We start from the raw sequence: 119,961 nt of genomic DNA on the forward strand, positions 1-119,961 counted from the left end.
GTAGTTTATCGTGGCCACTTCATCAAATCATACTGAGATAATAGATATTCATGAAACAAGCCGAGAATGTGTGTAGTTGAGGTCCATGACCCATCTCATTCGAGAAAAATGTGATTTGAAATGTGACAAAGCAGCCACAATTATATATGAAGATAATGCAGCATGCATAGCACAACTAAAGGGAGGATTCATAAAAGGAGATAGAACGAAGCACATTTCGCCAAAACTTTTCTACACATATGAGCTCCAGAAAAATGGTGATATCAACGTGCAACAGATTCGTTCAAGTGAAAATGTGGTTGATTTATTCACCAAGTATCTACCAACTGCAACCTTTAAAAAGATGGTGCACAAGCTTGGAATGCGAAGATTCAAATCTTTGAATTGATGTTCTCATCAGGGGGAGTTAATACGCGTTGTACTCTTTTTTCCTTACGAGGTTTTGTCCCACTGGATTTTCCTTGGAAGGTTTTTAATGAGGCAGCATCAATGCGTATTAGAATAATTATATATATTTATTCTTTCACTAGAACTTTTATTTTACATGGGCATCCAAGGGGGAGTGTTGACAATTTTATGAATGCCCATTATATCCTTTTCATGCCTATAAAAAGCATTGTTATTTGGATGGAAAAAACACACAAAAACTAAGGAATACAAAATTTCCTCTCTCTTTTCTTTCTACTATTTCTCCTCTTTCTTGGTTTTCTCTTATACTAATTCGATTTATTATTTAGTTTTTACTTTATAACAATTAAACTATTTTAGGTAAAATATTATTTTGAAGTCAAGTAACAGTGACTAAACTTCCGTCATATGAGATAAAAATTTAACCATATAATACTTCAAACGCGTATGTTTAGAGTTGTTCCAAAGTGATAAACGGACAAACATTTATGCACTTTCCCCTTTAAATTGCACCCTATGGTGTTGGGTTAATTTTCTCAAGTGATGACCCATTTCTTTTGGGCCAAAATAGAAGTTGAAGAGTGTATAGGAAAGTTAGAGCCCGTTTGGATTGACTTATAAGATTTTTATAAGTTGTTTTTGATTTTTTTCAGTGTTTGACTGATTAATTTAAAATTATTTTGTGCTTAAAATAAGCCTAAAAAATGATTGAGTCTGTTTGGCTTAACTATAAGCTGTTTAAAATAAATGAAGTCAAACAAGCACTTAGAGCCCGTTTGGATTGGTTTATAAATTACTTATAAACTATTTTCAGCTTTTTTAAGTGTTTGACTGACCAACTTAAAGTCATTTTATATTTAAAATAAGCCCCAAAAATAATTGGGTCTGTTTGACTTAACTTATCTAAAATAGCTTATAAGTTAAAAATAACTTATAAGCTGCTTAAAATAAATTACGTCAAACAGACACTTAGTCATAAGATACAAGGAAACAGACAACGCAATAGGTTCGGACATTTCATAACTCGACATATTTTTTTATCTCTTAGCTATTTAAACTGAACAAGTAAATATACATACTTATTTTTAATACCGTTGATAAGTAAATATGGATGAAAGAATTAATGACTTATGATTACTCAACTATCTCGAGGATAGTTTACGAAAATAACAAAATTCTTTAAGAAGTTTGTAATAATGATGAAAATCTTCTTTGAAAAATTGTTGATAATTGAAAATCAGACAGGAAAAGGATATTGTCATAATGATGGAATTGGGTTCCCCCTTTCAAAGGATGAATTAATTTACATGGTCCCTCCACTTTGAAATAAGCCCAAACTCACTTTTCCAAAACAAAAAGTAACGGCCTTAAAATAGGCCAGAATCCTATGTCTTCTTATACCTAAGATACATCTCAGAATTAATTATATTGAGATTAAATATCATGAGATATGTTATTCATCATAAACACATAAAAATATTCAAAAAAATCCTTGTATTTAACCTTTTTTATTTTTTTTTACCTTTATTGTCTTTTCTCTTTTATTTTTCTATTAATTTTATTTACTCTTGTTATTTTGTTTGTCATTCCTTTTAATTTAATTTCAAAGTTAATTCCGATGTCTTGTATTTAAAATAAGTTAATTTCAAATGAATATCAAAATAAGTGGAAAAAATCAAATAAAACATAAAAAAAAGAAGTTAAAACGTTAAAATTAAAGGTCTTTTTTATTTTTATTTTTTTAAAATACACATAATTTTTTAAAAATACTTAAAAGCGAAAAGCTAAGAAATTAATGAAAGAAAAAAATAAAAAGTTTAATGTGAAAAAAATATTTTACATAGAAAGAAATGAAAATAATTATATAAGTTTTAATATCAATAATTATATGTACTAACTAATTATAAATTTACCAATTAAAAAATGACATGTATCCAAATTTTTCACTCATTACTTACCTTCAAGAGATTTTGCAAACTTTTTATGTTACATTAGCTTTTAGAATGTATTTATTCCATTATAAAATAATTTAAATAGGACGCCTTTATGCTGAACTAGAAGAGAAAGGTGGGGATAGAAAATTGTTCAGGCTAGCCAGGGCGCGGGAGAGAAGGGCACGCGATGTGGACCAAGTGAAGTGCATTAAGGACGAGCATGGAAAAGTATTGGTAGACGAGACCCTCATTAAACAGAGATGGCAGTCCTATTTCCATAAACTCTTGAATGAGGAAGGGGACAGAGACTTTGTGTTGGGAGATTTAGAACATACAGGGAGGCGTTGCAATTTTGGGTATTGCAGGAGTATTAAGGTCGAGGAGGTTAAGAGTGTCGTTCGTAGGATGCGCTGGGGAAGAGCAACCGGACTTGACGAGATTCCTGGGGAATTTTGGAAGAGCACTAGCTCGGTAGGTTTGGAGTGGTTGACTAGGTTATTTAATGTCATCTTTAAAATGGCAACGATGCCCGAAGAATGGAGGTCGAGCATAATGATCCCTCTATATAAAAACAAAGGGGATATCCAAAGTTGCAACAACTATAGAGGTATTAAGCTACTAAGCCATACTATGAAACTGTGGGAAAGAGTGGTAGAGATGAGGGTGAGGAGAGACGTGTCTATTTCAGAGAACCAGTTTGGATTTATGCCGGAACGCTCAACTACAGAAGCCATCCATCTTATGAGGAGACTGGTGGAGCAGCATAGGGAGAGGAAGAGGGACTTGCATATGGTATTCATCGACCTAGAAAAGGCTTATGATAAAGTCCCAAGAGAAATACTATGGACATGTTTGGAGGCTAAAGGTGTACCTATGGCATACATTAGGGTGATCAAGGACATGTACGAGGGAGCCAAAACCAGGGTAAGGACAGTAGGAGGGGACTCAGAGCACTTCCCAGTGGTGATGGGGTTGCATCAAGGATCAGCTCTTAGTCCTTTTTTATTTGCCTTGGTGATAGATGGATTGACGCGACAAATTCAAGGTGCGGTGCCATGGTGTATGCTTTTCGCGGATGACATAGTCCTGATCGATGAGACTTGCCGCGGAGTTAACGCTAAGCTGGAGGATTGGAGACATACCTTGGAGTCTAAAGGGTTTAAGTTGAGTAGGACAAAGACAGAGTACTTAGAGTGCAAGTTCAGTGAGACACCTCAGGAGGTTGGCGTTGAAGTTAGGCTTGGTGCTCAGGTCATCCAAAAGAGAAGTAGTTGCAAGTATCTTGGGTCTATCATGCAAGGCAGCGGGGAGATTGACGATGATGTCACACATCGTATTGGGGTAGGGTGGATGAAATGGAGGCTCGCTTCCGGAGTGCTATGTGACAAGAATGTGCCACCAAAACTTAAGGGCAAGTTCTACAAAGTGGTGGTTAGACCGGCTATGCTGTATGGGGCGGAGTGTTGGCCAGTTAAGACTTCTCACATTCAAAAGATGAAAGTTGCTGAGATGAGAATGCTGAGATGGATGTGTGGGCACACCAAGAGCGACAGGATTAGAAATGAGGCTATTCGGGACAAGGTAGGAGTGGCCTCGGTGGAAGACAAGATGCGGGAAATGCGACTGAGATGGTATGGACATGTGAAGAGGAGAGACACAGATGCCCCAGTGCGGAGGTGTGAGAGACTGGCCATGGATGGTTACAGAAGAGGTAGGGGTAGGCCGAAGAAGTATTGGGGAGAGGTGATTAGACAGGACATGACACAGTTACAGCTTACGGAGAACATGACCTTAGATAGGAGGGTGTGGAGGACCCACATTAGGGTAGAAGGCTAGTTCATAGTCTCGTTATTCTTCTCTATTCATAGGCGTAGTAGTGCATTACGATCTCTTGCGCTTTGACTTCTGATTTCTGTTATTTCTGTTATTATTTATTACTTTCTATGCTTTGATTACTCAATTTTACCTATGACGCTTTCATTATTTATTTAATCGTTATTTGTTATTTGTATTTATTTATTTGTATTTATTTGTTATCTATTCGTTATTTGTTTGTTGTTTTTCTTATAAAGCTTTTAATTTTCTATTCTTATCTAACATTTTTTTTATGCATTTATGCTTTTACTGAGCCGAGAGTCTCCAGGAAACAGCCGTCCTACCTTGGTAGGAGTAAGGTCTGCGTACATTCTACCCTTCCCAGACCCCATGTTGTGGGATTTCACTGGATTGTTGTTGTTGTTGTTGTAGGACCCTAATTAAATTGATGTGTGTCGCTTGAATTTCGATCAAAATTCAAAACTAGTTATGCCTTATCCCAAAAAAGGAAGAAAAAAAAAGAGCATAGGCTAACCCGATAATAAACATATTTTAATTTAATTATTTCAAGGAGTTGTTAATTTATGTTCACTTCTTTCCAAAATTCTATTTTAATCCACGAAGAAAACAAACCTAACTATCCACTCTCCTTCCTTTTTCCAAAAAAAAAAGTTGCTGATGACTAATAATATTTGGTGCCCTTCACATGCACAATGCACCACCGCCCCAAAATACCTTTCAATTCACTTATTAAAAGTGTTTAAGATTTAATTTATATTTATAAAAAAATAATTTATATATATATACGATATAATTTTTAACGATAGATATTCAATTTGACTGTCCTTTAATTTCGACATAGCTACGCTACTGTGTGTATTTGGTTATAACATTATACCTTTTTGTGTTTCAGTGTACAGTGACGTTGCCATCAATTTACACAATTAAAGTACTAATAAAATATTTTCAAGATAATTTATTTTATAAATATTATCTAATCGGTGATATAACAAAAATGATTACCAATTAAGTAGTCATTAGTAAACGTATTGCACTACCAAGTTGGTTATTGATGTAACTCAAATTCATATTCATGTGAAATGAACAAAAAGAGTATATTTTTCTAATGCTAATTTTGAGTATTTATGTACGAGCACACGTACAACTATAAATACTGAACTAATTTTAGCTAGGTAAGCAATTATTTGTACATCGAACTTACATATATATATATATATATATATATATATATATATATATATATATATATAAAGTACGCAATAATTATGCATAATAAATATTTGCTAATGTGTCATCCCAATTCATCGTTAAAAAAAGGGACTCCATAATAATGTATGTGATGTGATAATAAGTGCGGTGGTACACACATACTCCAAACTCATATTTCTCATTTTAAAATAAGTGATATTTCGCATAATTAAAAAGAAATATTTGTTTCTTTTCAAAATTATCATTCGTTTAATACATAGAGTTTTAGACCATCAAAGAATCACTTCTTTCTTCAAGACATTTAATTAAGGGTAAAGTAGTAAAACACTTCTTATTTTCTAAGAATGAGTAATTTTCTTAAAGAGAGTGTGCAAAGTAAAAAGCATCACTTATTTTGAAACGAAGAGAGTCTAGTTGACTATTACTTTCTTCATCTCAAGTCAGTTGTCATATTTTGATTTTCTGGAGTCAAACTATGTAAATTTTGATTAATATTTTAATTTTTTCATCAAATTAACATGAGAAAAGTTGTAATTTTATAATACTTTTCGTATAATTTTTTAATCTTTTAATTTTAATTAAAAAATATTTCTTTCAGTAAATTCACATCCTAACTTTAAGGATCAAATTTGACTTAGAAAGAGGAAAAATTTGGATTTATCTCATTATTAGGGGACTTGGCATATAAAGTATAATTATTGTAGGGCGAGTTTTTTTTTTTTTTAATGATCCGTGGACAGTGGTGGAGATACCTTACGTCCGAATTCCATTGGGCGAAAAATTATATTATTTATATATAATTAAAATAATTTTTTATGTATATATAATACATGTCGAACTCTTTTCGGCTAGTTCATTAATCTATTTTTTTAGATTTTAAACTTTTTTACTAAAAAGTTTGACTCCGTCACTGTCCGTGAATACTGAATAGGTCAAGCAAGGATTAAGCAAAACCCTACTCTTCATTGATTCTCAATAAAACGGAATCAATTAATTATGCAAGTTAGATCAATCGAACCATATATGAATTAATTTGATATCAAATCAATATGATCAAATAAATCTCTACGGGATAGAAATAAAGATGGAAACAAAAAAAATTTACAATCCTCTATAAGAGCATATATAATCAAATCCTTTTATTCATTTATAAATTTCGAAGATCATTATATCGTTATTATGCATTAACATGTAAAAGATTAAAAGTATCTTTCTTTAAAGATAAATGTCATCATTTATACTAGTGACTGTGTTAGTAGAATTAGCACGAGCTAAAAGAGGATTAATCTTTTACTCATAACTACTATCTCTTTTCGAATTAAAAGAACAAAAGGAACAAATTTTAACGTTCTACCACAAAAAAAAAAAGGCAGAACCATCATCTTCTAATTTTGGCCCACCACATCATGTTTACCAACTTTTTCCTTTGAAGAATGATTTCGTCTATAATTATGGCAACTTTTATAAGTCTATAGTTTTTTTTTTCGGCTTAATAATTTAGTTAACTTTTTATACTATTAGATGCATAAATCTGCTATTTAAAATCGAGAAAATTTTTAGATATTTTTGAAAGGGTTTCATTATAAAAATGTCAGGTAAAATAAATCAAAATTCAAAGAGAAAAAAAAACATGATCAGAATCGTCATAAAATATTTACTAAATATGTGATTTACCGTAGATCAATAATGATTTTACTTGTATGACTGTAATTTTTATTTGATAATAGTCTTTATTTGAAAGATAAGAATATATAGATGTTTTGAAATGAAGAAAAAACTTCTAAATATGAGTTATGACTTATTTGAGATCAATATTAGTTGTGGTAAGATAATTGAGGTCCCTTTATATTTAATTAGGAGTTTTAGATTTGAATTTTTGAGTATGAATAAAATTATGTTGGAGCATCGTTTTCAAAAATGAATCCTGCAATATCTGAATATGAATTCGATAGTTTCAATTCAAATACGATAAAAAAGAAAAACTTATTTGAGACTAGTGAAATGATCATCACACTTAGTTAATAAGAAAATACAGTAAAAAACAAAAAAAATATTGTAATAACTCACAAATCACAGATGAAAAAACAATAACAAACTTCACACCCTGACTATCCCTTTCATAAAAAGGAAAAAAAAGAAGGGAAGAAAAACACAGAGATTCTTAAAATGCCGTTTCATACCAATATGACTTTATTATGTAATCACATGATACCAAAGTCCAAACTATGATCTGATTCACACAACTATGGATAAAAATGCCCGTTAAAGAAAGAAGACAATATGCATTAAATCAGACACCACAAAAGAACAAAAGCAAAACGAGAAAACATTTCAATTTTTGTTTCATCAATATTGCTAGTAATATAAGAACAAAAAAAGCAAAAAGATAAAATAAAAATTCGATTTACTGTATTATTTTTATTTATAAATATGAATAAACAAAACGTTCACATGCACAGCATCCAAGAAAGCTTCACAGATTCTCCTCTGCTTATTATTAAATGCAGCTGTCTTCATTCTTCTTCCAATTCTTGGTGGTGGCAATAACCAGAGGGTTCCCATTAATGTAAAGCACAAATAAAGTTTCTATCAGTGCCCACATACTGCAAAGCATCCTTTGTGAACTTCACTTCTAGTGGTACTTGAAAAAAGCAAGTCTTTAAGCTTGGGAATTGCCGATGGAGCAAATGGGTAGTTTTTTTTTTGGTGAAAAAAGAGTAGCTCTGTTGTGATTTTGCTAAAATGGGAGCTTATAGGACCTGGGTTGAGCACAAAATAGAAAAAGATTTCACCTTTAAGTTGTTGTTTGTAGTGCTATTTTTGGGGGTATTTGCCGCTTGTGGGTTGTGTCTGGAGGATGCAGATTCAGATGCTGTTGTGTATATTGTTACTCTGAAACAAGCTCCTGTTTCTCATTTATATGGTGAGGAGTTTAGAGTGAAGGGTCACCATCACCACCACTCCAAGAATCATGATTCAGGAAATGTTAGTAGACTGGATAAACCAAGGTATTGTTTGTTAACTATTTAATTCCATGCTTCTTGAAAAGAGCTATACCTTTCTTGCTAGTTTGTTTTGTTCAATGAATGATGGAAGGTTTTAGCTGTGATTTGGGAAACTATAAATGCAAGTCTTTTACTGGCTTGAAATTAGTTTTTATAATGCCCAAAGTGTCTGAAGTTCTCGATTGTGCATGCTAAAAGAGGGAATTCTTGTAACTGATGAGTTACACTGTGCAATGAATTATTAGGTTAAGAGTTTCAGATAGCTAAATTGTTTGAGCTGTCCAGTTGTAACATAGAAGTTTTTATCGTTAAAATTGTTTGAGCTGTTCAGTTGTAATTGAGAAGTTTTAATCTTACTCAATTATCACATTATGGTCTTGTCCTTAACTGACATTTTTGTATTTCTTGCATTAATGGACTAGTGTGTTTGCTCGTCGTCTGTGTTCTTATTTTATATCTCTGTGAAAGTGAGAAGCTTTACATTTTCATATCATTGATCAGCTTTATTTGAATCAGCCATATTTCACACAAACACGCCCACAATGCTTCCTCCACATCAAGGATGCATGATTCTTTATTGAGGAACGTATTGAGAGGAGAAAAGTATTTGAAACTTTACAGCTACCACTACTTGATCAATGGATTTGCTGTGCTTGTTACTCCCCAGCAGGTATATTATCAGTGAGTGGTATTGAAATCTTGTTTCACTAACAGCTGTCATTGCCTTTTTTGTTGCTAAGTTTTCATGACACTCTAGATAGTTAAGCAATTATGTGGTTTCGTGTTTTTTGATCCTTATATCAACTCATGCATATGTTTATATTTCAAGGCTTTCAAGCTTGCAAATAGGAGAGAAGTGTCAAATGTGGCGTTGGATTTCTCGGTCAGAACTGCAACTACACATACACCACAGTTCCTAGGTCTTCCTCTCGGGGCATGGGCTCAAGAGGGTGGATATGAAACTGCTGGGGAAGGCATTGTGATTGGTTTCATTGACACTGGAATTGATCCAATGCACCCTAGCTTCTCTGATAATACACCTGAGAGGCATTATCCTGTTCCCCAGCATTTTTCAGGTATTTGTGAGGTCACTCGAGATTTCCCATCTGGATCCTGCAACAGGAAGCTTGTTGGCGCCCGCCATTTTGCAGCCTCTGCTATAACCAGGGGGATATTTAACACAACTCAGGACTATGCTTCTCCTTTTGATGGTGACGGCCATGGGACGTAAGTCTGATCTTCCTTATGGACCATTTCTCTGTAGCTTTTTGTCCTTGAGCATTCTTTACAGAGCACACCAATTTCTAGAGAACTAAGTCCTTTCAATTAGTGCCAACAAAGTGGCTGGGGTCTAGCCAGTATTTCATTCCAATCTCGATTTTTGTTGAAATTGGTCTCGAAGAAGCAATTACCCTTGGTTGACATGCTTATTTTATATTCTATGTGCCTGGTTCAAATTTATTTGCTTGCTTAGACAAATATTCCTCTGATCTCTTTTAAAAGTTGAAGTTCTTTCAATAGAAGTAAAGTCTTTCTCCACTGGGTTGACTTGAGCCCAAGTAACCATTTGGAATTCGGGATAACCAAATATATTCATTCTTCAATAAATGACAGGTACACGAAACCTTCTAAGCCTACCACAAATATCATATTTTTTCTAAAAATTCATTCATGATTCCTGTTCTGAGATATCAAATGATCCATTTTTGTTTCTCATTATAGAACTCTTTCACGTAACCTACAAAACATGCAATATCATAAATTCAAAATCTGGTACAGAGTAGGATAACCTACCAAACATGCAGTATAGACTGATTTGGGAAAGAAGCAAAAGTAAGTATCAGTTTTGACTATCCACTTGCTGGAGTTGATTGATTTGAATTTGCTAATAGACCATCTTTCCCTCCTATAGCTGAAAATACTCTTTTATTTTATGGGAGTTGCTTTATTTTGACTTTGGTGATATTAAAGTACTTCCGTTGGACTACAATTAGTATGCTTACAGCCATGGACGTACCCTTGATGATCCCAAAGAGTTAAACCCACACAACATATAGACAAACACACACACGGAAGAAAAGCAACGGATGATGGTTCAGACCTTCTTTATATAATTGGCATGCTTTCTCCAAATAGATAGTTGCTTATATTCGTTGAATTTTTGAGTTTACCGAAAGTAATATCTACTACCAAGTGGCTTGAATATTTTTAACCACGTGCAGGCATACAGCTTCAGTTGCAGCAGGGAACCATGGGATCCCTGTTGTTGTAGCTGGACATCACTTTGGAGATGCTAGTGGAATGGCTCCTCGTGCACAGTAAGAGCCCTCAAAAGTTGAACCTTTTTCCTTTTTGATTTACGAGAATAACTATGGTGATTGTGATGCTGAACACGTAATTGTAGTCTGTTATTTGGAAACAATCTCTCTACTTCTCAAGGTAGGGGTAAGGTATGCGTACACTGGACCCTCCCAAGACGTCACTTGTGGGATCACACTGGTCACCAAGTATGTTGTTGTTTTTGTTTATTTGGAAGAGATCCTGAAAAAGATACCGATGAGGTTGCCTGTGCTTTGTAGTGATGTCTATGCCTACACTAGATTACAATCAATTTACATGCTTATTCTCTCTTCCGCTCATCTTCAATAACCTCTCTCTCTTTGTGATGTTTGTTAATGGTCTGTCTGGGCATGTATTCTTTTGAAATATGTGATGCAGTGACTGCTAAAGCAACACTTCTTTACAGCTATAGCTCCTGATTATAAGTTTAGCCTAAGTACCTTTTTTGTACAAATATAACTGAAATTAAAGTGTCTTTAACAGTTTAGAACACTTCAAATGGCTTTTGAGCCTGTTATTACTAGACTGCAGAAATTCGACTTTACTGATCTTTCTTCCTGTTGTTTATGAATTACTGAAGAAATTATTCTAAAAATATGGATGCTTATTTCCAATGGGAGTTAGATCCTGGAGAAGTTAGCAACTGCTTGAGTTGTGAGCCCTTTGCGAAACTGACAAACCAGACTGAGATACTGATCACGGGTTGATGTTTGCAGCATTGCAGTTTACAAGGCATTATACAAGAGCTTTGGTGGTTTTGCTGCAGATGTTGTTGCTGCCATAGACCAGGTATCTTTTCATTTTTAATTATAGAGTAGAGAAGAAAGGGTACAAAAAAAAGAGGAGTGTATCTGTGTTGTTTGGACTATATAGAAACGAGAGAAGAAAGTAAAAGAAGTGCTGATGGTGTTGTTGCCCTGCATTGCTTGTACTATGATCTTTCTGATTGTATTCTCTTCTTCATCATCGTAGTAAGCATGAAGTGCATCTTCGTAAAGCAAAAACGAGAAAGATCTTGATTCCTCAACATTTTGATACGTAACTGTTTTAATTTATAGGCAGCTCAGGATGGTGTGGACATTATCAATTTATCAATCACCCCAAACAGGCGTCCTCCTGGTGTTGCGACTTTCTTTAATCCTATAGACATGGCCTTGCTATCAGCAGTTAAGGCTGGCATCTTTGTAGTACAAGCAGCAGGCAATACTGGACCTTCACCTAAAAGTGTTTCATCCTTCAGTCCATGGATCTTCACTGTTGGTGCTTCAACGCATGACAGGGTTTATAGTAACTCTATAGTGCTGGGAAACAATATCACAATATCTGGAGTTGGACTTGCACGTAAGTCTATCTTGTAGATTGATTTAGTAATTATTCTTTAGAATGTATAGTAAAAAAAAAGCTCCAGAAGTTTGTCTTCATTAAAAATCACTGGAGAATGAAAGATTACTTTGTGGGATTGTTGTTGTGTTTGACCAAGCTGTAAGAACATGGAGATGTTAAAGAATGTGTACAGATAGCCTATATATTTTGCCATTAAGGGACATTTTTCTTGTCAATTTTGAACGAAATTTGTTGTACTATCTCAAGTAGTCAAAAATGTACTCCAGGTTATGTTATATTCTGGAGAAGATTAATGAAACTACAAAGATAATTTGATATAAAAAAAATCATGTTTTTTCTTGGTCTATACAAGTTACCAAGCATGAGTCTTTCTTGTTCTCTCTTCTCTGACACATCCATCATCAACATATAATAATCACGAACTCGGAAAACTTACCATTTGCATGTTTCCAAGACATTTTTGCTTGTAGAGGCTGTTTTTCTTTCTTAGGCACAAATTTGTTAGTTTGTTCTGGATACAACAATGAAATGAGGTACCATCCTTCTTTGGACGCAAAAGAAGTTGTTTGATTTTTGCTTGCACACCACTTCAGCAATTACTACAATTCACTGGGGCTAGCACGTTGCCCATTAAAGTTCTTTAAAACTTTTAAAGAAGTTCCTGTCACATGGTTGGCTTCAAAAGTTTTTGTATTTTGCTGCAGCTGGAACAGATAGCATGTACACTCTAGTTATGGCAAGTCATGCTTTGAATGACACAGCTGCTAATGATATGTATGTGGGAGAATGCCAAGATGCTAGTAGTTTCAATCAGACTCTTGTTCAAGGGAATCTATTAGTTTGCAGCTACTCTGTCCGCTTCGTGCTTGGACTTTCCACTATCAAACAGGCCCTGGAAACTGCGAAGAACCTTAGTGCAGCTGGTGTTGTGTTCTGCATGGATCCCTTTGTCATCGGTTTTCAAATCAATCCGACTCCAATGAGATTGCCTGGCATCATAATTCCATCTGCAAATGATTCTAAGGTATGCCGAGAAATATGCTACTCCCTCCATGTGATTCATATAACGGTGTTTGATTGAACACGAAGTTTAAGAAAGAAATAAAGACTTTTGCCTCAGAGAGAAAGCATTCTTGGAAATTCTAGGCAGGTCAGATGGGTCTGGTTCCATTTTGCCACCCCTAGTTAAAACTTCAAACTTCATTGAAGTTGATAAAATTCTTAAAGAAATATGTACATTTTCATCAGCCTGCCTCAAGTTCTTTCAAAGGTTTGTTTCCATGCACTCAAATGTTTATTTGCAATATGCATTCACTGATTCAAGTAATTTGGCAGATCTTACTTCAGTACTACAATTCTTCACTGGACCAAGATGAAGTCACTAAGAAAATTACAAGGTTTGGGGCAGTTGCATGCATTTCAGGGGGTCTTAAAGCAAATTTCAGCTTATCTGCTCCGAATGTGATGTTTTATTCTGCTCGGGGACCAGATCCAGAAGATAGTTTTCTTGATGATGCAGACATACTGAAACCGAACCTAGTTGCCCCAGGAAATCTCATATGGGCCGCTTGGAGTTCTGGTGGCATGGACTCGGTTGAGTTTGAAGGTAGTTTAACTAAAGAAACCTTTTAGGTTTTGTAAAGCTACTTATCAAAAGAGGAAAAAGGGTTTACTTGTACATCAATGAAAATAACATTATATATTTGCTTACCTATGTTACTCCAATATTTAGGTGAAAATTTTGCAATGATGTCTGGAACCAGCATGGCTGCCCCTCATGTTGCTGGTCTGGCAGCACTGATTAAGCAGAAATTTCCTAATCTTAGTACTGCTGCTATTGGATCTGCACTTTCTACCACTGCTTCTCTATCTGACAAGTATGGTGGTCCCATATTGGCCCAGCGTTCATATGCTAATCCAGATTCAAACCAGTCTCCTGCAACACCTTTTGACATGGGAAGTGGATTTGTGAATGCTACTGCTGCACTGGATCCAGGCCTTATTTTTGATACAGGTAAGCTACTCTTCTTTGCTGCTATGTATCTTTCTGTCGAAGTTGAGGCGACTGTTGGTTATAATATTAACTAGTTATCAGATGCTATTAAAATGTGAATGACAGATGCTGTGATATATCACCACTTATGATTGTACTTGGGGTAGTGTTAGATAAATTAGTACATCTTAAACTGGTTTAAGCACGATGTTGTGGAAGTCTACAACTTGGTTTCTTGAAAGGTCTATGTTTTGTGGACCATTCTAGATAAAGCTCACTGCAAACCGCTCAAACTTCGTGGAGAAAATAAATGCTACTCAGTCTGTAGTCAATTATTTTAAGCTTCTTACATGTAATTTATGTAAGATAATAATAAGTTGATACATATATGGCAGTTACTCCCACACAAGTTTGAGCAATCACTGGTACTTTTTGGGCAAGGGGAGGGTTTGAATTGGTAGTTCTTGTTGTATCACTTCATTTTCTGCCAGTCTCTGATATGGCATTTGAAAATTTTCATTGTAGGCTATAGTGACTACATGTCATTCCTCTGTGGCATAAATGGTTCGGCACCTATGGTTCTGAATTACACTGGTGAGAGCTGTGGAGCATCTACAATGAATGGAACTGATCTGAACTTGCCTTCAATCACGATATCTAAACTGAATCAATCCAGAACAGTTCAAAGAACATTGATAAATATTGCTGCCAATGAAACATATGTTGTTGGTTGGAGTGCGCCTTATGGTGTTTCTATAAAGGTCACACCAGCACGATTTTTTATTGCGTGTGGGCAGCAGCAGGTCTTGAATGTTGTCTTTAACGCTACTATGAACAATTCTTCACCAAGCTTTGGAAGAATTGGACTATTTGGAAACCAGGGTCATGTTATAAACATTCCTTTGTCAGTCATAGTAAAAGTTTCATACAGCACAACTAATAGCTGATTCAGCTGATAACATCTATTTATTTTTTGGTAATATTGTTGAGTGTCCAATTTTTTGATTTGCTAGGCTCTGTAAATGTGTTTGAAATGTAGATAACTTATTCGTTGATGATAAATAAGCATGATATGATTTTGTTCAGGAGCTTTTTTTTTTGTCGGGTGCCCGGAGGTCGTATTGAAGCCTCGACTAGCGGCAGGAACTTATTATTGTAGTTCTTAAATTTGAGGAAAAATAAATTATGTTTCAATACTCTGTGGCTGGATAATTTTTTTACACTTGTTCATTTAAGTATTTGTGTGTATCATCCGTGTACAAGGGTCATGCTAATCGTCCCAGTATCAGTCCAATTTTTTCGGATTTATGGTTGAACATTAGATTAATGAATCAATACTTGGTGGTTTATCAGCTGCTACAGCCTACACACACACGAAAAATTTCTGATTGTTCTGCGTATACCAAGGCCATCAAATAAAGTATCTTTATTTGCTAAGTTTTGGTATGATAGGTCAAGCAATTATGTACTATTTTTGTTCCTTTACAAGTATCAACTTAGAGACTTGTTATAGACAAAACAAGCATGCACTTTCCAGTAGTAGATGGACAAACACACATTACGCCATCTTTATGCTCAATGCTGGAGGAACGATAGGAGCAGAGGAATCTCCAGAAATAGGTTCTTTTAATTCACATAAACACGGTACAGAACCACACTGCAAAGATTGCCCAATAATCCAAACAATACCAAATAGCTTCTATAAAAAATGAAACTACATCCATGAACAAAAGCTTCCAATCTGCAAAGCAATCCACCAAGGGAGGGTTTGTAACATTCTTCTGTACAGGGTTTTCCTCAAGACATTTTCTCATGATATAGTTAACAAATCTAGCAGGATAGTAAAAGCAAGATTAGATGTTCCAGAACATAAACTCTGCACACATGAAGCTTAGACTCATTCCATCAACTAGTGATAGTTTAGGTCAGATCATCCTCATCCAAAGGTTCTTCATTGTCTTTCATGGTTTCATTCTTGAGCGCACTAACATCCCCTGTAGGCAGTTTCCTTGCAATCTTGATGATCTGGATTTATTGCAATTATGTTAATATAGCAAGGGGAAACAAGAAGGCAGATAGACATCACACAAATGATGCTTCTTGCTTACACGTCTTAATTTCCTTACACTATCGTCCAAATGAAAATTAAATATTCATGCTCAGTGTGAAGTATTAAGCATTGAAAATGAAACCGCTATGCAGACCAAACAAGAAAAAAAAATTGGAACAAAATTAAGTTGAGATGAATGACTCTTTGATTTATGGGAGGCAGTTCTAAAGCTCGCAGGGAAAATATTATATCGAGTAAACAAGCTTAGGAGCACAAATTTAAAAGGAATATACAAGTTCTTATGTGTAGGGACAATTGATTTAGCTGAATAGATGCTCTGAAAATCTTATAGGTAGAAAACAACGATAAGGAATCTCTAGTCTAGTTTAAATAGAAGCCTGGTGATCATCTTTACCTAAAAGCTGAGAACTAACCTATAACTGCCCACCTATTGTAATTAGAGAAAAAGCTACAAGCATAAGTGCAAAGCCAGCCAAATATTGCAATTTTATACATTTGCAACTCAATATTGTCAAAAAGAGCTGCTCTCAGTGATGCAAAATTAGTAAGTGTACAACAGTTATTAGCACTCATCATCTTGACTCAAACTCTGATACTGCAAGACTAACCGTGTGATCAAGATTTGATACAGTGCTTGATTGTGACACACGTTTAATGTCCTCAACATCGCCTTCAGCATATGCAGAAAGAAGTTTACCAGCACAGCGACCTTGATCGCTATTCAGGAAAACTTCAACCCTACAAAGAAGAGCCACCACCCGTGTTTTTAGTAGAATCACTTAACCTGATAAACTCATGAGTAAACTAAAAATATGAGAGATTATCAATTCCAGAAGCAAATATGATCTTGAAATATAGAATTGTCCATATAGATTCATCAGTCTGAGAAAGATAATACGAAAAGCTGAATGGGTAGGGGGTGCACAGATACCTAACGGATAAAATAAAATTAAGAGGATATTTTAGACCAAAATAGAAGGATATTAGACAAAGGCAAGTTTCTGGAGTTCCAATTCTTTTTCTCAGCAATCATTGTCTTAGTAGATATTCAAACAACTAATTCTTCCCACTTATGTGTGACTCACATACTAATTGTGTGAATTTCTGAAGCCTTACAGCAAGAATAAGAGGAGAGAATTTGTACAATTAGCTTAAAGGGCATAAATCTACTGCTCTATAATAAAGGGTTTGAAGTTTGAACCAGGGAACAAAAATTTGCAGCAAGCACATTTATTCAGATACTGAAAGAAACTCTACATTAACTAGGAGTAAACTAACCTCTTGGTACTAACCCATAAGTCCTTTTCAATAAAACTTGTGCTATGACACAGCAAAATATCACTTACCTTAACCATGCATGTGGAAGATGGGGGGATGATTTTAAAGAATGAATGAATGTGAAGTCCAATAAGAGAAATACAAGCTAAAGAGTATCTAAGAAGACGGACTCTGAGATTCTAGGGAAATGATGAGCCACTGTAATTTCTTTCTTCTTTTTTGCACTTTGCTTCATCTGTTTGGTAAGGCTATATATAGCCATAGTGTAAGGAACAATTTTGTTTCTTGGCCATCAAGAACTAAGTTGATTGGCCAATTTAAAGGTAGGCCATAGGGGGTAGGGTCCACACATGGATATACATTCCATTTTACAATACTCCCCATTGAATGTCCATGTAAAAGAAAGGTCTAAGTGAAAGAACAAGTATTTAATACGCACTACTTGATGCCTCATTAAAAATTTTACCAAGAAAAACCCAGTAGGAAAAAGTCTTGGTTAAGGGAAAAAGAGTAATACTCTCACTCCCCCTGATGAAGACCATGATCCAAGCAGTGGAGCCTTCGCATTCCAATCTTGTGTACCATCTTCTCAAGATTTGAAGTTGGTAAAGATTTGGTGAATAAGTCTGTTGGATTATCACTTGAACGGATTTGCTGTACATCAATATCACCATTCTTTTGGAGATCATGTGTACAGAATAATTTTGATTAAATGTGCTTCGTTCTATCTCCTTTTATGAAGCCTCCTTTTAATTGACCAATCAACTTAGTTCTTGATGGCTATGAAACAAAATTGTTCCTTACACTTTGGCTATATATAGCCTTACCAACCGGATGAATCAGGCAAAAAAAGAAGAAATAAATAACATACAGTGCTCTCCCTTCTCTCTTTCTGGTTGTTAATTAAAGTTTTCTATTTTTATTCATTTTATAACACGTTATCAGCACGAGACTCCGTCATCTCGAACTATTTTAAACAGGTAAAACGGGTAAGAATTTTATTTTCCTAAAAAGTCTAATATTTCTAAACTTGAATTTGTTGCCCTGGATATATCGGGCAAAGGCTACTCATCATGAGCACTAGATGCTGCAATCCACTTGGATTAGATGGGTCTGATAGACACCATCAAAGTAATATTATATTCCAGAGATGCCTAGTTATTGGCTAATCTCTTTCCAAAAAAATTCACCAAGTCTGGAAAACCTAGGTGATTGCAGTATAGGTTCTGGCACTCTTATACTTCATGATAAGGAAATGGATTCAAGTAACCAGGCTAAACAAGGTTAAAGAAGTTTCTCGTCAAAGAGCAGTGGAGGAAATGCATTGAGATGGTAAAAACATGAATCACATCATTGTACACTTCATCCTTGGATCACTTTGTTAGAAAAGTCAAAGAACGCTTTGGAACTGCCTATTCTTTGGGTTTTCTCCATACAATACATTTTTCTTTCGATAGGGTAAAATGATTTTACCATATAAGACATATTCCTTAAACCCCAAGCACCATAAAGAAAGATGTGCAAATAAAAAGGGGGATGCTAAACAGTGAACTTTACAAGATAAAGATTGTATTTGCACTAGAAACTGTAATAGATTTAGCGGGACTGACAACACATCCGAGAACTGGTTTAAAATGCATATGTATTGAGAAAAGGTAGACATTTAGGTGTAGTAAAACTGAAAATAAACTAAACCAAATTTCATGCATAAAGTTTCTGAAATGGACTCCATTTGCTCTCGACTTCCAATTTTGGTGATGAAAAAGTAAAACACAACATTACACAAAGAATTAAACAGAAATTCTTGTAGCTTAGTTGCTTAAAGCCATGAATACATAAGAAACTTACTGACAACAATCATTGTAGCACTTCTCCGCTTGCTTAAAGTCGTGGGCGTATAGGTACACAATGATTGCACTTAGATAAGCCTGCAAGGAATTGATTACTTTAGCAATTACTGAAGGTTGAAACCTTCATTTAGCGGCAAGGACTTTCAAGCATTTTAACACTATATTTATCTTTACTGATAAAATTATTTTAACACTATATTAAAAATTTACGCCACATTAATCTCGAAGAGACGAGTCATGAATGATGACCCAGATATGAGATCAACAGATTGTTACACAAAACTGGGAAGATCCCTTCTGACACAGCATTCATTGCATGTGTTTTACCAAGGACTAGCTATTCTCTAGGAAAAACAAAACCTAGAAAAAACAAAGAAAGAATACAAACAGGACGGATACAATAGGGCCCATATGAACTGAAAACATAATCAAATCCTCCTGAGTTATCTTTCTCCTTAGTAGCATGAAGAATTGAATGAAATGATAAGATCAACGTGCCAATGCCAAGAAGACAAAGTGAGAAGTATTCAGCAAAAGGAGGAGACAAAGAAAAAGAAAGAGGCTAAAAGGATAGGACAAAAAGCATACACAGAAATCTTGGCAATATATATGTTGACATAAGTTCAATTTTTTTTTTATTATATCCATTATTAAACCAAACCAAAAGACCAAAATTTCCTAAATTCTAAACTAAAACCAATCCAGAAACTGAACAGAGAGGAATGCTATCAGCATTTTTGTTAAAACAAAATAATGTACACCACTACAGATCACTCATTAATAATGTCTAAGAAAAGAAAATTCAAATATAAGCAGTAGATGTGAAGTTTAGGCATAAAAGAGACACAAGAGTAGAAGAACTACAAGAGAGGCCACGTCACTCTGGCTTTCATTGGCTCCACATGTAATGCATGGACAAAAAGATGGTTAGAGAGAGATCCTGTAATGGTTTGGGAGGAAGCAAAGAACTCCTATTTATTATAGTTCGACCACAATGCAAATAGTTGTAGCTAATGAAGAATTGCAATAGTAAATTTTTGAGAAGAAAATTAATCATTCGTTTAAAGTGTGGAAACCCCAGACTATAATTTCTTAGTGTTATAGGCTCTGGCATAAACAAACATGGATTTTTCTATAAATTATTTTCTTCCAGTAAATAAACAAGATAATGTCAAAGTAAAGTTCAGTAGATGGAAAAATATGATTAAAGGGCTTTCAAACCTTGCACTGGCTATGTGTTGCGCTGCACTTGTCAGCAGCTAATGCCAAACTTATTAGGATAGTTGCAGCATCTTCATACCTGCATGTGGTGAAATTAAAATCATCATCAAAGCGAGAAATGTACTGGGTGAACTGCTTCACTTAATAACTTAAGACTACTAGAAATGAGACTTCTATTTATTTACTTAAGGTTTGCAATACATCTCTCATGTGTGTGTCTAATACTCATTAATCTACCAAATACATGAAAATATTTTTGATATCATGTTGTATCTAAGGCTCAAAACCAGGACCTCTAGTAGATATATTATAGAATGGTGCAGACCACTCCATATAAAAGTTCAAACATTTGAAGATGTGACACTTCTATTTAATCGTTTTAGGTCTACAACCGGGAGACTGAAAACTTAACAAAATTCCTACATATAAAGAGTTAGAACCACTCAACTTGGTTGTGACCTTTTAAGCTCGGTAAGTTGTGACTTTTTTCATCAGAAGGAAACAAAGAAACAGAAAAAGAAAGATATTGAAATATACTAAATTAATACATTTCGATACACCTTCTAACTTTTAAAAGTAACATCTGCATCGAGCGTAATTCTTACTTTTCAAGCTTCAGATAAACCCTTGCAGCATCACGATATAGATCAAAGGCCATTTGTTCCTTCCCGTCCTCTTCAAGAATGGAACAGGCTTCAGTATACAACTGAACAGCTACATCAGGTGCTCCATCTTCTAAAGCGCTATAACATTAACAACTTGTTAATCAGATACGATACTCTGTTTCAATCTCAAGCGAGAAAGTATCAGACATATAAAAGGAATCTATAGTTAGAAAATTATATTATAGAAAACTGTTAGATCCACCAAAACTATCCCCCTCCCAAACCGAGTTTCCCATTGAACAGGTTTAGTAAGGAAAACATACAGGTGTAGGGCAAGTTAGGCATGGAATTTAGACTTATGTCAAACACAAAGCTGGTAGCCTGGCACTGTAGGATTGTGCCAGTGATTACCCACTTTTTCCATTTTTCTTCCCATTGTATTGACTTTTATTTAATATATGGTTAATTTGATTTTTAATGATAGTTTAGCTTCTATTTAGATTCAATTTTTTATGAGCTCGTTTGACATTACATTTAACTTGCGTTTGGACATGCGATATGGAGTCATGATTTTAAATAGTGTTTGGACGTGCGATTTGGGATCATGATTCCAAATCCAAAATTCTCCAAAAAACATGATTGGGTTTCCAAATCATGATTTCAAAAAAATTTAAATGTCAAAAATTGACCCATAAGTTTATATTTTGTAAAAAAAAGATCCATCATTTTAAATTTTACAAAAAAAGACTCATGCTTCGTATGAAGAGATTGTCCGTACCATGCGAAAAGATTATATTAAAGATAACTAGTTACTACTATTGTTTGTTGACTACTAGATCTTTATAAAATTATTTGTATTTGGAAGTTTGTAATTGCAAACATTTATTTATAAAAAGAACATGGAGATATACAATTTATCAATGTGGTGCCTTAGGATATTCCGATATCTTGTTGAACTATGATTTGCTCATTTGGTAAGATTGTATACGAATTGGTGAAATTTTGATAGTCATCACAACTTTTGGGGTTTTCATGTTTATGAGAAAAAATACAACTTAAGAAATCCAAATTGCATGTTCAAACAACTCTGCATAAACTGTATCGTAAGTAATGACATGGTTTAATGACTAATATGGTATAATAAGATTCAACAAATCTACACCTCGATCCCATACTAGTTAGTGCTTCTATATTAATCCTGTTTATTTTCTGCTCTATTTAGGCCCGTTTTCCAGAACTAAACAAGGGGTTCACTAGAAGTAGGGATTCTCTAAATCTGTAATCAGATAAGACTTAGAAAATCAACTATTTCAATTTATATAGCATATAACACTACCACTGCAATTTTGACAAATGCAGCCAAATAAGTCAGCGACATACCGTGCGCCTTTTCCAAGTGCATCAGACGCAGGTTGGGCCCTCCCACATTCATTGTACAACTCAGAGGCCCTTCTATAAAAGTCAGCAACTTCTTTCCAGTTGCCTAAATCCTTTGCCATGGTAGCAGCAGACTCCATGTGTTTAGCAGCATCCCAAGGTCTGATTTACTAGTCAAGGATCCCAAAAGCCAAAACTGACTCAATCGAAGAACAACAAGAAAGATCCAAAGAAACCAATTGGGGAAAAGGATACGAGGAAAGCATCTCTTGTCCTTTTGAAGCTTTTTCAAATGCTTCTTTTGCTTTCTCATAACTTTTAGCAAGCCTAAATCCATTAGCTGTAACGAAAGAACATAGTTTGTGTCATGTAATTAACATGCTAATAGCGTTCCAATTTATATAACATTTGTTTTATTCACGAATAATGTACATACCTGCCTGCTCATACAAACCAGTAGCACTTTTCCAATCAGTACTCCACCTGGTAAAACTTAGTTTTGTCCTATATAGATAGGGAAACACATAATAATTACATATAACTCAAAAAGCAGAATGGAAAGATGATTAAATAAACAAAGGCTTCTTTTTGTCTTCACATTAAGGAAACAGAAAATTCTTCAAGCATACAAGATATTGGAGATGGCATTTTGCAAAACTGTAACTACAGCTAATCTCTCAGAAGTCAAATCAAGCATATTAATGAAAATTTTAACTTTCAAGTCCCTAATCTAGATATTGATCCAGAAAAGGGAAATGTTAACATTAATAGAGACCACAGATAGTAATCAAGATCCTCCAATGTTTGATCAGAACACTATTTTTACTGGTTGGATATTATCTTAGTTCAATCAAGTGCTTAATTATCAAGCAAGGGGGAACAAAGCAAGCACATTCCATTACCACTTCCATTCAACAATTTCAAAAAATATAGCAAAACATGGCCTTTATAGACCTCTTAAGAAAATTACATGTACATAGATTGTGTATATGTATGTGTAATATACCATCTTCACACCAGCAACTCAAATAAATAGGAACCCTCTTACACAGATTTTATCAAACAACCTTAACATTCTTTATATAACAAAAATTGTATCTTTATATAATAACAATTGTATCTGACAAAAATTGAATCTTGGAAACTATACAGAGAAAATATTTGATAGATAAAGGGTAGTTCATTGAGGTGGGTATGTGGGGGGTTTTGGCGCCGGGGGGGGGGCTCTTACAGTTTATCGGCTTTGCTGATCAACTTTTCAGGATCGGAACCCATGGCTGATGTGCTGTGAGTTCCTTTCTTGCTTCTCCGGTCAATCTGAGAATCCGGTTTTGTTCCGCATTTGCAGGGACCCCTATGAGGAAAATGCAACTTTTGATTAATTGCGTAGTTGTCCCCTCAGTGTTTGGTGTCTTAACCTTTGACCCAAATCAATATGATATTTACGACATACTCCTTTAAGTGTTCAAATTTATACTCTTCATCAACTTATTATGTTGTAATGAGTAATTTATAATTTGCACCCCTCAGTAGTTGTAACAATAAAACGGGGAAAATTTGCAGCTTCTACTTCATCTCACAGCCTCTCTAAAAGAGACAATGATAACTTGATAGAGTAAGTTGTGTGGTAGAGCGTATAAAAATGATGCTAAATAGAGTGTATTACTATGCTTATATTAGTTAGTTATTCAAAGATTATTTCTTATGCATTGTTTGATTTGGTATATTAAAAATAACATGCATTGCATAAAAAATTTATTGATAAAGATATTCTCTACAATTATGGTAGAAGAGATATAAAAAAAGTTTCTAAGGGATAATTGAGTCTTTAACTATGTTAATGCATGCATTCTCTTGCATTATTAATACCTACAAATCTATGGTATTAATAATACACACTTTTAATACACAATAGAGTGTATAACTAATGCAAGCATTAATTAAACATAGCATAAAATAGTGTACCAAACAAGATATTACTAATACACAGAGCTAATGCATGCATTATTTTTACTAATACACTCTACTAAACAATCCCTAAATGGAATCTATAGAAAGAAACAAGATGTATTAATTTCCGCATAACTTATACAATGTTTGGTAGATAAATAAGAGATAAATTATTTACTGATAAAATTAATATAATGATTGGTTGACAATTTGGAAATCTCCATAATTAATACATGTACAAGTTATGAAGGAATCTATGCATTATTTTATGTAGGATAGAAGGTGAAATAAGTAATACATGTATAACTAATCCCTGCATATCATACTTGCATAAAATAATACATAAATTCACTCATAACTAATCCCTACATTACTAATACATGCATAACTCTAATTAGCTACCAAACAATCTCTTAGTAGTTGATTAGAGTTATGCAGTATTAGCAATATATGAATTAGTTAGGAGTTAACATATATTTTATTTTATGCATGTATTAATTGTGTAAGCATGAGTCATTACAATATGTTTTTTTTTTGTATTTAATAAATAACTAGTTCTACTGAAGAGCTCTAGATAAGGATTTTATTGACGAAGAGCTCTATACAATCTGTAAAACAATATATATAAGATTAATTACAGATTCCTTTATGTTTTTATAATTGTAGAAATTCTATAAGATTTTACAGGGCATAGATGAGATTATGGAAACAAAGTTTTCACTCTTCATTTTGGATAAATGTCCAAAGAGACCCCTTAAGAAAGGCCTTGCTACATACAGTTTGCTTTCACTAGTATACAATATACGCTACCCTCTGGTCTCTACTACGGAAAATTGTTTTACCCTTTTCGGAATACGATAATATGTGCCTTTTTCCTCTAAAAACAGAAAAGGAGGGAAAAAGAATTTCTATTTTGCTGGGCTAAAAAATACAATCATAATGAAGTTCAAGCATCTGACTGATCACAAATTGTGCATGACAATTACAAATTGTTGTTATGGACTGCTCCCCTCAAAACTTGATTCCGCTGTGGTAGTAACACCAACATCCTGTAAGAATGTACATCTGCAAAATTGTAAGAGTCAGAGAGTAGTAACCAACAAGATAAAATTCCAAAAGATATTTGCATTAAGAAATTAAAGATAGATTTTTATATATTCCCTGGGTGAACGCAAGATTATATTACTAACTTATTACGGAGTACATATGAAGGTAAAACAAGAAAACTTGGACTACGTCTAAACTGTGAAGATAAAAACAAGAATAATCAAGTATATTTTTAAGAAAAGTCTACAATCAATGAACTTCTGTAATTTCTAGCTTGCTCCTTGATTTCTACAGATTCGGAACACATTTTCCACAACAAAGTTTCCTAGACTTGACTACCGTCATGATCAAAATTAGTCTAGTAATTATTAATAGAGACGAAAATACCTCCATTGTATCACACAATGGTCACAAGTTCCAAACTTGCATTATGTCATATCGCTTGTTCATGCAGCTTCAGAGTGATGCAAACAAATAAATTGATAAATCCAGACTAACCTCAAGTCAATTATACAATGTTGCTGCATAATCTTCACGCATTATCAGATTGCCTCCGCCAAACCTATTTGGTCTTAATGAAATAGGGGTACTTTACAAGGCTATTGACAAACTTCCTCACCAAAATTATTTGCCACAAATTCATCAAGTTTCCCCCAATTAGGAGGATTAGATTTGCTAACTGAAGGTAATAATCTGATACATGCAAGAATATGCTGAACATCGCAATACATTCTGTTGCAAGAGAAAATAAGTTAATAGTCATGACAAACAACAAATGAAAAAGTGAATGACAAACGCAAGCAATAAGAAAAAAGAACAAAAAGAAAAAAGAAACTTATCAGCCTTCAAATCTAGGATATATTTTTGCTATTAGATGCAATCAATTTGTTGCTTTAAGTGACAGATTAATGCAAATCGAGAGATTATCATATCCTGTGTTAAGCAATACTGTTCCATTAAATGTGCACTTTAAATAATGAGGAGCAAAGTAATCTAACCAGAAGCAATTGATTATTCTTTGTGTGTTTGTTAACCGGAAGCAATTTACGCTTTGAAGGAGATATAGAAAACAACAAAAGAAGGGGGGGGGGGGGGGGGCATAAAACAGGGCATTTTGCTATGTGATTACTAGGAGTCTGTCCTCAACACGTACGTTTCCAAATTTTCATTGTCTTCTTTTTTCCTGCTTCTTGAGTTTGTGGTGCCTCTTCTTCTACTACTTGAGTTTAAATTCTTTCTTCAAATAAAGACTCCCAAAAGATATATCTATATTGCCTTATTAATTTATTAGTCTATTCTCCAGTATAAACTTTTAAATCAGATATAAATGCCGAGGAACATAGTTGTTTAATAAATTTTGTGCATCTACTATTTGCCTACAGTTAGATACTTTAAAACACCACTCTGTAAGCGCACGTACACGCGCACACATACACACTCTCCTTAGCCATTATCAGGATTCGAGCATGTTTTTAAGTTGATGCTCTGGTGCTCTTTCTTGCCCTCTTCTATCCTAGATTCAAAAGCCTTAGTACATTATGTAGGCATTATAGGAACTTCAAATAGGCATGGTATAACATGGAACTAATTTATTATACTAGCATGGAACTATTGTTTTGACAAAAAAAAAGTAAGCACTCTAGGAAGTTGAAAATTATGAATAAATTAGCCCTTGGGGAAAAAAAAAAAATTCATTGAATAACACAGCATTACATTAATGTATCTGAACAAAAAATCATTTATACACTAAAATGAAGCCATACCTTTTTTTAGCTTGTGGACTGCTAATATCCAAGTGCGAAAAAGCTTCTGAAATTTGAGAATGGAAGATAATAACCACTTGCCTGCAACTATGACATTCTTTTTAAGAAAGAATTGATATAACACATGTCAATTAAAGCAAGGGATATCGATGCAAATTTACTTCATGCCAGCACGCAATATACAAGTACAACATTCCCAACAATATAAAAACGAGGAAAACCTTATGAAAAAAATGAAACATATAGTAATGAATAACAACCACAACAACAACAATGATAAGTGCTTCTAATGAAAAAATAGAATGGATTTAGAGATGGTCTTTGAAAGGGAGCCTTGGTATAACAAGTAAAGTTGATGTCATGCGACCTAGAGGTCACGGGTTTGAACTGTAGAAATAACCTCTTGCAGAAATGTAGAGTAAGGTTGTGTACAATAGACCCTTGTGATCCTTTTTAGAAAGAAAGGGAGAGAGGGAGGGGGAGAGAGAGAGAGAGTCCTTCTCCCTAGAAGCAAGAAATTCAATGTTAAATCTTACAAGGATGTTTTGAACTTCGCCAATACTGATCCTAGATGATGAATGCAAGAGGATGGGTAGTAGATTGAAACCCATGTTGAGATTAAGCCACAAACATGCACATGGAAGAAATGAGTTCTCAGTGAAGAGCTTGGTCGAGAGGCTCAAGAAGAAGGTATAATCCTCAGAGCTAATTGTATGATCGTCCATAAGTGTTAAAAATGTATCTTAAGAGTATTAAGAGGATATATCAAGATACCCTAGTGCGGAGATGTGAGAGGCTGGCTATGAGAGGTTTCAACAAAGGTAGAGGTAAACCGAAGAAGTATTGGAGAAAGGTTATTAGACAGAACATGACACAGTTTCAGCTTACCCAGAAAATGACCTTAGATAGAAGGTTGCAGAGGACACGAATTAGGGTAGAAGGCTAGTAGGTACCGGTGCATGTCTTGTTATCCATCCTTACTAGTAGTTGTAGTATTGCTCATGTAGTTTCTGGTCCTTCAAAATCTGTTATTATCTGGTGTCTTGTCTTTGACTATCATATTATGTTGTTGTAGTTATTGCCCTGTTACTATCTATGTTTTCTTGTACTTACGTTACTTCGTTTTATGGACTGTTTTAGACTTCTTCTCTTGAGCCGAGGGTCTATGGAAACAGCCTCTCTACTTGGGGTAGAGGTAAAGTCTGCGTACACTTTACCCTCCCTAGACCCCACTTTGTGGGATTATGGGTATGTTGTTATTAAGGGGATGAATGACCAAACATGAGGGCGATCATCACGGTTGGAATTAACTAATTTGGGGGGGGGAGGGGGGCAGGTGGAATTAGTGGGCCTTCACAAAACGAAGATGGAGGTAATGACATAAAATAATTAGGAGTGTATGGAAGAGATGGGTTACTTATGATGTGATTCCTGCGACAGAGACAAGAACTGCAGTAATGCTGTGGCAGGAAGTCTTTTGAAAGGCTTTAAAGCATCAATCGGGGGATAGAGCAACGTTAGGGTTGAGCATCTTCTATTTTTGACATTCTGGGTTTTTGTGATGCAACAATGACAGTTGAATTCTCATATGGTTTAAAATTATGGTAGGTCTCAAGATCATACTCAGAAAAATTAATAGTTGCACAAGTGTAAGTCGTAACTCGTAAGGTGGGAGTTATCTGTATCACTTCCCTTGGATTGCCGTTGGGTGTTTCTAACAAGGATTTAGCAGTGTGGAATTTGATGATCAAAAAGGTTCTGAAAACAAAAAGAATACGTGTCAAAAGGGGTAAAGAAATCTTAATCAGAAGCATATTGTTGCAGCCTTGCAGGCACCGGTCATAGTCACCAAAAAATTGGAGAGACTATAGAGGAGTTTCTATGAGATGCTGCAGATGGAACAAAAAAAATACCACTAAGAGAGTTGAGAGGTCATTACGACTTCGACGCAAAGGGAGAACTTAGAGTAAAACAACTCATAGATTATAATAATGCATTGCTTGGGAAGTGAATATGGAGATGTGTGATAGATGTGCGGGTTATTTAGAGGTTATAGGGGATACTCTGAGTATTACATTGGGTGTGGACTATGTCGTATGAAGGGACGAGAAAAATTCAGTGGCTGCATTACATTTAGGGATTATGTGATCGGATTAGGGTTAGTTTCTGGGGACCGATGGTGTCGAGAGAATGTGTTGAGGACTGGCTTTCCTAATATATATAACTGTCGAGCCAGAGAGATATGACAGTGCACCAGATCTGATGAATGTGGGATGGAGAAGTTCACTGGGATCTTAGGTTCAGAAAGAGGATTGGGGGATAGGTGCATTTCAGAACATAGTTACTTTATAAATTGAATGAACCGAATACAATGTTGGACACATGGAGATGGGGAACAACTAGAGATGACAGGCTCTCAGTTAAATCATATTTATGAAAACCGTTGGTAAGGAACAAGGTGGATTTCCCACATCTTTCCATTTAGATCCCAATGGCACCTAGAAAGGTGTGTTTCTTTTTTTTTGATGAAGTAAGACGTTGTATTTGAAAGGCATCAAGGAGATGCAAATAACATACACAAAAACATGGTTAACTCCTGAGAACAAAAGCACCTATTTAAGTGCCATTGGGATCAGAATCATACATGTACATTAGTGCTATATGTGGAGGGGTCTGGGGGAGAAAATGTGGATCACCTCGTGTTGCATTGTCAGATAGCCAACATGTGCATGGTGGATGATCTTAAATTAGTTTGGAATACAACGAGTGATGCCTTAGCACTATAAAGGAGACAATGTTTAGTTGGCTTTCAAAAGTAGGAAAATAAGACAAGTTATTTGAGCGTTTGAGAATGATTTGTACATTTGAGGAACAACCTCGTCTCTAGTTTCTTTTTAGTGCACCCATGAGTTCCTAGTTTGTATAGATGATCGGCTGCCTTTTTTAGTGAACCATGTTTTGTTGTAGACTCTCTATCTTTGGGTATACTGCTAGCGTACAGAGACTTCCACAACATCAATAAAATTATTTACCTTATAAATGAAAACAATGATAACAATATTAATAACAACTTAGGGGGCTAGGGATCAAGAATTTTAAACTTCAAAGCAAGGCTCTTATAATGAAGTGGCTGTGGAAGTACTCCAATGATTATTAGACTCTGTGGAGTAAAGTAATCAAAGCTAAATATGAGGAGAATGACAACTGGATGACCAAAGAGGTCACTACACCTTATGGAGTAAGCTTGTGGAGATCCATCAGTCTTGCGGAATAAAGTCAAGCCCACCAAGATTAAAGTAGTAGAACGGTGAAAAAACTGATTTCTGGAAGGATGATTGGCATGAGGCAGGCATCATGGAACTTTTATTCCCAGACATACACAATCTGGTACTCCACCAACAAAAAACTATAGCAGAGTTATGAACTCCTCAAGGCTGGAACTTCACTTTCAGGAGGCATTTAAATGACTAGGAAATTCAAAAAGTGACAGAATTTTTCAGCACAATTGAAACTGTTTGGTGGGTTGGAGACTTGACAAGACACCTTAAGATGGCCGGGAGCTAAGGAGGGGGCCTACAAGGTGAGTATAGCCTACAGGAAGATGAATCATCCTAATCATCAGCCAAGCAACTGACCCTGGAAGCACATATGGAAAGCTAAAATACCCATAACGTTGCTTGTTTTGTTTGGTTGCTGGCCAAAGAAGCAGTACTAACACAAGACAACCTGATGAGTAGAGAAATATTATTATGCCCCAGATGTTTCTTTTGGGGTGAAACTGCAGAGACAGTTGACCGTCTTTTCCTTCACTGTAAGGTCACGGGTCAGTTATGAAGACTGTTCATAGTCTCAAAAACATCTCATGGTCCATGCCTGGAAAAATCACAGAAGCTTTGCAGAGCTGGGAGGAAGTAGGAGTACAGGCCAAGATCATGAATATGGAGGATTGTCCCTGCAAGTATTTGGTGGACAATCTGGAAGGAGAGGAATCTTAGATGCTACGAGGATATAGAGAATAACATGCATAAGTCAAATTGAACTGTATTTTGACTCTGTGTTTTTGGTGTAACCAGTTGTACTCTAATGATATTGTCTCTATTATTGATGTTTTAGACTCCCTATAGTATCAGGGCAGTAGATTATAGGGTACTCTTGTAAATATGGTTTCAGTACAACCAATGTACTGTGTTGTTCATTACAGAAAAATTCAGTTCCCAGTTTCAAAAAAAAAATGCACAGTACAACAACAACAATATAATAAAAACACTAGCAATAATAATAACAATAATAACAAGACATCAAAAAGAGTTGTATCATATGCAGAGATAAAAGCTTAAGGTATCAATGTCAAGCAAATATACATGTTACACCTGAAAATTGAAGAATGCATAGGACGATGCTGTGACAATAAACATTATCTTGAGTCCCCCCAAAAGACTAAGGCTCTTTTGCTCTGCCTAGGACAAATTCAGGAAAAAGTTTAAAAGTTCACCTGAAAATAGCTTGAACATCTAACTCATGCAGGGTTCTAGATAAGACACGTTGAAGAAGGCCAACTTCCTTCAAACAGATTAAGAAAAAAAATCAGTTAGATACAAGTTCCTGTAGTAGTAAGGTTTCATAAAATTTTAGATAGAAGTGCCATAAGAAGCAACATCAGAAAGTGACTTGCATGCAACAACTATACAGAGAACAAAAGTAAAACTCCAACCTCCAGACTAAGATGAGAAACATCAAGGGTAGCAATTGAAAACGAGAGCAAACTTGCATAGGTTTTACATTGCATCAAATATCAGAGAAATGTCATATTTAAAACTAGTTCACTAACTCAGCAATAGGCAGTTGCCTGTAAATTTCAAACAGGGTTTGATCTTTTGGCCGTTAATATTTTAGGTCAATTATAACTGCCACTTGACAAGCCCAAATCTTTTACAATTAAGAAGGGTTGGAGTGTCTTTGCCTTTTTCCTTTTTTTTTTAATAAGGTAACTAATATATTGAGAATAGGAAGAGCTCTTGTATACAAGCGTATTTCATATGGTTTATATATATGGAAGGAAAGAAATATGATAGCACTTAAAGAGAGAACATGATACATAAGTTAGAAGAATTTGATAAGCCATTTTGGTCCTAGAGAGAAATTATTGGTGCACATTATTTTGCTAGATACATTGGAAGATCTAAATTCTAATCCTCATTTTGCTTGCATCTTTCTTAATCTGGCGCCTGTATGACAATGGTAGTTTAATTATTGTTCCAGTTAAATATTGTTTGATAGCATTTTCATCATTTTAGGTTTCTGGAAAATGATGTCACAAATTGACACTGGATTTTCATCGATGCCAATTAAAAGTGGCTGCAAATTCATCCTCATCCCATGTCTTTTCTCACTTCAGGACACAAACATAAGGAAGAGGTGGAACAAAAATGGGGAGCAAGAATCGGGCTTACTACTGTATAACTTGTACCTTAGTGATAGAACGAACAAACTGACTTGGCTGTATATCAGTATTTTCCGGTCTATTCCAACTCTCAGCAATCTGTGGCAACCCACGTAGGTGGACCAGCAACCTTTCCCTCATTATCTGCACCAACTTTGAGTGTATCTCATCTCGGTGCACCTTATAATCCTGCATTTCATGCAAAGATCTAGAGTTAAAACAATATTTCCCTACCAAGACCTTGGATTATGATAGTCTGATAATCTCAGCAGTCAGCACAGAAAGCTTTTGGATTGGGGCTCACGGCATAGTAGTGATTGATTTATATACAGAACAAGCAAACATATTCCTCTATGTTTATAGAGTAGGAGCGGAAACGGACAAAATGCAATTTCCATGTGAGAGATAAAGGAAATAAATTTCAAGAAATACGAGAAACTGTTAACATGAAAAATGGCATGTATTGTTACTGGAAAATGCATGGTTGGGGATAAGCAGAAGCACGTGGTTATTAGAGGAAGACGATTACAACATGAATTAATAACCTATTACAGAAGCAGGCTACACCAACAAGGTACAGGCTGAATAGTTTTATGCACTCTCTTTTTCTACTTTTTAGTTTTGGCCATATAACGCAATATGAGGAAACAACACTTGGCAAAAGATACTCCAAGCCTGAAGTTTAACAGTAGAAGGGTCACATGATCCTTCATTTTATTCCAAAGTTTTTTTTTTTGATTCAGAAAGTTCTTTTTCATTGATAACAATTTTATTCCAAAGTTTTTTCATTTATACATAATTATAAGTCAAGACAGCTTATAAGATGCTCTCATGTGATATATACAAAAGGAAGAAACTAATCACAGCCATCTCTCCCCACTTGGTGTCCAAGTGCCTACTCAAGATAGTGCAAGAGATCCTGAACTTCTGATTCTGTTCTTGGCTTCCAGTGAATCTTATAACAGCTGTAACTCCATATGGTCAATTTATTTATTTTTGAGAATGGTAACATTTCTATTCATCAGTACAAAGATTGTACTGGCATCTGAAATACAGAGAAAGAAAAGAAGCTTCTGCACACTTCACAAGGCTGCCAAAAAATCCAGGATGGAGTCAGCATCCTCTATACAAAACTCTTTACACCAAATATGTAAGTTCAGAATGCAGTTCATCTTCACTTTCTGGATTGGATTACTCTGGGAAGTATATGCACAGTCCACAAGAAAGTGATTGGTGTCTTCTGTTGTTGCTTTGCAAAGAAAACATCTGGCTATCAACTGCCTACCCCTTTTCTGAAGGTTATCAATGGTTAAACAAGCCTTCCGAGCCACCAACCATGAGAAATAGTTCACGGGGCTTTTACCTTCCAAATCTGCTTCCAAGGCCATTTGGAATCCTGCTGACCCTCATTACTAAAGTAAGCATAAGCACCCCTAACTGTGAACATCTTCTTCCCTTTGTCCTTCAATACCAGAACATCTTCATCTTCATTGAGTGCTCTCACCCCTTCTAAAGTCCGAAAAAATGTAGACAATCTTTCCATCTCCCAATCATTTAGCCCTCTTCTGAGTCCAACCATTTTGGTTCAAGACTTCACCAATAGTAGCATCAGTATTCCTGTCCAGGCTATGTATTTCTGGAAAGCTGTCCAATCCATATATCATTCCAAAAAGCATTTTTTCTACCATTCCTGGGGAAAAGTTAAATGTTTCTTTCAAAAACATCCCAAAGAGACCTGATGGATTTCCATAAGCTTACTTCATTAGGGGTTGTTGACTATGCTGGTGCTCCATTGGCTATTGGCTCCATACTTTATATTGATGACCTCCCTCCATACGTTGTTTTCTTCTCTAGCATATCCATAGCCATTTTGCCAGTAAACTCGTGGTGTGCAACCTCAAGTTTCTGGTACCCATATCTCCCACCCTTTTGTTCTTGATGATTGTTTTCCATCTCACTAGGTTGCACCGTTTCTTCTCTGCATTCCGTTGCCATAAGAGCTGTCTCTTTAGGTGTCCATCCTTTTATCCACTTGGTAGGGATATGGAATAAGGACATGACATAGGTGGGCAATGCATCTAAGACTCTGTTGATCAAGATGGTCCTACCCCCAAGGGATAGATATTGAGCTTTCCAGGTTGTTAATTTTTTCTCAAATTTTCCCAAGGCTTCATTCCAAATCTCCAGGGCTTTGTTCTTTGCCCCAGAGCCAGAGCCAGACCGGGATATTTGGTTAGAAGTGATCCTACCTCAAAACCCAGAATTTCAGCAAGTGTTTGGCTATCTGGAACCTCATTTACAAAAAATAACAGCCTCTTCTCCCAGTTCACATGCAGGCCTGAGACAGCCTCAAAGATAATCAAAATGGCTGAGGTACAAAACTTTCTCTGCATTTGCCTCATAGAAGACCAGCGTGTCATCAGCATACAACAAGTGGGTGATTACCAGGTTTTCGGTTTGTTTGTTCTTCACTACAAATCCCCTAATCCATCCATTAATAGCAGCCCCTTCCATCATATAATTGAGACCCTCCATGGAAATTACGACAAGAAAGGGGATAATGGATCACCTTGCCTCAAGCCCCTGTGAGAGGGAAAAACCCCTTCAGGACAGCGACTTACAAGGATTGGGAACCTGACATTACTGATGCAAAATTTTATCCAGCAAATCCATTTGATGCCAAAACCCACGTCCCTAAGGATGTTAGTGAGGAAATCCCAGTTAACGTGGTCAAATGCATTTTAAATGTCAAGCTTGCATAAGAGACCAGGCTCCATGCTCTTCAATTTGGAATCCACACACTTATTAATTAAAGCTGCATCCATTATTTGCCTGCCTTGAATAAAAGTCATTTGTTGCTTGCTTACTAGTAACCACATTTCTTAGTCTCTCTGTCAGCAGTTTCGAGATGATCTTACACACTTCCTATCAAACTGATCGGTCTGAAGTCCTTAAATTCTTTGACGCCATTCTTCTTGGGGGTCAGAATAATATAAGTGACATTGAAGCTCTTCTCAGAAAACTCGAGAGTGAAAATTAGGAATGGTGTTCATTGGGTCATTTTTGACCACTTCCAACCAAGCATGAAAAAACCTCAAGAAAACCCCCAAGGAGAATTTATCAGGCCCAGGTGTTTTGTCTGCATCACACATCTTTATACATTCACAAAGACCTCCTGTCTTTGACACTCTCTGTAGCCTTTCTTGTTCTTCCCCAGCTATGGACAGTAAGTTTTGAGAGAGAACTGAGGTCTCCGTGATTCTGTCTCTGAATAGAGATTTTGATAGAAGGAAATGATCATTCCCTCAATCACCTCAGGATCATTGCAGACTGCTCCATCTATCAAAAGCTCATCAATGTGATTATATCTTCTACATGCATTGGCCATTCTACGGAAAAACTTTGTGTTCTCATCCCCCTGCTTCAGCCAAAGGATTCTGGACCTCTGTCTCCAAGCCACCTCTTCATACGTTGCCATATCCTCTACTTCTATACCCACGTTTGCTTTTGAAGTAATCATCTGTAAGATTTCTTTCTTCTTGTAGGATATCAAATTAGCAATCTTGTTGAGAATATCAGACTTCTTCCTTTCTGTGCACAAAAGAATTCAGCCCGATGGTCCCTAAGTTTCCACCTCTTAGCAGTGTATCCCCTAGATCTGGAAGCCACGTGTAATAACTGACATAGCCAACTCATTACTTACCAACTCAAAGTAATCTTCCGAAGCATGTTCTTCCTCATTTCCGCCCAATCAAACCAAGTTTCTGAAGAAGTAATGTTTTCCGTAATATCGTACGATTTGTCTCCAGAAGTGAAGTAGATCTTGTCCTCCATGTTTTTGAACAATCGCAGTGGATGATTAGAGAAAAACAAAGAACCTGTTGTTGCTGTAGTGCTGGAATCTCGGAGGAAGAGTCTCAGAGCCTTACCTGATAATCGTGTCTGGGAGCATTTGCATATTTCTGGTGATATGGTCAATTAGGAGACATCAATCAAGTGATTCTCAAAAGATACCCCAATCGAATATATTCTCTTTTCTTCACAACACATCTTGTGAGTACTGGCATACAGAAATACTCATAACATAAAAATAGATGCACAGACAGGGAAGGAATCCCCTATTTCAAAAAGGAGAATGCTTCACGGAAAAAGTTTTGTATAAAATAGACCGAGGACAGAAATATATCGATTAGGTTAGAAGTGGATTTAAGCAAAATGCACAAAAAATAACATATAAAGGTTTCAATACCTGTGCTACACGATCAACCTCCAGATTCAGAAGGCCCTTGCGCATCTCAGGCACTTTAAGGAGCAGAATCCTCTTGAGTTCTTTGACAAATACAAAACTTGTCAGGAAAAAATTGAGTTCTAAAATTACAAGGTACTTAAATTAAGGTATTTCTGGCTCATTTTCATTGATGAGTATGCTGAGACTTTTATGTAAAGCTGCTTATAGATCCATATTATGCCATGTATCGACCAACACTGCCTAAGGTAACTACTCAAGTGAAGGTTCCCTATGCCGACACTATATCAACAAATTTAGTTTAGTGTTCTCATTCCCCTGAGGATTCTGGACCTCTGTCTCCAAGCCACCTCTTCATAAGTTGCCATATCCTCTACTTCGATATAAATCACAGACAGAACTAAAGACTCCTAGAAAACATAAGACCTATAGTAAACATAGTAATGTCACCAAAATATAATCCCAACTAATAGGCATTGCCCATTATAGATCATTTTCTTTTCATTGTGCCTTAATTTTGCTGTGTCTGGGTGTACTCCAAGAGATTGTATGTCTTTCAAGACAAGATAACTTCTTTCCATGTGATCTTATGTCTACCTTGGCATTTTTTAAATCTTCCACTCACCATAATTTCGTTTTCGCACCTACAGACCGGTGCATCTAGAGGTAACGCAGGACATACCAAACCATCTCAACCTACCTTCTCTCATTTTATCCTCAATGTGTGCTACTTGTACCTCCTATTGAATGTGATCATTTCTAATCTTTTATGCATGCACTGCATCTCAGTGACACTCATCTTGTGGAAGTGTTGCACTTTAGCAGTCTAAAATTGACTCCCATATAACATTGCATGTCTTATAAATGCTCCATAGAACTTGCCTTTTCACTTCAGTAGATATTCTTTTATCAACACCTTGGTAGCAATTCTCCATTTCCAACGTTGTAACATCTTTATATCATACTATTCTTTTTTATAATTGAAAAGAAGAAGTGAATGTGTAATATCATACTGTTCTCCTGAAACATCGAACCTAGATATCTAAATTATTTGCATCTAGGCATAGCATTCCCATCGAACCCCACCTTAACTTCATGCAGTGCATCTATGCAGTCTTACTTCTACTTACCTTTTTTCTCTTATGAAGTAAGAAATCTTACTTCTACTTATCTTCAAGCCCTTACTCTCTAGAATGCTTCTCATAACTCAAATTCTTTCTCAACGCCCTTGCTTGTTTCATCAATTAGCACAATACCATCGCATGACTTTCCCGTTGAATCCTAACACCTGAGCAGTAAATCGAAAACTACACAAAACAGTAACCTTAGCATTGTTTTACTTAAGAAAGAATGTCCAAGCATATTTTTTGTCTCTTCAGCCACCTACAGGATAAATGCACCCGTAGACTAGGAATTGGACAAAAGGTGGAACCAAATAATCAAGACACTTCATAACTGACAACCTTATCATCGTTACATACCGGGAATTATGGTGTATGTGAAACTGATGACTTGACTTGCCAAGGCCAAGTGTTTAGAAGTAATAGACTTCAAACCTGAAACCTGTAAAACTTCTCCCAGTTAAGGCACAATGATATTGCATCCATTTCAACCAAGGAAAAAATGTTGGGGGGAAATAGTCACTAGTCAGTAAGAAATGCACACATAAAGTCAATTAAAAATCAGTAAAGAACTACAATTACAGTTGGCTTCCAATCTTTGACAATGCTCCAGGAATGAATCTTTTGATGCCCAAACATCTACCACCATAAATCTTCTGAAAAATTTATCACCCTAAAAATCCAACTATTCCAAAGATATAGAAATTAGAAACCCAATCCTCTCCAATCATTTTTTTCACCTCCTTTCTCACCCCATTCTCCAGAGTACTTGGATGATGGCTAGTAAAAGGGGGGTCAGAACATATCAAGTGCAGTATTAAGGACAGGAGTGACACTACTTTAGCTACGGGTTAGGCATAACTCAGTAGCTTTGGCTCAAACCACGTATTTGAGTTAAAAAATTCATTTGATATGTGCAAATAATCTTTCCAGAACCCATAAGTTAAAAATTCTGGCACCGCTTCTAATGAAGGGATAAAGACGATTAAAAAGGTATAAAGAGGGTTAAACTTCTATATTGTGTCTGGTTCATGAGATAAAGGTGGGATTAAAATCAAGAACATATTTGGTGGATACCTTTGACCGACTAGCTTTTTTCAAAAACAAATAAATACTGTACACAAAAAAAATCAACAATTAGCTAGAGAAAATATAATCAAGAAACCAAAACAGACCTGCATTGCTCCAGCACCAAGGACAAGCTGACAAGTCCTTGTATTGAACAATTTCAGGATTTCGACAACACGGTGAACGACTTCTGGAGATAGGCCCGGTAAATTATTATTCATCTCAATACACTCTGACAACATCTTTACCAAAATCAAGCCGCTGAAACACAACAGGACAACATCTTTTATCAGATAAGTTCTCTTTTCTGTTTCATACAGAAAAGAAAATGCAACATGTAGAGAGAGAGCCAAGAAAAAGTCACATAAGAAATAGCACTAAACGAGTAGTCTTAACTCTCACGAACTTAAGTGACCAAGCCACCAAGGGCAGAGAAGAGAAGGCATTGAGAGGGGAAAAAATTTAGAAAAAATGAATAACAAAAATCTGAGAGTGTCATCTCCACCGAAAAAGAACAGATGACTTTCATCAGATTGAAAGGAATTACTAACCAGTTAACCATATGATACCCAACACCTCTGAAGAAAAGCAGTCTAGTAGAAGATCTTCCACGCTCTTTTGAGTTAGTTTCATTGCTCTGAGAAAATTAGTTTCAAAATCAGCATTAGTGCTTTCAGTTTGCCAGCTGAATCATTTAGTACTAACCTGTGGTGTACTCCCTGAAAGTGGAATAGAATCAGTGTGCTCTGCATTTTGTGATATCTTTTGAGGTCTAGCTTCTGTCGTAAGGGAACCATCACTGTTCAAGACCCTCTTAGGGCTGTTTGGTGCAATATCAGCTGAAACCTCATCAGCAAGTTCACGGGTCTCAGATTCTGAGCAGAACAGTGATGTGACAATTGCCTGAAACTCTCCAGGGACATCAATCTCAGCCCAATTTTCCTGGTCGAGAATGGCCCTCATCTTTGCCATCTGAATCAACCAGTAACACATTCAGTCTATAAACGCAAGAAGCAATGAGTCAATGACACAGATAAAGCTCAACTGGAGAACAAACTAACCCTGGATTCGTGTTGGAAATCAATAAAGGCCTTGGCCTGTGATTGCAATGTTCCGCGAATACTATAACCCAATCTTCCACCAATCTGTATATATTGGCAAAACAGGCATCAATACAACTGAAATACAAATACGGAACCAGTAAAGTATGTATTTAGAAAAAAAAATAGAGCATTTCACCTTCTCAGTAGCCGTTATAAATTCTTGAGTGATGTTATATATATTTAGAAACTCCTGCAACCTCAATCTAGGGTGGATAGGAGAACGGACTCCAAGGATCTTTGCCCATCTGCCATGAGCAGCATCACAAGCTGCAAAAACGGCTTCTGCATTCTCTCTCAATACATCAGCTCTGTCAAAGAAAAAGTAGTGGGATAAACATTTGGAAATTCTTTAAATACAACTATGCAGATGCTAAAAATAGAAGCCAACAACTGAAACACAAGACAGTCCATTTTGCCCTTTACTGATCAGAATGTGAAACCTTTTGCCACTTTCAGTAAAGTTCTAATATGCAATTACAGAAACCAGCATTCAAGAATCAAATATTCTTGCTAAGCAGCTTCTTTTTTTTTAGATGAAGTAAGAATATTATTAACAAAAGAGCATTAACTAGCCCATATACAAAAGTATACCAAACAGTAGAAAATCTTACAAAAATACATGATTTTCTACGAAAGCCACCCAATCATCTTTACAAAAAGTAACTTCATGGGTGCACAAAAAAGAAAGGAAAAGAGGCTATTTCTCAAGTGTACGAAATTTTTCTCGATTCCATCAAAAGCTCTGTTTTACTCTTTCTCCATATGGTTCACATCAGTGCTAAAGGTGCAACTTCACATGCCCTGCATCTCCTCCTCCATCATCTACAAGCCCAGCTAAACATTGTTTCTTTCACAGTTTTCGGTATTACCCACTCAAAACCAAATCATCTCATCAGCTCCCCCCATAACGAAGATGCGACCCGGCAATGTAAGAGTACATGATCTACGTCTTCCCCTGATTCTTGCACATGAAGCACCAACTAACACAACTAATCTTTCTCTTCCTCAAATTCTCCGCTGTCAAGATCACCCCCCTGGTGGTTAACCATGTGAAGCACACTTTTCTAGGTACTCTAGGGATTAATATCAAGGTATGTGGGGAAAAAAATCTCCTCTCTCACCAAAAGCTTCACATAATAGGACTTACAGAAAAGACTCTCATCACCCCACCCCACCCCACCCCCCCACCCCCCGCATTCCCATTTCCAAACATTCTGACAATCCATAGGAATTTTTTGTAGGTGGAGCAAGCCAACAAAGTGTTCAAATTTTCCAACTTCCCAGTCTTGTAAGTTTTTGCTAAACCTCAAATCCCAAAAGACTTCTCCCCCTTGTATATTCTGTAATTGTATAATCGACATTATATTTTGGCAAGAAATCCTCTACATGTTAGGGAAAGTGAGACTCAAAATATTGTTTCCACACCACCTATGACCCCAAAACTCACCCTACTCCCCTCACCCACTAGAAAAGAAGTATTTTCATTTTACTCTTCCCAGCCCTTTGATATATTCCTCCATAGCCCACAACCCCCTCCAAAAATCCGTACTTCTCCGAAATCACCCCCCTCCAAAAGCATTTACCTCTACCCCAAATCTCCATAACCACTTCCCTAAAAGTGCCTTATTAAAGACCCTTAAATCTTTAATTCCAAATGAAAATCTGTTTCCCCTCACGGGTCACTCCATAGAAAATCACTCTGTACTTTTTCCAACTTCTTTGTAACACTAGCAGGAGCTTGTAGCTTCTTTAAACAACCACTTTAAAGACCTCAACCAGAAATAGATCTTTTCTAGTCGAGTTAGAGATAGTAAAACTTAAAACTCAACACTGCTTCTGCTCTCCCCTAACCCACTTAAAAAAGCATCCAGTACAGACAGTCTCTCATCAATCACCTAATTTGCATTTCAGAATAATCCTGATGTTTTACCAACAGAGGCTTGTAAAATGTAACAGTCCGTGAATTCGGGTTAAGTTTGAACTCATTTTATGTTTGTGGTTAGACCCGGACTATCAAATTTGTGAGATTAAGGGTAAATTACATGTCCTATTTAAAGGTAGTCGTATCTAGGTTCCAACATTTTGAACCGTTCATCTATCTGAGCGCCATACAAAAAGTTGTGTACGTTTTCCTAGACTCGTATAGAAATTTTCCTAAGTGTTCATGTGGGAATGGGGGTGCAACACACTGACCATCGACCCAACCTCGACGCAATGCCCATCGCACCCAAGTTGGCGCCACGACCAAAGTAGTTGAGGAGAAAAAATTGTTCTAAGTGTTGGACGCAAGATTTCTGGTAAATAAAGAGAAATCCAACAGACAAAAACTAAAAGAAGGGATCAAAAATGTGAATAACCTGAAATTTCTCGATAAAGTCGATGACGTTATACCATCATTTCCAATCCCATGAGCAGAAGAGACCTTGGCAGTGTTCCTTTGCACAGAAAGTTGCAGCGAGGAATTTACCTGATCGTCGGTTTCATGAGCTGTTTCTGAAGCCGCTGCTCCAAGTGCAATTGCAGCAGCAACTGAATCAGCAGCATAATGGCCATCAAGATGGCACAAAATCCACTCAATGGCTCTTTTAACTTCAGATGCCTGTGCTAAGTGTGCCTGCATTCACTAAAAGAAAAATATCAAGTTATATCATACCAAATTAGATGGAACAAAAACAGAAATTGGTAAGACAATTGCACAAAGTACTTTTCCAGACAGCTGCAGATGGGAAACTAATTATTCAAGACAAACCAGGAATCCAGATCAAAACTATCTCCATTTGGTTGTGTATGCAACATTTCTCAAGGAAAATATTTTCTATGTGAAATTCTATGATCATTTCTCGTGCTTAGAAAAAACTATAATTTTGTGGCTCTGATGCTAGTGGAAAGTTTTGGATTGTCATGATAGTGTTGGATGAGAACAGCAAGTCCTGGCACCCCAGAGAAAGTAGGCATTCATTGAAGGGGTCAGACATAAACAAAAATGACGGGTGTCCTTAATGACACATACATTTGGCTTCTCATCTTTAGTTTAACACGTTTTATTTTATCTCAACTATCCAAGACCAACTAAACACCTATATATAGTGAACTATTAGTGCCCCACAAAATGAATCACATTTTAGGTAATAAATTTGGAAGAGATACCCAGCACCTAGAGTGCACTGGATATGTACATCACAAAGAGGGGCAAAACCTAAGTTCTTTTACGATGCTTATAATGAACTGAGGAAATCTAATAGTATCTACTTCATGTGCATCCGCCAAATGAATATTTAACAGAGAATCAAGATAATATAGAATTTGTTAAGAATGTAAAACCCAAGCAGGACAACTGTAGTTGGTACAAATTAAGAGACTTTAAAATTATATGGCACTAAATCTGAAATGAGAAGCCATATACACTCAATGGCCTACAATGACTAGTAATATTTCGTCACTGAGACTATGAACCTTGTTCAATAAGTATGATAATCTCGTGGAATAATTACATGCAGAACAAACAGTAACAACTATTTAATCCATCCAGTAGACAACTCTACCTTTTCATACTCTTATAAGCCAGAAGCAGTATTGCAGAACTTTAGCTTTTAATCGAAAGGAAAAAGATCTTGGAAAGGACGTTACCAGCAGTTAGAGTAGCGGCACCCACAGAATGAAACCTATCTGCCATGCAAATCAATTTATTGAAATTCAATAAATAAGGATTTACTCAGTTAGCAGTGCCTACAGAAGAGGTCTCCAATTGATGGCTGGAGATCCATGGAACTATTTCTGGAAGGGGGACATTCCTTCAAAAGTGAAATGTCTCACTTGGCTGGTGATAAAGAGGGCTTGTTTAACACAGGAAGGACTACAGAAGAAGGGTAGACAACTGGTCCCTAGATGCTTTTTGTGAAATTTGACAGGAGAAACAAACAACCACCTTTTCTTGCATTAAAATTTCACCAAGCAAATCTGGAATTTGTTCCTCAGCATTACGAATCTGAATTGGACAATGCCAGAACATACATCAGAGCTGTTAAAGAGCTGGGTAAGGAGAGAAGGCAGCAAGTGTCAGAGGAGATGGTGGGGTTTGTTTGTTTTTTTTGAGTAGGTAACAATATGTATTATAAACCAGTACTTAGGTAGTACTGAAAACCCCTTTACAAAAAAGTATGAAATTGTAAGAACAAAAACAGCAAGCCTAGCATGATTCTAAATGTATATGGTGGTCAGTTTCGAAGGGGAGGAATGGATCTTTTGAAAGATAGATCCAATTCCATACACAAGGTCAAATGGAATTGTGTAGTACCTTTACTTTTTTGGTGTAAACAGCTGTGTATAATAGATACAGATCAGATTGTAGGTTTGATAGGAAGCTTGTAATCGACACTTTTTCGTAGTGGCCAGCATGCCCTTAATGTTGAAATCTTACCAGTTAAAAAAAAAGGATTCAGGAAGCAACTGAGACCAAGAGCAATTTATACTCGATCAGAGCTTAAGGCTCAAATCGAATGAGTCCCATCAAATAGCGCAGATTCATGATAAGGCTAAATCAGCTGACATTAATTAAGGCTCAACTAATTTGACATTAAAAGAGAAGGCTAAATCAATTGACATTAATTAAGGCTCAACTAATTTGACATTAAAAGAGATATTTGTTTTCTACCAAAAAAAAAAAGAAGACGAGAATATTCAATGAAGCAAGAGTTGAGGCCTGTCTGGAATGTAAGATGGAAAAGAAATAGATGAAGAATGGTCTGCAAAGATCATTTAATTAGAAAGAGGCTTTATACATCACAAAAATAGTGCATGTAACGAAGAAATCTGAATGATTGGGAAATTCCCAGAATACTTGAATTTTATAAGGTTCTGGAGAATTTTCAAGGTACACAAACAAGTGAGGATTATCTATCGTGGAATGGGCACAACAAAGGTAGTTACAAGGTGAAGGAAGGATACAAACAGATAAGTCTTAGTGGCAACCAAGACTTCAAATGGCCTTGGAAGCAAATCTGGGAGGATTTAAGTGACACACAAAGTGGCATGTTTTACTTGGTCACTAGCCAATGAAGCAGTTTTGACATTGGGCAATGTTGCTAAGAGAGGTATCTCTCTGTGCAACAGATGTTCCTTATGTGGTAAGGACACAGAGACAGTGAGACATCTCTTCCTACATAGCAGCATTACTGTACAACTGTGGCAGATTTTCCTTAATCTCAGAGGCATCTCCTGGAGTATGCCTAGCAAGATTGATGAGACTCTATTCAGTTGGGAGGTGGCTGGAGTTGGGGATACAAACAGAGAAAGATGGAGGATGATCCCTGCTTGTATATGGTGGACTATGGAGAGAGAGAAATGATAGATGTTTTGAGAATAGGAACAACAACCTGCAGGAAGTCAAGCCTAAGTGTATTTTGTTGTTCTGTTTTTGGTGTACAAATGTCTACTCCAAGAAGACTGAGCCAATCATAGAAGTTTTAGGGTCCATATAGATTTTGGTTCAGGTTTTGGGTAGATTTTACTTCCATTCTACTTATTTGTAAATATGGTTTTTCCAGTACTACCGAAGAACCGACTTAAATACAAATGTTGCCAGTTCCAAAAAAAAATAGTGCATGTAACACTGACCAAATGGTTTTACCATGGCTTTTGACTAAAAATGTTCACCTAACTTGAAGCAAGACCGCTTTGGGTCCAGAGCCTAAAGGGCAACTTTTTTCATCAAAATTTCCAACGGGATAACAAAAATTTCGAAGAAACCAAATGCGTAAAGGCGTGGGGGGCACCACGCCTTACAATAAAAGGTTAACTTACCCCTTGCATATTGTGTGGCATCAATCAACCAATCAAGTAGGCCGTAATCCCCAACTAGTTGAATCAACCATATGAATCCTCTATATCCTTTCCGTTCTATTCATGTCCATTTTTTCCAATTTAATTAGGCATACTAGAGGTCATCAAAACATAAATCCCCTAGATCTTCCACTAATCCCTACATCGACATACAAATCCTTTTTTTTAATTATTCAAAGGAATAAAAGGAAAGTAACATATCATAATTGCAGCATAATCCCGATTAAAGAAAAGATACAGTGAGGTACACATTACCTGCACTATCAGGAAAACAGCCTTCAAAAGATGAACAAAACATTCAGGCGACAGGCTTCTCAATCTACTGGCAAGGGATGAGCTTCCACCTGAGTCAGCATATAAATGACATCAGGAACTATAGCATCAAATCGATCAGCCCACTCCTTTGCATGAATGATGAAATTGCATCACCAATCCTTAGCCATCTTTTACAGCACTCTATTTTCTTACAAGAAAAGGGGGGAAAAAAGAACCAATCTTTTGCACACCAAATTCATTTGCATCTGAAGCTTTCTTATAAAAATGAGATGTGAACCTAATAATATAAACCCACCATCAGCATCAACTGCTCGTTCTCCTGCAACAAAATCTGAATCCATAGGTTGGGCACCAAGCACCCGTAGCAGTTCTTCCACTGCCATCTTAATGGCAGTTTTCATATCAGCCGTAAGAGTGTCACGGTATATTCTCAATACAGCAGGGAGTTTTGCCTGGATATTACAACAGTCAAACATGACCAAATATTTTACTACAAAAATCATATAAATTCCAAACACTCTAAAAATGTTGAAGGAAAACATATATATAGACTTTACAACTACAAAACAACCCAGAATAAAATTTGTTTCATTTGGCATAAATTGCAGCCGATTGGCACGGATGTTCAGTCAATTTGATGACCAATAATTAGTCAATCAAAAGAACACAGAAAATGGAACATAAGAGGGGCGAAAGGGATTGTAGTCCTCTCTATTCACTAATCACTATTTCATAGATCTTCAGCTATGCTCCTCCTCCATTATTCTCTTCTAAACTGAAGTACATAAATAATAAATTAAGACAATATTCACCAACACTTGTTACTTCCACAAAATATAGATACTCCACTTAGCATTGTATCACTGCTGCAAGTGATTAAACCATGGCCAGCCCATTACATCAGATCTCATACACGCAAAAGTAGAGAATTTGGAATAAAATCAATGTCAAGCCAATATTATTTATTTATTGAGAATGATAAAATCAATGTCAAGCCAAATTTTCTCGACAAGATACTGCTCTATTTGGATAATGACACCTCTAACCTCGATACTTCAGCTCTTAAAATTAAAATTATTCATTTCTTTATTTACACTTAAGGAGTATAATCCCATCCAAACCTACACATATTTTAGCTCGAATAGTACCATTCACCTAACTCTGAGAAAGAGTGATTCTGCATCTCTTTGAGGGTGTTTTGTTTTCTATACTTGACAGGGAGCATGATTATGATCATGACATGGCATTCAACAATCACCATTTACCACCCAAAGAAAATCATTACGCCACCAACACTTTACAAAACAAGTGAATACCAACGTTACTCATTGAAAAAATAGAGATACTCACAGTTCTAAGTAACCCAATAACAAAAGGAAGTAGCCGGTCTCGCAAATTACATGAGTCTTCTTCGTCCAATTTAACCTGCATACATAACGTCAATGTTCAGATGATTGGTCGTTGAGTAGCATGATGACTAGGTTCATAGATACAGTTGACTTAAAGGGTGATTAAAAAGGAACAAGAAAGAAATTCCCTCAACAATTAGAACACTGAGCAACAGAAAAAACATAAATTACATTTAGAATCATGCATGGAACTTATTACCATATCAGCAGAAACATTTATACCCCAATGCCAAACTGAAGAAGATACAACTTAGAAGATTTAGACACTTAAAATATCGTCCATTATCTTTCTAGCCCTTCAAAAACTAGTTTCATGAACCAAATAGGACAGATACAGCTAAGGCGCTAACAGGAGAACTTCCACACCAGACAAGTACCACAACTCAGATCTATGCAAAGAAGATATAAGAGATTAATTTGTTACTTTTAACACTTTTCATTAGACAATATGGTGGTGAACCAGAGCATTACTTAAGTGCATTAAACCACAAGCCTTTGATGGTAAGCAGGTAATCATGCATCAAAGCTGCTTTGTTCTTTTTAGCTTTAGAGACATCATCCTTAGTTGCTGATGACCTGTCCACCTTCCTCCACGTAAATGGAAATGGCCTACTTCAAGTAGTACAAGCCTCTTATCCCCTTCCTTCCTACTTCATAGCTCTTTTTTTTTCTTTTGTTTCAGGAGGGGAACAAAGGTTGAAAATAAGCATTAGTTTGAAGGATCCCAAAGATGAAGGAAATTAAACTCATCCAAAAGAAAGGAAATTTGCAGTAAAAGGGAATGACTGAAGTTGGGTGAAACATGGCAATAGCTAATGATACAGACGTCGTGGTTGACTATTTGAGTTTATTACACAACTTGTAATGAGGCTTTCATCTGTAAATAATTGCTAGCAGTTTTGCTGCTCTTTAATACAATACCCTTTACCCATCCGAAAAAAGAGATATGACTGAAGTTGGGGTTGGCAAAGACAAATAGGGAACTATTACATTTGCGAATCATGATTTTGTAGGTGTTGTAAGGTTATAGGAGTAATAGATTTTCGCTTCTTACAGTGGACAAGGGCTTATAGAAGGCATCTTGAAAATATATTTAGGCAAGAACAGTAGTGTGGAGGATAATTTAGACAAAACCACCAGCTATCTAAATGAAACATCGCCTACATCCCTTGACATTTCTTTGTTTCATTTTCTGTTTCTGACAATCACATGCATCCCTTCACATTTCAAGAGCTTGCAAAGGTGCTTGCTACTTAGCAAATTACAGGAAACGTTTTCCTGAAAAACATCCTACTGCTAATAGAAAGAGAGTACCAGTACCCAGAAAAAAAGTTCTTAAAGTTTAAACTCAATGTTATCTTCAAATCATCTTTTCAACAGGTTATATACACAGAGTAAAGCTATTTTTCATCTAAACTGTCTAGTACCGCTATTTTCTCCAAAAGTGTAGCAATTATCTCAATTTGATCCGTACACTGAAAATATCTAAACCAAGTACATCAGTAGACAAGTACATAAAAACATGCTTACTTCATGGCCTTCTCCATTCATGGTAATTGTCGCCTGCACTTTGAATTTTGATGTACTTGAAGCATCCCCATTGCCAGTTCCGTGTATAGATATACGCATAAATTCTGCTGAAAGAATGCTACAAGACTGGATCCGGTAAGTTACAATACATTGTACTAAAGTTTACTTTGAGAATAGAGTGGTATTATAGATCCTAAGTTCAAAAGATGTATTAAAGGAAATATAAAATAGTGGAGCACTGTTTCAGTAGAATGGTAACATTTTGCTGCCAAAATGTGGAAATACAACTCGTAATCAATAGATTGGATGGAATTAGCAACAAACTAGTGCACTGGATGGTTATGCCCTAAGCATAGGTATTTTAGCTAATTAAATAAATTTAACATGTTAGTTGTTAGAATTTTATCGAACTAACTCAAGAATGGAAACAGAAACATAAAATGAATTACTTCTTTATTCTGTATCAGAAAACAGTTTGTACCCCTCTATAAACTTACAAAATAAGTATCATACAACATATCATCCAAGAAATCCAAACAATCATCTATGCAAACTGGACACTTTGGTTAGTCCTATGAGCAAAGAAAACGAAAAACAACTACTTTGGTCACTACATAATACACGTGAGATAATAGTTTTTTTCTGGATGTTATCATTGATCCAACAGAATCAGAAACGGGTATTACTAGCACAACTGCCTCAATAAAGATATTAGCAGATATTAGCCATCACATTTTGCTACAGCAAATGGAAACAGTGGTTAAGCTTTAATTCATTTAGCATTATCAAGACTCAAACACCGTAAAGGTATTCTTCCAATAATGTGAAACCTACTCATAAATCCAATCCGAATAGTCTAACCTGTTAATGGAATCAATTGAAGCGGCTAACTGGTCACGAACATGACGGAAACAATGTAGACCAGCTAATTCATCTCCATCCTGTTAAGCATAAATGGACATTGACACTGCAGTAAGTACAAAGGTCATAACAGCTTCATCTGCTATAATAGATTTTTGCAACAGACAATCTATATAGCTGTGCCAAATATTTTTCATTGAAGCATATTAACCAAATAGCTCTATTTATAAACAAGAAAAGATATTAACCAATTGGACCACAAAACAGTTTGCTATATTCCAACTTCAAACTACAGAAAGGGATAGCGACCAGTTTAGCCTCAGTGAACTCAGAGGTTGATCAAGGTAAAAACTAGTTAGGTAGTGTTCAACGCCTAGAAGAAACTAAGAACCTAAAATGAGCAGATAAATAAAAAGACTTCTGTACATACCAATAAATGTTGTAAATCATCTATAACATCTAAAGCTCCAGCACAATCTGCAGATGCAACAAGCTGCATAAAATATGTGAATGTGTCAGATAATAACCATTCAATAGCCCAGTAACTTTTGAACAAGAGTTATTATTAATATAATTAAAAAAAAACAGAAGGTCTGAAAAATCAGTAACTTGTCAATATGGAAGATAAAACTGAAACATTAAATTTTTTAAAACAAAAAATGATGAGGTGGGAACTTACAACCCACAGGGGGCAGAGGGCATCATCCTCAATAATATCTACAAACTTTACCTTTTCCCTGTGAAGTCACTAAAACTTCTACTTCCCCACCTTATCTTGTTTACACTAATAATAATGTGAGAAATATTGGAGAAGAATATTATTGAATTGTGTATCTACATTGACACGCTATTTATAGACACTACATTAAACTCCTTTTCCAACTAGGACACTACATTACAATCCTTTTCCAAGTAGGATGCTATATACTATTCATATTCCTATTCCTATTCTAAGTGATTTTTTGTATATATTATTCTTGTTCCTATTCATATTCTACCACTCCTCCTCAAGCTGGTGCATACAAGTTATATGTACCTATCTTGTTACAAATGTGATTAATAAGAGGACAGATGAGGGGCTTGATGAGATATCTACAAGTTATCACTTGACTTCACAAAATCGACAGTCAATCTCAATATGCTTGGTCTTCTCATGAAATACTAGATTTGATACATAATGTCAATAAAACACAAGTGATAAATTCCTGAATTACATTGTTGAACTTCTCAAACCAAGCTTGAGAATATTGTTTCCGATCATAAAGTGACTTACACAATCGACATAAAAGGCTACCAGACTCCCCCTGAGCAATTAAACCAGATAGTTGCTCCATATAGACTTCTTCATCGAATCACCATGGAGAAAAACATTCTTAATGTACAACTGATTAAAAGGCCAATGGAGAACGACAACCATAGATAGAAAAAGGCGGACATATGTTACTTTAGCCACAATTAAGAAATAATCAATGTAATCTAGTCCAAATATCTGAGTATACCTACTCTTTCTGGCAAAAGTAAATCTAAAACAAAAAGAAAACACTGCTGGAAAACTCATATCTGTCGGAAACAATGCAATGGTCACTGGAAAGTGCTCGAAATCAAGTACAAAATATGTGGATCGTCACGAAATCAAGATATGAGTAGATCTCAAACAAGAAATTCATAGTAAAACTAGTTGGAACATGCTCGTACGCCGAATTACTAGATTTGATGGCTGGAAGTGGCCACAATCTGAGAAGTAAAATTATATGGATAGGGTTGGAATGATGGCACGACCCTACTGAAAAAGAGAATTATATAAGTAGGGTCAGAATGATGACACGACCTACACAAATCAGATTTGAGGAGCCACCGAAAAGACGCATGGAACTACGCAAATCAAATCTAAGGAGTCACTGAAAAGACACAGCGCTATGCAGCTCAGATATGAGAAAGTAGTTCCGGAATGATGCACGATGCTACACAAATCAAATATGAGAAAGTAGTCATCGGAATGATGCACAGTGCTACACAAACATTGACCGATACGAGGTTGACACAAAACAATCTAGAAAGTCCCTGAAAATTGACATACGGTGACCTCTCGAATTAAGTTTTCTTCCCCTGAATATGGGGTTCATGCATATATTGTGGCCCTACTTTTGTTAACATAGCCAATGGCCGGACGGGCGGCATATATGGGTTATAGCCGCCCGCCGGCAGCGGAAGCTTTTTTTGATTTTCAACCAAGGCTCTGATACTATGTGAATTGTGTATCTACATTGACACGCTATTTATAGACACTATATTAGACTCCTTTTCCAACTAGGACACTAAATTACAATCATTTTCCAAGTAGGATTCTATATACTATTCATATTCTTATTCTTATTCTAAGTAGGATTGTTTGTATATATTATTCTTATTCCTATTCCTATTCTAACAAATACAAAAGGCTGAGGCAATTCATCTTGCATTTCTTTCCTTCCTTATTGTCCACCAAAATGCATGCTGGGATATTCTTCCACCAGTCTTCCTTTGCCCATCTCCTTCCAACTCATTTCCAGTTTAGAATTTCAAAGGTAGTCTTGGGCGTTACCCAACTCACAACTAGTATACACAAGAACATAGTCCACAAATTTACAATTGTTTTGCAGTACAACAACAAATGGCCATTGATCTTTGCTTCTTGACCACATAGAGGACACCTTGAGCAAAAGGTGTAAACCTCTTCTTTGTGACACTTCATGAGTTGAACGAGCTCTTCTAATCACCAACCATGCAAAACAAGAGATTTTTTGAGGAATTTTGACCTTTCAAATTAACTTCCAAGGCCAAATCACTATCAACGATTGGTTATTATTCATTCTCTAGTAGCAAGACTTTACTATGAAGACTCCCTTGCTATGCAGATTCCAAATTGGTTTGTCTGGACCAATGAAAGTGCCTGAGAAAATGTTCAGTACCGAAGCATACTTGCTACTCTATCAACTTCCCAATTATTTAGAGCCCTTTTGAAGATTAGGTCCCATCCTTGAGGGCTTCACATCTGAGAGACGGTGGCATTTTTTAGTAGGCTTAGGTCTGAGAAAAAAGCTTTAAGACTGTCTTCTCCTATCCAGTGCTCATCCAAAAATTTGTTTTCATACCATCTCCCACTTTGATGGACATGTTGGTATTGAAGTTGGAGTTTTCCACACACTACAACCAAAAGTTCCCAAAACTTCCTCAGTGGTCCAGTGATTCAATAGCCCATATTTATGTGTAATGAATCTTCTCCATAAAGCCATATAAACCGTATCTTCATTGCAAAATCTCCATATCACTTCTGAAGTAGACTAGCACTGAGTAGACTAAGGTTCTTTATGCCCAAACCTCCTTAATTGTTGCTAAGCGTTAAGACATCCCACTTCACCAGATTGTATCCTCTCTTCTCCTTGCTTCCTTCCAGATGAAAGCCCTCCTCAGTTGATTGATCTTCCTTTCAATGCTCTGGGTATAAGGAACAAGCTGATTATATATGTAGGGAGGGCGTTCGTCACTAATTTATAAGTGTCAGTTTACCTCCCAGATAGGTATTGACGCTTCCATCTTGCTAGCTTCTTATCACATCTCTCCAACACTTCACTCCAAATTTCTAGCTCCTTGTTTTTTGCTCCCAATGGTATTCCAAGGTAGTTTGTAGGTACGTAAGCTACTTGGCAGCCTAGGTTCTCAGCTAAGATTTGCATATCATCAACTTGATTGACTGGGTAGAGGAAACTCTGTGTCAGTTAAAATGTAATCCAGAGATGCCTTCAAATATGGTTAGGATTGTCCTTTAATATCTGATTTGTACCACCTCTGCATCATAAAAAACTAGAGAATCATAGAAGGGGTGTGTAAATTCCATATCATTGCCCCTAATTGTCTGGGCACAAAAACATTTCATCCACCCATATGCATTTGCTTTCCGGATCACGTCATTAAGGCCCTCCATGGCTAATATAAATAGAAAGGGTGACATAGGCTCACCGTATCTCGGTACTTACATTAATGATCACATTGGATATGCAAAAAAAACATGTCTCTTAGTATTTCAAGTAAGAAGGCCCTGTGGACATGGCCATGGCCTTCACAATGTCAAGTTTACAAAGAATTCTTGGTGTTTTCTGCTTCACCCTAGAGTCCACCAATTCATTAGCCAATAAAGTTGCATCCATGATTTGCCTGCATTGCAAGAAAGTCATCTGGTGCTCATCCACCAGTTTTCCCATAACAGTCTTAAGCCTTTCAGCAAAAAGTTTGGAGATGATTTTGTACACTCCTCCTATCAAACTTATCGGTCTAAAGTCTTTTCACTCCTCTGCTCCATACTTCTTTGAGATTAATGCTATAAAGGTATCATTTAGGGACTTCTCAAAAAATTCATTATGATGAGCACCTTTAACTTTAGCTTCTCACAAACCAAAGAATACATTTTTAAGATCCTTTTACTTTATGTATGTTTTTCCATCTATGAATTGCCTTTGCTCTAGCCTTCCAATTGTTATTGAATGATCAAACATTTCTTTATAATCATAGAAGGGATGAGCACCCATTTGATGCTTATCAGTGTATCATTCTACCTCACTACTCAAATGAATTGTATTGAATGAGTTACGAAATAGGGTACAAAGTAGGCAATATTCCTTTTGGTCTTAAAATAAGAAAGCAAAGGTTCTGTATAGTCTTATACGCAATTTCCTTTTGAGAATTATAGTCTTATATGCATTTGTGGACAGGATATCAAAACGAACTAAATGTGTCTGCTAAATACTCTAATAGGTCATGGGTCATGGGTCATGGGTCAAAGGTATGAGATTGTATGTAAAAGACCAAGTTCACCATCATAAGAATTCAAATTGCCAGAAGAATAGTTAACTTTTCTACCAGGCGGTTGCTGAAAAAATAAGACCTCATAACTTGCTTGCTGTAATTCCACAATGTCATCTCAGCTATATTTGTAAAAAAAAATGTGAATCCTATAATACCTTTACTTTCCTACAGGGATCCAATAGTATTTTCGACAACAAAGCAAAAACAACAATGCTCTTCAATACCTATTTCTATCAGCCTTGTACAAACAGCTACTTTTATGACAAAGCATGAGTTGCAACAGCTTCACTCTATATCAGTAGATAAAACCTTCTGCTGTAATTGGGTCTATTCACATTCCTTACTTAATTCATAGAAATCCCAACAAATGTTCCCAAGTTCTTATATCATTTTGTTCACAGAATTTAGACAAGCAACCAACATAAGATATACATAATGGCAAAATATTAAAGAAATCAGTACATACCAACTTGAGAGTTGATAGAGCTTGATTAACATAAAGTATAAGGTTCAACTTGTCCTGGTGGGCAATCAATTCACTCCTCTGAACATTCAACTCCTGTACCTTTCTAGCAGACCCCACCAAATCATCATCCAAGAGCCTTATAGTCTCCTTCAATTCCCTTATCCTATCACACCCCTCAACAATCTTCGAATTTAAATCCTCTAACTGACCTTGTGCCTCGAAAAAGGAATTTGATCGCAAGGAAATCTCTCTAACCAAGTGCAATTCCACTACATCCAAATACTGTGATAGCTTCTCCTGCGTAACCAAATTTTCCGCAGTGGTCCTAAAAGGGCAAGCAGCTTTAAAAGTAGCACCATCCTCTAACTCAAAATCCTCTTTAAAGTATAGCGCGGGGACTTCCTTCAAGCAAGCAACGAGGGCATTTTGGTCATCTTGATCTTCCAGTGACTCAAACCTCGCGTGCTGTTGAATGTCGTGGAAACGAGCATATGGGTCGGATATGGAAGAGAGATAGGATTGGAAATCGAGGACCCGGGTATCGGATCCGGGTTTGGGTAGAGTTGATAAAGGTAGGAAGTCGGGTGTCGGGATAGATGATGAAGTGGACCACCACCAGAACCCATCGGATTTTCCGGCATGTGGGTTGTTGAGAATGGAGGCTAAGCTCTGGCTATGGGGGCTGCTGCTGCTGCTAGCATCGGAAATTGATTTGGTCAAGAATGGAGTATTGTTGATAGTAGAAGGACTACTTTCGAACCTTCCCGAAGAACGGGACGACTGAGAATCCATTTTTTGTTGCTCTCAAGAAGATCTTAGGACCATATATGTATGTAACTATAGTGTAAAAGTGTGTGTGATCTCAAATGGAACTCAATGAGATAGAGAGAATTAGGGTATTTGTGTTGAAACTTTGAGACCAAGGTGGATCTGCGCTGTCTGCAATGGAGAAAAGGAAAGTGCCACCAAAAGGAAACAGCAAGGAGGAAACACCTTGGGGGGAGAAGTGAGAATTACGAAAACTTATGGGGGCAAAAGGAGACGAGAAAAATGATAAAGGTCGTCCCCTTAGGGGATTGTCTGCTTAGCGAATAAAATTATTGTGAAATTATAATCATGCATCTAATTTATTCTAAGATTAAGATTGTGATTAAATTTATCTTATAATTAATTAAAAACATAACGTAGTCCTAGAATATTTCATTTTGTTTTATGTACCAAACGACTGACTTAATCGTTTTTTTTAACATAAATATAATGAGATTATATTTGTTTTTCATAATGAAATATCATTTTCCTTTTAAAAAGTGGCAAAATATATCATGGGCGTATATAAAATCTAATTCTAATTGAAATCGTGTGAATACATAAGTGTTTGATTGTAAGTATATGATGGTTCCAAACTTATCTGACTAATAAGAAGAAACGGGTGCTCAACTCAATTCCCTTCTTACTATTTTGAAAAGTTAAGACTGGCGGTTCGGTGATCAAGCGAAGGCTTCGCTCATTTAGTCTGTGCGCCTTTGACTCTAGCCTCTCACTTAACTCACTACTTCGTCAGTGTTATTCTGTCCTCCGGGGGACTAGACTCTACCAAGAGATTCTTTCTCTCACGTAATTTCGCCCGCCCATTTCATTTCTTCTTTCAAGCTCAAAAGACTGATAGAAAGAAAGGAGGGGGGGCAACCATTGTATATGTATATATGTGTTTTCAAACTAGAAGTTGGATGTATGTGTATGTATATATTTTCAATGTAGAAGCTGGATTTATATGTATAAATATGAAAACATCATTTGTATGTGTAGCTAACTAAATTCAATATATGTGTTTTCAAACTATATGTGCATAATGTTGACCAGTTGTATGGGAGGTCAACAATATGCAAAGAATATGTAAAAAGTGTATGTGAAGTATATATTGTATGTATGACGATATCTAGTGAAGCAGCGTAGATTTTTCAATGTATGTTGTGTGTATGACGATCAACAACATAGATTTTTGGGCGGCCAACTAAAGCGACAACGAACTCTAATGACAAGGAATGGATGATTTAGAATATGAAGGTCAAATTAATTAATGAGCCCGTTTGGATGGACTTAAAAAAAGTAACTTTTATGTATGAAGTGTTTTTAGAATTTTGAAGTGCTGAAAATTATTTTTATAAATAAACAGTTGAGTGTTTGGATAAAAGTGCTCAAATGAGGAAAATGATGTGAATTTTAGTGTTAAAAGAATAAAAAGGATAGTTTGGAAATTTAGTTAAAATATAAGGGATATAAAAGTAATTTCCATGGTCAAAGAAAATGACTTTAAGCACTTAGAAAAAAAAGTTAGGAATTCTAACTTTTCATTTTTGACTGACTTTAAGAACTTTATGGCTTAAAGTTAGCATTAGGCAAACACGTCCAAAAGCTAAAAATGAATTTTAAATTGGTTTTGACCAACTTAAAGCTCATCCAAACGGGCTCAATGTTTAATGTGAACTTGGATATAAAATCTTCATTTTTTTGAAATAAAATATACATATTTAAAAACTACATTAAAGAAATACTACTATTTATAACAATTAACAATTCAAAATCCTTATAGTGTATTTGGAAAAAAAATATGGTCAAAAAAATATTATTCAATTGTCTAAATAGTAACTAAAACAATCTCTTTTGCACAAACAAAGTAACTCATCAAAGCTTACATTATTTGATTTGCGATCAACTCATTATATTGTCATTTAGTTGATTTAGTTGTTCGGAAAAAAAAAATTGATTTAGTTGAAAAAGAATAATTTTGCGTTAACAAAAGTACAATTAATTTATTCATTAACGTTACTTGATATATCAAACTTTCACGTGCATACACCCCAAATATTTGCTAATAAAGAAAACTTAAGACATGTCGTATATTTTCAATTCCAGACACCCAAATATTACTTTGGTGTCTTAATTCTACAAAGAAAATAAATGTAAATCAAAGAAAATATATTTTGTGATAAAAGAAAGGGTTAATTATTGTTATATCCAAAAAGAAAACTATTTATCATTGGATATTCATTATTTTCATACCCCTTATTTTTAACCATCTCTAATATTTGATATCATGAAAGTATATAATATACTATGATGGTATCAAACAATTTCGCTGAAGCACTGTCTCTTCCTTTTTAATACAATCAGAGTATATTATACTCTGATGATATCAAGAAGAAACTACTTGATAAATTGTTTGATACCATCAAAGTATAATATATTCTGATGGTATCAAAGAGGAACAAGGAAATGAGTATTGGCGTAAATACATGTTTGATACCACGAGAATATATATATATACACTTTGATGGTATCAAGAAGGAAGAGACAGTGCTTCAGCGAAACTACTTGATACTATCAAAGTATATTATACTTTGATGGTATCAAAGAGAAGTAGTGATGCTGACATCATGCATAAAATTAAAAGGAAGAAAGTGGAGTAAGAGAATAAATAGTTTGAGTCATGAGTCTATTAAGGTAAATAATTTGGATTGAATCCAATTCAAATAAATAATTTCACAATTGATTTATTTTCTATAGTTTCCCTAAAAAGAAAATGGAAAGAGTAGGGTGGTCACAAAAAATGGAGAATAACACTCATTTTTCCTACTTTTATCAAGTTGTTTTTCTCATTTTTAAAATACTTATTTTCTAAACTTTTGACTAATCAACCATGAGAAAATTAGCCTCACATATTGAACGCATCCTTAGTTAAATTAAGCTTCCTGGCGTTATAGTTTAGTGTCATAGGCGCAAATGGAACGTACACCTTGTACACAACAAGTACACCTTGTAGATGCAGAAGCAGAGCTATCGAGGGGGAACAATCAAAATTCCACTTATATTTGATTGGTCGAATATTTTAATTTTTTTTTATAGAAAAGCAATTTTCTTAAAAATGAAAAATAGGATTTCTCTAATGAAAATAGAAAAAACAAATTTCACCGAGTAACACTTCACACAACCCTCGTCCCCACCACCCCAGCTCCACCTTCTTCGATAGTATTTGATTAAATTATCTAAAAGTGCCTTCAAAATAATATTTTTTGCTTGTTTGTTGAACACAAAAAATAAATAAAAAACCTACATATTTTTTTAGAAAAAACATTTTCCTTCCTACCGGGCACACCCAGTAGCTTGAATCTTGATATGATAAAGGCATATAAAGCTACAAAAGCTCAACAAAAAAAAAGAAGAAGATTAAAGTACTCAAAAAAAAGAAGAAGATTAAAGTAAGTAACGTTAATAATTAACGAGGCAATGTTTCTTAATGGCTTTTTATGTTTAGTATCTATGTACTGGATAAGGTGAATCAAACACCCTCTTCCTTTAGCAAATGAAAAACCTATAGTTCTCTTTTAATTTTTATCACAGAATTAGGTTTTATACATTGATGGCAGCGGCGGAACCACATGGTGGCTAAGGATTCATATGAACCTCCTTCGGTGAAAAATTATATTATTTATACATGATTAAAATAACTTTTTATGTATAAATAATAGATGTCGAACCTCTTTCGGCCAGTTCGTATGTCTACCTTTTGAGATTTTAAACCCCCCTATCGAAAATTCTAGCTCCTCCACTAATTGATGGTACAAAAGTATTTATACAATTAAGTGATGTCTATTTCGACTCTTCATCAGAGAAAAACGATCAAACAATTTCCAATCATGGCCCTTGCGGATCATATCATCCATATAATATTCAAAAAGAAACAAAGACGTGCAAATATTAATATGGGAGAAGGCATAAATCCCCTTCTGAAGTTGTATCGAAAAATCAGTTACACACTTAAACTATCATGGCGACCCATTACACATCTAAACTACATAAAAGTGAATTTATTACCCCCTACAACTGAGTGGCGAAAAAAAAAGAACAGTGCGTCACAAACCCAATAAGTAAAAAAAAAATCAAAAAATAAAATCACCCCACCCCACATCCCTTCTTCTTCACACCAACTCTCCTCTTTTTCTTCACACCCACCTACCCTCTTCTTCTTTACACCCACCTCCATTTACTTTCATTTTGAATCTTGATTTTTTTTCTTCTTCTTCTTCACACCCACCTCCATTTACGGGACATTTTGAATCTTGATTTTTTTTCTTTCAAAACTCATTAAGAAGAAGAAGAAGAATTCTTCTCTCCATTTTGGTGGAGAAGACGATTGGGGTTTGGAAGGGGAAGGTCGGATGGGTGGTTAATAATTAATTAGGAGTTAATTAGCATAAAATATAGTTAATAAAAGAAAATTTAATCAATAAAGAAAAGAAAAGAAAAAAATATTAAAAATCGGTTGAGTGGTTAATAATTAATTTGGAGTTAATTAGTATAAAATATAGTTAATAAAAAAAAGTTAATTAATAAAAAAAAGAAAAGAAAAAAACATAAAAAATTATAATTTCTGACGTAGCGCTGACATGGCGTCACGTAGCAGTGAGTGTAATACACCACACACTATGAGAGTGGTTATACATTTCAGGGAGGTAATAAATTCACCTTTAGGTAGTTTAGGTGTGTAATAGGTCGTCATGATAGTTTAAGTGTGTAACTGACTTTTCGTTACAACTTCATAGGAGAATTTATGCCTTTTCCCTATTAATATTAATAATAAACATTAATTGGTAAGTTGGTAAAAATAGTAATAAGTTAACTGCATTGATAATATAAGAATTTTTTATACCATCAGCTTATACAACTTAAATCATTTGTTAAGTACTAACGTATAGCTCTAATTTGAACTCCTTCCCTATCAGTATTGACATCCCTGAGATTTCCATAGTAACAAACTCTCCACTCTGTTCAATAGTTTCCTTCATTGTTGTGTTCCCTTGCTGGTGTGATCCAACAAGCTCATAGCCCTTCAATCCTCTCACATTTTTCAATCCCAATAATGTCACCTTTTCAAGGACCAATCCTTGATCCAGAGCGTATCGTCCATTCACAACCTCTGAATTAACCACAATTTTATTGCCAATGATTTTGCTCTTAAACCTGACTAACGTCCACCTCCCTCCTGCTCTTCCCATTTGCACCTCATCGTCGTCGTCCACAAATAGTTCTCCTGTGCTGTTTTCGCTGCTGCTCAGCACGACAAGGAGCTTGAATGCAGTCCTCTGAGCAGCTTGTGTTGTCATTGCTTCCCCTTGCATGGCCAATATGTTCCCTTCATGAACGTGTACATTTATATGATCTGGTGGTGCGTCAAGTGTCATATATGTTCCTTGATTCAAACTCACGAAGTGAGAGTTATTGAAGAGGTCAAACCAGTTTCCAGCAGGGAAATATGCATCAACTAAGGTTGCTCCTTGCACAAGTACAGGTGAGATCATGACACCTTTACCGAGAAGGAACTGTGTGCTGATATCAAATGTGTTGGCGTCTCGAGGGAAAGAGAAGAAGAGGGGCCTTGCAATGGGAGTCCCTTTTGTATGGGCCTCATACATAAGCATGTAAAAGTATGGAAGTAATTGATATCGGAGCCCAAGGACTTTCTTGGCTGCTGCAGCAACTGAATCCCAACTATAGAGCTCTTGGGGGGTAGTGTCCTTCTCAGAGTGGTCTCTTGCAAATGGATAGAATGCTCCAAGCTGCGTAAAGCCAATCTCTCTCAATTACTACGAAGTCGAGGCGAAAAGAGCTCCTAATAGTATGATAATATTCTGCGTCTACGGCATCAAATTAGCCATTTAGTCAAACTGAGAGATAAGACACATGCTTTAACTTTTCTTAAACACAATTTTAAAGCATACTATTTAAGACAAACAACTTTGGTTCATTAAACTTTATCATGTAACAGTGTTTTTTGGAAGACCACATATATCATGCCTATTAACATTGGAGTAAAGTAATAGCTTTAGGGGGAGAGAGAGAAGTGGAGGCGGCATTATTGACAAACCTCCAAGCATGAATTTACCTGAATCCAGCGTCGGCAAAGCTCTTCTGTAGTGTTACTTGAAAAACCACATATATCAGCTCCAACCATTGGAATTCCAAACAATCCAAAGTTCAAGATAGTAGGAATGGAGTATGCCAAATCCTTCCAGGTAGCAGCATTGTCTCCAGTCCAATGTGATGTGTATCTGCCAGAGCCAAGAAAAGTTGATCTTGCAAGAATGAATGGCCTTTTACCCGTGACATTAACCAAAGCATTGTAAGTGGCTCTGGATTCAAGTAATCCATAAAGGTTATGGACATTATACTCCATTGTATTACCAAAATGTGTAGAAGTGGCTGGAACTGTTCTATAATTGATGGGCGAGTGATCGCCAGAGTTGTTTATCTTGTAGGGAGGGTCATCAAAGGTAGCTGATGGTGTAGGAGGGGAAGTATTGAAGTTTGACAATTCATTCATGTCAAGCCAGAGGCCATCAAAAGGTACGAGATCCTGGAACTTCTCAATTTCTTTTCTCCAAAATATTTCAGTAGCTGGATTTAGAAAATCAGGATAATAAACATTCCCTGGCCAAACAACCCCTTGATAGGTCATATTATCGCGTTTGATGAAGACATCTGCTTCCAGACCTCTCCTATAGGTGTCATATGTGTTGTTGATACTAATTCCTGCAGTAAAACGAAAGAAAAACAAAATAACACTTCTAACATGATGATGAGTTGTACTCTTATCTAATTTATTAGGTAAATGGAAAATTGTTAAGACTTGCTGACAGAGAGAAGTTACCTGGATCTACAATTAGTACATATTTTTGATCATTCTGGTGAAGCTTCCTGAGAAAAGATTTCACCCCTTCCAATGGGAAGTTAACTGGATCGAGTGTGAAGTCCTTAAAACCATCCATGTAATCAATATCAGTCCACATAACCTCCAGAGGTACCCTAAACTTTGCATAACTATCCACTACCAGTTCAACATCATCAATGTTCTTGTAGCCCCACCGGCATTGGTGAAAACCTATATCATATCAATACCATTACTCTGAAATGTGAGAGTGTTTTCATGCTGTTTCCTAAAGAACGTAGTTAGAAGCTGAGAATCGAACAGAACATTTTCAACTTTGATCTATACAGTGATCAGTATAGGAATGACAGGGGTGGAGGAATTTAGAATTCCTAAATTTCTTCTTCACACCCTTTTCACATGCGAAGTTCAGCACAATGATCAAAGCAACGCCGTCTTTGAGAATGAGGCAACTTATAGTAAACAATATGCCTTTAACTAAATGTATAATTTTACTTCATATTTCCCTTTCACAAGCAAATGATCCTACAAAAATACTAGATGATTTCTTTCGATATGCCCAAGTTTGGGTGGAAAAAGTTATCCGGTACCTACATTGGTGTGAGGTAGCAGATAATCTGTGAAATTAATCGAGGTGTATACAAACTGATCCGGATACCACAGTTATCAAAAAAAAGAAAATGATCCTCCATTGTCCTCACTAAGAACTAGTGGCAGGTTATCTAGGCTGAGCAATGCAACCGACATAAGATATGCTCGTAGATCATAGTTTAAGCTCTATTCAATGCCTTCCTACACATGTATGTCTTAGGTTCCTCTTAATTAATTGTGGAATTAATCGAGGTATGCAAAACGAAAAACAGGAACAGAAAAAGAAAAAAAAAAAGAAGTCGTTACCAAAAGACCAATATGGCATAGCAGCAGGACGACCAATAATCTGAGTATACTGATCCACCACCATTTCCGGCGAAGGTCCGGCAAAGAAATACAAATCAATTAACCCTCCAATCACCTTGTAACTAATCCTATCACCCGTATACACAATATCCATGCCATTGCTACTCAGAAGCAAAACCCCATGACTAACTCCGGCGGCCGTTTCCTTCGCCGGAGCCGACGACCGGACATCCATGTAAAAAGGATGGGATCCATAGAGATTAAGATCCGCGTTGGAACTCCCAATGTCGGCATTCCATAGAGTCAAAGTCTGGTTGTGTGCTAGCTTAAAAGAGCTTTTCGTGTGCTCTCCGAGGCCATAAAGGTTGGCTCTGGTGGGTGGTAGTGAAGAGGATATCTGTATGTATTGATCTTTGAATATGAGGAATGTGTCGGGGTTTTGGTGCTCCGGTGATGTGTCGAAAAGGGTATCGACGGTGGAGCGCCGGCGGACGGTGAAGCTGAATGGGGTGGTGTTGTGAAGGGTGAACTCTAGGTCTGAGTTTGTGTTAGAGAGGGTGGTTGAGGAGTGGTTTTCTGATGAGGAGTGGGAAGTTGACGGCGGCGACGGCGGTGGTGGACGGTGGAGAATTTCTTCCGGCACTTCCCATCGTTGGTGGTTAGCGTCAGTTATTCGTATACGGAGACGGTCGTTTGTTTCCAAACTGTAACGAGGGAGAAAGAAAACAAATTAAGCAAATTTTTTCATAAGGTTAATTTATTTAAACTAAGCAAAATTATTGTTTAGATATGGATATCAATAAACTTCGGAGAAACTTAAGGATACATATAATAACTATTAGAACTGGACTTATAGTAGAAATAAAATATTATTAGTTGCATTTCCCAACTTAAAAGATTAAATAAATTGCGTTATGTATTCATTGTATTATTTATCTATTTAATTTTTTTTGTTGTTTGAATTTCAACTTTCAACTATCATTTTTTTTATTAAAGCACATCTCAAAACTAAATGGGTCTGTCTATATGTGCCTGATATTAATTGGGACAAATATTTGATAAAAAATAGTAATGATTTAAATAACTAAAGAAAATAATGGATAATTATGATATGAAATTCGAGAAAAATTAATAATTTAAAATATTTTTAAACTATTTAAAATGTTGATGAAATGTCAAAGCAATCTGTCTAGTGACGGAATTCACAATAACAGAGACTTTGCCTTCTAATTTTTTACTACTACTACTACAGTGTAACATCCTGATTACGTGATAATTTCAATTTGAAATAAAAATAAAAAGTACAGAAAAAATAACCTGGCAATGAGGATAAGGTTGTGAATATCAGTCCCAAAAACAGAAGAGTTGTTGATGAGCTGAAGATTAGCAAAAAGTGAATTTCCAGTGGAATAATCTATAGCCACAGATTTGACTGAGTAACCATAGCCAATTACTTGCTGCTGCTGAGCTTCTTTCTCTTTAATGGTTATGGCAGAATAGGATGGAAAAATTGATAAGTGGATCAACAGGAAGACTAAAAAGGTGTTTCTGTGTAAGGATGGAAATTGTGTTCCTTTCATTTTTCTCGATCTATGAAAAACGATGGCCATTAGGAATTGAAGTGGTCATTAGGAATTGAAGTGGTCATTTTATGTTTGGTTTTTGTGACAAATGTCACTTTTTCCTTTTGTTTGCCTTTTTTTCCGAGTAGGGCCCATTTAGAGAAGTGCTCCCTACGAAATTTTTTTTATATTCAGGATTTGAACATAAGACGTACATTTCTTGATATTTTTTTGTTTGTCTTCACTCCCACATGATTTTTATGCCTTCCGCTTTTATTAGTACTAGTTTAGAATATGTGCGTTGCACATGTGTATTACGTTAATAAATAATAAAAAGAATAAATTATTGTGTGTATGTTATATCATTAAATATAATTTTTTTTAAAAAATAATGTATAACTTATAATTGAACCCTTTGTTAATAGTTATATTTTTAAAAAAACGTGTAAAGTAGTAGCCGATCCATGGGATCCAATATCTTGAGTATTTCCTCTCATTTACTACTTTAGAGGCCTCTATATAAGATAGTCTAAAGTGAACTTTAAATCTGATAAGTACATATTTCAATTTAATATTGAATGACATACAAACAGGGCCGGACCCATTTGTAGTTGAGGGGTTCATCCGAACCCTCTTCATTAAAAAATTACACTATATATATAAGATAAAAATTTTAATTTATTTGTATATATTTAACATTGAACCTCCTAAGCATAAGCCAAAGGACTAACTTAGTGGCAAATGAGGTTCAATATTTCGTCTTAGTTTGTCTCAGCTCGCAGGTTCGAATCCGAATAAGTACTTTTTTTTTCTAATTAGCGTGTTTAATTTTTTTTGAACCCCTTCATAAAATTCCTGGGTCCGCCACTGCATACAAGTCCGGTGATCATATTTGTCCCTCCATGAATTGCAAGAATATGTTATATCAAACCATTCGTTTTCTCTTTAGTTCATTTAAATCAAACAGAGAACATAAAATCAACAGACTGCTAACAGAATAAAATTGTATATTAGATTCAATTGTTCATAATTTATTGGAAAAGCATAATAAATAAATATTTCTAATATGCTTATTAATTTATTAATATTCTATCTATCAACATACTTGTAATATTTTAATTTGTTAAACATTTCGAATTTTGAAGTTTAAAAATTTTAATTTTAAAAATGAATTTAAAGGTATAATTATTAAAATTTTAAATATATTGTAAGTCACAATAACTAACAATTTAAAATATTTATAAGAAAATCGAGGTGAAGAAAACAAATCAACAATTCACAAACATAAGCTAAGTTATATGTTTCTTATGTCAAAAACATAGAATCGGTAGAGATTAAAAAAATGATTGACGAACTTTCTATAAAGTAATTTGTATTGAAAAATAAGAATCAAAACCAACGCGAGATATTAAAAAACAACCATTCTAGTTGCTTGGACAAAGAATATTTAAGAAAACACAACTAAAAATTATATAAATAATAAAAAGAGAACCTGAATCTTTATTCTGGATCATCTGACTGTCAAAATAAAACAACACCCAAAAGAGAGTTTGATTTTGTTTTTATAAAATATATGAAGAATGTTCGAAAGATGGAGAAAAAAAACACCCTTTTGTACTAGGACTCTATAACCCAAAAAAAAAAGAGTCGTATGGAGTTGAGGATAATTTTAACTTTCTCAAAATAAGGCATTTTTTTTTAGTTTGGGACTTTATGACACTGTTTAATTTGACAAAAATAACATTAATTTTTATTTTCCAAAAGCAATACAATTTCATAAGATACCTGGAACGACTTTTGCTCTACCATAATTATTAATTTTCTTAATAATTCTTACCATATATTTTATTTAATTGTTATCATATATTTTAGGACTCTTTAATTTATAAAATTTATCATATATTTTAGGATTCACTGCTTTAAAATATATAAATATAATTAAATAATAATTGGAAAAAAGTGTGAAAAGACGATTTTGTCTAAAGAAAATAATTTTAACGAAAGGCAAAAAGTTCAACCAGCATTATTAAGGATCTTCATATTTTTAATAATAAATTGTGGTTTCTAGTGCTTTTGTATATGTGAATTTTACTATTTAAAATTATAGTGAGGACATTCGTATTTCCACTATTAATTTTCTTTCGAACAAAAGCAATTGATGAACAAGGCTAAAGATCTTTGAAATTCAGAAGTGTCTTGCATTGTTTTGGTGCATTTATGCAACAAACAGACTTGTGCGATCTCGAAAGTATCGCAAGGAAAATAAAAAACATTCTTTCTTGCTAGTGATGATGAAATTCTTCATATTTTTTTCTTAAATTTATGTATTTATTTCAAAAATAGTTACTGAACTTTATTCACTATAATAGTAAAATCAATTTGACTTGAACTAACATGAAGCAAATGGTGTCACAAAAATTAAAGAAAATAAATCATGTCATAAGGTTGTCCCTATAGCTTGTAACTATAAAGATAAAAGCATCACAATTTTCCATCAATAACTGTCCAAATTAAAAAGGAAGTCACACTAATAACATTTGAGGCCACCACAAACTAACAAAGTACCATCTCTATCAAGTCCCAAGGGTTTTGGTTCACTGGTAAGAGCTCCTAGTATATAAGTGGAGAAAGGTAGAGAGGTAGATTAGTCATCCGTCGAGTTTGAAACTTGCGTCAGCTGGCTTTTGGAAATTTCTTAATTTTTTTTAAAAGGAAAATACTATCAGAATCAAGGCCTTGATAATTTTGAAGGCAGATTATTCTCATGTTCTGCCACTTCATTTGTGTTCCTTAAAAGTTGGAGAAATAATTAGATATATACTTAATATATTAAAGGGGAAAGGTTCTGATATATCCTCAACTTTGCCATTTAAAGCTGATATACCCCCGTTATGAAAGTGACTCATATATATCTCTAATGTTACACAAAGTGACTCATATATATATCCCTAAAGTTACACAAACTTTGCACTTTGTTTTTGGTTAAAAAGATATTACTAGTTATATAATTACAAAGACAACAACAAGCATATATGAGTATGGGGATATATTTTCCATTTGTATAGTCACTCAAGCAGATTCAGTTTATCAAGAAAAAATTGAACTTTACCTACTATAAAAATACAATTACAAAACTATCTACTATAACAAAATTATATTTTCATCATATAAAAGTAACAAAAAAAGCAATTTTTTTTCCTATATGTGTAGTTGAAACTGATTACTGGTTTTCAGTAACTGTTGCATTCTTTTTGCGTTAAGAGTATACAATGAGAAAAGAAAAAAAGTTGGATTCTTGACTTGGAAGTCAAGGTCTATACACCAACCAACACGGTTATTCTATAACCAGTCAATTTCATTTTGGAATTTTGATTTGAAATGTCTTTTCTCAAAGTCTGTACACCAAATATTACTTTTATTCTGGTTAATCAAACTTTTTGAATTTTCAACTTGAAAGGTTTTTGCCCCATTCTATACACCAACTAAGAAAAATCTAAATTCATGATGAAATAACATTTCTTACTTGACTACCATTAGATTACATAGCCTTCACATATGGTGTTACATACTAAGATGGTTATTTTTGATCCACTAATCTCTGAAAACGTGTGTTACACGTTTATCCCCTAATCATATTTTTCTACAATTAAAAATTATTGATTTTACCATTTAAATTTTGTTAATTAAAATAACTATGGCAATGAAATGGTGTATTTTCAATCTAGTAAAAAGTATGTAAAGCTAAGCAAAGATAATATAATCTCTAATGATATGAATATATTGATGAATTTCTACTCTAAAATTAATAAATGCATGTAAGTACTCTTAACAAAATTACCAGACTTGAAGAAATATATATTTCAATATGACCTCAAATATAGCACAATTAGTACTACACATTTATCTTCACCCCAAGCGTACATCCCGCAACATAATATTTGGCATTGATCTCGAAAACAGTGCTGCCATTCTTGAGATACCTCATGCTCAGTGGTTTTTTTTATTTATTATTATTTATAGAAAAATATGTTAAAGCATTTTCACCAAAATAAAAAAGAGAAAAACAAAAATATTACTCCACATTGCCTAAATCCAACTTTTACCGCCCATAAAATTAGACACACAGTGAATATGGGGTTGAAATATATATATATATATATATGAGGAATTAGAGATGTGAAAAGACTTGTAACTGATTTAGAATATAAAATTATTTAATAAAAAAATCATATCTTTTGGGATATTCAATATAGCACATAAATGCGGTCATAATGAATATTAATTCTATGATAATGTGGTACTTGGTATTCCAAAAAAGAATTATGATGAAAAACCCATCTAGATACTCCAAAATGATTAATACTGCAATGAAGGAAGACAGGGGCTGCTTTAATATTTCTTAAATAGAGTATTTTTGGCCTTTTAAATTAATTGTCTTAGATATGAAAAACAAAAGAGGTAATATTAGAAAAAAGGGAAAAAGAAAATATGTAACTATTTAATAATTAATTAATTAGATATATAATATTTTGATTTAGTGTACGGTAAAATGGTAATCCAACTTTGAAGGTCGGAGCTTCCCACTTTTAATAATACTAGTTTAGAATGAACAATATTTGTATATAAAAAGAATAAATTATGGGGTATATGTTATATCATTAAATATAATTTTTTTTAAAATAATGTAAAACTTATAATTAAACCCTTTGTTAGAAGTTATATTTTTAAGAAAACATGTAAAGCAGTAGCCGATCCCTGGGATCCAATGTCTTGAGTATTTCCTTTCATTTACTACTTTAGAGACCTCTATATAAGATAGTCTAACGTGAACTTAAAATCTGATAAGTACATATTTCAATTTAATATTGGATGACATACAAGTCTGTTGATCATATTGCCTTTGTATTTGCCTTTGAAATATAGTGCATTCATTAAAATGATATTTGTCCCTCAATGAATTGCAAAAATATGTTGTATCAAACCATTCGTTTTCTCTTCAGCTCATTTAAATCAAACAGAAAACATAAAATCAACAAATTACTAAACAGAATAAAGTTGTATATTAGATTCAATTGTTCATAATTTATTGGAAAAGCATAATAAATAAATATTTCTAATATGCTTACTAATTTGTTAATATTCTATCTATCAACATACTTGTAATATTTTAATTTGTTAAACATTTCGAATTTTGAAGTTCAAAAAATTTAATTTTAAAAGTGAATTTAAAGGTATAATTATTAAAATTTTAAACATGTTGTAAATCAGAGTAACTAACAATATGAAATATTTATAAGAAAATCGAGGTCAAGAAAACAAATCAATAATTCACAAACATAAGCTAAGTTATATGTTTCTTGTGTCAAAAAAATAGAATCGGTAGAGATTAAAAAATGATTGATGAACTTTCTATAAAGTAATTTGTATTGAAAAATAAGAATCAAAACCAACGTGAGATATTAAAAAACAACCCTTCTAGTTGCTTGGACAAAGAATATTTAAGAAAACACAACTAAAAATTATATAAATAATAAAAAGAGAACCTGAATCTTTATTCTGGATCATCTGACTGTCAAAACAAAACAACACATAAACAAGAGCTTAATTTTGTTTTTATAAAATATATGAAGAATGTTCGAAAGATGGAGAAAAAAATACCCTTTTGTACTAGGACTCTATACCCCCCCCCTCCCAAAAAAGAGTCGTATGGAATTGAGGATAATTTTAACTTTCTCAAAATAAGGCAATTTTTTTTAGTTTGGGACTTTATGACACTGTTTAATTTGACACAAATAACATCAATTTTTGTTTTCCAAAAGCAATACAATTTCATAAGATACCTGGAACAACTTTTGCACTACCATAGTTTTTTATTTTCTTAATAATTCTTACCATATATTTTATTTAATTGTTACCATATATTTTAGGACCCTTTAATTTTTAAAATTTATCATATATTTTAGGATTCATTGCTTTAAAATATATAAATATAATTAAATAATAATTGGAAAAAAGTGTGAAAAGATGATTTTGTTTAAAGAAAATAATTTTAACAAAGTGCAAAAAGTTCAACAGCATTATTAAGGATCTTTATGCTTTTAATATAGTATAGATAACTTTTTCCAAATATTTTAAATGGTTAAATGTTGTGGCTAAGAATATATTTTTTATATAGTTTTTTAAAAAATTAAAGATTCTATGTTCGAATTCATGTCGAAAATTAGTTAGTTTGATTCTAATGCTTTTCATTAATTGCCGTTATATGAATACATCAAATAGAATGCTTACACACTTAGATCAACCACACAACTAAATACAACATTATAAAGTGAATAACGAAAGCATGAGGACTATTAGTGACACATGCAAACACAACAAAAACACTTAACTAATGTTTGTCCACAAATTTCCAAGTATTTTTTTGGAAAGTTATTTTTGGGTGAAGTGTCACCATGCGTTTGGTCATAAATTTTGAGAGAAATATATAATTTTTTTCAAAAAAATATAATTAGCATAGGAGTAGATCTCTACCAATCAAAGAAAAAGAAAAAACACACTATTTTTTTATCTATAAACACTTATATAAATCGAGAAAAATGAATTAAAACAAAAAAATTATTATGTTTTGTATTATATTTGGCTAATTTTTATTCCATTTTTGTCTTTTAAAAGTGTTATATCAACGGTATGGTACAATATGCTTGTTTCAGTTTCTATTTGTATAGTTTGATAAGTCTGATTTTCATTTGAGAAATGAGATCTCTTACCCTTTTATAATTTGAAAAAAAGAAATGTCAATTTCAGATCTCTTATATAGGGGTGGGTGTTCGATTTTTCGATCCAATTTTATCAAACTTCGATTTAATTCTTTGATTTGAAAAATGTGCATCGAATATCAAACTAATTCAGTTTGGTTTGATTTGATTTGGTGTTTTTAAAATGATATTTTTGATGTGAATGAAAAATAAAATGAGGACAAAATCAAAGGAGTGGGCATCCCCCTGAGTCCCGCTTATATTAATGCTGTGATTGAAGTACGTGAGGCCTCCAATGCTGAGTTTGAGGCCAAGCTAAAGGAGATGAACTTGGAGTGGTTACGGGACACTCTAGTGGCCCCAGAGCATAGGCGTAGGGTCTATTGGCCCTGTACAGAGTGCATCTCTTGCGTTGACTCGTCTGATGATGCCAAGAGATGGCTACACTTGGTGGCCAGGAGGATTCGCCTTTCCAGCAACCCTACCGATGTGACCTTCCCGAGGGCCCTAGTGGTGACTTGTGTTATTCGGGGGATAAGCCTGAATGTGGGGCCCAGATTGTGTTAGAGTAGAAGATGTTCTACCGCGGCACCAAGAAAGCATTCTTCCTGCCGGGCCTGATCATTTTCATGTGCAATACAGCCGGGGTACCACTGCTGGACTTCGATGAGGTGCTCCCCATGGATCCCCCTTTCCACCAGTTGCTTATCAGGAGAGCCTCCTCTAGGGTACCGAAGAAGTGGAGGACTGACGGGTCCGAGAGCAGTTGGGCAGCAGTAACAAAGGATGAGGATGAAGACGAGGATGCTCCCCTCCCACACAGTCACAGCCACCAGTTGACCCTCGCATAGAGGATGACCTAGATGCAGTTCAGAGGTGATTTGGAGGCTACTTCACCCAGACATCTGCCCTAGTTCCACCTGCTGCAACCATGGAGGTAAAGATGCTTCGTCATCAGCTGTGGTGGGAGAGGAGACAGAGCATAGAGAGAGATCGCCTTATGATGAGGATATAGAAGACCATTAAGGTCATTTTCTCTTGCGTCACTCCCGAGAGAGATTCCCACCCAGGAGCCTGGAGATTTTGGCGAGTTTAGTTTCCTGAACGAGGCCTGGGCAGGGGAGTGCCCTCTGAAGAGGTTGGATTCATATGAAGACACTCCCCCTTCCCGTTAGACTATGTTATTTGGTTGTGTTGCCCCGTTTGGGCAAGAAACAAACAATTTACCATTTTTCTTTACTATTTTTCTTATTTTTGTAGGCACTGGATGCTTTTAATTACTTTACCTCGCCGTATATATTAATACCATCCTTTTTAAGACTATTTACTCTTTGTTGGTCACTGTATTGACATTAATGATAGACAAGAGTGCTTATGAGTCCATGGCAAATACAGGGGAAAAATAGGGGACCCCTTTTCTGAGGTTTCTGTCTCGCGAGATCCCGCCCTAGCGGGATAATTCTCGCTCTAGTGGACCTGCTCTGGCGGGATTCGCCGAGACAGTAGCCTTAGAAATTTCCCCCGGGCATTTTTCCTGTCCCATATTCCCCCTTAGACTCCCAAAGCTAAATTTGACCCATTCGACTCCTTTTCCACAAGAATTTTAACATGGAATGTCCTAGAGTCGATCCCAGCACCACACATAGGAGATTATTGATCCCCATTAGACCAAAGACATCAAGATAAATAAGGCATAATTTAAAATAATTTGCATCATCAAGTTCTTATTAACTCAAACTACTGGCTCAACCCATTATACTGGATAGACACAATTCAACAACACTTTGTTTTAGCTTAGTTATAAAATATGCTAAGGATCATTCATATTCACCATTAGGCTACTACACAACAGTAGATCTTTTTCTCACCCGATTCCCAACCAAATTCCGACCGCCCCAAAATTAGAGTTTCTCCACAGTCCTTATTTGTTAACTTTCCTTACCAATTAACACAGATGGTAAGTCTATGCACCATTTACAAACCGCATTCCCTCACATGAGTTTATCATTTAACACATCAGAACTCCTCCTTTAATAGTCTTGGGTCTTACCCAAGTTCAATGCACATAATTCAATTATGATTCTTTTCTGACATCAAGTTCACAAAATCACTATCAACCATATACCACATAATTTTAGCACGCAAGCAAAGGTGTTTCACACTTTAAATTAGGAGTCACTATGCACATAATCAAATATCCATCTACATAACTCAAGCAAGTTTAAAATCTATCAATTAAGTCCACTTCATGGATAACCACTAGTTGATCATATGCATTCTCACTGCCTCTAAGGTAAGATACCAATTGGAACCTTCTTGGTTTTAATTTCTTCACTTGCATTCCTTCAGTCGTGACAACGACATTCAATTTACTTCATTGAGATACCAATTAGACTCAACCCATACCAAAAGTGATAAACTGCATGAATAAGAGAGAGGGATTGGAACTACTTTCTAAAATTCTTCATAGCTTCCTGACGATTAAATGTGGACGTTAACACACCATTCGCAGGAGTCTATTCCAAACTTTCTCTTGTACTGGGAGACAGGTAACCTAGGATATGATATCTAATTGTCATGACCCAACCCACCAGGCCATGCGGACACCTAATCTAATACCTAGATAGGAGAATCCTTAACTATTCTAAGAAGCACTGCAGAAGTTAAATCAACATTTGGAATAATTAAACCAAGGTTCTAAAGAAACTATATCAAACTTAGAATATCTCAATTATACAAAAAAAACCAAGGATACTAGTCTAAATAGGTACAAGGGATTCTAAGAGTAGTAATAAAATAAAAGACTAATGACTCAACTCCCACCATAAGGAAGAAGAATTAGAAGCTGTTGGAGAATTGCCTCGCCTTCACCTACGAGACATAACTAACTCTGCAATCAGACTATGCCAAGTGGCACAACAAGAGTAGTACTAGTACAAACAACACGCACTGATAGGTATCATCGTTCAATCTTATACCCATTGCATAATATATGAACAAAAAAATAAAAGATATCATAATAATTAAACTTTATTAATTTATCCATCCCAACCAAATAAGTACACTCCTTACTCCCACCTTAAGGTGTTCACCACTCTAAACTTCAGAGTTCCACTACTATTCTAGTTACAGCTTAAGACCTATGGGTTATGAGCCCACCGTACTACTATTCATTCACTATAGCAGTCTCCACCTAACAACCTTAACCCCTCAATGATTTTACCCAACTATCACTAGTCCTAGTTCAACTGTCTAACAACATAAGGCGTATCCATCTTACAACCACCCTTTCTAACTAACCCAGTTTAGTCAGCCACTACTACTCCCACAATTACTCGTGGGAACTACAATGATAAAGCCATCTCTGAACAAGCAACTTCCAACTCTAAGCCTATGAACATAGAATACTTCATACAACACATATATCACAACAAGCCTAATATATGCCCATTCTCTTACCACCATAAGTTTATATATACTCACATCTTTTTGTAACTACCACCTCAACTCAAGGTTTTCTTCATAGGTCCTTAGTCCATGACTCATTTACCACTAACCTTATTATTACATAAAAATACAGATATCATCAAGTCCTCTCATGAGACCATCCACACACACATACTTGGCCTTCTCAGGGGATCTAATCCAGTCATATTTGTGTTGGAACGTGACATTCGATTCAAAAATATGTCAGAACGTGACACCCAATCTAAATATGTGTCGGAATGTGACACTCGATCCATATATATGTCAAAATATGATACTCGATCCATATATATGTAGGAACATGACATCCAATTCAATTATACAAACCAGCCATAAAATACCATCAATAGATCACATTATATCAATAGAATAGGTTCATCACAAACAAGCCAACAAGTAATCATTTATATAAAAACTAACTTGTTTACCTTATCGATACACATTTAGGCATATCATAAGTAACACAATTACACCCTTAAGACAATTTCGGGATCCCAACCAACGCCCACACTACCAAACCCTTAGGGTTTATCATCAATCTCTATTTAGTTTTATATTTTTGTATACAATATTATGCCCATTATAAAATAACAGTCTATATACAATAATATCACCACCAAAAACACTTTCCTAAATCATTATAGCACTATTTTATCAGGTCACATTCGAATCAGACACCAACACAATTAAATTTCTACCCATGACCCATGAACCACAGTTTAATTGTATGATTTCTCATTAAATTTCTTTCTATATTATACAGTAGGTATAGATTTACACTCAAAAAAGCGAAGCCTAGCCTACTTGGGTGCCAAGCAATCGTGGAGAGATAGTGCTGCTGAAACCATTTATTTCCAACGTTCTACGGGTAAGACCAGATTGAATTACACTGGTTGAAGCCTTCCGAATACAGAGATTCCCTCCCCTCTTCTCCATAGGTCAAAAGTAGTATTTTTGGAGGATTTTGCAAAAACCCTTGCCTCTAACTTTCACTTGGGAGAACTGGGGAAAATAAAAAATTTGTGACTTAAGTTCTGTCCCACGACTTTCCGCTCTGACGGCGTCGCTCAGGCGGGACCATCCCGCTCTGGCGGGATGGTGGGACCCATTTGAATAAATTTCTTGCGATTTCTTTAATCATAACTAATGACGGTTTGGTCATCACAAAGACTAAATAAAGTAAAGGATATTTTTATAAACAAACAACTTATTCTTAAAATTTATGCAATGCATATTATTTTGAATACAACAAACCAAACAATCGATAAAAAATAATTTCACCTTAACTTATCCCATTATAACTAATCTTATCATAACTTGTATCTAAACCAAATAACCCCTAAGTCTATCGTATAGCCTAATAATTTCCCCATTCACGCCCAACCCTCAACAAATCAAATTTGCACGTTCTAATTTCTCTCAAGGAAGAGCGAAGGCTCTTCACCTTCAAGTCTCAGTTCAAGATTTCAAGTCAATGAATTTCTTCCCGATATATAAGATTTCAATGAGAGTATTCCTTCACTCATGCCTAGATTATTTTGCTTTCTAAGAATTCTATAAGATTATTAGAAATAAGCTAGAATTTTTATGAAGTTATGATCCTTTATCACTAATTTATGTTTTTATTATTTCATTCTGATTTTTAAAACCCTATTTTACTGAGTTGGCATGATTTCCATGGTCCCCTAAATATTTGTGGCTTTCAAGCCTAAAAATTTGCATGATATGAATTACAACCTCAATTCTGGTTAGTTTAAGATATGATTTTTGAGCTCAGTCTTGCATATGATTCATATAAATGGTCAGTCTTTATATATATGTGCATTACCATGTATTTATGCACTTTGGGAGGTATATTTAGCACCGAGAGAACACTTATTTAGAAAACTCAAGTCTCATAACTACGAGCCACCGTAGAACTTAAGTATACCGCTTTGTTAGACAACTCCATATGGCCCTGAGAAACACAGGATAGTGAATCCACATAAATAAGATATTGTTCTATATTCTGGCAAGGTATAGAACAACCATCCCAACTAGTTAACTGTTGGACATCATGAGCTCAGTGTATGTAAGTTATAAGAACTCCCATGTTTTATGTACTTTATGATATGCTCTTCACTTATTATGGTTGTTTTTAGCATGCTATATTGTGTATATGTTCATGCATGATTTCTGAAATAAATGCATCTCTATATACGCTTTTGAAAGAAGGTTCTAAATGATAATTAGACGTAAACTCTAACTGATTTCTTTTCAAGTTCTCTTAATTAATATGTTGTGATTTTTTAAAACCTTGTTCCACTGTTTTCTTTATGAATTTAGAAACCTTATTTCACTGGTTCTCCTTATGACCATACATCGATGCATACTTTTCTTTGCGCTGCATTTTTTTATGATTTAGGTTTTGGAATCCGTTCTCAGACTCATGGCTAGTGAGGTTATAATAGTTTCAGACAACTTTTGGTGAGCCCTTCTCATTTGGGGATTCCATAGGACTTCGAGCTTGTTTGGATGGACTTATTTTAAATAACTTATAAGTTGAAAACTTCTAATAAGTTAAAAAAAAAGAGTAGGTGCATGCCAACTTATTTTTTTGACTTATAATTAAGCTGTTTTCAACTTATAAGTCGCTTAAAATAAGTCCATCCAAACAAATTCAATTATTTATTGGGGCTTATTTTAAGCTCAAAATGACTTTAAGTTGGCCAGTCAAACATTTAAAAAAAACTGGAAACAACTTATAAGTCAATCAAAACGGCTCTTAATTAGTAGAATTTCTTTTATGTTGTTATTGCACTTTTGTGGTAGCTGGGAGCCATGTCCCGGTAGACTTATTCTTTCATTCTAAGACAATAAAGGCTTATTTCAGACATTAGTGTTCAAGTCATGAATTTCCTTTTGTTATGCATTTAGCTTCCATTTTAGTTTTCTTACGATATGCTTTGATATGTCATTTCTTACGATATGCTTTGATAGTGTAATTGTCTTTTATTTTGCAAACAAATGAAGAAAAAATTGAAAAAATAAGACAATACAATGTGATACGAGAGTATTATATGTATGTGAAACTTACCTAAATATATTGTATATGAAACTTACCTAAATATATCATATTTAAAAAATATTTACTATTTATAGCTATATAATTTTAATACATCGATATTGTTGGATGTATAATACACCTTTAATATGCATAATAAGATTTTTTTTACTAAAACAAGCCTAATACATTTAAAGATATTTATAATACATCTATGCATGCAAAATTTACTTTTATACATAGTGTAATACATCTATATTACATGCATAATTCGTTTTTAATACATAGTGCAATTTTTTTTAATCAAAACAAGTATAATACATCTTAATACATTTATAACACATATATATTACATATATAATTTACTTTTAATACATAGTATAGTCACTATAAATGATAAATATTTTCTAAATATGGTATGTATAGATAATGAATAAAAAGGTCATTATCCCTATACGTATTTTCCTCGTACCTTAGGCAACAAAACAAGGCATCAAACTCAGCAAGGGTAATATTGTCTTTTCATCTTTGAGAGGTCCAATCCGAGAGTGGTAGCTTGGTCATTTCAATTGTTCACAACGGCTACTTATTTGCTGTCCGTTTGATATAATCATAGTGGGAAATAAGAGAGTCCAGTCCACTGCACGCTCCCCTAGAACTAGAAGTCGGCCGCTAAAATATTGCCACACACTGCTAAACTTTCTCACAAAAATTCCAAAAAAGAAAGGGAAAAGAACCCATTTTTAGTCACCCATTTTCATGATTAAGGTTTTCTTCAACAGCCATTAGGGTTTTTTATCCTCTTCCATTTCAAGAAAATTCTAGGGTTCATCCTCAATTTGTTTTTATTTCAAGAATCATTAACAAAAGAAGATGGAGAAGTTGAACAGCATTTTCAAGAAGAAGACTTCACCAAAAGGTAAGGTTTTTTGCCCCTTTTTGTTGTTGTCTTTATTGTTTTTTTTTCTTTTTGTTTTGAGTGATGATTAATGGTGAAAATTTTGTAATTGATTAACAGAAGCATTGAGGAGCAGCAAAAGGGAAATGGCTGTTGCTACCAGAGGTACCATTTACTGTCTTGGGGTTCTTCTAAGATGACCCACTAGCTGAGAATTTCATTGAGTTTTGTTTGATAAAAGAGAGTAGCTTTTGATTATTTGAATTATTAAAGGGATCTTAAATGCATAGGCTTGTCCTTGGGCAATTTTTGTGTAACGCCCATTTTCCTTGTTATACAGAAACATCTTTCTTATGGGATGCTATAATAGTGGTTGTATTCTTTTAATTTGATTTTAAATGTACATCAAACGCGATGCTCTTTTCCTTGTTAAGCAATCGATGCTTAATTGTTTGATCGTCTAGAAATATATGCACCAGCAAAGAGGAAAAATGAATGTCACTTGGTCGAAATTTCGGTCTTTGATATTTGGAATGGGAAGTACTTTAGCATATCAAAGATAGAGGCTAAACTCAAGCAATATCTCATTGGACTATTAGGTATTTCAACTAAAGCAAACTCCTTTGAAATATTAGATTAAGGTTGTTGTGCCTTTGTTATTTGTAGTTTTGACTTTGCAATAAGAATAACAAGGATGAGTGATTGTTGGAAAGGTTCCATTTTTATGTGTAAGAGGTTATTGAGATATACTGGTTGAAGGTTCATTAGTAATTAGACAACCAAAGTCATGTAATATCTGTAAAGGATTAGATAAAACAGGTGGATGGCTCTATTACCTTCTATTTCAATTCGCTGTGGCACTGGTGCTTCATAACAGGATATTATATTAGGAAAAGTGGTCTAATTAGTTTGTGGGACTAAAAGGTAGTTCAGGTGCATTGCAAATTATAGGCAAGTTTAATGCAATTTACAACAAAAAACAATATAACCTGCTTTGCCTGGACAATTGACAGAGTTGGAAGAAGTGCTATAGTGGCTAAAAACTAGATGTACTTGTTTCCTTTGCTAGTGACTTGTCTGAACTCAACTACTTATAGGTTTCATTTACTCTTTTATTTACTTCCATGTCATTGTTAGGTGTTCTTAATTTTGAATAAAGCTCAGGGTCAGCTATTTTTCTCTGTGATGAAACAAATTACATATTCCTGATTTTGGACTGTTGATAAACACTTGGGAATATGATCATTGTCACGCTGTTCTAGTATATTGCACATCATTGTCATTTGCATAAGCAAGGAATTGGAGAATGCCAAGAGCATTAAGCAATTTTTAGAAAAAAAAAATCTTTGTCCAGAATGTATCATAGTTGGATGCCATTCTTACTTTTTATTTAGATCATGATCATTTTGGTAAACAAGAAGACAAATTTTTATTTCATGTTATCTTTTGTGTTGTTATATAAAGGGTTGGAATATGATGACTTGCATTGTCTTCCTCATTTCTTACTTGGTGCTTGTTAGAATAGGAATATGTATATACAATTCTATGTAGAATAAGAATAGTAGTAGGAATAGAAATAGTAAATAGTATCCTACTCAGTAAGGATTGTATTCTTTGTAAGGAGTGTCTATAAATAGGGTCTTTGTGTAATAATGTAGATACTCAATTAATAATATTCTTCTCCAATATTTCTCACATGGTATTAGAGCCTCTACGATTTTGGTAGAAAATCAAAGAGCTTATGTTAACAAAAGTAGGGCCACTGATATATGTATGAATCTCATATTCAAGGGAAAAAAACTCAGTCAGACAGGTCACTGTGTGTCAATTTTTGGTGACATTCTAGGGTTGTTTTGTGTCAATCCCATATCAGTCAATGTTTGTGTAGCACTGTGCCATCTTTTCGGTGATTACTTTCTTTATCTAATTTGTGTAGCACCGTGCCATTCTTTCGGTAACTACTTTCTCATATCCGATTTGTGTAGTATCGTGCCATATTTCGGGTGACTACTTTTCAAATTTGATTTGTGTAGCATCGTTCTTTTTGGTGACTACTATCTTATTTGTGTAGGGGTCGTGCCATCATTTCGATCCTACCCATATAATTCTCTTTTTCAGTAGAGTTGTGACGTCAATCCGACCCTATCCATATAATTTTCTTTCTCAGTAGGGTCGTGTCATCATTTCAACCCTATCCATATAATTTTATTTCTCATATTGTGACCACTTTCAGCCATCAAATCTAATAATCCGGCGTATGAGCATGTTCTAACCAGTTTTACGGTGACTTTCTTGTTTAAGATATACTCATCTCTTGATTTCGAGATGATCCACATATTTTATACCAGATTTCGAGCACTTTACAACGACCATTGCATTGTTTTCGACAAATTTGGATTTTTCTGCAGTGTTTTCTTTCTATTTTAGATTACTTTTGCCAAAAATAAGGATATACTCAGATATTTGGGCTGGATTAGAGTGATTCTTTCTCTTCCGTGGCTAAAATAACATATGCCCGTTTTCTATTTATGGTTGTTGTTCTTCATTGGCCTTTTAATCAGTTAGACATTAAGAATATTTTTCTCCACGATGATCTTGAGGAAAAAGTCTATATGGAACAACCACTTGATTTTGTTGCTTAGGGGGAGTCTGGTAGCCTTGTATGTCTTAAGTCACTCTATGGTCTGAAACAGTCTTCTCAAGCTTGGTTTGGGAAGTTCAACACTGCAATCCAGGAATTTATCACTCCGTGTTTTATCAACATTATGCATGAAATCAAGTATTTCATTGGAAGACCAAGTACATTGAGATTGATTGGCATTATACATCAAATCCAGTATTTCATGAGAAGACTAAGCACATTGAGATTGACTGTCAATTTCGTGAAGTCGAGTGATCAAATTACAAATATCTCACCAAGCCCCTCATCAATCCTCGTATTAATTACATTTGTAACAAGCTTGGTACATATGACTTGTATGCACTAGCTTGAGGAAGAGTGTTAAAATAAGAATATATATATATACAATCCTACTTAGAATAAGAATAGTAGTAAGAATAGAAATAGTAAATAGTATCCTACTTGGTAAAGGATTGTATTGTAGTATCTATAAATAGGGTCTTTTTGTAATAATGTAGATACACAATTCAATAATATTCTTCTCGAATATTTCTCACAGTGCTTTTTTACCTTTCATTAATTCTTCTCTTTGTTTTTTCATGTGTAACTATAGGTATTGAACGGGAGATTTCATCCTTACAAATGGAGGTAAGTTATTAGGAAAAAATGTTCATAGACATGAGGCAAGTGTGTTTGTTCAGTTAGTTCTGAGTATTCTCGCAAAATTTAAGTCACGAAAGCGCTCAGAGTATTCTTACAATACTCATCTTTTAGTCTGTGTAAATCTACTCATTTGTGAACTTATATAATTCTTATTTCACTATCTTCTAGGAGAAGAAGTTAGTTGCGGAGATCAAGCAAACAGCCAAAACAGGAAACGAGGCAAGTGTTTGTTCATTATATTTTTTCCTGACTACTTCACTTGGAATTGTGATCATTCTAACAGATTAGCTTATAGTGGGTGCTTATTTGCACTAGAAACTGCATGCTTTTTGCATCCCGTTGTTTCTTTTGGTATGAATATGTGGTGTTATTCTGATCGGAAGGACATCAACCTGATGTGAATTTACAAGAGTTAGATATTAGAGAGATTATAAAAGGCCAATGGATAAAACTTTTATTCTATTATGGGAGTGGCAAAGTGGCCTAGCCTCTATGGTTCATTGAGCAAGAATTCTCATCTCTTTCCTTTTTCGGGAATTCTATGGTGAATTCATATTACAGAAGCCTTGCTAAATGTGACAGCAGTTGATGGGAAAGGAAGAAGCTTTTCTTGTATTTTTAGGGTAACTGTTCAATAAGCCTGTCATGATTACTAAAGTATGCAAGTACTTTGGATGTCTGATAGATCATGGATGTCATGATTACTAAAGTATGCAAGTACTTTGGATGTCTGATAGATCATGGATGCATAACCCAACATGTTCAGTTACCCAACTTTTGTTCTTTTTTCTTGGACACATTGATAGACATACTCAACCAACCATGTAGTTAGTGAAAAGTCACTTTAGAAACAGAAAGAAAAGAAATGCATGATTAATCAACCATGTAGTTAGTGAAAAGTCACTTTAGAAACAGAAAGAAAAGAAATGCATGATGAATCATGCCTAGCTCACCCAGCTTAAACATTGAGTAAGATCAAATAAACTTAAACAAAGCACTAATTCTGAAAGAAAATTATATATTACACTACTGAAAAGCATTTGAATTTATGTTAAGACCCGAGAAAGGATTCCATGAACCACTAGTAAATAACCTGTGGAATTAGTCTAGGTGCGCGCAAGGATATTGTGGTTATAAAAATAATGAACCCTAGTAAATAAGTTCTACTATTTATCACATTATTTTTGAACAATTTAAGATAACTAAAACAATAATTAGACTAGAGTTAATTTGTATTCCAAGAAAGATTTCCATGATGCAGTAATCTACTGCATGCTAGTGACTACTGAGTCCTGATAGAAATTTATTGATTAGTATCAGAATTTGAAATTCATGTCTTCAGAGTTGAGCCATTCTCGATTGCATGAATCATCGTCCTTCTAAAGAATTCATGCATAGTCACAACCTTAGAGAAAGATTATTTGATAGGGAATTATCAGAATTTGAAAGACATAAATGCCTTTGTGAATTTTATTTTTTTAATAGAAAAATGAACTATGCTCTCCAATTTAATTGAACCGAGCCAAGTACGGCTTGATTCAAATATACACTGCCAAATGTGCGAAAGAATTAGAGTCCAACAATAGTTTAACTAATTTCAAATTCTTAATGTTCATTCTCCCACCAGCAAACAATTCACAAAATTTGTATGTGTACACGTGAAATACTTGTATGAGGGAGGGTGAGCCATGTTAGCCGAAAGTGTTTCAAAATAGAAAGAGAAAGGCTGGAAGGAAGCACTCGACTGAGATTGTTGAAAAGAGAGGCAGTGCCCGAGGCAAGTCCTAACGAGCAGGCAGGACTGACTTGAAAAAGAGGCTCTACTTGAAATGAAATACTTGTATGAGGGAAGGTGAGCCATGTTAGCTGGAAGTGTTTCAAAATAGAAAGAGAAAGGCTGGAAGGAAGCACTCGACTGAGATTGTTGAAAAGAGAGGCAGTGCCCGAGGCAAGTCCTAACGAGCAGGCAGGACTGACTTGAAAAAGAGGCTCTACTTGAAATGAAATACTTGTATGAGGGAAGGTGAGCCATGTTAGCTGGAAGTGTTTCAAAATAGAAAGAGAAAGGCTGGAACAGAGCACTCGACTGAGATTGTTGAAAAGAGAGGCAGTGCTTGAAAGGAACGTAGTAGCTCGGCCTGAGGCAGCCTGCCCCACCAAACTATTTAAATTCGTATCTAACTATTTGCAGTAATAAGAAGTAGACTAGTGTTTAAAAGATAATTTTGGGACTCGCCCCGGGACAGGGCACTGGCAAAACGCCTTGAGACTCACGGTTGGGGGCTTAGTTCTATGAGGCTTACGCCTTAAGCGCCCGATTGTACGCCTTAAACATGCCTAACGTCCAATGTTCGCGGCTCGCCTAATAGATCATACACAAATTATTTGTCAAATTCCTTCATTAACATTATTGACCTACATATTTCGTTAATAAATGCATGATGCTTAATAGTTTTTTTTCATCAGAAATAAGAAGATTGAGCAAGTCATAGGATTGCATAGTTACTATTTAAAAGCACCATGAGGATGAATCTCATAGTATGCATAGCTGCTATTTAAAAGCATCATGAGGGTGAATGTTACTTAATATTTCTTTTAAAAATACATTGCTGAAGTTTACGTCTTCACTTATCATTAGTCTTCATGGTTTTATCATATATCTCAAAATTATCATATTTCTTTATTTCGCTATTTGAAAGTAATTGTGTTTTTAAACATGATGGAATGATGTTTTCATTAAAATATTTTTTTTTGGGTAACAAATGTAAAATATTACCATAACCACCAAGAAACAATTACAAATAAAGAGCACCTATTTCTGGGATCAGAAGTTAGGCCTCCTACCAAACAAGAAACTAATTACATAGTAAATGCAGAATGAACTGTTTCTGGGATCAGAAGTTAGGTCTCCTACCAAACAAGAAACTAATTACATAGTAAATGCAGAATGAACTGTCTACATTTTTGTGCCTTATTTGAATTGCTAAGTAAGTGTAATCTCTCTATTGTCTTTTTTTTCATCTGTGCTACTACCTCTTCTGTATTTACATACTTGCCTTTAAACTTTTTCCAATTTCTGGCTCACCAAGTGTGATATAAAACTGCTCCACAAATAGCATTGATTATTTTCTTATAGTATTAAAAACACCCCCGAACTTGGTGTGGATTATTGGTTTAGTCCCTGAACTATTGATAGGCTTGAAAACATCCCTCAACTTGATGAACTAAGCTTAAATAAACCCCTCCCATTTCATACACAAAAATGTGTCATTCACGCGCTGCACATGGATTTTTTAACTGATGTGGTATATATATAATTAAAAAAATAAAAATAAAGGGTTTTTGTTATTTCTTTAATAAAAAATATAAATTAACATAAAGAAATAAAAGAAAGGATTTTGTTATTCTAAAGTTCAGCAGCGAGTCTTTCAGTTTCCACCTGTCTTCCCCAACAAAGCTTTTCTCCAATTTCACCACATAGCCCTTTGATTTCCATGGAAATCAAAGGGTTTAACCTAGAAAACATTGGTTAAAGTACTGATAAGTATATGCTTTGTTGTTTCTTTATTTTGTTTGCCTTTTTTTTACTGATGAAATTTCGATTTGAATTTTTTTAGGGCTTTGTTTGCTTCCATATTTTGCTCATCTTGTTAAGCATCGTCTTCAAGGTTAATATCTTTTCTGATTTGGGTTTGCAACAAGCTCAAGCATTCAACTATAAGAAATTGAATGACGGAACATTAGTGACCAAGTTTAATACATAAAATAAATCCGAAAAAAAACCTGATCCATACCTTATAGTTTTTACAACCCCAAAATCTTCTTCCGGGATTGTCATCCGACCATGAAACTCTTAATGTTGTCGGAAGTCCACATCGACAAAAAGCAGTCATGACCACTATAGGAGGACAAAGAATATTAGCTACGAAATTAAGCAATTAAAAAAGAGAATGAAAAAAAAAGTTGAATCTTGTTTGGAGGTTTGTGTTAATAGAGGAGAAGTTAAATAGGAAGAAGAAGGGGGTAGTAGCCGTTGGTAATTAAAAATTGAAGGGAAAAATTCTAAAAAAACATTTTTGATGTGCCATTTTTTTTTACCCTTTCACGCGCTTAAATAAATTGTAGGCACTTGTTATGCCATATGGCATGGGAGGGGTGTTTTTAAGCCTGTCAATAGTTCAGGGACGAAACCAATAATTCGCGCCAAGTTCGGGGGTGTTTTTGATACTTCTCTCTTTCTTTTATGGAGGTAAATTGCATAGTATGATAGTAATATATTTTAGGAAATTGTGATTCTTTTATTGTTTGAAAGTAAAATATTAGAGTTGATTTACACTTCCTAATAGTTTTGCATTATTTATACTTGTAAAATCATGTTAGAAGTTAAATTTTCTCTGAGTTTCTTTAATCATGTTTTTAATTGTTTTAAACTATTAACGTATTTTTTAAAAAATAATTTTTGTGTTATTATGCTATTTTACAATATTATAAATTTAAAACATAAAGATCCTAAGATGCATGCCTCGGGACTTACGCCTCGTCCCATGCTAAGTAAAACGCCCCGCCTCATGCCCCCGTCTTTTAAAACACTTATTTTAACTCGATTTAAGCTCAATAAGACTCAAGTTTGAATCAAGGCTAATTAAAGGCTTAGATATTTGTTGAGGACTCTATTCAGTTGAAGCTTTGGTGGTAAACATGGATAACTATACTTGTAATCCAGGTGAGAAATGAATGGCATTTTTTAAAAAAGGGTGAGGGAAGATTTCATTCATCCGCTGTAAGCAATTTCTCTTTTCCCAAAGTAAATCTTGCTCACACACTTTGACTTGTCAGGCTGCCACCAAAATTCTAGCTCGTCAACTTGTGCGACTGCGGCAACAAATTGTCAATTTGCAAGGTAGTCGTGCTCAGATTAGGGGTGTGGCAACTCATACACAGGTCAATCTTTTCTCCAGATTATTATTGTGTATGAAAAGTAAATGAAATTTTTAGCGGATCTTATATGTGGCTTCCTTTCTCTTTTGTAGGCACTTTATGCTAGCACCTCTATGTCTACTGGAATGAAAGGTGCAACTAAAGCGATGACTGCCATGAACAAGGTATACTGATTATTTGTTGGTTGGTTATGAGTTTCTTTTCTCTTTTTCTTTTTAATCATCAGAACTTTTGAAAGTGAAATATTTGTTTTCTACAGCCTAGCCTTTTTAGCTCATCCATTTTGTTTGTCTTTGTGCTACCATTTAATTATTAAGGTGTAAATCCCTTTAATTGGTTTATTATTTGTGTTTTTACTACTCAGCAAATGGCACCTGCAAAACAAGTTAAAGTGATCAGAGAATTCCAGAAGCAGTCATCACAGCTGGACATGACAGTAAGCACTTTTATCCTTCTAAGTGATGCTTCACATTATTGACTTGCTTCATGATGCTATAAGTTCTCTGTAATTATGGACAAATGCATGTCTTGAAGGCAACTAAATATTTCAGCTTGGTGTGAAGTTTAGCCTAATCTGATTTTTCCAGATTGAGATGATGTCTGAATCCATTGATGAGACTTTGGATAAAGATGAAGCTGAAGAAGAAACTGAGGAGCTTACAAACCAGGTTCAATTATTGAATATTCATCACACAGTTAGTCTGTTTCCTAGTTGTATTTTTCTGGTCAACTATTCTAATTTGTGTTTTCATGTTTAGGTGCTGGACGAGATTGGTGTGGACATTGCATCGCAGGTAGGTTTTGGATCAAGGATGGTTGAGCGTATGATCAGTTGTTTTTTTCATCATTAGTTTGCAAGCTGGTTTATTCATTATTGATTTTTATTTTGGCAGTTATCTTCAGCTCCAAAAGGTCGGATTGCATCGAAGAAAGTCGAAAATGTTACCCCTCCTAGGTATGTGGAACTGTTTTATATCATGCGTCATCCATGGATTTTCTTATGTACTTAAGTTGGATTTTTGTGTGTTTACATGTGTCGAGCAACGTTTCTTCTGCATTTCCATATCAAACTGTCAGAGCCAATTCTCTACTAGACTTCCTCTCTGTTCTCTGGTTGTACTCCCTTACGTTCCTGATCATGACGGTTGTTTTACACTGGTTTGACCTAAAACTGACTATGAAATTTCATTGATTCATGTACTGAGCCTATCTAGCATTCCTCCACATTTGTTTTTGGCGTGGTCAGAACAATCAGAAAACAGTATATATCTAGTTAAATATGAAATGACTCCTAAGAAAAGATCCTTCCTAGTTCTTTCTAGGAACATGAAGTTTACTACTATGTTAGTTTACCTAACAATTCTTCCTATGTGATTGCAGTTCTGATACTGCTGCGGATGTTGAGGAACTTGAGAAGAGGTTGGCCTCTCTTCGAAGAATTTGATGAAGAACGTGCATATTTGAGGACAACTTCTATATGTGATCCTTGTATAAATTTGCTTTAGATTTAAAAATATAGTATGTACCATGATACAAATTTGTATTTCTCAACTATTTCTTCTATAGCACCAAACATCAACTTTTATATGCTGTAAGAATGAAGTTGGATCCTTTTTGGGTTGTATGATCTTTCTTCATGTAATTTTTTGTATGTAGTTCCTCGAATTCATTGAAAACAACTTTTCTACCCCACAAAGGTAGAGAGGTAGGTCGTGTGCGTACACCCACCCTCATCACATCCCACTTCAGGAACCATACTGGGTTTGCTGTTGTTTGTGTTGTTCCTCAAATTCATTTCACATTTAAATTAACAAATACATATATAATGACAATCATGGTCAACTTAGACCTATTAAAATATAAAATTCACATGTTCAAACTTTCTCATATCAATACAAACTTCTGCTAAAATACATTACAGGTCATGAAAAGCTAAACTTCACTTATTTTTACTTTTTCCTGAAATATTACAATATACCATCAAACCAAAAGCAGTTCTTCAGTGAATCAAACTTTTCCCATCTTGACCAACTTTGAAGGGGAGGATTGGAAGGCTCTGTTCATGCCAGAAGAAGTTATCAGGATCAATCTTAGTCTTGACAAGCACAAGCCTGTCATAATTGTTCTTGAAATACTTTTTCCCCCAGACACTAGCTTCCAAGAAATTTGAGTTGGCATTTTTGTTCATACCCAAATCAAGATCTCTATAATTCACATAAGCTTCTCTAGGGAACTTGGATACAAAAGTGCCCATGTACTCATAAAGTCCTCTGATCCAGTTGATATGTTTATCTGCAGATATCTTGTCTCCATCTGTCCAGGCTGTTAAGTACTGTATCTTGCAGATGATCCCTTTTCTGTGTGGGAATGGAATTGAAGATTCTGATATCTTCCCCATCATTCCTCCATAGGGATTCCATATCATCATAGGTGAATCCTCTTGTAAAAACTTCTTCCACATCCCTTGAAGTCCAGTTACTGGAACTGGCACACGGAGAAAATCCGATTTAGCCTTGAAGTTGACTGTAGGGAATAATGACTTCCCTTTAAGTAGGAACTCAGGTTTAATGTTACTTGGATAACCAGCAATATAAATGACTGATTGAATCCAGCTCATTTCGACACAATCCTTTCGTGTCAATCCCAATTCAGGGAAGCTATGATTCATCACATCAAGAAGCCTATCAGTTTCTCCAAGAAACAAGGCTTGGTAAGCTGTTTGTACTGTTTTCTTTCCCTTTGTTGAATTGACTGGAGTTATGAGAATTCTGATGAAGAGATCTTCATCAATCTTGTGTGCAACATGTTGCCATTTGTTTAGGACTTTTGTTGCACCAGTTTCCAATGTCTTTGGAACAGTGAAAACTGTGACAGTTGATGGAACAGGAACAAGTCTAACTTTCCAAGCCAAGATTATGCCAAAACTGCCTCCTCCACCCCCTCTGATTGCCCAAAACAAGTCTTCTCCCATTAAGGCCCTATCAAGAACTCTGCCACTGGCATCAACAATCCGAGCATCGGCAACATTGTCTGCTCCAAGGCCATATTTCCTCATCATAGGACCATAAGCTCCTCCAGTGATATGACCACCAATTCCTAAGCTGGTGCACAGACCAGCAGGGTAACCATGTGTCTTGCTTTTTTCTGCAATCCTATAGTATACCTCACCAATCGTCGCACCAGCTTGAACCCAAGCACTGTTGTCCTCAATGTCCACTTTGATCGCGCGAAGTGTAGCTAAGTCAAGCAAGATAAAGGGCACTGATCTTTTCATTTCTGATGTATAAGATATGCCTTCATAATCATGGCCTCCACTCCTAACTCTCAGCTGAACTTTTAGCTCTTTCGCGCAAATGACTGCTGCTTGGACATGGGATTCAATCAAAGCAGTGAAAATAAGCAAAGGTTTTTGTTGAGAAGGTGTCAAACACCTTAGATTTTGGGCAGTGGATTTAAGGACAGCGTTGAATGAAGTAGCATTTGAAGTAGGACTGAAGAAGGCTGTGGAAAAAGGGATCGAACGGTCCGAATGGAGTGTAATACATTGATAGAATTGATCTTGAATTGTATATGAAACAACACATGAAGCTGAAAATAGTATTATCAATGAAAAAAGAATATTCATAGAGATTGAAGAAGCCATGAGCCTCTCTTGTTTTCTTGTTTGTTCTGTTTTCAGCTAGTGTAAATGAGAGGCCTTATATTCAAATTTTTCAAGACCTTTATCCCATGTTTGGAAGGTAGGAAAGAGAATAGAAAATGAGGAGAGAAAGTGGGGCAAAGGAAAAAAATATTCCTTTTTTTGGGATTGGAAGAGAATGAGGAAAATATGACTTGGATTATTTAACCTTCAATTAATTAAAATGTGTGAGTTTGGTTCTTTTATTGAGGAAATACGATATATTTGAACTTTTTTTAAAACTATATTATCGTCAAATATGAAGTAACAATACAAATTTAACATAACATATGAGTAATTAGGTGGTGGAACGTTTAGCAATTATGGAAAAGTTGTAAATATTCACAAGTAAAATGATCAAATGTGCATATTTCAAGTAATTAAAGGTTAAATATACTTAGTCGGATATCATAAGAACCCTATTAACCTTTTTTTTTTTTTCATTTTACAATATATCAAATAAAAGAAGGGAAAACTTCAAAATAATCTATTTTCCCTTCCCTACTTTTCTATCCTTCCCAAAAAGGGCAAGCTTTAGGTAGGTGACTTAATGATTAATCTCTTTTTAACAAAGGAAAAATTGAAGATTTGTGGAAATAGGTAATGGCCAGTAGGGTTCATTGGAGTCTAAAACTTAAAGACTTCAAAAAAAAAAACAGAGTCAACATCATATAATGTGCTTTGTTTTTTGCCCAAATTTTAGGATGCATGAGAGAACTTCTATTGTAAGGGACTTGAAAGTTTGTGAAAGAAGAATTGAAAAAAATGGAAGTTTACTTGCCTTCTAATTGGGTTGAAAGACAAATTTGTCAGTAGTCTTGCCTTAAAGAATTGCTAAGTAAGCATTTCCTCTAATAAAGATCCACTTGATATAGTTTTTTCCTTTTAAAAAAATCTAAGTATTACTCTCTCCGTTCATTTTTACTTATCCATTATATTACAATGAGATACATATTCACTTTTATTTATCTGATTTAAAAAATCAAGAGATAATTTACTATTTTATTCTTATTATTAAGTACTATTCATTTTTCAAAACATTAAATTTATTATATTCACAAAGTGATATAGTTAAATTGTCATATTATTTATTGCTTCTTAAGGCTTAAGGCGTGTGCCAAGTTAATATTAAACAAATAAAAAATAATAGAAGAAATATATAATAAATGGTTTTTAAAAATTAAATTTTCGAAAGAAAAAATTAGGATACATGAAACATCCAAAGTGATAAACCCAAACAAAAGAAAAGAACAAAACAATAGACCAACATTTTATATTTTTATAAGAAACAACAATAATTTTAATGAACTACTAAAGAAAGCAACACTACCACATTTATTAAAGAAAGTGGATTAGTTGTAAATGATATCAATCATAATTGAAATCTCTATTTTGTCTTTTGGTTTCTGTTTGTTTTTGTTTCACATGGCTTTTTTTTTTTGGTGGGGGTGGGGTGAGTGGGGCGTGGGGGAGAGGGTGTTCTTCTATGAGATGGATCCATTCTTTTCTCCTAAAATGAGATGGAACTATTTTTAATTGTTTATTTACTTAAAAAAGTACACTTGAGAAGTCTCCAAAATAAAAATTTGAGAAACATGAAAAGCCAAGTCATTGATGAAATAATCAAGTCAATGATAGGTCTAACAACCGTATAAACTTTTGACTTTTCCTTCTTATTTTTGAATTTTTTTTTCATTCTTTAGCGGTATTTTAACTCACAACTCTCATTTTATTTTAATTATTTGTATGCGGCATATCTTCTGGAGATGGTCACATCCGCAGCGGCAAGTGGATCATCATAATTTATTGGCCCGATTAATGAAATTCATCTATGAAAAGTGCATTAAGTGTATAAAGAGATTCTTGATATTTGGAGGTTGAATTTGAGATCTTTAATTAAAAATAAAAAATAAAAAGAATAATTCTCACCACATTTTTCAGAATTCTTCGTATATAAAGTGTTTCAATATAAATCAAGTTTGAAAGATTTTAGTTTTTAAAAAAGATTTTAAAAGGAACAAGTTGCATTTTTATTTGTTGTTTTAATGATTTACATGTTCCAATCGACTTGCTAAATAATAACTTGACCCTGCAAAATCATATGTTCCTGTGCTTTATTATTCTGTTGAAAAATTATTTTATGATTAAAAAATGCAAACATAGTTAGCATGTCTTAGTCACATGAGGCTAGCAGCTCGTACAACATAAAATATTTGGAGGCAAAACGAGTCCCTTTTTCGTGTGCACGTGCTTTCCGTCTCATGTACGATAATCCAGTTTATTTTAATCGCAAAATTGCCCTTTATATATATTTTTAAAAAATAAAAATAGGAGCATATGGTGTGGGGGTGATTTGGGGATTGGGAAAGAGGAGGTTATGACTAGGGAAAGGCTTTCATGAAAGTCAAATGGTTGACATTAATCGTGTTAAAAAAAAATTGAATTTTTGCCCAAAGAATGTGCAATTCTGGCCAAAAGATTCCATTGTTAAGTTAATTTTGTGGGAATTTTATAAATGTGCAAGTTGCATTATTATTAATTTTTGGAATATTAGGGTGTGTCCATTGCAAAATGCAATCATCAGCTGTTTATTCTTTAATGTGTAAAGCTTTACATGGAATTTTGGTTCTTCATTGTTCATACAACTCTCATTATACCATATTTTGTTCACAAACATGATGAAAGGATCGATCAGTTCAGATAATTCCGAAGAAAGACGGTTAACAAAAGGGAGAGAGATTAGAAAAGAGGTACAAGCACAATACATGCTGCAGTACCACTCTGCCTGATAGTTTTGATTCATCAGAAAAGGTAGTACCTGGGAACCAAGTTCAGTATTTAAGCGGAGAAGAGTAAAGGAGCCAATCCGTTATCCACAAATTTTGAAGCTGGAAACAGTATATACAATCAAAAAGTATATATGCCTAATACTCATGCTTGTGAGTAAAACTTTCTATTCCCTGTGTAGATACAAGGCTAGTTCAAATCACTGGCATATACTGCTCCAACAACATCTGCAAAAAAAACTAAAGCCACCAAGCATAACGACGGGCAACAACAATTTGAATAGTATACCAACTCAACATAGAACCAATAACTAAAGTGTCAAATTCTGAAGACAAGGACAATCGAAATTCTCTTTGAATAGCTTGTCACTATTAGAACAGACCATCTCACACAGACACATTATTTCGCAGAAGATTGAGAAAGTACAGAAGATTTTACCTGCTGGTATCGAGTTGGAAAAAGCAGATTCACCAAAAGAGAGATAGATAGCTGTTTCCTTTATCAAATTGCAAGCATTTGCAGTCTAAAGGCAATAATATTAATCACAATGTACTCTGATTTTCTTGGATGCAAAGTTCTGGTCCAAGTTTCAGTCTTTCAGAAATGAATCTAGTTTTTTTCTCTTTTCCAGATCATATTTTATCCAAGTAAGCATACTACCAACCAAAGTTGAAAATCTCAGAAACATGCAGGGACTTTTCCTTTTATAACTGCATCTGTTGTCCATAAATGGAGACCATAACAGTCTTCACGCATCGTATCTAAAAGGGCACTCTCTTTTCTTCATCTTTCTTGGTGGTTTATCGAATAAACTAAATTAACATAACATGCGAAGGCTACATAAAACAGATAAGAGATGCTACATAGATAATGCACACATTCTCCAAGACGTACTGGTGTTATCAAAGGCAAAAAGCATAAAAAGGAGCCAAAATCTGCTGGAAATGGAGTGCAAAGCACAAGTAAATAGTGAGCTTTAATGAAGAAATGTGCATATGAAAAATATAAAAAAAAACATAATTGTAATGTAAGAGAAAGCAACTATAGACATGAACAACGGTTATATGAAGTAAGTTGCGGAATTTTTTTACTACTGCTACTTGTGAAAGCACATAGAGGGTAGGCAAGCCAACTAGAGCAGCATGGCAGATCATATCTATGCCTTTTCTGGACACATGGAATGTAAGGAATATAATATCATTTCTAGAAGTGCGAAGTATATAGGAATGTATCCAAATGTCTCATTTTCATGTAGTGGTTGAACAGGGCAGTTTGAAAATCATACCCTTGGGCCTTTTTCTAGACTACATAGACTGAAAGGAATGGATATCATTTCATAATGGTTAGAATAGTATTTGATGCATTAAAATGTCCTTGCTTTCATGTATCTTTTTGGTGTAATGAAGCAATTGGGTGTATATAGGCGATTGGGACAATTTATAGTAATGGTGTTTGAGCTTCCCACATAGTTTACCTATATTTGACATTAACTTGGTGTAATATCAAGCAAATGACCTCAACTTATCAAGAGAGATCAGTATAATGCTGTGGCTAGACCAGTTGGCAGAACAATTCTGGTCAATAAAGACAACGTCATAAATGAGACAAAATAGAGAGGTTGAACCAGAAAGTTGCCATCTACTTCAACATATTGTAACACTCCACTTGGAATAATCAATTAATAACTCAGAACATAGATGTATTGCATGATTCAAAGTGGTATAACTCTCCTTCACTGTGACATTAGGTTATAATTTTTGTATAATCAGGAAGAACTGACCATGCTATACAGCAGACAAGTTGGAGCATGAAACCACTGGAGAGTAGAGACAGCCATGAAATTCCTCAAGAAACTACTAATGACATTTCACTGAAAGCACTCAAGACACAGCATATTGTACTTTGCAAGCAACAATAGCACTAATGGGAAACCAAAGAACTCGGAACCAAACTTTACACTTCCTTCAACTAATACATCCTGCAGTCCCTTAGTGGACACCTCGTCTACCATATGAGCCTGAAGCCATGCTCCCTTGATATGATAAGAAGAAGAGGGCCTCGTATAGCAATAGGATGCCACTGACACCCATCTACTGCACCAGCTTCATTGCCACTGGTAAAACCAATATGCACCGCAGGACACCAAAAAACAGGATGGCACCACATAACTTTGGTTAGAAACCAAACCATTTTGGTTTGTTAACAAAACATGTTTTCCTAAAACCAAACTACAAGCCTTAATCCACGGTTGTTTTGTAGTTCTGAAAGGTGGATTCACTTGACCCTGACAATGTGACAATTTAGTCACTATTTGCCAGGACTCAGTTTCACCTTAGCAGCTTTTTTCTATATAAAAGGACAACTCAGTGCACTAAAGCTCCCGCTATGCGCGAGATCCGGGGAAGGGCCTGACCATAAGTGTCTATTGTACGCAACCTTACCTTGCATTTCTACCAGAGGCTGTTTTCAGGGCTTGAACCCGTACCTCCTGGTTACATGGCAGCAACTTTACCAGTTACTCCAAGGCTCCCCTTCGGTTTTTTTTTGTTTTTTTTTTGTATATCTTTAACTGAATTAAATTTTCTCACAAAACCCATTTCTTTGAAAATAAGTTTAGCATCAAATAAAGATATTTAGTCAATGTAAATCCTTACTCATATAAAATGTTCTAAAATGTTTGAGTTTTAGTGATATTATTTTCCAATAAAAGAAATAAACAACAATTCTCCCAAAAGCAAACCCAAAGCTTATTAAACACTAAATCCAAACAGTCACATTTGTTCTACAGAAAACAAAACCAGTACGAATTCCACCAAAACAAAATCATTTTCTAGTCCAACAGCACTATAATGTCTCCACAAGAAATGGTGATCAGCTTGTTCATTATATAACTTGCCTTGACATCTTTTCAGTGAAACAGGCATCTAGCTGCTCATTGACCGAAATTATACCATCAACTAATTAGTTTCAGATTTCATTGAACCAGGAGAAATTTTTGATTCTATGAAAAGAAATTCATGGTTCATATGCTTAGTCAGAAGGAATAATCCAATGGAGTTCATGGATTTACCTAGGTCAGTTTATGGGCTAATCAATAAAGGATTTTTATCTTCGAAACCCATTGGAAAGGGCAGTGCAAGAGAAATCATACAAAAATGATCGGATCTTGGTACGCCCCGAAAAAGATATGAGGTGCTCGGAAATGGTCGAAGTAGTTGAATAGGAGGATCACTATGACTATAGCCATTGGTAAGTTTACCAAAGACGAAAATGATTTATTTGATATTATGGATGACTGGTTACGGAGGGACCGTTTCGTTTTTGTAGGCTGGTCCGGTCTATTGCTCTTTCCTTGTGCCTATTTCGCTGTAGGGGGTTGGTTCACAGGTACAACCTTTGTAACTTCATGGTATACCCATGGATTGGCCAGTTCTTATTTGGAAGGCTGCAATTTCTTAACTGCCGCGGTTTCTACTCCTGCTAATAGTTTAGCACATTCGTTGTTGTTACTATGGGGTCCTGAAGCACAAGGAGATTTTACTCGTTGGTGTCAATTGGGGGGTCTGTGGACTTTTGTTGCTCTCCATGGAGCTTTTGGCCTAATAGGTTTCATGTTACGTCAATTCGAGCTTGCTCGATCTGTTCAATTGAGACCTTATAATGCAATCGCATTCTCTGGTCCAATTGCTGTTTTTGTTTCTGTATTTCTGATTTATCCACTAGGTCAGTCTGGTTGGTTCTTTGCACCTAGTTTTGGTGTAGCAGCTATATTTCGATTCATCCTATTTTTTCAAGGGTTTCATAATTGGACCTTGAACCCCTTTCATATGATGGGAGTTGCCGGTGTATTGGGCGCTGCTTTGCTATGCGCCATTCATGGTGATTATAGAAATACAAACAGTATGAAGATCATGCAACACAGAGAGAAGAAGGCTCAAGAAAGGAGTCGAAGAGCACCTACTTTATGAGTATTTGTACAGCAGAATACATCATTGATGGGCATAACAAGCTCCTTATAATGGAACTTTGTCCCAAGCTGAAGATACAAATCAAGCTCACTAGTCAAGTGGGACAATCTGAATATCAAGTCCAGATGATTTCAATGCTAACCTTTCTGAACATGCAACAATTAGTCACTAAGCCCAAACAATGAAACAATTCCCATCGCACTACTCAGTCTAACAGACAGAAATACCAAATAGATGATGATAAGGCCTACACCAAGCATCTTGTTAGGGTGCATGTCATTCTTGGGAAGAACAACGAGGGCCCAAAGAAGACCAAACATGAGGAAACATATGGTGTAAAACAAACTTCTGTCCCGTGGAAGTATGAAAGAAGAAGGTTTCTCTGACCAGGCACCAAGGAATAACGAGATTCCTAACCCAATAAGTGTATTGAACATGGGACCTGCATAGCATCCAGATAAAGCAATCTGCACACCATCTCCACCATTCATCGCCAAAGCAACATTTGAGACCAGATCACCCATTGAATTGCCCCAAGCCAAAACAGTGAGGCCAAGAATCGAGGGATTAACCCCCAGTACAACACCCAATCCAACCAGCAGCGCCACCAATTCATTCGCAATCATATAAAACCAAACAATACTCATAATAAAACCCCCCAAAACCCATGGAAGCAAAAACCTCTGTGGTGGACGGTCAGCTCTTGTATGCTTGTATGCAAGTGTACCCAATGTGCAACCAACAGAAATGCCAAGAACTATAGCAACTGTTCTGCCTAGGTAACTGACATTGTCCTGAGTATTCCATAGAGCTGCAAGAAGAATGGGAGCTAAAGTAGCACTGCCTACAGCGTATGGTTTTGACCAAGCTTCTTCCTCAACTAATGGAATGGTTAATCGTCTTGGCACAGTCAATGGCAACTCTAGAAGTGAACAGAGCTGAGAGCAGGAAAATGATGGGCTCTTGACTTCTACACCCTCGTCAATCCAACCCCACAAAGGCCTTTCCCCATCATGCACCCTCAATGACTGATTAGAATATATTGCCACATTGGATGCCCACATCCACTGAGGCAAGGAACCATGTGACTGCATGCTATTGTCCTCTGTCTCAACGTCAAGCAAAGAGCTATAAACAGAATCCTCCTCCTGAATCCCTTCAGAAAATATACTTCCTCTTACAGGAAGCAAAGGGGTAACAACATCCAATCTCAATCTTCGCGCATGCTTCCTCAAAATCTCATTGGCAGCAACAACAAAGGCATAAACAACATAGATCAATACAAATGCAATAGTTGCTACGACACTAACTTCACCAACAATCAAGATCAATAATAGTGACATCAGTGTTACAATGAAAAAGACAATATCCCTTATGAAGCATTTTTTGTCAACTTGAACATCCTGATCAGCTACACAAAGAGAAACAGCACCCACAACAATGCAAGTAACAAACACAGCCCCACCTAAAACACTGTTAAGCCCAACATCACCAGCACCGCTTCCTACAAATGCAGCAATACTCGCGAATACATCCGGAGCACCATTACCAAGCGGGAGCAAAACAACTCCAGCAACTGTAGGAGATAGCTTCAACAAGCTAGCCAGTTTCTCCAAGGAACCACAAAAGTAATCAGCTGCAGTGTTACCCAAAAGATAGAACAATGCAGCAAGCCAGACACCAAATACTATATATGCCCACGCACTTCCATTACAACTACAGTAATAGAACTTTAGGTAATCAAAGAACCCTCCAGACAAGCAATCCGGGTGAGCTTTCAAGAAGTCACAACTACTTTTAAACCCCACGTGATCAAACAATCCTGCACATAACTGAGGCTTTTTTACCGCCAAATCATTAGCATACGAGCCGTTTACTTCTAACATCCCTCGACGAACCACTCGTTTATGTGAAGAATAACCATCAAATCTACTCCTTGGATGCCACTGACTAGAAACTAAAGATGACTTCTTTAAAATGGGATTGCTCACAATATCTTCACGGTTGTAGAACATAAACATAAGGACTAGGGCACAAACAATATTGAACACCCCACGAAGTCGTGCACTTCTTCTAATGAAAACCCCATCAGATTTCTCCATTTTCCGAGAAAAAATTCGAATTACCCAAGAACCATAATCCTCAGTTTCTAATTAAAATCTACTGAAACTCAGCAAAACGCATCGAAAACTCAAGAACCATAATCCTCAGTTTTCGATTAAAAACTACTGAAACTCCGCAAAACGCATCGAACCCAAGAACCATAATTAAAAACTACTGAAACTCAGCAAAACACATCGGAAAGTCTTCGAATTTCGTATAAGACGACAACAAAAATAACTCAAAAGAAGAAATGGGTACTTACCAGATTGATGGGGTTTGAAATTCGCAGCTGTTTGAGGGGCAAACGAAGAAAATTGAGGTTTGAGGAGTTGTGGGGTTCATGAAAATCTTTGATCCTTTCTGCGAAGCTTCCCGCAAAGGATCCTTTCACAAAATCTCAATGTTCCCTTTGGATGGTAATGGTAAACGTACAATTTGTGTAGTTGTTATTGGTTTTATTCCTGGGAATAATTTATTATGACGATAGAATTTTTTTTTTTTAATACGTTACGGTAAAAATAATATATATTTTATAATGGGGTCAAAATAGTTCTCCCCAAGTTTGCTTTAAAAATCAAACTTTCTCCAACTTTCAACAATAATTATTTTTTCTCCTTTATCCTAATTAATTTTTCAAAATGCCTATTTTACCCTTTGTATTATCAGGCTTTGTCTTTTTTTTTTCTTACTTTTTTAAAATCATGAATTTTTAATTTTTATTCTAGGTAACAAATTTTCTATTAAAAAACAAAAATCATTTTTTCTATTCGAAAAAACTAAAATAATAAAATCCTAATTGAATATATAAATTATTGACATTCTATAATGAAATAAATGAGTAGAGTAAAAAGTAAATATTTTAATAATAATCAAAACTCTAATCAGGGTCGTCTCGACCATAAGGCCACTAAAGCAATCGCTTGGAGCCCCAATTTTTCCAAGGCCCCTACTTTCTTCCAAAGATGTATGTATATGTATATATATTGTTAAAAAAATATCATGTATTGATAAATTTGAAAAGAACTTTTTGGGTAGAAAATATAATAATCTTTTACCTCATTCAATATAAAGATTGTTGTAATAATTCAGAATGGAATAGTGTTAGTTAATTGTAGCATTGTTTCTTATGTGGCTATCTATTTTGTTGCCTCATTTATATTACGATGATTATCATGAACCAACATTATTATTCGTATAATTGACTTTTTTATTCCTCTTTCACAATTTTTATTCTCTCATTATTAAATATTCTAGAGTCTCTCAAAAGGTCAAACCTTCTACATTATGCAAAATCTATCAGTATGCGTTTATAAAGAGATCAAATTTATTTTTTGGTGTCTTCTTCAAATTTCAAGCACTAGAACGAATCAACACTATTTTGATATTATTATATCAACTTATCAAATTCAGCGCGACATTATTTCGATATCATTATATAAATTTTTCAAATTTTCGAGTCAGGTTTTATTTATTCTAACTTTATATTATATATTTTTCATTGAAAATTTATATTGTTACTTCATAATGTCCACGTATATCCTACATCTTCAGACTTCATTTATAGGATTACACTGAGCATGCTATAATTATTCAATTTATATATGTCAACTAAAAAAACTAAGGTCTCTTTATGAAGTTTGACTTTACGCCCCCACACCTGTTCAGACTGCCCTGACTCTAATGTATACTATTTATCTTTCTTAATCTAAGTATTTATAGATTTTTATTTAAGCACATTAAAATTATAAATAGAACAATTTTTTTATCAGCTTGTCATTAGAGTTTATGTTATTATTTTTCTTATTATTATTTTAATATTACATGCATTTAATATGTATATGTATATAAATGCATGTTTCAATTCTTTTTTATTCTTAAATGTCTGAATAGATACACGATTTTTATTTGTCAATAATGAAGTATTTTTAAATTAAAAAATAAATAATTACTTACAATACAAATAGATAATCATTTAATTTTTTTATAGGATATACCTTTATTTTTATTAATATTTTTTTATTATTTTTGAAATATATTTAAAAATTATTATATTACATATTATTTTGATTTGTAGAAATAGGTGACGAAAGATAGAAAATCAAGGGCAAAATAGATATTTCATGGCATAAAGAGGGAAAATAATTATTATTGAAAGTTGGAGTAAGTTTGATTTTTAAAGTAAACGTCCGAGGGGGAAATGATTTTGACCCTTTTATAATGTCATTGTTTGGATTACTTTTTCGGGGTTGAAATTTGAGATTGTATTTGAAATATAACTGATTTTAATTTGGAAACTCTTCTTTTTAGTGCCCATTGTGACTTTGGAGAAATAACTTTTGGGAAAAAAAGAAAAACACTTGAGCAAGAAGCAAACGGATTAGGATATAGTACTATTTTTTAAAAAGTTGATTGGTTATCTTTGAATCAAAAATTTTAATACCATGGTTTTGTGAAATTTGATATGGTATATGGTATATATAATTATTTTTTGGTATTCGATAAATCGATATTTATAAATAATATATTAAATACTTAATATCATATCGAAGTATATAGTTACATAAATAATTTACATTTATTATTATAAAACTAATAAATATACAACCTAGTTTTAATATAAAATCAAATGTTTAGACGTTGATGTTGGATTTTGTGTAAGATGTGAATTGGAAAATGTGGGTGTAATGCGAATTGAAAAATATGGGGGAACTTCTCCCTCATTGGTAGAATAAAAGAAAAATATTGTCCTTATATTAAGAAAAATTTCCTTTAGCTCTTAAAAGGTTAAGAAGATAGTGCCATTCGCGCCACCATCGTTATCACTTGGTTTCGGCTTCGCGGAATATTTTTGAAATGGATCTATTTCTTCCAAATAAACATCTCATTTCTCAAAAGACACCATGCCTGTTTTGAATAAGTGAGTTCGCACCTATTCAATCCATATTGTTGGCTATAAATAGAGATGATTGTCTCACTTTTCAATCATCGAATTTTCTTCTTCTTTTGCATATATTTTCTTACAAAATAAAATAGAGTCTTCGTGTGATTTTGTTGCTGATTTTTGAGTTCGCTAAAATTATTGAAGTTTGAGGTACCGTTATTTCTCTAATAGGTATATTCGTTTTATTCTGTGAGAAAATAATTCACAACCTTTGATATAGTGAGGAGATTAAATTCCTTAAGCGCGCACACTAAATCCAGTGGTCTCAGGTATTTGTTTAATAAGCTTAGTATTTTCTGCTTTTCAATTTTCTTTGTTCTTCTAATATTCGTGTTGAACACATGCAATACCCATAAAACTTAAGAAATTTAGTTACTTTTTTCTTTTGTGTTCATCTATTTTGGGGGGTTTGGAAACTAAAAATTATTTGATTTTCTACTCCGGTTATTAATCATACACAAAGATTAAAAAAATGATTCATTCAAAAGAAAAAAAAATAAATCATTCAAAAAGAAATATAGTTAAAACGACTGATATTACAAAACTTTCGATCACTGAATTTACTGTTAAAAAAAACTTCAAAATTCACCACTTTGGCCTAGACAAGGAAGATTAGCGACATTTCTAATCACACCATAGGCACTCATATACACGAAATCAATAAAATAAATGCTCTTATCTTGAGCATTTTTGCTTTCATAAATAAATTTTGATGAAAACATATATAAGATATTTAAAATTATTCAAAAAAATAATAATATTATGTATGTATAATTATAAAATATAGGTATATAATGTATTATGTATATACACATTTCATTCTTTCTTCTCCAACCATCCTTTTTCAAATTGATCATTGTTTATTATAAAAAGCATTTTGTTGTTAATTATATGTGCTTAAATCTTTTGTTTGATTAGCTTGAAAATTTTCTGACCTTTTAATTGGTTCTTAAAAAGTATCAACGGAAACAAATGAGTCTTCTAATTTAGTGATTATTTGACTAAATCTATAATTGGTGATTGTAAGTTGTGTTGGTGTGGGGAGGCTTTGTTATAAAAAATTTAGATCATTTGAAATAGATTTTGAGATGGTTTGATCAAACATTATTAAATAAGAAATGATCCATAAATCTTGGAGGGAAAGTTTGATATACGGAGGAAAATAGGGTAATGGCCAATGCCATGGGAAGAATTTTGCAAGTATTGTAACTAATATTTATGAAGATGACTCCACTTTATTAAAAAAATATAGTACTTATTAGTAAGTGTCTGAAGATCCATAAATTCTAACTTTATTATCTTTTTATTATAGTCTATACTTGCTCATCTAAATGAACCTAACAACCCATTAAATTTTTATCAATTTGGTTGAACTTCAAAGTAATTATTATGTTCCAATGTTTGGTACTTCAACTCCTAGCATGTCCCATTAAGGGCAGTTCGGTCCGCGCGAAAAATCAGCTCCTAGCAAGTCATATTAAGAGCCAGCCCGATCTCGCTCGAAATCGAGCTGAGTATGAGTGTATGATTGACCTTTAATGTTTGAATGAACTGTATTTGACACGATCTCAAATTAGTCGAATTTTAATACGAATTCTGAATATAGAGTGAATTTTATTTTTTTAAAAAAAGTATGACTGACCCTTAATGGTCCAAATTTGGCTTGGATCGGTTGAGAGGTATTAGGGGTCATTTGGTAGCTGGTTTAAGAAGCACCTAATACGTGAATAACTTTGTTATTCAGGTTTTAATTTTATACTATGTTTGATTTGTAAATAAGATAAAAGTTATTCATGTATTAATTTTATACAATGGTTGGTTGGTAGGTTTTCAAATGTTGTATAAACTTTATTCATGTGTTAATTTTATACGGTGTTTGGTTGCATTTTTTTGTAATCATGTATTAGTAATACTTACATAACTTATGAGAAATCTATGTATAATTTATATGGAATAAAAGGTGGAAAAAGTTATGTGGATATTAGTTATAAATGTATTAAAATAGTAAATTATATATTTACCCTTATCAATTTACTTTTAAATGTGTATTAGTTTACAATAAATCAAATAATTAATACATGTAAAAAACACTATCAGGTTTTTTTGTTTTTTTTTGTCTTGTTAATTGCTTAATTACTTTTAATTTTTTTGCTTAATTTCTTGTTAATTATTTTGTCAATACATGTATTAATTTCTTTTAGTTTTTTATTATTTACTTTAATTTAAATTACTTAGTTGCTTAATCTTATTCAATACAAATTACTTTTAATTGCTAATTATTTGTCATTTACTTTATTTTTTTAGCTATTAATATTTATTTAATTTTAATGTGTTAGAAATTACTTTTAATTGCTAGTTCTTGTTAATTATTTTGTCAATACATGTGTTCTATCCATTCGAGATTAAACTAATTTATCGCCATCATTTTTTTCTGTATTGACAAAATCTCCTCAGTTGGTTCCATCTCTTCGATTATTTTTTTTCCGTATAAATCTTCTTTGTCAACAAAAGAAAAATCATTAGAAAAGAAAAGTTAAACGCGTTTGGATTAAATTAATAGACAAATAAGTTTCATAATTTTCAGGAATACTCTGTCTATTCCTTTTCAAAAGCCTTTTTCTTATTTTTATTTTAATAACTATATTTATAATAATTAAATTTTTTCTGTTTTTATATTTTAATTTATTTGTTCAATTTGATTGAACACATCATTTAAGAAAATAGATAATTATTTTAACTCTTGTGGTATTAAACTAAAAATATATAGAATATATAAAAAAAAAAATTAATTTTATATAGTGACGGCGTCAAGAATTTGATGAATGCTGTGTAATTTTTTTTTTAATTGTTAAAAATGTGTAAAATTAAATATACACTATATAATTTTTTGATGAAGAGTGTGCACCAAATTACTCTTCGCCTAAAATGGCTCCATCCATGATCTTGTGATCTTAAAAATATCATATGAAAAATTATATAGATATTTTTTTAAAAAATAGAACAAATAAATTAAAATGGGGTATTAATTTATCTCAAGAAAGGTCAAAAAAAAGAAGCAGCATATATTCCCAAAATTTAACGGAGAAGAAGAGTATAAGAATAAAGAAAACAAAAAAAACAACAAGAAAATAGAGAAAACTAAGGAAAAATATCCAAAAACCAATCTTTCGAAATCTTGAATTACCCAATTTCTGTCGGAATTTTTGCTTAGATTTCCATTTCAATTCCAACCCATTTTCATACAATTTCCAAGTACCCTTTACTGTATTTTTCTTTTCCGGGGTACCCAATCTTTCAGATTTGTTCGTTGACTGGTACGAAAATTGCTATTTTCTTCATCCGATTTCTTGAGGGTTTTCCTTTTTATTTGGTAGGGTAAACATGATATATTGTTGATTTTGTGTATATTGTTTACGAACGTTTGTGTTGGGTTATAATTGATTGTAGATAAATTTTGGTTTGTGGGTAGGAAGAATTTGGGTAAGGGTAAGAATTTGGTACAAGAAATCATCTAGCTTTATGGTGTTTGATTAAGCAATTTTCTGCATGATTTGTGTTTGAGTCGTCTTAGCACAAAAAAATCGAGATGGGATTTTTTCTTGTCCATATCATCTGTGAATCCTGAGAAAAAAGATTGTAGATTCAACCATTGGATGAATAATTGCTGAAAGGACCTTGCTTGATATTCTTAGGCTTAGTTTGAAGAGAGGTGTTTATTGTTCCTTTTCATTTTGTCAAGCAGGAAGAATATATTTACCTTGCGGATCGGCAAAAATTAGCTCTTCTAACACAGAAGATCAGGGAGAACTCGATATTCAAAAAGATTGAAAGGTGAAATCTTTTTGTCTCAACACAGCCACCTTAATTGTTAGGAGAAAGTTCATTGACTCGGGATGGATCCTTCAGATTTATTACAATCTTGAGATTTGTAACTCAAACATCAGTTCTCAATTTAGTCTGTGAGCTTTACATGTCTATTTGGTTAATTTTTTTCGTTCTGTAGATATGCAGAATCAGTTGATGTGTAGTGGGTGCAGGACAATGCTTCTTTATCCTAGAGGAGCTTCTAATGTCTGCTGTGCAGTGTGCAATGCACTCACCCCTGTCCCACCTCCTGGTATCTGTGCTTTTCTCTATTCTGATGTTGTTACAAGAACATTCTTTTCAAATTTGTGTGGCGATTGTTTGGATTAAGGCCTCCTCCCATGTTGCTAGAAGATTGTTGTTAGGAAAGAAAATTACTGTATTTAAACATTTCAAGTATGTCTGTTAGTAATGCTTAATGGTGAGATGGTAAGATGAATCCATAGAGGGGGCTAGGTTTTGGGGAGGCTTGGTGTCTAGATTCTGTTGGGATTGAGACGTAGTTATTGTTGTTGTTGTTTTGCCTTGAGATGGATTGAAGCTTAGTTGACGTTGTGTTCTGTTACTCGAAGGTGTTGCTTAAATTCTGACCTTTCTCAGGAATGGAAATGGCTCAACTGATATGTGGAGGCTGTCGTACATTACTTATGCATCCACGTGGAGCGAACAGTGTGAGATGCTCCTGCTGTCATACGGTGAACCTTGTCCCAGGTACAGTTTATGGTTTCCCTTTCCTTGATTTCTGAGACTAATATTGGTCTGTTTATGAAAATATAGTGTCTCTTTACTGGAATGCAATGTTTCCTTTGAGCGTAATATGAATCTAGCTTTTGATACTATCCACTTAAGCTTGAGCTTTGGTTGTTTTCATTTATCATATGAGATCTTTTTCCTACATATTCATCAAAAGGTTATCATATGAGATCTCAATTTTAGATATCGGCATTTTAATGATTGGATAACATGAATTTTTTTTGTTGGAAGAGTTACATTACTATGATGATGTAACTATGTTATACATAGGTGAACATTTCGGTATAGTTGTGTTTTTAGGCGAAATAAGTTATGACTTATGAGTTTAGAGTGTGGTCCCAGCTTAAATTTGCAACTTTGGAGCCCTTCAAGCGTTTGCCTGGGGGAAGGGAGCTGTACAAATTTATGTCTTTGTCAGACTTAGGGGCATATGATTATGGGATCACCAAAAAACTTCATTATTGTATGTTTGTGTAATGTTTTTTTCCTATCGAGTCTCAATTTAATCAGAAGCCTTGCCTGATGGATAGGTGTAACTCCAATTGACTTCTCTTAGATTTGGTAGTTCCTCGAACATAATGATCTGATCTGGTGCTCTTTGGAAACTAGTAGCCAGTTCACAAAAGATATATCTGATCTATATCTTCTCATCAGCTTTGCTTTTTGGTCATATCTGCTTCGTTTTGCAGCATAGCGAGGAGAACTTAGTTTATGACTGGTAGTTGGTGGAGATAACTTGGTGTATGCATTTTTCTCCAAGCACACATTCTTCTATGTCACTGACTAAGTCTGTTTATATGTGTCTGACATAAGTCTGTTTATATGTGTCTTTTGTTGTTTTAAGAACATATTACTGGAATCGGTACTTTAGCAATCATAGTGGGTGTATAGTGAATTGTGCTCTTTCCTGTCCAAATTCAAAGTTTTCTTTTCCCCTAGGTATTCTATCTTGTTTATAGTACTGGGAATGTTTTTTTTCTTCATTTTTCCCTTGGTCAGAAGCTACGTGATTTGAAGTTGGATGGTGGTCCTGAAGGCAACAACATTTGTTGTTGACCATGCTAAGAAGTAAGAAATGTAGTGTGACAATGCTAATTGGGCACTAATGTTTTGTGCAAAATCAGATGCCTTTTTACTAGAGCTAAGCTGTAAAGAAAGGTGTTTAAGATGAGATAGTTATCTCTAACTCCTTGTATTTTAATGCGACTGAGATGGTATGGACATGTGAAGAGGAGAGACACAGATGCCCCAGTGCGGAGGTGTGAGAGGCTGGCCATGGATGGTTACAGAAGAGGTAGGGGTAGGCCGAAGAAGTATTGGGGAGAGGTGATTAGACAGGACATGGCGCAGTTACAGCTTACGGAGGACATGACCTTAGATAGGAGGGTGTGGAGGACCCACATTAGGGTAGAAGGCTAGTTCATAGTCTCGTTATTCTTCTCTATTCATAGGTGTAGTAGTGCATTACGATCTCTTGCGCTTTGACTTCTGATTTCTGTTATTTCTGTTATTATTTATTACTTTCTATGCTTTGATTACTCAATTTTACCTGTGACGCTTTCATTATTTATTTAATCGTTATTTGTTATTAGTATTTATTTATTTGTATTTATTTGTTATCTATTCGTTATTTGTTTGTTGTTTTTCTCATAAAGCTTTTAATTTTCTATTCTTATCTAACATTTTTTTATGCATTTATGCTTTTACTGAGCCGAGGGTCTCCAGGAAACAGCCGTCCTACCTTGGTAGGAGTAAGGTCTGCGTACATTCTACCCTCCCCAGACCCCATGTTGTGGGATTTCACTGGGTTGTTGTTGTTGTTGTTGTTGTTGTTCTAGCTTTCACTAGAATTTTATAAGGTAAAGAACTAGATGAGTTTTTTGTGTTTGAGGAATTGTACCTTAGATAATAGAGGGGAAAATGAGCTAAAAGAGACTTTTGAGAGTGGAATGAAGAATAGGGGATTTCTATTTTTTTTTTCTTTTCTTTTGTTATAAACATTTAAATAGGGGTTAATTATGAAGAAGTGGGTTGATTTAAAATATTTGTAAACTTAGGGTAAAAAATTAAAAGATCAAAAACACAACCCCAAAAAGTCTCCTCTTTCATATTTCATATTTCAAAATTCAAAATTTCTTATTCCCTCCATTTCTTTTTTTTTACTAATCTCTCTTTTTCTTCTTCTTCTTCTTCTTCTTCCTTAACTTCTTTACCTTTTTTCTTCTCCGTTTTTCCCTTTCTTTTCAAACTTTTTGTGTTTTCATCTTCTTCTTCTTCGGATGTTGTCATCCTCATTTTTTTCTTCACTCCGATTTGATAGTGAAAATTATAAAAAAAATTGATATGTTGTTTATATAAACAGGAGTCGTTCAAGCAACCAAAAATTGTTTAAACAACCCTAAGTTGTTTAGTTCAAACAACAGAAGTTGTTTAAACAACCAAAAATTGTTTAAACAACCAGAAGTTGTTTAGTTCAAACAACCAGAAGATATTTAAACAACCCTAAGTTGTTTAGGTGTTTTTTATGATTCTTTAGTTAAAACAATGAGAATATTTTAAATATCAGCTAGTTGTTTGGAGAGGGGGTCTTTTGTAAATTAAAAAAACTTGTGGGTTCTTAAAATATGTGTCATTATCACTAATTAAAGAAGAGTCCCTTTTACTTCATTTTTAAGACTTGTGTCCTTTTTTTTTTATTTACACTCTCAAAAGTCTCTTTTAATTTAATCCCCCATAGATAGAGCTTAGATTTCTTGCTACCCTGTTTTTCTTCTGCCATTTTTGTTTCGAAGACGTTCCTGGATGACATATAATTGTTCTGTTGATCTTCAGGTCCTAACCAGTTTGCTCATGTTTACTGCGGGAACTGCCGTATGATGCTAATGTATCCATGTGGAGCTCCATCGGTTAGATGTGCAGTATGCCATTATATTACCAATGTTAATGTGAGTATGATGATTCATTTTTCTTTTTGATCTTTGGTGAAAATTTTAGCTGACATGTAGTTTACTGTATCTTTCTATGCAGATGCACCTGAACAGTTACTAAAAATTAAAGAAGTAAAATAACAAAGAGGACTAAATTTTAAGATTGTGCTTTTGGTGATGAGAATTCTATTTAGTGAGTAGTATAATATTTACCTATCTTGTTAGGATCAGAGAATAACCAACTACCATATTGACGTAGTTTAATCACAATTTAAAGTGAGAATATCTATCACTTAACTGTAAATAAGTGATAAAAAGTGTGTATGAAAGAGGTGTCTTGCATACATTGGTTGGTGTAAACACTAGGCGTGAATAAGTCTTTGTACTTTGTTGCTTTAGGGTGCTGCAAATCAATTAAAATCACAATGTTAATCCTTCTATGTAAATAGTACGATTTGTTGAGAATAGGATGATCGGAATTGAAGGAGATAAAAAGGGAATAATTAACACAGTAGACATGTAGTTGTTGATGCTTCAAAATAGCCAATTCTTGAGTCATTGAAACTCAGGGAAATCAGTTAGGTTTGTATCTGTTTAAGCTGCTCTTCTCTGGTTCTTCCTTCTCCACTTATAGTCTGAACCTATATGAATCAGTAAATAATAGCGATTAACCTTGCTTCATATCTTGGATTGTAAAGCAAATAGATTAAATTGAAAATCATAGACACATTTTGAGGACTTCACATAAAGGAAACTGTCAGAGTGGTTTAATCCTTGTGGAAGTTTAATGGAGAAGCTTATGTTGAAAGGGAAGTTTGAATGTATTCACCTATAGCAGTTTATGATCTTGAGCTTGTGATATCAGCATCACCAGCCACTTAAATGCGAATGTATTTTGAACTTTTAGTTGCAATTTTTAGATGTTATTGGTATCACAAATTGTGGCAAAAATAAGGGGGTAGGTCGGCGAATAAGGACACAAAATCAGGTCTTTTGGGTTACTAGTTGATTTCTTAGGCTATTTGCATACATACCTGATTACAAGAAGAACATGCCCAGTGTAATCCCACAAGTGGGGTCTGAGGAGGATGGTGTATATGCAGTCTTACCCCTACATTGTGAAGGTAGAGAGGTTGTTTTCAATAGGCTCTCGATTCAAGTAAAGCTTATCAAAATCAGTAAGTCAAGGAAATATAGTGGTGAGGAAGCCATGTAGAAAATAATGGAGAAAAGAACAGTAGCAACAACAAATAATATGAAACTGAAACAAAGGAAACAACAGGTACTAATAGAATTGAAGAATAAGATAGTAGGAGAGTAATAATAATAATATTGATAAGGGAAGCTAGATAACATGCGTGCATGAATGTGATAAGGAATTTCAGTTTTCCTGCGTTTATATGCATATTTTTTGTAGGCAGGAGACGGAAGAGCCCATGCACCTTTGAACCCTCCTAATGGCACTGCTACCCCTGCTGCAGGATCCTCTTCAACTGTGAGTTCATAAGTCTGCCGCATGTTCTGTTCTTCCTTGCAAGTTTCTAATTTGGCTAAAATTGATTTCTGATATGTATTCGTATCTGCTTTAGGCCAAGGCTCGTTCACAAAATCAAACTGTTGTCGTCCAAAACCCAATGTCTGTTGATGAGAGTGGCAAATTGGTAAGTTTTCCGTCATGTTTAACCTCTTTTGTATTTATATTTCCTGGCTTCTTTACTCTCAAGTTATCCACCTTATCATTAACGACACGATTTACATTTCTAGGTGAGCAATGTAGTTGTCGGTGTAACGACAACGTCATAGCTTGTCGGTTAAGTTTGTTGTTGGACGACAATTGAGAGTTTTGCTCGCATCAATTGGAAAGATGAGTATAAAGACAGCCACTGCATATAAATATGGTAGTGTTTAGTGTTGTTACTACAACCATACCCCTATTTTTTTATGTAACATTTTGAATTATGATTGTGGGGTGATTGAGGCTACATTAAGTGTGGTGACTATTTGGAGTCTCTAATTGATAACTACGCATTAGATTTGTGGCGTGAATATGCCCAAAGTCATAAGTAAAGAATGTTATGTACCTTATATGCCATATGTTAATGTATATGATATGACTATATGCCATGAACCTTACTGCCTTAATGCCTTGCTTTAAAAGGCGAATTCAGGATCTAGAGACTAAGAGTTAGTGGGCTTCAAATGAGTGCGATTTTCTTAGATATATGCATGTGTGTAATGGCTTCAGTTGAACCTGCAGCCTTGTCTCATATTAATATTAATATGATATGGTTTCCTTCGGGAGAAATGATTTTCTAGCTTTTTACAAACTTTTGTTAGTTTTATGCCTTTTTATGCGTAAGCAATCTGAAAAATAATCTTCTTCAATTAATATCGTAAGAGGGGAAGAAATCTCATTTCCTCTGCCCCCTCAAAAGTTATCTCAAGCAAAAGAGAAGGATTAAATTGGCTAAAATACAAAAATAAAACGGACTGGTTCTTAACCACAGCAGAATGAGATTTTTTCCTTTTCTATTTTCCTTTAGATAAGGATTAAATTGGCTAAAATACAAAAATGAAACGGAGAGGGGGACTGGGGGAGGGGGGATCTTTCTTTTTTAATTCCCTCCCCCTAAATTTGTCTTCCTTTTAGTCCAACTACTTGCCCTTTAGTTTCTTCTTGAGGTTGGAAACTTGTGTATGTTGCTCAAAAAAAATATTTAACAGTATAGTTTTGTTGAACAACAAAAGTAATATGGTAAAATATTTCTCACAAGGGCCAAGTGTAACGTGATTTTGATCTCAATACATATACTCAGTGGCGGAGTTAAAAAATTTACTAAATGAGTTCAAAATATGAATACGTAAACACAAAAAGAAGTTGAAGGGGGTTCAATATTTATTAAATCTACATTAAAAAATAACTTAAACATATATAAACATTGTAATTTTCTGTTGAAGAGAGTTCGGATGAAACCCTTGGCCCTACCTGGCTCTGCCCTGTATATACCTACCAGAGATCATGTCTAAACTTGTTGCATACTTCATACAAAAGCCTTCCATTTTCCCACCAACTGATTAAACCTAATTTGATGACAAAAAAAGAGGGGCTAATTGCTCTCTCTATATAAATAAACGGATCAACTGTCAGTAGGATGAAAACAAAACATACAAAATGTCTCAAGAAGGAAATGGACAAAAATCATATTTGGCTAAGCCTAAGGATTGCTGTAATTGGGTGATGCCATTGTTGAGGTTATTGGCATTTGGTGCAACAATTTCAGCAACATTAGTTATGGCACTTAACAATGAAAAGAAAACTTTTGTTGTTGCTACTATTGGTACCACTCCAATTCAAGCTACACTCCATGCTAAGTTCCAGCATACTCCAGCTTTTGTGTAAGCCCTTTCTGCTAATTATCCTCTTTTTTTTATAATTGTGATGTTTGAGTAAGTTTGTGAGCACCTCGAATAATCTATTATCTTTCATTTGCACAACTATTAAATAATTCTGTCCACCAAAGTTTAGATAGATGATAAAAAATTATCTAGTGTATACCAGGTCACCACACCACTAGAAACAAAGGTTTTTTCCATCACGAATCAGCGAAAAATTTATGCTATAGAACATGATTTTTCCATTGATTTTTCATTGAGCCAACTCACTGAAAAAATGCATGGTGGGAAACAAATTCTCGCTGAAATAGTGGAAACTTCCTGATTTTCCCATAGGAAAACATTATCCATTTTTTCTTTCTCACCGATTCAATCAATTATCTATAAAATAGCCACTGAACATTTTTCGGTGAAAAAATAATGATTTTTTATAAGAAATCACCTAGTATATACCAGGTCACCAAGATGGACAAATGATGAGAAATCACCGAGTAACTCTGTCCACTAGGCTATACCCATGGGTGCAACGGAAGAGGCTACATATTTAATTCTCTAATTATATAAAGTACGAAAAAGATTTAAAGTTATCTTTTTTCTCAAATATATAAACAATTAATTTGTGGATGCAGGTTCTTTGTGATAGCAAACGGACTATGCAGTCTCCATAACCTCCTAATGTTAGCATCTTGTTTTATTGGAAGCAAATATGATTACATGGGACTACGATTTTATGTGATTGGAATCCTAGACATGGTAATTAATTAAGTACTCATTTTTATATATTTTTAATTGTTCAATTAATGAATTAATTAATCTGTTGTATGGTAGATAAATGTGGCACTAATTTCTGGTGGAGCAAGCTCAGCGGCTTTTATGGGACAGCTTGGTAGAGATGGGAATTCTCATGCAAGATGGAATAAAATTTGTGATAAATTTTATACATTTTGTAACCATGGTGAAGGAGCTATTATTGCTTCTTTCATTGGTTTGCTTCTTATGATAATTACAACTGGCATTAATATAATAAAACTTAAAAACGTTCATAATTCTGGCAATACTTGTGCCATTATTCCTTAATCAAGAAACTCCTAATTGTCATTTCATAAAAAGCTTCTATGGTTTTCGAGTGATGTATTGTACCTACTTGTGTTTCGCTTTTGCCTCTTAATGTAATGTTCATTTTAATGAAATTTTCGTATTATATACCGTGTTATAATATAATATAATATAAATCAAGTTTGTATCATAGAGGACTGAGAGTTTTTCTTAAAGGAATAAAGGATCAATTCTCATAATACCATGTTAATAGATGGTATATCATAAGAGTATCATAGAGAAATGAACAATATTTTTTAAAGAAAAATAAACCTAACATACATATGTATCATAGTATACTATAATAAGATACTTTAACTACTATCAATTTGGTATACCATGTAGTAAAACATTATAGATCAATTAAATAGATGTGTGGTGTTATTTTTCCTATTAGTGAATTTTTTTTAAATATCATATTTAATATAAGAAATTTTGAATTGTGACAGTAGATTAAAACTTTCAAGTTATAACATATTTTAAAATATTATGCATTAATTAAAGAATTAATAAACTAAATAAAGAAAATTGTAATAAATTTACAAAAATGGTAATAAATATATTAATGGTAATACAGAATTAGCATTAAATTAGGACTCTAATAACTAATTTTGAAATTAAATTCCTTTATTTTCTCAATCAATTGAAAATCTGATGAGATATATTTCAAAACTGAAATTTTTATTTGAATTTTTGTCTCTAATGTATTCTCTCTCTCCTCCATTCAACGACTTTTCATCATTTTGAATTATTATTTTTTGAAATTATCATGAAAAGTGAAAGGTTTTTATCAATACTTGTTCAACATAGTGAAAGATGGGATTCTACAGGTACGTTATTCAGTGTTTTGGTTTCCGTTTTCATTTAAAAAGTTTATTTGCGATGAAAAGTTTCATTCATTTTTGTTGAATGTATAGTTTTGACTGTTCATTATTTGTCATTCATACAGTTAGCGATAGACAATTTTTTTTTGTTATTCACACAGTTGAAAATCAGGGTTCAGTTTATGTCTTACGATAGTTGAAATAATTTGTGTGAATGTAGTGTGTATTAATATTGTATATAATTTGATTAAATAATGAATTGCAAGTATGAGTTGTGTAAATTTGGTATGCTGTGATGTTAATAATTTGTATGTGTATTTCTTCTAGAGAATCTCCTAATTATTCCAAAGCAACTAGAAAGAGATTCTTTAACCAGAAAGAATTCGGTTTAGATTTAGGATACCTATCCAGAAGTTTTCGCAACTCAATCATCGATGATGGAATTTAATATATGTTTCTTGTTTCTGTATATTCATGGTATAATAGTATTTTTTGTGTTTTTAGTTTGGAACTGTGCATGATCGTTACTTTTTTGGTGATAGTAATTTTTATATGAATTTGTAATTAAATTTGAGTTTTTTTTATTTTACTAAGTATGTGGTGCTGGTTGGTATATGTGTTGTATAAATTTTGTATACGTTGAATTAGTGGTATGGATTTGGCATGCTGTCACCGATGGACCTAAGGGTATATTGTGTGTATACGTACCAGAAACTGTAGTTGTGGTCGCTTTCAACTTGATGAGATGTCTTGCGGTCATGCCATTGCTGTTCTTAGATACAGATGTTTGCATAAAGAAGATTATTGTTCTTCGTATTACAACAATAAGAATTTTCAAGACGCATAAGCAATTCCAGTTGAGCCTCTTTCGTGTATTGTTGGTATCACATTGGCATACGAGTTGAAAAATACTTAGTGGTAATATAACAAGAAAATTAGTTGAAACAATGTATGAATATGGTATTTTATAAAAGAATTGAACTATAATATCATATGAAATTTGTATGAAAACTGAATTTTCATATAAATTTGAAAATTGTATTCTATAAATGAGCTGAACTATAATGTCAATATGAAGCCTGTATGAAAAATAAATTCTAATTATGTCATGTGAATTTTATTTTTGTGTATGAAACTCGTTTAATCTTATTTGTATCGTACTATTTATTGAATGTTGGACGCAGTAAGTTTGGTATGAACTTAGCTTAAATTTGAAACTTAATTAAGTTTGTATTTCGTTTATAGGCTTAATAATATATTCGTGTATTATGGTGCATGAAATCTAAATCATAAAATGAAATTTAAGTACAATAATATGTAAAAATATAAAATTAAAAAAATTGGTATCACATTGACATATTAGCTGAAAAATTCTTAGCGGTAAAATAACAAGAAACTTAATTGAAACAATGTATGAATATGGTATCCTTTATCAGAACTGAACTGTAGTAGCATATAAAATTTGTATGAAAATTGAATTATAATAAAACTTTGAATATAGTATTCTATAAAAGAGTTGAACTATAATGTCAATATGAAACCTGTATGCAAACTAAATTCTAATAATGTAATGTAAACTATAATTCCAATATGAAACCTGTAAGAAAACTAAAAGTTATAATTTCAAGAAAATATTGTCATATAACTGAAAAACATAAGAAACAGTTGGTTCTTTAAACATCAAAAATCATACTACGGATGAAGGAAAATATACTAACCTAAGAAAAGAAAAGTGACAGTTGATTATTTATATAAAAAAATATGCTATCATTGAAGAAAAAGAACTAGTAAAACAACAAAACAAAAGTAACAGTTCAGAATATCCTTCATCTGGAAACTGATCGTCTTGGCCTTGGCATAGGGAAATTGGTGGTGTCCGGAGCCTGCTCTCTTGATACGCGTGGTCCACCAAATCTGCTGGAAACAGTCCCAGTTACCTCACTTCTCATTTTTTTGACTGGTGTTTGGATTAATATATTAAAATTTGGTGGTTCAATCTCTACCGTAGCTTCGTCCTCTGTAAATTGGGGACTCTTCCAGGGGTGTATGATCAACTTTTTGAATTTTCTTCATCATACAAAACTCCTCTGTACACTAATTGGAAATGGCGGCGATTTTAAAAATGGTGGGGGCTGAAGAAATCTTGAGGAAGACGAGGGTATTTTTTTTTTTTGAACAAATTGAAGAAAGAGAAATTGCAGAGAAGTTGATGGAGGTAGTTGATTGTAGTGAATATTATTACACATAATCAATACACCATTTTTTACTTTTTCTTTCTTATTAATTGTGAAAAAAATTAATATGTTTAAATAATTAATTTAAATAGTTGAATTATAACAATTTGTTAACGCCGGTAATTAATAATTGAAAGTTAAATTACTTTTTGCCCTCCCATTACACTTAAAAATCCTAATAACTAAAATTAACTTGCTACCCATTTGCATCATTCTAAAAAGCCGCTACGTAGATCATTCCCAGCTCCTACAAATAGTTTCCAATGCGTCAATTCTCGAACATTCACCATTGCCCCGACAGTTAATTAGAGATAAGTCAGAATCCGTTGAATAACAGAAAGTAGCTCAAAAAGGCTTCAAATATTACGTAGACACAAAAAAAATTAAAAGGCTTCAAATATTTCATAACCACTACAATTGAAGATTGTTGTGTGGTGATATTAAGGTACATATTTGAGTCATACTTCATGTATAATTATATTTTTATTGATATAGAAAGAAAAAACAAAAATAAATGAGTCAAAAGTAATGTAGATTTAGATTATGAAAAAAATAGAATTAAAACTAGAAAATGAGAAAAAGAAAAAAAATGAAAGAAGAAAAGAAGGAGAAATGTTGGCGTCACGACACTGATGTCATGTTGATGCCGCGTTGAAGAAGTTGGCGTAAACGATCGGCGAGGATAATTTCTTCGTATTTAATGAACAAGTATGAAAAGATCCTTTTTGGGTCAAATGTTTGAGCGAATTGTTCATATTTTGCAGGCATTTTAATTAATTTGACGAGATACTTTGCTATTTTTCACTAAACTTTTTTCATCGAATTTGGACATATGATAAGAAATCACCGCAGGGATAACTCAAGCACGTTAGTAGCCTAAAATAAAAAATGAATCAGAGGCCTTACATTTTGATTTTTTTATATATATTTTATTTCAAGTTTATTCTTCTAGTATTTTAAGAGGCAAAGTTTTTAATAGATTTCTTCAAAAAAAAATGAGATGTAAATTTGTTTCTTTCTTTTTATATGAAGAAGTTTACTTATTTTATGAGTAGTACTTCCTCCGTTACAATTTGTTTGTTTGATTTTAATTTGATACAAAAATTAAGAAAGTAAAGAAGAGTTGAATCTTGTGATCTTAAATCAAGGAACAAAATGTCATTTAATCTCGTAAACATGTCAGGTGGGAAATCAAAATTAAAGAGTTGACCAAAAAAGAAAAAAAATATTTTTTTTGAAACAAACCAAAAAAAAGGTAAGACAAATAAATTAAAACGAAACATGATCAAAATATCTTTTTAAAATAATAATTTTGTTATTGCTAAAATAAATGGGATCCCTCAAATTTGGGGGGATATGTGCCTTATTTTCTAACTTCTA

At 34.5% G+C, this 119,961-nt stretch overlaps 10 protein-coding genes and 1 non-coding gene across 18 annotated transcripts; 5 read left to right on the forward strand and 6 right to left on the reverse strand.

Annotated features, from left to right (window-relative positions):
• Positions 1 to 7,824: 7,824 nt before the first annotated feature.
• On the forward strand, positions 7,825 to 15,154 carry LOC129873623 (subtilisin-like protease SBT2.2). Of its 2 annotated transcripts, none has more exons than XM_055948751.1 (10): positions 7,825 to 8,395; positions 8,909 to 9,062; positions 9,222 to 9,619; positions 10,615 to 10,710; positions 11,449 to 11,521; positions 11,791 to 12,073; positions 12,781 to 13,100; positions 13,412 to 13,682; positions 13,809 to 14,090; positions 14,595 to 15,154. In XM_055948751.1, exons 1-10 carry the CDS (start codon positions 8,130 to 8,132, stop codon positions 15,014 to 15,016), a joined length of 2,565 nt encoding a protein of 854 aa, XP_055804726.1. In that variant the 5' UTR covers positions 7,825 to 8,129; the 3' UTR covers positions 15,017 to 15,154. The 2 variants fall into 2 exon arrangements, with proteins under 2 accessions (XP_055804726.1, XP_055804727.1); XM_055948752.1 differs by having other exon boundaries at positions 8,308 to 8,395; positions 8,894 to 9,062.
• Positions 15,155 to 15,286: 132 nt separating this feature from the next.
• Positions 15,287 to 15,390, reverse strand: LOC129875357 (U6 spliceosomal RNA). Its single transcript, XR_008763155.1, has one exon. It is a non-coding gene; the product is annotated as a U6 spliceosomal RNA (small nuclear RNA).
• Positions 15,391 to 15,743: 353 nt separating this feature from the next.
• LOC129874115 (gamma-soluble NSF attachment protein) lies at positions 15,744 to 23,855 on the reverse strand. The gene is made up of 9 exons (XM_055949344.1): positions 23,703 to 23,855; positions 22,908 to 22,975; positions 22,727 to 22,811; positions 22,475 to 22,633; positions 21,095 to 21,232; positions 20,490 to 20,568; positions 19,267 to 19,346; positions 16,749 to 16,878; positions 15,744 to 16,094 (listed from the first exon to the last, which is right to left on the reverse strand). The coding sequence occupies exons 1-9, from the start codon at positions 23,744 to 23,746 to the stop codon at positions 15,990 to 15,992; spliced, it is 888 nt and encodes a 295-aa protein (XP_055805319.1). The 5' UTR covers positions 23,747 to 23,855; the 3' UTR covers positions 15,744 to 15,989.
• A 1,266-nt stretch (positions 23,856 to 25,121) lies between these two features.
• On the reverse strand, positions 25,122 to 56,483 carry LOC129874630 (vacuolar protein sorting-associated protein 54, chloroplastic-like). 5 transcript variants are annotated; one of them, XM_055949947.1, is made up of 20 exons: positions 55,429 to 56,482; positions 50,554 to 50,616; positions 50,124 to 50,203; positions 49,263 to 49,380; positions 47,674 to 47,748; positions 46,619 to 46,775; positions 46,303 to 46,391; positions 42,567 to 42,823; positions 40,346 to 40,517; positions 40,168 to 40,251; positions 39,812 to 40,078; positions 39,658 to 39,743; positions 39,214 to 39,367; positions 38,399 to 38,480; positions 36,921 to 37,000; positions 32,699 to 32,860; positions 31,724 to 31,791; positions 27,232 to 27,312; positions 25,967 to 26,200; positions 25,122 to 25,486 (listed from the first exon to the last, which is right to left on the reverse strand). In XM_055949947.1, the coding sequence occupies exons 1-19, from the start codon at positions 56,218 to 56,220 to the stop codon at positions 26,068 to 26,070; spliced, it is 3,000 nt and encodes a 999-aa protein (XP_055805922.1). In that variant the 5' UTR covers positions 56,221 to 56,482; the 3' UTR covers positions 25,122 to 25,486; positions 25,967 to 26,067. The 5 variants fall into 5 exon arrangements, with proteins under 5 accessions (XP_055805922.1, XP_055805921.1, XP_055805924.1 ...); XM_055949946.1 differs by having other exon boundaries at positions 27,232 to 27,318; XM_055949949.1 differs by lacking the exon at positions 25,122 to 25,486 and having other exon boundaries at positions 26,148 to 26,200; positions 31,724 to 31,787; positions 55,429 to 56,483.
• A 4,610-nt stretch (positions 56,484 to 61,093) lies between these two features.
• On the reverse strand, positions 61,094 to 65,672 carry LOC129873951 (alpha-glucosidase-like). Its single transcript, XM_055949152.1, has 5 exons — positions 65,366 to 65,672; positions 64,049 to 64,752; positions 63,134 to 63,364; positions 62,369 to 63,015; positions 61,094 to 62,042 (listed from the first exon to the last, which is right to left on the reverse strand). The coding sequence occupies exons 1-5, from the start codon at positions 65,656 to 65,658 to the stop codon at positions 61,164 to 61,166; spliced, it is 2,754 nt and encodes a 917-aa protein (XP_055805127.1). The 5' UTR covers positions 65,659 to 65,672; the 3' UTR covers positions 61,094 to 61,163.
• Positions 65,673 to 79,500: 13,828 nt separating this feature from the next.
• LOC129872043 (vacuolar protein sorting-associated protein 2 homolog 2) lies at positions 79,501 to 89,721 on the forward strand. Its single transcript, XM_055946887.1, has 11 exons — positions 79,501 to 79,813; positions 79,913 to 79,957; positions 83,026 to 83,060; positions 83,244 to 83,294; positions 87,912 to 88,016; positions 88,106 to 88,177; positions 88,378 to 88,449; positions 88,601 to 88,681; positions 88,772 to 88,807; positions 88,907 to 88,968; positions 89,394 to 89,721. Exons 1-11 carry the CDS (start codon positions 79,768 to 79,770, stop codon positions 89,455 to 89,457), a joined length of 669 nt encoding a protein of 222 aa, XP_055802862.1. The 5' UTR covers positions 79,501 to 79,767; the 3' UTR covers positions 89,458 to 89,721.
• A 165-nt stretch (positions 89,722 to 89,886) lies between these two features.
• LOC129872040 (berberine bridge enzyme-like 15) lies at positions 89,887 to 91,771 on the reverse strand. The gene has a single exon (XM_055946886.1). The coding sequence runs from the start codon at positions 91,654 to 91,656 to the stop codon at positions 90,013 to 90,015; it is 1,644 nt and encodes a 547-aa protein (XP_055802861.1). The 5' UTR covers positions 91,657 to 91,771; the 3' UTR covers positions 89,887 to 90,012.
• Positions 91,772 to 97,497: 5,726 nt separating this feature from the next.
• On the forward strand, positions 97,498 to 98,447 carry LOC129872604 (photosystem II D2 protein-like). Its single transcript, XM_055947548.1, has one exon. The coding sequence runs from the start codon at positions 97,713 to 97,715 to the stop codon at positions 98,445 to 98,447; it is 735 nt and encodes a 244-aa protein (XP_055803523.1). The 5' UTR covers positions 97,498 to 97,712.
• LOC129872039 (cation/calcium exchanger 4-like) lies at positions 98,365 to 100,997 on the reverse strand. The gene has a single exon (XM_055946885.1). It carries the CDS (start codon positions 100,547 to 100,549, stop codon positions 98,609 to 98,611), a length of 1,941 nt encoding a protein of 646 aa, XP_055802860.1. The 5' UTR covers positions 100,550 to 100,997; the 3' UTR covers positions 98,365 to 98,608.
• A 5,549-nt stretch (positions 100,998 to 106,546) lies between these two features.
• On the forward strand, positions 106,547 to 113,163 carry LOC129872044 (protein LSD1). 3 transcript variants are annotated; one of them, XM_055946889.1, is made up of 8 exons: positions 106,549 to 106,861; positions 107,234 to 107,322; positions 107,495 to 107,608; positions 107,956 to 108,066; positions 110,941 to 111,053; positions 112,453 to 112,530; positions 112,625 to 112,696; positions 112,800 to 113,163. In XM_055946889.1, the coding sequence occupies exons 3-8, from the start codon at positions 107,497 to 107,499 to the stop codon at positions 112,836 to 112,838; spliced, it is 525 nt and encodes a 174-aa protein (XP_055802864.1). In that variant the 5' UTR covers positions 106,549 to 106,861; positions 107,234 to 107,322; positions 107,495 to 107,496; the 3' UTR covers positions 112,839 to 113,163. The 3 variants fall into 3 exon arrangements, with proteins under 3 accessions (XP_055802865.1, XP_055802864.1, XP_055802863.1); XM_055946888.1 differs by having other exon boundaries at positions 106,549 to 106,805; XM_055946890.1 differs by lacking the exon at positions 107,234 to 107,322 and having other exon boundaries at positions 106,547 to 106,805.
• A 1,043-nt stretch (positions 113,164 to 114,206) lies between these two features.
• LOC129873843 (CASP-like protein 1B2) lies at positions 114,207 to 115,537 on the forward strand. Its single transcript, XM_055949034.1, has 3 exons — positions 114,207 to 114,431; positions 115,058 to 115,181; positions 115,257 to 115,537. The coding sequence occupies exons 1-3, from the start codon at positions 114,208 to 114,210 to the stop codon at positions 115,503 to 115,505; spliced, it is 597 nt and encodes a 198-aa protein (XP_055805009.1). The 5' UTR covers position 114,207; the 3' UTR covers positions 115,506 to 115,537.
• Positions 115,538 to 119,961: the final 4,424 nt, after the last annotated feature.

This window comes from Solanum dulcamara, chromosome 11 (assembly GCF_947179165.1).
Source record: "Solanum dulcamara chromosome 11, daSolDulc1.2, whole genome shotgun sequence".
NCBI lineage: Eukaryota > Viridiplantae > Streptophyta > Magnoliopsida > Solanales > Solanaceae > Solanum > Solanum dulcamara.

Coding starts and splice junctions, on each gene's coding strand:
- LOC129872043 (XM_055946887.1), top strand. CDS start 79,768: ATGGAGAAGTTGAACAGCATTTTCAAGAAGAAGACTTCACCAAAAG. Junction 79,958..83,025: donor AATGGCTGTTGCTACCAGAG/GTACCATTTACT, acceptor GTGTAACTATAG/GTATTGAACGGGAGATTTCA. Junction 88,682..88,771: donor CTGAGGAGCTTACAAACCAG/GTTCAATTATTG, acceptor TTTCATGTTTAG/GTGCTGGACGAGATTGGTGT.
- LOC129872604 (XM_055947548.1), top strand. CDS start 97,713: ATGACTATAGCCATTGGTAAGTTTACCAAAGACGAAAATGATTTATTT.
- LOC129873843 (XM_055949034.1), top strand. CDS start 114,208: ATGTCTCAAGAAGGAAATGGACAAAAATCATATTTGGCTAAGCCTAAG. Junction 114,432..115,057: donor CAGCATACTCCAGCTTTTGT/GTAAGCCCTTTC, acceptor TTGTGGATGCAG/GTTCTTTGTGATAGCAAACG. Junction 115,182..115,256: donor TGATTGGAATCCTAGACATG/GTAATTAATTAA, acceptor GTTGTATGGTAG/ATAAATGTGGCACTAATTTC.
- LOC129873951 (XM_055949152.1), bottom strand. CDS start 65,658: ATGGCCATCGTTTTTCATAGATCGAGAAAAATGAAAGGAACACAATTT. Junction 63,016..63,133: donor TGTACTAATTGTAGATCCAG/GTAACTTCTCTC, acceptor GTTTTACTGCAG/GAATTAGTATCAACAACACA. Junction 62,043..62,368: donor TTTGCCGACGCTGGATTCAG/GTAAATTCATGC, acceptor GGCTTTACGCAG/CTTGGAGCATTCTATCCATT.
- LOC129872039 (XM_055946885.1), bottom strand. CDS start 100,549: ATGGAGAAATCTGATGGGGTTTTCATTAGAAGAAGTGCACGACTTCGT.
- LOC129874115 (XM_055949344.1), bottom strand. CDS start 23,746: ATGGGTTCCGATCCTGAAAAGTTGATCAGCAAAGCCGATAAACT. Junction 22,812..22,907: donor TGGTTTGTATGAGCAGGCAG/GTATGTACATTA, acceptor CTTTCGTTACAG/CTAATGGATTTAGGCTTGCT. Junction 16,879..19,266: donor TGCTACAATGATTGTTGTCA/GTAAGTTTCTTA, acceptor TCTTCTTTGTAG/GGTTGAAGTTTTCCTGAATA.
- LOC129872040 (XM_055946886.1), bottom strand. CDS start 91,656: ATGGCTTCTTCAATCTCTATGAATATTCTTTTTTCATTGATAATACTA.
- LOC129874630 (XM_055949946.1), bottom strand. CDS start 56,220: ATGGATTCTCAGTCGTCCCGTTCTTCGGGAAGGTTCGAAAGTAGTCCT. Junction 40,252..40,345: donor TTATAACGGCTACTGAGAAG/GTGAAATGCTCT, acceptor CAATATATACAG/ATTGGTGGAAGATTGGGTTA. Junction 26,201..27,231: donor AGTCCACAAGCTAAAAAAAG/GTATGGCTTCAT, acceptor CTCTTGCAACAG/AATGTATTGCGATGTTCAGC.
- LOC129872044 (XM_055946890.1), top strand. CDS start 107,497: ATGCAGAATCAGTTGATGTGTAGTGGGTGCAGGACAATGCTTCTTTAT. Junction 107,609..107,955: donor CACCCCTGTCCCACCTCCTG/GTATCTGTGCTT, acceptor GACCTTTCTCAG/GAATGGAAATGGCTCAACTG. Junction 108,067..110,940: donor TACGGTGAACCTTGTCCCAG/GTACAGTTTATG, acceptor GTTGATCTTCAG/GTCCTAACCAGTTTGCTCAT.
- LOC129873623 (XM_055948751.1), top strand. CDS start 8,130: ATGGGAGCTTATAGGACCTGGGTTGAGCACAAAATAGAAAAAGATTTC. Junction 10,711..11,448: donor GGAATGGCTCCTCGTGCACA/GTAAGAGCCCTC, acceptor TGATGTTTGCAG/CATTGCAGTTTACAAGGCAT. Junction 13,683..13,808: donor GGACTCGGTTGAGTTTGAAG/GTAGTTTAACTA, acceptor TCCAATATTTAG/GTGAAAATTTTGCAATGATG.